Source organism: Gossypium hirsutum, chromosome A02, assembly GCF_007990345.1.
Source record: "Gossypium hirsutum isolate 1008001.06 chromosome A02, Gossypium_hirsutum_v2.1, whole genome shotgun sequence".
NCBI lineage: Eukaryota > Viridiplantae > Streptophyta > Magnoliopsida > Malvales > Malvaceae > Gossypium > Gossypium hirsutum.
Window position 1 is genome coordinate 10406609 of NC_053425.1, and position 144179 is coordinate 10550787.

General features: G+C 33.3%; 6 protein-coding genes, 3 long non-coding RNA genes, 3 other non-coding genes and 1 pseudogene across 27 annotated transcripts in view; 6 read left to right on the forward strand and 7 right to left on the reverse strand.

Moving 5' to 3' along the window:
• LOC107910478 (MA3 DOMAIN-CONTAINING TRANSLATION REGULATORY FACTOR 2) overlaps positions 1 to 1514 on the forward strand; it is a 4480-nt gene extending 2966 nt beyond the window's left edge. For 8 of the 12 annotated variants that reach the window (XM_041090706.1, XM_041090712.1, XM_041090727.1 and 5 more), the window contains 2 exons: positions 1 to 777; positions 1002 to 1514. The exon at positions 1 to 777 is cut by the window's left edge and continues 1062 nt beyond it. In XM_041090706.1, the coding sequence (XP_040946640.1) occupies positions 1 to 771 (771 nt within the window). In that variant the 3' untranslated portion in view covers positions 772 to 777; positions 1002 to 1514. The remainder of the gene's footprint in view (positions 778 to 1001) is intronic. The other 4 variants (XR_005911862.1, XR_005911864.1, XM_041090731.1 and 1 more) reach the window with 4 other exon arrangements.
• A 4206-nt stretch (positions 1515 to 5720) lies between these two features.
• On the forward strand, positions 5721 to 12235 carry LOC107944672 (ras-related protein Rab7). Of its 2 annotated transcripts, none has more exons than XM_041090742.1 (7): positions 5721 to 5857; positions 5977 to 6003; positions 6372 to 6471; positions 6557 to 6703; positions 11256 to 11336; positions 11423 to 11568; positions 11832 to 12235. In XM_041090742.1, exons 1-7 carry the CDS (start codon positions 5805 to 5807, stop codon positions 11893 to 11895), a joined length of 618 nt encoding a protein of 205 aa, XP_040946676.1. In that variant the 5' UTR covers positions 5721 to 5804; the 3' UTR covers positions 11896 to 12235. The 2 variants fall into 2 exon arrangements, with proteins under 2 accessions (XP_040946676.1, XP_040946681.1); XM_041090747.1 differs by having other exon boundaries at positions 5757 to 5857; positions 5977 to 6017.
• Positions 12174 to 15141, reverse strand: LOC107910476 (laccase-21). The gene is made up of 7 exons (XM_016838327.2): positions 14855 to 15141; positions 14613 to 14764; positions 14284 to 14528; positions 14066 to 14191; positions 13319 to 13910; positions 12765 to 13120; positions 12174 to 12638 (listed from the first exon to the last, which is right to left on the reverse strand). The coding sequence occupies exons 1-7, from the start codon at positions 14948 to 14950 to the stop codon at positions 12463 to 12465; spliced, it is 1743 nt and encodes a 580-aa protein (XP_016693816.2). The 5' UTR covers positions 14951 to 15141; the 3' UTR covers positions 12174 to 12462.
• Positions 15142 to 31939: 16798 nt separating this feature from the next.
• LOC121215898 (uncharacterized) lies at positions 31940 to 32679 on the reverse strand. Its single transcript, XR_005911876.1, has 2 exons — positions 32544 to 32679; positions 31940 to 32279 (listed from the first exon to the last, which is right to left on the reverse strand). It is a non-coding gene; the product is annotated as an uncharacterized lncRNA (long non-coding RNA).
• Positions 32234 to 32745, forward strand: LOC121215901 (uncharacterized). The gene is made up of 2 exons (XR_005911878.1): positions 32234 to 32325; positions 32614 to 32745. It is a non-coding gene; the product is annotated as an uncharacterized lncRNA (long non-coding RNA).
• Positions 32746 to 34875: 2130 nt separating this feature from the next.
• LOC107910475 (MRN complex-interacting protein) lies at positions 34876 to 36753 on the reverse strand. 2 transcript variants are annotated; one of them, XM_016838325.2, is made up of 4 exons: positions 36259 to 36753; positions 35861 to 36173; positions 35575 to 35766; positions 34876 to 35261 (listed from the first exon to the last, which is right to left on the reverse strand). In XM_016838325.2, the coding sequence occupies exons 1-4, from the start codon at positions 36310 to 36312 to the stop codon at positions 34951 to 34953; spliced, it is 870 nt and encodes a 289-aa protein (XP_016693814.2). In that variant the 5' UTR covers positions 36313 to 36753; the 3' UTR covers positions 34876 to 34950. The 2 variants fall into 2 exon arrangements, with proteins under 2 accessions (XP_016693814.2, XP_016693815.2); XM_016838326.2 differs by having other exon boundaries at positions 35599 to 35766; positions 36259 to 36723.
• A 380-nt stretch (positions 36754 to 37133) lies between these two features.
• LOC107910474 (protein PIGMENT DEFECTIVE 338, chloroplastic) lies at positions 37134 to 42328 on the reverse strand. Of its 3 annotated transcripts, XM_041090754.1 has the most exons (9): positions 41273 to 42241; positions 40913 to 40987; positions 40763 to 40834; positions 39809 to 39889; positions 39591 to 39688; positions 38629 to 38754; positions 38293 to 38341; positions 37940 to 38210; positions 37134 to 37585 (listed from the first exon to the last, which is right to left on the reverse strand). In XM_041090754.1, exons 1-8 carry the CDS (start codon positions 42137 to 42139, stop codon positions 38034 to 38036), a joined length of 1545 nt encoding a protein of 514 aa, XP_040946688.1. In that variant the 5' UTR covers positions 42140 to 42241; the 3' UTR covers positions 37134 to 37585; positions 37940 to 38033. The 3 variants fall into 3 exon arrangements, with proteins under 3 accessions (XP_040946688.1, XP_016693813.2, XP_040946692.1); XM_016838324.2 differs by lacking the exon at positions 37134 to 37585 and having other exon boundaries at positions 37717 to 38210; positions 41273 to 42328; XM_041090758.1 differs by lacking the exons at positions 37134 to 37585; positions 37940 to 38210; positions 38293 to 38341 and having other exon boundaries at positions 38625 to 38754; positions 41273 to 42245.
• Positions 42329 to 56953: 14625 nt separating this feature from the next.
• On the forward strand, positions 56954 to 65768 carry LOC107952306 (type IV inositol polyphosphate 5-phosphatase 3-like; annotated as a pseudogene).
• A 4248-nt stretch (positions 65769 to 70016) lies between these two features.
• LOC121203370 (uncharacterized) lies at positions 70017 to 70648 on the reverse strand. Its single transcript, XR_005911899.1, has 2 exons — positions 70584 to 70648; positions 70017 to 70099 (listed from the first exon to the last, which is right to left on the reverse strand). It is a non-coding gene; the product is annotated as an uncharacterized lncRNA (long non-coding RNA).
• Positions 70649 to 70676: 28 nt separating this feature from the next.
• LOC107951609 (AUGMIN subunit 1) lies at positions 70677 to 71694 on the reverse strand (the record flags this gene model as incomplete). Its single annotated transcript, XM_041090770.1, has 4 exons — positions 70677 to 70851; positions 70943 to 71077; positions 71182 to 71314; positions 71409 to 71694. Coding segments are annotated over 4 exons (714 nt in total), but the record flags the coding sequence as incomplete, so codon positions are not given.
• A 28660-nt stretch (positions 71695 to 100354) lies between these two features.
• Positions 100355 to 100460, reverse strand: LOC121216393 (small nucleolar RNA R71). The gene has a single exon (XR_005912583.1). It is a non-coding gene; the product is annotated as a small nucleolar RNA R71 (small nucleolar RNA).
• A 10013-nt stretch (positions 100461 to 110473) lies between these two features.
• LOC121217605 (small nucleolar RNA R71) lies at positions 110474 to 110580 on the forward strand. Its single transcript, XR_005913754.1, has one exon. It is a non-coding gene; the product is annotated as a small nucleolar RNA R71 (small nucleolar RNA).
• Positions 110581 to 122583: 12003 nt separating this feature from the next.
• On the forward strand, positions 122584 to 122690 carry LOC121217408 (small nucleolar RNA R71). The gene has a single exon (XR_005913514.1). It is a non-coding gene; the product is annotated as a small nucleolar RNA R71 (small nucleolar RNA).
• Positions 122691 to 144179: the final 21489 nt, after the last annotated feature.

Consider the following 144179-nt stretch of genomic DNA (forward strand, 5'->3'; position numbering starts at 1 on the left):
GTTAAAAGGTTGATAACTTTAGCAATGGATCGGAAGAACAGGGAGAAAGAAATGGCTTCTGTTTTGCTATCATCATTATGTTTTCCTGCAGATGATGTAGTAAATGGGTTTGTGATGTTGATAGAATCTGCCGATGACACTGCTCTAGATAATCCAGTTGTTGTTGAGGATCTTGCTATGTTTTTGGCTAGAGCAGTGGTAGATGAAGTTTTAGCCCCACAGCACCTAGAAGAGGTTGGTAGCCAATTTCTGGGGACGGACTCTATTGGGGGCAAAGTGCTTCAAATGGCAAAGTCATTGCTAAAGGCTCGACTTTCAGGAGAGCGCATCTTGAGGTGTTGGGGTGGTGGTGGTAGCAGTAGGCCGGGATGGGCCGTTGAAGATGTGAAACACAAAATAGGAAAGCTGTTAGAGGAATATGAATCCGGAGGAGACATTAGGGAAGCTTATCGATGCATAAAGGAGTTAGGCATGCCATTCTTCCACCACGAGGTTGTAAAGAAAGCAATGGTGATGGTTATGGAGAAAAAGAACGAAAGACTTTGGGGTTTGCTTGCACATTGTTTTGGCTCAGGGCTGATAACCATGAACCAGATGACAAAGGGTTTCTCAAGAGTAGAAGAATCACTTGATGACTTGGCTCTTGATGTGCCTGATGCCCGAAAACAGTTTCTAGCATATGTCGAAAAAGCAAAGACTACCGGATGGTTGGATTCATCGTTTCATTATGGCAATTCCATAAACGGTAAAGATAATGGGGCCTGCCAATAATAACGAGTAAGTTTTCTCATCCTTTGCTGTACCCCATTTTATTTAACATTAGATATACTAAAATGGTTATGATGTTGGGATTTGAATCCCATATGCCACGTCTTGAAGGTTTTTGCATGTGCCATAGGTTGAATTCAAATTTTGATTCTAATTTATTAATCCCGATCATTCCACTCTTATCAGAGCTGACATGGTCAATTGTTTTTACTCTTAAAATTAATCACTCGTAGGTTTACAGGGAAGTTGAGTTCCTTCTAGCTGTGCCCTGGTATTGCAGAGAATAAGTTAAGAATTGACTTAAATTTAAACATTTGCCTGACACACACTGCATTATTGTTGAAGTCAGCATGTTTTGCTTTTTTTCTTTTTTTCTTTTTTTGCCATTACAGCTTCTGTAGTTATGTTCCTGGTACTTCAGTTTCTGCTCAACTCCAAGACCCAACATGCCAAATTCCACCAAATGAATGTTGGAGATTGTTATCACATTCGCAATCCCATTTTTGTTGCATTGCATTGAAAGAGCTGACCTTCGGGAATCTGCTCATTTTCAGTGCAAAAATAACTCTAGAACTTGGACTTACTACTCTGGAACAGTTTCTTTATTTTTGTTTTTTGGTTGTCCTATAATTTGTTAATCTTATTTATTTAGGTAGCTCAATTTTTATGTTATTTCATTTTGTTTAGCAAGATCTGACTTGATTTGTACGGCAAACTATAATTTTATTATTTGATTTGTTTTGCAATATCTGACTTCATTTTTACTATTTGACTTGTTTGGCATTCTTTCCCAAAACTTCATAAAACTTAAAACATTTGGAGAGATGCAATTAATTAAACAAAATAATTTACTCTGAGTTTGAGTCAAACTTATGTATATTATTAACCCATTTTCTATTTGCTTAAGTCTAGTTTGACTCATAATACGTGCTTCAAATTTTATCTATGTTTACTTATATTTGTGAAGAATTTATTCAAATTTGTGTTAAGCTCACTCATATTATTATTATTTTTAGTTTTTTTACAAAAAAAAAATATGCTAGTTATAATTTAGTATTTAATAATTTAATATATTTTTATTAATTTTTTTTAAAATTTTAAATATAGATAGTTTAACATATTTTTTAATGATTATATTATAATATTACATGACTAGAAAACAAGTTGGATTTGAGCTCAGGATTTGAACGTCAAGCAAAAATTTAACCTAAATTTTTAATAATTATTTTATCTAATATTTTTTCCCAAACTCTCTTAAATATTGGATAGGATTTCAAATTTAAAATTTAAATAATTGTGAATAGTTTTTATTTTTTCTTTTTCCTTTGTTTCAAATAAAATAAAATTCATAATATGGTTTAAGCTTCCATTCACATTATCTTTATGTTGGAATTGGTTTTATATTTTTGTTTATCTTAAAAGGGGAAAAAGTATGAACAAAATTTATTTGGTTACAAATTAATTAATTAATTAGGATAAGGATCTTAGCTTAGTCCTAACTAATTACCCTAATCCCTATAGCTAATTAAATTGGAAATACTTGTATAAAGGGGAAGAGATGGAAGTAATGAATGGTTGAGATATCCCCCACAGTCCATTCTAAAGCATTAATTGAGTAATTAATTATTAACATATTGAAGAAAAGTCATTTTAAACAATTATTCATTACTTCCAACATCATTTAGGGATTTACATAACCAAGCATCCGGTCTAATGTTTACCATAATTACCTATAATAATATTCATTACTTATAAAACTATACCAATTACTATTGTTATTACAATAATAATAAAAATGAATTTAAATGCATTTAATCCCCATCATTTTTATTAATTGCAGTTGCAATTCCGGAATTACAGATATCTTGGTCTTCTCTAAAATAGAAAATTTTTTATTTAAGCCTTTTTATAGATTATAAAATCTTAAGTTAGTAATGGTAAAATTGCACTTTAACCTCCTTAAAAATGATAAAAATTTGATTTAATCATTTAAAATTATAAAGATATAGCCTATTAAAATGATCAAATTATATTACAATTTAATTCTGGTGCTCCAAAATTTTTTCCTGCACTCAGCCCTGAGTAATCTACCATAGGTACTCTGGATAGTATTGAAATGAAAGCATTTTGAGAAGAGGTGTTATTTTCTTCATCATAAAATATATTGTATTCTTCAAAATCTAGTTGGATTTTGGTGGGGTTTCTTTCTTTTTAATTGTTTTCTGCTGCTTCTAAGAATGGGGAGATGTAGTTAGTGGGAAATTTTTAGATTAAATTTACAATTTTAAGGGATAAATTATTTTACTTCTTCGTTTAGGATATACAAATAGATTTCTTGATTATTTATAAATATATTTGATTTTTCATACATCGTATATAATTTATTTAGAACATAATATAGTTGTAATATTCTGAATATATTGCATACTTTATGATTGTGAGAAAAAAATTATTAAAATTAAATGCTTAAAATATGCAAATATAAAATTAATGTTAGAGATTTTTTATATTTAGACATGAGGTATATATAGGTAAGTATAATTTTATTTTATTTTTTTGAAAGAATGGACAGTATGTTAAATTGTGGGCACATAAAATCCATTTTTATAGTATCAACAAAAAAAAGTAACTTATAATAAACCTAAATAAAATAAAAGATGACATTTGATTCCAACTACTAAAATTTCGAGCATTCAATCCTCCAGTGACATTTTCATTAATTTTTTTTTTCTGAAAGATGAAATAAAATCATTATATAATAGATTGTTTTCATATAATTTTTTAAATATATTTTAGTCATTATTTTAATTAATCCATTAAATAATTTATTGTTTTACAAATTAACCTAACATATACAATTTCTTTTTGAAAATTAAAAAAAAACTTAAGATAATTTATTGGAAATAATTCATACATTCTAAACTTTTGCTCAAATTATTAATTAATTAAATGTTTTTAATTGTTGAAAGTTTGCAATTTCTAAAGATTTTTTGGTTTATCATTTTGCTATTACAGGCGATTATATCTGTTTATTTTATACAATATTTAGAATTATTTAGAACCTCTTCTCAACCATTAAATAAGAGAATAACGCGCGTTAACGTACTTGAATTCATATCCTCTTACACTAATAATAATATCGATGTCAATCGAATTAAGACTTTATCAACAAATAACCTTTGTGTCACACATTTAATTTCCTTTCACATTTTAATGATTCCATGGTAAAGTTCAACCACCATTAATTTAAATTTCTTTTGACACAAATAAATTTTCATAAATTAAGGAAAAAAAAACACAATTAGGGTCTCAAACAATTAGATTTTTACTTTAATAATTTTCTTAAGGAAACAAAAAATAAATGTGATTTTTATTAAGTCATAAGGTAGTAAATATCATATCGGTGAATGTATTGTTTTTCTATTGGTATTGGTATGTATAAGTATCTATCTATTTCGATGTATTGTTTTAGATTTATTTGTATTTTTGTAAAACATTTAATATATGTATATAAAAAGTATATACAAATATCAAATAATAAAATTAAATAAATCTCAAATATAAAATACTCATAAAAAATAAAATTTAGGTTGAAGTTGTAATATATATATAAAATGTTTTATTTTATTATTTTATTTTGATCATATCTTTCTTATATTTGAATTTGAATTTGATATTGACAGGTTACTTGCGCAAAATAATTTAAATATATATTTTCATTACTCTAAATATTGAGGGTTTTTTTAATCAAAATAATATAAAAATTTTAATTACGAAAATGGTTTGGGTTGTAAGTTATTTACGAAAATGAATTGTTTTCTATAGTATTTTTGAGTATTGTCAATGTGTCAAATGACATGATTCTAAAATTTTCCAAATTATTTACTCATTCTGTTAAAAAAATATTTTTTTAATTAATGCGCCCAATGTTTCGGACATTATGATCACGATGTAATTAGATTTTAAATAATTTATATAAATATAAATCATAAATTTATGAGTACTTATTGTAAATAAATTAATTAATTAAATTAAATAGATAAACTTGAAAATTTGTAGTATTCCAAACCTAAACTTATATCCATAATCAATTTACTCATTATATTACACAATATTTAAAATAATTTTTTATTAAAACAAAAATAAATTAGTATATTAATATGATTGAAGCAAAATAAATTTATTAATAAATCTAAAGCTTAATATTCTAATTCACTTAAATAACTCATTTCTAATTTTATTATGCAGATTTCAATGTAATTGTGTGGATAATAAAAATAACATATAATAATTAGATATAAAATACGAATGATATGATAATAAAAATTTGTCACCAATAATAATATAGCAATTGTTACTCATATTTGTGTCAATATCTAAATTTATATTTACTAGATTTTATGTTGCCCACAATTTTAAGCTAACGAAAATATTTTATATTAAAATAATATATTTATTAAAATGTATCAACAAATGATTCCCAGTGGAGCAGCAAAATTTTTTTTATATGAATTTGTTAGTTTTATGTTTGATTTTTAAATAATGTTTTTGATTTTTTTATTCGAAAATTATATAAATATATGGAAAGATAAAAAAATAATATTATAATAATATTAATTGCTAAGGGTATTTTAATAATTTTATAATTAAGTTAGTATCAAGTTGACTCGTGAAACCAATTCAGTCAACTATTTTATATATAATGTATATATATATAATTTAATTTTAGGTTTGATCTTTTAGGTAATTACCTTTAATTAATGTTATTTTTTTAATTACTTAAATCCGCCATGAGGACAATGTCTATGTCAATAGAGCTAATCCTCAATTAATTTCGTATCATTATATTAATTAAATTAAGTAATTAAATAGAAATTTAGAAAAAAAGAAATAGGTTTCCATAAATAGTTATGGAGATATTTTTAGTGAAGCCATATCTACAGCAATATAAAAGCATCAAAATTAATTACTGGGGTGTGAAAGATAAAAGGGTTTTTTCCCCTTTAAGAAACGTAAATCAAAGCTGAATAACCGCCATGTCAATGCGCAAACGAACCTTGCTGAAGGTCATTGTTCTCGGTGATAGCGGGTACGATCCTTGTTTATTTTAATTTCAATTCCGATGGCTTCATTCAAATGAAAAATTTACGAATTTTTGTAAATTCGTTAAATGTTAGTAAATTTGATTGCTTTTTGTGTCAATGTCAGAGTGGGAAAGACGTCGTTGATGAATCAGTATCCTTTCATCTGTATCTGAATTTGATTTTTTTAAATTTTTGTGTAAATTTTTATAAGGTTGTTAATTTTTATCTAAATGCCAATGCGGCTTTGATTTAATGGCTAGCTTGAGAGTTTAGAAACTTTGATATTTCATATTCGAATTCCAGCTGCGTAATGCATGGGTGAGTTAGTTTGTCCAAGTCCCACCTGTGCAAACCATGCAATGGTGAATTAGTTTGTTGATATGGTTATTAAGTTCAATTTCTAAAATGATGATTATTCTGATAGTAATTGTTGATATAATCGTAAATTGAAAATCATTTGAATATATTTATTTATTCACTTAGTTTAAAATGTTTTCAAGATTAACTCGTTGAATTTAGATATGTTCATATGAAGTTTACTCAACAATATAAAGCAACTATTGGTGCTGATTTTGTCACTACAGAACTCCAGATTGACGACCGGGATGTCACTCTTCAAGTAGAGTTTTTTCTTCTTATCTTGGGTGTTTTTATGTTGTTTATAGCTCAAATCTGAAGATGTTTTTTTCTTTTGCATTGGTTAGATATGGGACACTGCAGGGCAGGAAAGGTTTCAAAGTCTTGGAGTTGCCTTCTATAGAGGTGCAGATTGTTGTGTGCTAGTTCATGATGTTAATGTGATGAAATCATTTGACAGCCTTGATAATTGGCATGAGGAGTTCCTTAAACAGGTTTCATTTTTTCCCTTCCTCTGTTCTTTCATTTCCCTTTAAGCTGTTTGTTTTTATGCCTCTATAGCATCCACGTAGTTATAAACATGTCAAGAACAATGTGCAAGTGCAATGTATTAGGTCCTTTTTGGCTTGTACTGCTTTTAGTACTCCTGCCATGATAAATCTTTAAGCTTGTGCTAAGGCATGGCTTGTGAATATACTAAAAGATTGAAGCCACTCTAGTGAAATTTTCCAATGAACATTTTGTAGGACATAAATTCTTTCTGAGAAACAGTGGTTAATTACCTGAAGCACACCTTACATGAGGAAAACTTTCTTGCAAGATGGTCTTTTGTTGATTGACCTTGATCAGAGGCTTTTTCGTTCTCTTTAACTACTAATGGTTCCATCAGCACACCCTAAACTGCATATTAATTTCTATGTGAAAGTGATTAGCATGCTGATATGGTTTCTGTTAAGAACAGGCTTTTTCTATTCCATTTTATTCACAAGACATTACATAAATATTTATACACATAGTAAGCCTAACTTAGGAAACTCTATACTAGGAAACAGACTAACTCTAGGGATGCTGTCTAAAAAAACAGCCTTAAAGTTAGGGATAGTAATCAGTAAAATATTTACAGAATCCTATCTGATACACTTAAATATTCCTTAATTAGTAAACTGTAATCTGACACTCCCCCTCAAGCTGGGAAGTGGATATCATCCATTCTCAGCTTGCTTACTAGTTTCTGAAACAACTTTCCAGACAACCCTTTGGTAAGTATGTCTGCTAGTTGACCGTCAGTGGACACAAATGGAGTGCAAATTAAGCCACTGTCCAGTTTTTCCTTTATAAAATGTCTGTCAACCTCAACGTGCTTCGTACGATCATGTTGAACTGGATTATGTGCAATATTGATAGCAGACTTATTATCACAATACAACTTCATCGGACCTTCCCACTTGATCTTCAAATCTTCCAAAATAATTTTTAGCCATAATAGCTCACAAATTCCAAGAGCCATCGCCCTAAATTCAGCTTCTGCACTAGATCTAGCCACAACATTCTGTTTTTTACTCCTCCAAGTCACAAGATTGCCTCCTAGGAAAGTGCAATAGTCAACCATAGACCCTGCATAATCTGCATCAGTATAGGCTTCAAGGGTTAAATTCTCCCCCTTTTTAAATAGGATTACTTTACCTAGCGTGCCCTTTAAGTACTGTAGAATTTGATACACAGCTCTAAGATGTGATTCTTTGGGGTTGTGCATAAACTGACTTACAACACCGACTGCATAAGCAATATCCGGTCTGGTATGAGACAAGTAAATGAGCTTCCGCATGAACTTTTATCAACTGCTGCATCTTCTAGTGCATCTCCAAGTCTGTGATTCATCTCTATGGGTGTGTCTGCTAGTTTACATCCCAACTTGCTTGTCTCTGTCAACAAATCAACTATGTATTTTTGCTGAGATATAAAGATTCCTTCCCGAGAGTGTGCCACTTCAATACCAAGGAAATATTTTAACTTTCCGAGCTCTTTGACTTCAAATTCTTTTACTAGGCATTTCTTTAAACTCTCCATTCCTTCCAGGTCATCACCAGTCACTATAATGTCATCTACATAGACTAATAAAGCAGTCACTCCCTCTGAAGATGAGTGTTTTACAAACAGAGTGTGATCTCCTTGACTCTGTTTATACCCCAACTTGAGCATTACTTTGGTAAATCTTCCAAACCAAGCCCTCGGGGACTGTTTTAGTCCGTACAAAGCCTTTTTTAGTTTGCAAACTACCTGTCCTGTATTTGGACCGAATCCTGGTGGAACATCCATATAGACTTCCTCCTCAAGATCACCATGTAAAAAGGCGTTTTTTATGTCAAATTGCTGTAATTTCCAGCCTCGGTTGGCAGCTAGTGACAACAACACTCTCACAGTGTTCATCTTTGCAACAGGGGCAAATGTCTCAAGGTAGTCTACTCCATACATTTGAGTGTACCCTTTAGCAACCAATCTTGCTTTGTACCTCTCCAAAGAACCATCTGATTTATACTTCACTGTGTACACCCAGCGACATCCCACTGGTTTCTTCCCTCTCGGTAATTTCACCAAGTCCCATGTTTTATTTTTTTCAAGAGCTTCCATTTCAACCTTCATGGCATTTTTCCAATTCTCATCTTCTAATGCCTCGGATACAATTTTGGGAATGGAGATAGAATTTAGGCTAGTAAGAAAGGCTTTGTGGTTATGGGACAAATTTTTGTAAGACAAAAATAAGTACAAGGGATGTTTTGTACGGGCTCTAATCCCTTTTCTAATAGCAATGGGAAATTCATCTAAATTTTCAATAGTTTCAGTAGTAGGTTCAGCAATTACCTCAGGTTGTATAGGAGGAGAAGATGATTGAACTTGCACCGGTGCCTTCTTCCTTGAGTAAACCAGTAAAGGACGAGTAGTGTCCTGAATCCCTCTTTGTGATTTGGGTGTATTAGGCTCTGTTTCAGGTTGCTGGACAGGAGCTGGAATGTGAGTGTTTGGTTGCTGGACGGGAGCTGGAATGTGAGTGTTTGGTTGCTGGACAGGAGCTGGAATGTGAGTGTTTGGTTGCTGGACAGTAGCTAGAATGTCAAGAAGAAAGAATTCTCTGTCCTTATCTTCTGTGAATAAGATCTCCCCCTGAAGATAAGGACGATTAAAGAAATTCTCTTGTTCTGCAAAAGTAACATCCGCTGATACATAAAATTTTTTTGTGGCTGGATGATAGCATTTGTACCCCTTTTGAGTGGAAGAATAACCGAAAAAGACACACTTGACAGCTCGTGGATCAAATTTTCCTCTATTTTGAGAATGTACATGTACAAAGGCAACACAACCAAATATTTTGGGAGGAAGGTTACTTGAAGTACTAAAATCAGGAAAGAATTTTGCTAGAACTTGCATAGGACTTTGAGATTAAAGGACTTTTGTAGGCAATCTATTTATCATATGAGTAGCAGTTAAAACAGCCTCCCCCAGTTTTGTTTAGGGACATTTTTTTTGGAACAAGAGGGCTCTTGTAATAGCTAAAATGTGACCATTTTTTCTTTCGGCAACACCATAATTGTTGGGGTGTGCTAACACAAGATGACTCATGTATAATGCCTCTTTCTTGGAAATATGGTGAGAGAAACTGATTGAAATAGTCCTTGGCATTGTCTGACCTAAACCTTTTTATTTCAGCTCCAAATTGTGTTTTGATCATGTTGTAAAAGGTTGGAAAGACAGACCTTACATCAGATTTCTGTTTTAAAAGAAATATCCAAGACACACGGGTACAATCATCAATAAAGGATACAAACCACCGAGCCCCAGAAATTTTTGAAATAGTGGATGGTCCCCAAACATCACTATGAATAAGAGTAAAAGGAGTGGATGTTCTTTTATTGCTTATCGGAAAAGAGGTACGTTTATGTTTTGCAAGTTCACAGACATCACAATGGAATTTTTCAACAGTTAATCCTTTGAACAATGAAGGAAACATAATTTTAAGGACTCTAAACGATGGATGACCAAGGCGGAGGTGATGGAGCCAAATTTGGTTTTTATTGGTTTTAATAGATTCGGATATGAAAGATAATGGTGAGGAATTCAGAGCACTAACTTCTCCACTGGATTCCTCAAGATAGTATAGGCCATTTACTTCCTTAGCATGTCCAATCATCCTCCTCGTATTCTGTTCTTGAAAAAGACATTGATTGTGATAGAAAACCACACTACAGTTAGAGTCTTTGGTAATTATTTGGATGGATAGAAGATTGGTAAATAGTTTTGGAACATGAAGGACATTTTTAAGAGTAAGGGTTTTGTTTATAACAATATCACCCTGACCAGCCACTGTGATCACAGAACCATCGGCTACTGTTATCTTTCTACTACTAGGGCAAGGTGTATATGAAACAAATTTTTGTGAGGAGTGGGTCATGTGGTCTGTAGCTCCTGAGTCAATGACCCAAGAACTTTTTGTGGGTATATCCGAGATTTTAGAATTTTGAGAAGAGGATATACATGAAAAAACCAAACCACTAGTACCTATTGAAGGAGATTTTTCCAATGATCCCAGCAGATTCTTCAACTTCTCAATTTCTTCTTTACTGAACTCAACAGATGATTCTTGAGAATTCCCTTCTCCAGTGTTGCTGGTTTTGACAGTTTCAGCCATGTTTCTTTTGAACAAATTCTACAGGCTTGAGGGTTGATCGGGAATGAGAAGAAGTTGCCAGACAAAGAAAAAAAAATCCCAGAATTTGAGCTAAAAACCTGGCTCGGATGCCATGTTAAGAACAGGCTTTTTCTATTCCATTTTATTCATAAGACATTACGTAAATATTTATACACATAGTAAGCCTAACTTAGGAAACTCTATACTAGGAAACAGACTAACTCTAGGGATGCTGTCTAAAAAAACAGCCTTAAAGTTATGGATAGTAATCAGTAAAATATTTACAGAATCCTATCTGATACACTTAAATATTCCTTAATTAGTAAACTGTAATCTGACAGTTTCTATTTCTGGTTTCATGCCAGGCAAATCCTACTGACCCCAGGACGTTTCCTTTTATATTGCTTGGAAACAAGATAGATGTAGATGGCGGTAATACTCGAGTGGTAAGGATGTCTAGTTTCTATACTTGCTAATTTTCTTTTATCCTCACAGGACCTCAGCTTAATAAGTGGTGTCTTGAGCCATGTAGGTCTCTGAGAAGAAAGCAAAAGACTGGTGTGCTTCGAAAGAAAACATACCTTACTTTGAAACATCAGCAAAAGAAGATATCAACGTTGATGTTGCATTCCATTGTATTGCGAAAACTGCTCTTGTGAATGAGCGCGAGCAGGACATGTAAGTTCATCTATCTTGAGGTCTATTCCCTTCGTTTTTTTAAGTGAATTTTGGCATGTCCAACCTGGTGTTTTAGCCCCAGGAAGGAGTACGGTTTTATCAAACACTGGAGATTCGGATATGATCATTATCTTGTCTTGCATTTTTCACTGTACAGCCGTGATCTTTAGCATATGCTTTCGGGACATTATATAGCTAATAGTTGGTGTAAAAGGACGATATTTCTGAGTATATTGATATCACATTTGTGTATGAATTTGCAGATATTTTCAGGGCATCCCAGATGCTGTCAACGAGACTGAGCAAAGAGGTGGCTGTGCATGCTGATTACGAGCCAAACTCGTCGTTTTATTTTTGGTTGCTCAATGCATCCATATTTTCTGGTTCCTATGATTCTTATCCATTATATATACATAGATTTGTATTCTAAAATCCCTTTATCGAAGCATTTTGTGATACTACTTTTGTTTTTGGTAGAGATGAAATATAAGAACTAAAATTTTGTAGAACCCCAGGTGATTTTGCTTTTAGTTTTTGATTAGGGTCATATGTTCAAATTTTAGTATAAGGTTAAGCTTTCATGCAAGAAATGATGATTGTTCATGTTTTCATTGGACTTTAATATATTTATCTGCAATCCTGGATTGCTGAGTAATCTTGTCCCTAATATATTCTTGAAAGCATAAATTCCTAAGTTTTGCTGATATTTTGGTACATGAAAATTGTTCTTCGACATTTTTGCTAGCCCCCTGGTTTAAAGTTCAAACCTTAGCATGTGCAGTTGAGCAAACAACTGTATAAACCAAGGAACTCTTTAAAGATTCACAAACCATCGGTGTTTACCACATTCAGATTATCGATCTTTTTCATGCACAAAGCTGACTTTGTTCTGGTTTATTCAGCCGAAACTTCCAAAGCTCTGTGAATGGAAGGATAATTTGCACAAGAAGGCATGTTAGGAGGGGGAGTACGAATGCTTGTTTCCGGATTGCTGCCATTCTTCACTATCAGAACAGTGTTCATTCCCCAAATCAAATGTCTACCTTCCTGGCAGTGCATTGCCCACACTCCTGTTCACAAGTTTCGAACAAAATTCGGGTTTTATAGCTCCGACATATGGCTATATATAACACGCTCATAGTCTGCAATACAAATGGAAAAGGTACACACACAGAGGCAAAATTATAGAAAGTTACCAGGATTGTTAGCTTTAAATCTGATAGTAAGCCATCCTTTCACAGGGAGTGAAGCAGTGCCGAGGTAAGGTGGATCAACTAGATTATAAGTTTCCGGATCTCTTGTACTGTTGAAATTCCCATAACCCTCTCCGAGTGCGTAAAATTTATGCCCGTGTATATACATAGAATGCTCATTCGATGCGTTCAACAGATTTGTCGATTGAAACACTATCTCAACCTCTTCACCGTATTCCAAAACTTTCACTTTCGTCCCCTTCAAAGGATGCGTACTATCATCTGTCAAATCAGCGACAAAGTCGAAGTAATAGGGAGGCTCATCCGGAAAATCCGAGGTATAGAATCCACTCAAGTTCCTACAATGAAAAATCTGTGATATTGTAACCATTTCCAGTGACATTATATCAAATATATTTCTACAAGGGAAAGCCATAAGTGCTCTGCCGAATCCTTGAACCCCGACATCTGCAAGGCCTTCCCTCATTCACCAATTACGGTCTCTTTCGTACCAAAAGAAAACGCGAGAAACTATAAAGGAGGAGGAGAATTTTTACCTGTAATAAGCTTGAAGCAAATCTGTTGAGGGGTTCACCCAGCTTATATTGTTTAAGCTTGAAAGAAGAGTATAGTCCATATACGCAGAAAAGTTGTGAACAATTTTATCCATGGAAGCTGTTATGTACATTTGGGTAGTTACGTTTCTCGGAACATCTATAGGATGTTCTTTGCTGGCCAAGCTTTTCAGACGCTTCCTGAATCGTGTTGCAGAATCATAGTCGGTATACGAAGGAAGTGTTTTGGGAAAGAAAGGTGATGACAGTCGGTCATATTTCCCTCTATACTCAAGAATCGCAGAAGCATTTGTTTTATCATATCCAGTAAAAAACAGATTATCGGTGTAATATTGTCGACCGGCCATGTAATAACGACCAGGAGATTGATTTGTTTTGACTAAAACATCCATTGTTTGACCATTTGATAACATGACATAACTTGTAGTAAAAGGTTTCAGGTAGCTTCCATCGATTCCAACAACTATGAGATCATGTCCTGCTATTGCAAAGAAGAACTCTTCATTCATCAATGCATTGACTAAGCGAATCAAGTACGTCTTCCCGTAATCGACTTGCCATCGGTATGCCATCTCTGCAACACCATCAATATATAATCATGTATGTCACAATTATCCATTGAATTTTCTGCAATTGAAAGCTTAAACCGAAATTTGAGCTCGAAAGCTCTAAAATCGTGAAAACTCTTAAGCCTATAGGAAATCATCCAACAATTATAGTTTAGGATACCTTTAGAACAAGCACAGAAATCTCCTGGCTGGCCATTTATGATATAAGCATCAGATATAGGGACATCTTTCCCAGTTCTCAGGATCTCTTTGATTACCTTGTTTACATCATAGGTAAACCAAGTCCCTGCATGCATTCATATATAAGTTTATTCATTCTCATATACACACACATATACACACCTAAATATGCAATTAAGCAAAGAAATTAAGGGTTACCGAGTATGAGGATTTGTTCTCCAGCAGGAGTGGGAAAAGGGTAGGAAAATCCATGAGGAGGGTAAATGACAATGGCACCGTGAACAGTGTTTCTAGTCCAATCACTGTTAGCATGCCACCAGAGGGTTCCTTCTTCCTCAGAAAACACAACTTCATATGTGAAATTGTGGCCAGGTTCAATAGGGCATTGCGTGATGTATGCTGACCCATCTGACCATGGATTCCTTGGTTGCTTTACCCCATGCCTGCAAATGAAACCTCCAAAATATTATTGATATAACATCTTGGTCTGTAACAGATACGTAAATGAACTAGAGAGAAAATTTTACCAGTGAATGGTGAGACCATAATCCCCATGATTATGGACATTAACAAACACTGTATCACCTTTATGAACATAAATGGTGGGTCCTGGGAATTGGCCATTAACAACCAGCATACTCTTGGTCTTGCACAGCCTCGTGAAGTTCTTCTCAGCCAGCTACAGTTCAGATCCAGAAGATCATCACAGTATATATTCATACACATATGCATTTATTGGAAACGAAAGATGGATCTAAAAGTTACTTACAACAAAATCATAATAGTGAACTTCAGCTTCAACTACCCAAATGGAAATCCCAGTGAGAAACAAAAGTAATAGAGGATATGCTGGAGCAACACCCATGGTTTCTTTCTTTGAAAGAGAAAACAGAGATTCTTGTTCATATACAAGTGTATTACATGTGTGTGTATATAAATATAGTATTTTGTTACTGTAAAACTATAAAAATATCGTGTGGTTATCAATGGGAGAAGTCAGACATCTTTTGAGAAACATCCACTGTATCAGTAGCTGAGGTAGAAAAATTTCTTCCCCTCATAATTAAATTATATATTTTTATGATAATAAAAATATAATTTCATTATTTTAATAAATTATATTTTTATAATTTTAAAAAATTAAATTAAATTATTATTATTTTTAGAGGTTAAATTATAATTTTATTATTATTAATTTAAAATTTTATAAATTATATAAAGTTTAATTAGAAAATTTTTCATTTTAAGATACCCACCACTTGCTCCGCGACTGCACTGTACCATCTTTGCCAAAATTGCTTTTGTCAGAAAAAACTACTTTTCAAACAATGCTAAATGGAAAATTTTTTAAAGTTAAAATGCTTTTCTTTTCTCCATTATTTATATATAAAAAAAACTACATTTTCATGGTACTAAATACTAATTTTTTTATTATAAATTTGTATGTGATGGATTTCAATAATGCAATTCACATTAATAAAATTTTAATTTTATTATTTAATTAAAAATTTATTTAAATATAATTATATTATGCATATTTTATTACATCTGTGTTTTAAATATTTACTCTATGTTTGATTCACTGTAATGGAATAAAACTATAATGTAATATAATTGTAATGAAATAGAACTGTAATCAGTAATTTAATTGTTTGGTTGAATGAAATAGAATAAAACTATAATAATATTCCTATGTTTGGTTGAATAGAATGATGTTATAATAGCATAAAGAAAAAAACTCAAATCACCAGAGTACCTTTAGCAGGATTTTTCTAGGTAGATCATTATTATTATTATTAAATTTTAATAGGATTATTATTAAAAATAATTTAATCATATTTTAATATAATTATTATAAAATATAATTTAATAAAAATAATTTAATAATATTTTTAATATAATTATCTTTATATTAATTTATATTAAAATATTTTTGTTGTTTTATATTAAATTATATTAAATTATATTAAAATATTTAAAATATTTTATTTTTAAATTATATTTTGAATTAAATATTTTATATTAAATTATATTCAAATATTCAAATACTTTATTTTTATATTTTCTAAGTCCAAGTTTTAAAGGATTAATCTGATTTTTTTTTGTTATTCAATGTTGCATGGAATAAACATTATTTGGTGATTCCAAATAATGTTTATTACGAGAAGGCAAGTAATAAGGAAGTAATAATCATTTTATTGAATGAGTATTGCGTTCAACCAAATAAAGGAAGGGTTTACCATTCAATGAATAAAGAGGTAATGTTATTCCATTCTCCCCAACCAAATATGGTGTTAGTTTTCACACACATAGGTGTACTAGAATTTTTTATTTATAATGTGATTGATTGAGTTGGTGTCCCAAGTTAACTCGACATCAACTACGATTGATGCCATACCAAGATAAACAATTGTAGTACATTTAATATTCTTAATTTGATGTATTTATGTAGTTAAATTTTGTTTTACTCGCACTTTAATCTATTTTTTTCATTTTAATATAGTACATATTTCGAATATTATTATTAATTAGTTTCAAACCATACGCTTAATTATTTATTATATATTGCTTTTAAACACAACTCCGTCTTCTAAGTATGTAGTTTACATACGCATGTATGTGTAATAGAATTTCTAATATAACCTTTTATATTTGAATTTATAATGACCATTTTTTAATATTTAAAATATAATTTATACATTGAAATTAAATTTTACAAATAATTCGCTTAAACATATTCAAAACTTATATGTTATATATATCCAAATATTAATAATAAGTTACAATAATTTTTTTTATATTTTTACTGAAATTTTATAACATTAGTGAATTTAAACATCATTTAAATCTATATTTTTTTACTTTATAATATCATGTCAAAAATAGATATTTTATTTTTTAACAACAATTCTGAACGCTTAAATGTTAAATTAAACTATAACAGTTCGATTTCAGTGGTGTCAAAAACAATAGTTTTGAAATCTTGTTCTCTGATGATTGAGTCAATAAATATTATTAATTAATATTTAAGAGTTAATTGTATTATTATATTGAATTTAGGTCTGACGAATTTGTTAATTTGATAGTTAGTTAAGGTACAAGTATTTTGACTTTAAAGTCAGTGGTGTTGGAAAATGAGATATTAAGACCTCGTTTATTAAATATTTATGAAGTTATTTTATAAGTTAATTGAATTCTGAATGGGAAATTTTATCAAATTAGTGACTAATTAAGGTACAATGACTAAATCGTAAAAGAAAAAATGTTAAAGTTTGGTCCTTCAATTTGGTAAGATTTGAAGTTCGTTTATCATAATTTTTATATTTTTTAGATCATGAAAACTCAATTTAGATAACTCGGATATTATTTCTTAACACTATTAAAGTTTCAAAACGTTTTCATTGATGATTTCGTGAAGTTCTTGATGTTATTTAGTTAGATTTAAAGCTTAGATATGAAAAAAGATTAATTTGCAAAGTGAAAATTGTTAATTTTGAATATAGGGACTAAAGTGTAAATATTTTGAAATTAGTATAAAATTATTATAAATACGGACAATAGAGGGTCTTAGAAGGATATAATTGAGATCGGTTTCGAAATCAAAGCTCAAATGTGAAAATTATCATAGTTTCGGTTTTCGAGACTAAATTGAATAAAATATAAAATTTTAGGGAAATTATACAAAATGGAATTAAATTGTCATATGCCTTGAATAGGATGTTATAATGTAACCGAAACTAATTAATTGAAACTAATAATTGACAATGAATTATTATAACTCAAGATTTAAATCAATTAGAAGTTAATTGAGAAATAGAAGAAATAACGGATTAGTCCTTGACACTTTGTAGTTGTCGTTTTTCAGGTAAGTTCATATGGTGTATTTATATTTTGATTCATCATCTATATTGAATTGTGAATGTTATATATATATATGTTTTAGTAAACTTTGGATTGTTTACCATTTAGTACAAAAATATGAGAAATGATTAAATTGAAATGGAATAACATGAACTTACATGATGGAATTACCTTATTAAAACTTCGTGAATGTAACGCACACATGGTTACAGGTTGATCTCCAATGATTCTGAGATCCAACATTTATTGCAGACTTGAAGATACATATGACATAGGTTTAGCTCGGACGAGTAATCTGATGTCATTTCAAAAGTTTATCCCAGACGAGTAACCTTAAATGTATATTTAGCCCTGACCAAGCTATTTGATGTGTCAATATAAAGGTTTAGCCCAGACAGCAGCCTGACACAAATATATGTTAAGCTTAGACGAGCAACATTTGTGGTTAATTACTGATGATTACCAAGATCCATCATTTGTTTCGAACTCGAAGATACATGTGACACAAGTTTAGCTCAAGTGAGTAACCTGATGTCATTTTATAGGTTTAGCCCGAACAAGTAATTTGACATGTATATTTACAACTTTGGCTAAGCTATTTAATGTGTCGATAAAAGGTTTAGCTCAGATGGGTAACCTGACACAAGTGGATATGTTTAGCTCGGACGAGCACTAGATGTGATTAGAACCAGTGTATTTGAGTTCTTTTACGATGTTTCATTGGGTAACATTAATGATACAAAAATGTGGAAGTTGAACAATTTGAATTATATCTATTGATCCTAAATAGTGAAATAGAGAAATTAAGGGCAAGGATTGAGTATATTTCCATATGATTGAATGATGGTTAAATTGAATATAGATGATATAAAACTTATGTTTTTAAATGAAATGATATGTGATCAAGTATGAACCAAACTCACCTTGATGAAGTTGTTGTTGGATCTGGTGCCTTTAGTGTAGTATTTTTGTCTAAGTACACTTGTAATTTTTTTTTGAATAGATTGTTTAATAAAATTATTCATGAATTAAATTAATACACTTCATATTATTGTCCTCAAATGGTTTTTGCACGCAAATCAAAATAGAAGCAAATGTTGCTCATTGGTTGCCTAATGTTTAACTAATACTAAGTGATGTTACGTGGTCGAATCTTGATACAAAAATACAACTTGTATTAGTAGACGAACCTAAACATGTCCTTAGTTTAATAAAAAATAAGCAAACCGATTGAAAAACTAATATGTCGTCTATCATATAACACCCCTAACCCATTCCCGTCGCTAGATTGGGTTATGAAGCGTTACAGTACAAATTAGGACATTTATCATCAAACAGAAACAAAAATATAAAAAAATATTCATAGCTTATAAAAATCAGGGTAAAATACTCTTATAGGCCTTAAATCGAGCTTACGGGGTCTTAAAAATAGTTTGGGAACAATCCGGGACTAATTTGAATCAAAACAGAAAAATATGCAAAATTTTGAAAAATTTGGAAACAGAGGTCACATGGCTATATGTCCAGGCCGTGTGGAATAGCCCAGGTCGTATGGCTTCACACATGGTCATGTGGCTTCCACACACGCTCGTGTGGCCAGACCGTGTAATTAACTGTGACCGTGTGAAAAATCCTGCATTTACAAACTTATAAGACACATGGTCGTGCGTCTAGTCCATGCGTGTCACACTACCATGTGGCTAGGCCATGTGGAATAACCCAAGCCGTTTGCACCTTAAAAAGCTTTTAAAACAAGGCAAACTTTCATCCAACACTTAAGTTCCAAGCCAAATCAAAACCAACCATTTTCATACGTAAAAAACACATTTAGACTAGCCTAAAACATGTCAAAACAATTAACCTAAGTTCCTAATCAATGTGTTATCATTGACACCACAATTCAATTATCAATCTCAATTCACATGACACATCAACCAATTTGCATTCAAATTCATAAGTTCATATATAAAACTCATGCCAAACTTATAATTTCTTCTTAATCATTCACATTCATTCGTACCATGATTCAAGCACTTAAATAATATTTATATCAAATTACCAAACAATTTTATATGAACATATTCACACCAAGTTTAAAGGTATATACACAATTAAGCTTATACCAAGTTTAAAATGTAACATTTGTAATAAGTATCCAAACATATACAAACACGCCTATTACATATACATTCAATGGTTCAAAACACTCATTGAACACACACAAACATGCCAAATCAATCAACTTATAGGTTCTAACCAATATGCCATTCAAAGGCACTTCAACTTAAAACAATTTACTGTCACTCCATAGCCTAAGCTTACTTCACTACAACAATAAACATTTCAACCATTTCAACCATACATATAAACATGTCTAAAACATACATTTACATGTCACTCAAAGTGACCAAAAGATACTTATTTACAAAGCTTTACAAGTCCACCCCAAAACATAATCGCCAAAATGTATGACCAAACCAAGTGGGCCAAGTAACATATTCATGATACCTATTACATATGAGCCTTATACATGCCATTTATAACCATAGCCAAAATGTTCAAAAACTACCAAAATGATCGACGGATAGTGTGACAGGGCTCCAACAAGATTCCAATCGAATGAGCTTTCTAATAATCTACAAAACAGAGGAACAACAACTACGTAAGCATATAATGCTTAGTAAGTTCGTATAAAGAAACTTAAACTTATCGTCCCTTAATATTAAACCTTTCAATCATACTCATTAAATCACATAACACTTGCCTTTCGTAACGGCACAATTCCAATCATTACTATATTTTTCCATGCATTATTAAAGCTCACCTTACCGTTCCATACGGTCATCATTATCCATAATTCCATATATAAGCTTTTTCCTTCCTTTACTTACCCGTTGAGCCGTATGGAATAACATTGGATACTCAGGAACACTATTCCATAGAATCATAACATTTTCAATAATGCTCACATGAGTTGCGAAATAGGCTTACTCACACGAGATATAGGTCGAAACATTAGCTACACAATGTTGCTCACATGATCTGTGGAGAATCTACAACAAATGCAGGACCTTAACCATCGGTAGGACATCTAAGACCAACAACCAAAACATATAATCTCTAATGACATGTCATTTGTATCCTAAGCATTATTTATGTTCAAACGGGATTATAAACCGTCGAGTATACAAGTCATCATATTATAACCGAATCAATTATTTTTAACATAACATTAACTATAAATTAATCTTATCAATAATAATAAGCATATATCTCATACGAACTTACCTCAATTACAACGATTGTATTACCAAAGTCGAGAACTACTCTGAAACTTTCATTTTTCTCAATTCACGTTCGATTGATTCTTTTCTTCATCTAAATAGTAATTTAACTCAATTAAATATTTCAAACAATCTAAAATCATTAAATTTAATTTATTATGCACTTTAATATGAAATTACAAAATTATCCCTAACATTTTAACTTTATACTATTTAGTCCTTAAACCCATGACATGAAAATTCACCATTTTTCTAACCAAAATATGCCAGCCTAATTTTCTCTATATTTATCTCAACCTATATTTTACTCATTTCACCCAAAGTACATGAACATTACCATTTATACAATTTAATCCTTAAACCTCAAAATTGACTAAAATTCACTAAACAAATAATGTTCATTCAACCACCAAAATTAATTATCTAGCACTTAACATCACAACACATCAAATTCATTCATGGCAAGTCCCTCAACCTTTAATAGTTTTGCAATTTAACCCCCAGACTAGGTAGATTAAGCTAAAACGAGCTCAAAAACATAAAAATCATTAAGAAGGGAATTAAAAACACTTACATGCAAAGCTCCAATGTTATTCAAACTTAAGCTAACAAAAATGTTTTATTTCCCACAAAAATCAGTAGAGGAGTGTATCAAAGAAGATGACACTATTTTGGTTATCTTTTATTATTATTATTAATTATTTATTTACCATTTTAGCCTTTAAAAACATCCAATTTTATTCAAATACCAAACCACCAAATTCCACCAACTTCTACATATGGTATTATTACCATTTAAATCCCTTCATTAAAGATTCCACATCCATTTAATCCTTTAGCAAAAGAGATCAACTTTTGCTCCTTTTTTAATTTAGTCCTTTTTAATTAATTAACCATTTAAGCCTTAAAATTTATTAACAAAAATTTAATACGGCCCTAATATAACTTTATAAATATTAAATAAACATTAAAATATTTATTCATCATCGGAATTGTGGTCCTGAAACCACAGTTTTTGACGCCACTAAAACCGGGATGTTACATATCAAGTACAATTGGGGAGATGTCTTGTCTTGGGTATCAGAGTGGATGACTCCCAAAAGATAGAGACATAGATGTGACTAACTAGACTGACAGTACATCAGACAGGACTCAAACAGAATAGATCTTGAATCCATTTATAGATTTATTCACTTGTGGAATTCATAGCATGACATACCGAAATACTGAGTGGATGGCAGACTATGTATGCATAACTCGTACACTTTGATGTAAGTAAAAGCCTGAGTTCAATTAGATAAGGAATTGAAAGTCAGTGTATTGGGTGTACGACTTCTACAATATGTAGCGTCATTCACAACAGTGGAATTCATAGCCCAAAACATGGGTAAATAATATCCTCTCATTGGTGTTACATGGTTGATGAAAAGTAAACATGGTCACGGGTCAATCGTCTTTGTGATGGATGACTTGATCACTATTTGATAGTGATTAATTTTTTATGAAGGAAGACGTAATGGTTACCATGAGATAAAATAGGATTATATTGGGAAAGCGGATTTTATCCCAAAGATCAAGGATATCCTATGAGGGTAACACACTTATGACAAGGTCATTGGACGAGCACTGAGTAGTTGCTTTCATAATGGTATGTCATTAGGGAGATCCTATAGTGGAATGACTTCGTGACTAAATGAGTTTATAATTAATAGGCAAAAAACTGAAATTTAATTATAAATCATTTGAACTTCAACTACATATATCCAATCAGTCCCTCCGCTAGCTCGTTAAAACTAGAAATGAATTGTGTGTTTGAATAGAAAAAGAGAAATTGGAAACATTCAAGAATGATTATGGTTTTCTCTAAAATGGATAAATGGAATCATTTGGAAATGAATGTAGGTTTCCAAAAATGAAAATGGAAATGAAAATGAAAATTTGCAATCCTATATAGGATTACTTAAAAAATGATGGAAAAATGAGCTTATATTTTGAGACTGCTTTGAAACCTGAAAATGAAAATAAACCATTCGGTTATGGTAAACATGTTGAGTTGTTACATATTTAATGAATTTTCTCGAAATTTTATCGCGAGTAAAATCGTCAAAATTTTACCAAGAGTAAAATCATCAAAATTTTATGAGGAGTAAAATTGGGGTGAGAAAAATATTTAATATGTAAATATTAAAGTTTATTTTGGGAAATAGAAAACTGAATCGGGTTGGATCAGATTATAGAGTATTGGATCAAAAAGGGCCTAGAAAGCACTCGTAATTGGAATCAATGTGAGAAAGGCCCAAAACCCCTCATATAACATGAAGGGTGTTACAACCCTAGTAGAAATATAAGGGTGAGACGCTCACCCCTCTCTTACTCTAAGTAGGATGTTGTTTTTCTATTTAAAATAAACATCTACAACTTTACAAGAGCTCTACCTTCTCTTCCTATAAATAGATGGTACCAGTAAGTAGATTATTGACACAACTTTTGAGATATTATTATTCTGCCGAAAAATAGAGAGAATTTATTCTCAAATTTTATATATATTTTTCTAGAATAATAATTTTGTCAGTTTCTATTAAGAAGAAAGAATTATTGTTTTCACTTAAAAAGAAAACTTTTTCTAGTTCTCTATTTTGGTTCAACTGGTTTGAGCCCACACTTGAAGCAGTTTGTGGTACGAGAATAATAAAGAAAATCATTTGGTTGAAAGCCGAAAAACATCAAGGATCCGCTTATTCAAAAGTACAAATATGCAATCAATTAAGGTTTATTGGTATAAATATCACAAACTGGGTTAGTTTTCAAAATTTCAGTTTTTCAGTGTGCAAGAAAACCATTTTCAAACTGGATTTTTGTTCCATTAGTTGTGTTATGCCATGTTAGGTGGACTTGATTTTACATAATGTTTAGTATATCTATTGAATGGTTAAGGTAAGTTAATTGTTTATATTGTATGAGCTTACTAAGTATTCGTAATACTTACTCCGTCATACTTGTTTTTCCCTGTATATTTTAGATGTTGGGAACGTATCGATCAAATCCTCGAGAAACTCACACTATCTATCTCCTGATTCGGTAGACTTTTGATCGTTTGAACCTGGTTATATGTGGCATGTACTTAGGAGTGTTTAGACGTTTATAATGTTACTTACATTTTGAGGCATTTTGAGCATGAATTCTTATGGAAATGCTAATTTGTTTTACTTGTAAGTTGGTGTCATGTTACATAAAGTTAGAATAATTAAAGTGAATTAAGTATTTTTAAACTAGTTGATTGCATGAAATGGATGAATGATTTGGAATTGTATAAGTAGTTTGAATGACTTGAAGTAGAACATTTAATCTTGTTGTGTTTTGGTGCCAAATGTGGAATGTTGGTTAGGTGTTTAAAAGAAATTATATATGATATGTTTTGGCATGAATTTTAAGTGTTTTTGAACAGGTTTACATGTTGGATAAGTGCACCTATTTGATGACTTGAGTGGTTACTTTGAACAAATACCAAATGGTCTATTCTTACACCACACAGGCTAGCCACATGATCATGTGAGTACTGTAGATTTAGTCAAAGCCCAGTCACTTAGCCGTGTGACTACTGGATGAAAATTTTGGTGCTTTAACCCACACAGCTTTAGAGAGTGACACGGCATGGACACACGGCTGTGTCTCCTATTTTTCATGAATGCCTTTATATTTTGAAAATGTTTCAATTTGATCATTATTTGTACTCAGGTCAACTTAAGAGTTTTCGTAAGCTCGATTAAGACTTGTGTAACGCCCCAAAATTTTAGAAATAATATTATGAGAATCTGCAGTAATTAATTTTTTTATCCCTGGTTCTGTGCTCTGCTTCTGGGTTTAATATCTGGAGTTTGAGTTGCCTTGTTAAAAAGTTTTGTGATTGTTTTAAACCAACCTTCATCCATGTGTTCCATAGTTAAGTTTAATTTTAGGTAACTCAATGAGAAGAATGAGCCTACTGGTTCACTAGTTAAGCATCTGTCTATATTTTGTCTGGTTCCGAGTTCGAATCTCATTGTATGCGTTAGGAAATTATTTTTGTTTTGCAATTGCCGAAAGGAGATGGTTAATCTTAAAAGCATTCTAAAGAAAAGTATCGTTCTTTCTCTTTTTTTTTTCTTTTTCATTTTCTAAAATTGGTTCCTGGATTTCCTGTTCTTTATTCTTTTATTTTCTTTTTACTACAATCGATTCTACGTAAATTGAGAATTCTCTATTGCCTGTAAAGTTGACTGTGTGATTATTAAGTAAGTTTTGTTGTTATTTCCTCTCGTTTTACGGGTTTCACTATGTTAACGATATTATGTCAAAACGGGTTTTGCTCGGTTGTTTGAATGCTTTGAATAATCGTTTGATTGGTTATCTTTTTAGGCGAAGATCTTGCGAGAGACAGTAACCCGTCGTGTTAGTCTAGTTTTCCAGTTTCGTACGAGGTGTGTATGCGAATTAAGTTGAGGTTACATCGAATCTTTCGACATGTTTTGGCGGTGGGTTGATTTTTCTAAATTATTGTAATTGGTGGTATAATTGATCAGTGAACGATTATTTAGGTTCCGGGTAGTCTCCGTAACGTTCCTCCGTCAAAGAAAAATCAGGTGCGTACTGGAAACCTTAATTTGCAAGTTTCGGGTCGCCAACAATAGTGGCTGTTGATGCCACACGGGTGTGTGGCAGACCATGTGAACGGCCGTGTAACTTACTATTTACTGAATTGAGGCCACACGGGCATGTGTCAAGGCCGTATGTAGCCATGCTAGTGCAAGGTTCACACGGCCAGGAACATGGGCGTGTGCCCAGGCCGTGTAACTCACTGTTTGTAGTATAAAAACCATATGGCCAGAGACACAGGCATGTGCCTAGGCCGTGTAACTCACTGTTTGAGGTATAGAAACCACATGGCCAAGGACACGAGCTTGTACCTAAGCCATGTAACTCACAGTTTGTGCTTAAAAAACCACATTGCCAAGGCACATGGGCGTGTGCCCAGGCCGTGTGGCAGAATGTTGGGGCCGAGAACTATTTCTGAAGCTGAGAATGTTGCTAAACTTTGATATTGGTTTCCTCAATGTCTCAATGTACGAATGACTGAATTTGTTTATATGAAAACTGTCTAATACACTGAAACTGATCTATGAATCACATACTTGAATGTGCACTGTAATACCACTCTGATGTTGAACTGTTTTATTAATTATGTTACGTATTGGAATGTTTGAACATGGGTTACGGATAATTGCATTTTGTATTAACATGTAGTGGGAGATTGTGAAGAGAAAGGAAGTCTATACTGAAATCGTGGCTATGCCACAATGAGTATCACTCTAATTCTGGTGCTTATCGCATATTGATCTAGCAGCTAAGCTGTGTTTTTGTGAAAGTGTCATTGAAAACTCTAAAGGTTGCAGGGATGGATGGGCATTAAATGTCCATAGTGGTGTGTTGGGATGGCCGAAGTTGGTGTGTAGCGGATAAAAATAGGAACATTGCATCTGAATCGAATCTGAACTATATCTGAGCTGGAATAGTATATGTACATATATGTAACATCTTTGCTCTGAATCTGGAATGAATATGCTTCTATATTGAGCTAAATATTTGAACTGGAAATTTCTTTAAAAGTAACTGTCGTTAAATTACATTCCTTTTTACGGGCTGAGTTCACAACTCACCCTTTTATTGATTGGATTTCAAGTGGTAATCAATCTTGATCGGGTCGGTGTCGCGGAAGCTCGGTCAAACCCTTATTGTTCCTTTTAGCATTACTATTAGGGATTTATGTTTTATGAAGTTATAGATTTATGAAGGTTATTTATTTAAACTAATTTTGAGATGAATATTATGTAACTATTGGATCAATTTGATTATGTTATGATAGTATGACTTTTAGAACAGATAATGTAACTCTCCAACTTGGTCTGGACATCTAGGCTGGGTTTAGAGTGTTACAACTTGAATCTAACTGTATATCATAATATTTGAGTGTTTATGACATGATTAATTATTTGAAGGATTTATTTATGATATACTTGATCTGAAATTTTAGAAATGTTGCACTTAGTCCTAGTTAAATTTTGGGTAATATTGGAGCATACGTAAGTTCGTATAAGGCCTGAGAAATGTTGTATTTGGTGATTACGAATTGAATTGACTATGATGGTATGAATTATGTTTAATTTGAGTATAATTGTGTATTTATGAGGTATTTTATGTTTATTTGAAATAATCGATGTGAATTGCAAGTGTACTATTCCGGTTATGACTGTAGCATTCCATAGCTCGGGTCTGGCGACCGGACCAGGTAAGAGGTGTTACACAAACATTTCAAAAACACTTTTGAAAAACACTTTTTCACAGCAAAATGCAAAAACAAAGTTAAGCTAAAGGGTTAATGCACTTTTTAATGCTTAAACTTGACAATTGTTCCCTAGTTGAGTTTTGAACTTTTGTTGTTCAAGTTAGCCCTCAACGTGGCAATTATTCTCAAAATAGGGTTTAAATTTTCTTTTTGTTTAAGTTAGTTCTTGAACTTAGCAATTGATCTCACATTGGGACCTGAACTATTTTTTTTAATCAAATTTAGTCATCGATAATTCCTTTAAAAAAATTGGACAAAAAAAATTCAGATCTCAATGTGAAAACAATTATTCAAGGGCTAAGCAAGTTCAAGCCTTAATGTATGAGCAATTATCTATTCCAAACCTTGATATAAAAACAATTACCGAATTTAAGAACTATCTTGAAAAAATATTAAAACATGTTAGAAGCAAAAAAAATGCATTAACCTTAAATTAAATGTTAAGGTGTGAGTCAAGAGGGGGTGCGGTAGACCTGGTCATGGATTGGGTTACCTGTTCAAGCTCAAAGGCTCATTCGAAAAATGAAAAGGTCTAAACAAAATATGAGACTCGAAAAATGGGCTTGGGTAAAATTTAAAGCCCATTTTCTATATGGGCTGAGCCTTGGCCAAGACTTTTTGGCTTAAGCTCGACCCAAATATACTATGTTATAAAAATTTTATATGAATTATATATGTTAAATAATAATTATATATATATATTTATATTTATATTTATATTTATATTAAATCACTAACCAACTAACAATTAAATCCACCATCCAAAACTTAAAAAACAACTTACCCAACTATAAATAACTCAACCCAAAATATAAAATTTTAAAAATTATATTTAATGCAATAAAATATATATTATATTTATTTGAGTTTTTTTAATATAATAAAACATTTATTATATTTATGGTAGTGTTTGTTAATATAAATACTTTTTATTGTGTTAGAAAATTTTTATTTTAACGTTTTTTTTAGTGTATCTAGTGTATTATATTTTTTAAAAAAATTAAATAAAAATTAATCTAAAAAATCAAATATAGATGGATCGGTTTGGCTTCTGATTTACTTTTAAATAAAAACTAATTTAAAAAAATAAGGCCATTTTTTATGCTGGGCCGAATCCAAACTTAAAAGATTGATCTAAATATTTTAGCTTTTTTATAAAACTAACCTAAAAATTTAATTAATTACATAAATGACTCATTTTTTAATTAAACACATAAATGACCTAAAATCTACAGTGAATGTGGAGCCAAAGAGTTTGGCACCACCAACATATCATGTCAGCAATCAAGATAAAAAAAATTAATTTTTTGGTAGACCAATGTAGAATGACATCACCTATATAAATACCAAGGAATTATTGTAATTTTTGAAAAATGAGGAGACTTTAAAAAAAAATCTATTTTCTGGTGGAGTCAAATAAATTAACGCTGCTAGTTTCCAAAACTGTCCATCCCTTTTTGCAATGAGATTTTTTTTTCTTTAAAGTTTTTTTAAAATTTTAAATATATTATAAAAATATTTTTTTGTCTTTACCTATTAAAAATATATTAAATATATTAAAATTGGTTATGCTTAAAATTTTTTAATATTTCTAAAATTTTAATATATTAAGTATATTAAAAATTTAAATTTGGTTATACTTAATATTTTCTTTTCACATATTTAAAATTTTAATATATTTAAAATTTTTAAAATTTTAAATATATTAAAAAATCTTTTTTATGTTTACCTATTAAAAAATATATTAAATATATTAAAATTTTAATATATTTGAAATATATATTGAATATATTAAAATTATATTGAATATATTAAAAATTTTAATATATTAAAATTTTAAAATTGGTTATACTTAACATTTTCTAATATATTTAAAAAAATTTAATTTTTTTTAAATTTTAAAAATTTTAAAAATATATATTAAATATATTAAAATTTTAAAATTAGTTATACTTAAATTTTTTTAATATATTTAAAATTTTAAAAAACTTAAAAAAATCACATTGCAAAAAGAGATAACGGAAACTAGTGGCACTAATTTATTTGGCTCAACCGGAAAATAGAAATTTTTTTGAAGTCTCTAATTTTTTAAAAATTGTAAATTTCTTTAGTATTTATACAGGTAACGTCATTTTACATAGCTCTACCATAAAATTAATTTTTTTATCTGAGATGCTGATATGGAATGTTGGTGACACGAAACTCTTTGGCTTCAGCAACCTTAAATAATTTACATGTTTCATTAAAAAAAAGTCATTTATGTAATTAATTAAATTTTATGAGTTAATTTTTTTAAAAAGCCAAATATTTTACACTGGTCTGCTCTTAACCCGACCCGTCCAGCACCACTAGGGTACGGTGCCTATGCTTTTACGTTGAAATTTGCGCCGAGTTGATATATACAGTTGCGTAACCAAGATCGTTTTTCTTTGGGAAAACGTATGGAAGACTGTTAGCATTAACGTTGATGTGCAATTTCGTATTTTCTCTTATAACAAATCACCAAATTGTTGTTTCTGGAAAAAAAATTTATACGACTTATGTTCACAAACAAAATATTTTATATGGTTTTCATAAATATTTAAAATTAAAATTAAATCTTATCTATTATTTCTAACATTTATTAAATTTTATTTAATATTTTATTTTTATTATCATCTGCTAAATTTAATCTCTAATATTTATTCATTTTCTACTTTCACACTAATTAATTTTTTTATCATTTTGACCCTAAACTTTTATAATTTATTCAAATTATTTTGTTTTAAAAGAAAAATTTTATTAAACTTTAAAATTTTAATGGTAGTAACGTGACACCCCATATTACAATCTACATGTACTTTATTTTTATATGGATAATATTCAATGTTTTTTAAAACTTTTTTGAAATTTGTTGAAAATTATTCAATAATTTTTATTATTATTTTTATTTTTTTATGAAATAATTGTGAGTTGCCATATAAGTTATCGACCATTAAAATTTGATAGTCTAGTCAATTTTTATATTTAAAAAAAATATAAAATGATTAAAATTTGAAGGTTGAAAGCAAAAGTAATAAAAAAATTAAAGTTAAAATGGCAAAAAAAATAAAGGGTTAATAAATATATTTGCCCCTAAACCATTTGTACCTAATTGGGACCTAATTTTTTTGACCTAATTGATACCTGAATTTGTATTTAATCATACATGTTGGTACCTTTACACTAATACCGCTAATTTATGCTGATGTGACATAGATAGTCAATCTAATAGTAACACATGATAGCCTCTTAAAATGTCATGTGTCATATATAAACAAAAAAATCTCTTAAAATATATAAATTAATAAAAAAATATAATTTTGTTCAGATTAAGGACGAACTTGGACAAATGTTTGTTCAGATATAAACAACTATTTATCTAGATTCATTCTATATTTGTTTTTAATAATTTTATATATTTTTAATTTTTTTTATAAAAATCAATTTTTAGGTTATTTTTATTTTGAAAATACATAAAATAAATTTATATAAAATTAAAAATATACAAAAAAGCGTATAATATGTAAATATATAAATATTATAGGATTTTTATATATTTAATTGATATCAACTAAATAGGAATAAATAAGTTGAGGGGCAACATATATTTGGAATGTAAAGAAATCATGGAGCTATACAAAGGAACACAAATATAACGTGAAACTATACGCATAGAGCAGTAGCCTCATGCATCCAGGTAAAACTTCCATTGGAGCTTCTGTGAAAATTTGATTGAGTCCATCTTTGTGATATTTTAAGCCATCTGTGTAAAATCTATCAAAAATAATATTTTTCAGATTAAATAGTAAATAAATAGTAGTATAGGGTAAAGTTGATCTTATTGAGATTGGGATATCTAAAATTTTTGTTTTGATTTAATCAAGTTATGTACAAGGCAACTGTCGTGTACACGATGTATAACGATTTGTGAAAAAATAAAAATGGAGAATTTAAGTTTGATGAAAGTAAAAATAATAGAGATAATTGAAATCGAAATAACAGTAAAAATAAGCAGTAACAAAATTAAATTGAATAAATCAAAATGATGAAATTCTATCTTCAAACTTAATTTTTGCACCGGTTTCTAACCAATCTTTAATAATAAGTCTTCTTCTTTAACCGATAAGTCTGTTATAACAGTCGAGGTCACCTTAGACCTCCAACCCTTTTATGTGTAAATTAATTGTGGAAATGCCCAACAATTAACCCTTACCAAACAAACAACCACGAAACACGTGCCCATAATTTACCTCCTCAGTAACCTTGCGAACTGAGACCCAACTCGAATCAACGACCTTAACTACGTGGATCATTTAAATCCGATTGTTATTTCCCTTAACGGATCCAACCAACTACTTAATTGGACATGCTAGTGTGTTCCTCAATAGACCATGTAGAGCCCAATTTTAGCCGGGCCCACTAAGCAGATAAAAATAGTCTAACAGACCCAAGACCCCAAACCCAAAATTTAACCACAAGCCAAAACCCGACCCGAATGGCCCAAAACCTAGTTAGAAACCCTAGCCTAGTGCAGCCCAAACACAAAACAAAAAACAATAGTAACCAAACCCTAGGTGCAACACACCAAGGGTGTGTTGACCTCCGCCACACGCCTCCACGTCGCCAAGTCAGTCTCCACGTCGCCATACCTGCGAGAAAAACGCAGCAAAAGCAAAAGCTTTGTTGTATTTTCAGGTATAAAAACCCAACCAATCATTGTATTTGGAGACTTTTTTTTCCCTTTATAATCAATATATAAAAAAAGGAGAAAATTCAAAAGAAATATAGCAGAGGCAGAAAAGCAAACAGATTGTTCCATTTTATATATATTTTTTAAATTTGTTATTTTATTTTATTTTTTTACGGTTTTATATATATAGTAATAAAAAAATAAAAAAGGAAAGGGATTTTACCTGTTTTGATAGTCGAAAAAAAGAAAATTTTTAATTTTTCCAGCCGCCGTGAATGGCGGCGCCGTTGTAGGTGACCTGTGGCCGGCACGGTGGCACTTGACCGGAGCTATGGTCAGAGAGGAGAGGGGCTTCAGAGAATTTGAGAGAGGTTTTTAGCTTTTTTGGTGAATTGGGAAAGAATGTAAATTTAAAAAAAAATCTTGACTTATATAGGCCCCAAAACGACGTCGTTTTGCCCCTGACCCGTCCAACCCGACCGCTCCAGCATAGGATCTGGTGTTTTTAATCGGAAGGGCTAATTTCACATTTAGTCCTTCTGCTTTTTTATATCTTTGCGATTAAGTTTTATTTATTTCTAATTTGGGCCTATAATTTTCCTTCTATTTTAATTTAGCCCCGCGCAAGGTGATGCGTTTTTTAGGGAGGGGATATTTACTTTCTTGGTCCCTCCATTTCGTTTGCGTGTTGCAATCCAATCCTTTCCCATTTATTTATTTCTGATTTCACCCCAAACTTTCGTCTTAAATTCAATTCGATCCTTTTTTTAGTTATTTTGCTACTTTATTATTTAATTGATTAATTGGACATTTTATTATTACTTTAATAATATTATTATTGTATTCATTATTATTATATGTTACTATTACATTCATTATTTCTACTTTTATTATTCTTTTTATTAAAATTATTTTTACTATTTTTTATAATTATTCTTATTAATATATTATTGTTTCCCCTATTATTATTATTATTATTAATGAATTATTATTGTTATTTTCTACTTTATTAGTATTATTATATTATCACTATTATTATTACCATATCATTTATCTAATTAATTTTATATTATTACATTATATATATTCCTTTGCATATACTGATGTTATTGTTACCGTTATTATCATATCTTCATTCCTATTTACTTACTTTAGTTTTAAATATATTTCATGTTATCATATATTAGCATTATTTATTTACCATTTTCTTTTACAATTTCTAACTTTAGATTATTTGTTAGTAATATTACTATTATTTATTTATTTATACCCTTTTCACATCACAGTCCCAAACTTTATTATTTTTGTTGTTAGGATTACTATTTTAGCCATCTTATATGTCATTCATTTGTATATTCATTATTATTATCTTCATGTTAGCCTTAGCATTGACATTGTATTATTTGCGTTGTTAACTATGTTATTTTATTATCCTTTTTTTTTATTGTCTATGTCAGCTTTAAAATTAGTCCATCTTGTAATTTTCGGAAATTGTTTTTTAGTATTTGTGTTTTGTAATTTATTAGCGCGACATTTTATTCACAAATCATTGTTTTAAATAAAAATACATTTTGTTTAATTGTTACATTTTATTTGAAAGTTTTTTCAAAATAAGGCAATACTCGTATTTGGGAATTTAGAGAAAATTGTCCCCTAACTTACTAGGTTCCGATTTTCCCCGTCGAATCTAAGTAATCGAGTACCATTTCTCAAATCAAAACAAATAAGTTTCAAATAAACGCTTATTCTCAGGAATTCGAGATGTTGTGTCCTAACTTTTTGGATATGGCACTTTGTTTTCTCGAGGTAAGGATTTCTAAAAAAATAAATGCAATATTCTGTATTTGAAACTTTGAGAGATTGTGCCCTAACTTACTGGGTTCCGATTTTTCATTTGACCCAAATAATCAAATGAAAATTAAAAGACAAGCTTATTTTCGAGGGTTTGAAATGTTGTATCCTAACTCACTGGGTGTGACTTTTTTTCTTCGAGATAAGAGGGTCTTAGCATTCAATTTATTTTATTCAAGTGTTCTTTTTTAAAAATAAAAGAATCGTATTCTAAAATCTTTTCAAACATTCGACGTTAAGACATTAATTAATCAATTAGGTACTAATTTTGGGCGTTACGAGGGTACTGACCCTTCCTCATGCGTAACTAACTCCCGAACCTTTGTTTTTGAATTTCGTAGATCAGAATCATTATTTTAATAAATCAAAATGTTTTATTAAAATGACCAATCTCAAAGTGATCCGATCACACCTCATAAAATATCGGTAGCGACTCCATTTTTGTTTTTAAGTCAACCCTCATTTTTCAAATTTAAAAATGGTTTTGACAGACCATATACAAATAACCAATCATATTAGTTCTTCCAATAATTTTGACTTGGTGTCAATACAGCTTTGTGAAACGCTATCCCTTAAATTAGAAAAATAACAAATACCAAAATGAAAGTTTTTAATCGTAATTTCAGATCTCACAACTCCGAAAACCAAATAAAAAATCAACCTATCACACTAATTCATTAAATTAAAAAACAATGAAAGAAAAATAATCAAAGAGGAATTTTTATTAGTTCCCATATATTATGGAATGAGAAGGATGATGAACAACATGAGATATATATTCACATGAAATCAGGATGGATATCATCTTCGACTATTTGATATTTGATTGAATCAGTTTTCAAAACTGCATCGTCGGCATTCCCCCATTTGTCCATATAATTTGCAGAGTTTCTTGGACAACACTGTTTCAAGCTGTCGCCCTCATCTTCTTCAGTTATGTAATCTTTCCACTTTGAATTCCCTTTAGATGTCGCTGGCTTAGAGTTCCTCATTGACTCCAAAATTTTCCCTACTTTCCTTATTGTCAAGTCGCTTCGTTTTTTTGAACCTATGTCTCCATCTGCTTGTTGCTGCCTATCTGCCTTCACATCTGCAACTCCAATCCCGAAAATTTGATCCAATCAACTCCAATTCAAACAAAATCTAACTTGATTTGATTATAAAAAGAAAACACTAAAATCCAAGTCACCAAAATGATCTAAACCATGAACTAACTCAAACTAAGATCATATGAAAGGGTTACTATAACTTTTGATCCCTGAAATTGACAATTAGATTCACCTTCAACCTTAACTTTTTTTTTATCTACTTCGATATCTAAACTTGACAACTAAGTTTATATTAATCCAAAATTTTAGAACCCAATGCTGAATTAACACACCTAATTGTAACCATAATCATACCTATGTTGTTGTTGTTATTATTACCTTGTGAAAAGAGCATAGTAGCCTTTCTGCAATTTCTCTTGTATAGAAGTGGTTTATAAAGCTGATGACCAACGCCTTCTTCCCCAGTATCAGAGTTCCTCAATTTGGGTCTTTTGAACTTCTCCTTTGCAGGCAACTCTGTCACAATCTCTGGTTCCAAATCGACCCCTACACCATCAATAAAACAAACACGAATTTCTTATATTCTTAACTAGAATAATAATAATGGCAGTACAGTTTATTTTCTAAGTAAACAAACGACCTTGTTCCTCTTCTTGTAAAACTAATTTGTGTTCATGATGATCCTCTGAGTCGAGATACTCGGTCCAATCGGTGCGTCTTTTCTTCGGATTTTCCAGATCTCCACCATCGTCATCTTCCAAATCGATGTCATATTCCGATGTGGGATCGAAGAGTTGGTTTTGATCGGTGAATTTTCGGGTCATGTTGAAAGACTGGACGAGTTTGCGGACGTCTTTAGCCATGGGACCTTGAGCAAAGACCTTGACCACCGATTGCTTTTGATTGCAGACCACGCACGTCCATTTGTTGCTGCTCTTCTTCCTTTGTTTCACCTGCAAACCTCCTGTTTAAACAAATAGAGGAGAAAGGAACAATTATGCAAAGAGAAAAATGTAGTAAGAGGATGAACGACTGTGCCTGCATTGTGGAGCATTGGCAGCATTGCAGAGCTACAAAATTGGCGGTTGGCATAATTCGGGATTTCACGGTGTTCTTCCTTCTCTTTTGTTACACTGGTTCTGTACTTGGGTTGGTTTCTTTCGATTAAGGGGGTGGGCGGGACATTTCAGAATTTCAGCTTTCGCCATTGGGCGCGAAAATTGTTGAGTGCAAAGTTTTGATTTAGACTTAAACAACAACAGCCAATTTTTATTTAACATTCGAATATAGGGTTTAAGGTCCAACATGAGCAGGCCTATTCTTATCATAGGCCTCCTTTGTTCATCTCCCAAAGAATTAGGGTTTATTAGTTCGTTGAATCCTTAATCCTTGCACTTTCTTCTTCCTCAGTCCTGACCTCCCTGTGTTTGAAAATCTTAAAATCTCCGCATGCAAACTCTTTTGGGTCACATCCAAAACCCCCATATTCCGTTCTCACCCAAACCTTAAACCCTAAAAATCTTAAAAAAATTAATAAATTTAACCCTCAAATTTTACCCACTTTGTCAGTTTAATCTTATTCCAGAAATAATAAATTAAAAGAATTAATTTTTCAATAAAATTTCTAAAATTTTATAAAATATATAAAAAACTAAAAAAACTTCAAATAAAAATATTTTTAAATATTTAAAAATTTTAATTTAATCATTTTAATAATATATAAACCTTTTTTAAACTCTTTCTGATGGTCAAAGATGTTCCGGGTTGAATCTCCAAGGGAGCAGTAAGAAGACCCAATTGAAGGGCATTTCCTTATTGGACATGGCTGCGGATATGTTCTTACCATGTGAGTATTAATCCTCTAATTGTATCATTTGCCATGAGAGCCACCATCATTCACTACCCTTACCTTGTTTCTCAAAATCGCTCTATTTAATCATAAGTATATACTTGATTATGTTGGCATCCTCTTAAGCAATAGAAGGAGAAGAGATTGCAAGTTCATGTATGGAGACAAGAAAGTTCCACTCTTCTTCGTTATCGTTTTTATTAGAACTGATTTTACCTCTTTTTATTCTATACTCCCAAGCTAAGCAAATGTAGCATTCCTAGGGAGTCTTCTTCTCCTCTTCATTATCTTGCTTTGATTGGGCTTCTCTTGCTGTCCACCTCCGTCTCTTCGTCTGAAAGCTCCACATGCTATAATTAATTGCTCATGTTATGCTTCTGAATTGTGCTAAAGTCTGCCGATACGAACTTGATTGTGTTTGATCTCAAATCAAAAAATTCGTAGCAGTTTCGACCTGCAATAGCAGCAGACCTCCCTCTGCGGGCGGTTCCTGATCGCAGATTTGAACAAACCCTCCTATAATTATGCCACATGATATTTTAGGACAATCTTACACCAAAACATGCTCTCAAACTTTTCATTTGATCATGCAACTAAGCCTAGGTATTCCCTTCCATTGAAGATTAGATCAATTAATCACTTCTAAGTCAAACAAACACATTTTCTTTCATTATCTAAGTTATGATTAAGCATAAAATCCAAAGAAAAATGAATCTTGATACAATCATTTGTACAACAGAGATCATGTTGATGCAACGATACTTCTACTTCGATTTCCTTTGAAGCGGATTTTTTTGCAGTGGCGATCCGAAGTAGAATGCAGGAAAGAAAATATTTCTCTAGTTCCAACAGAATGGTCAAAGATGTTACCTTTTTTCTTCTAGAGATCATCATGCAGTCGAGTTGTAACACTCGAGCCCTCCACTTTTCCAAGTTAATATTCTGGCATTCCGACCTTAAAAACTCAACTTGATTCATTCTCTCTTTCAAATTTGAACCACTTCCAATTTGCATACAGACTTTCTTCGTTCTCAAAAGATAAAGCATCAGCTGGAAGAGGTTCGATATTCCGGGGTGCATAAACTGCAGGTAGACTTTGCCTGTACTTCTTTGCCATCTCTTCAGCCTCAGAAAATACCCTCTGTGGTAACATATATTATTAATAGTTATGACCAATCATAAACCATGCTAGACGTTCCTCATGAAACAGATCAAATCTTTACCTCTTTGTTTAATATAAAGAGGCCAGGTTCACTTTCAAGTTCAGCAGTACTGCAAGATGCATGAGAAAATTACATTAAAGAGACAAAACATACTGAAATAATGGCAGCAGCACTTTATTTCATTTTCATGCATTTCAAATATAGTGTAACAAGCCACTGTAAGTAAAAGTACATCTTTTTCTACATGCACAAATGTGCCACTTTAATAGTAATTTTCTGACTTTTCACCAAGTGCAAGAAATTTCATAAATTCAAACGATTGCATCAGATAAGTCTCAATGAAAGTTATGTCCAAAGCATTCGGAATGCAAGGATGTCAACATGGTCCTCAATTACCTGAGAGATATTTTGTCAGGAAAGAGTGACTTCACAACAAGAACCTTGACCTTCTCATCCTCTTTAAGCAATTCAGCAACAGAAGTAATTCGAGTTTTGCTCATATTTGAGATATGAAGCAACCCACTGCAACACAGTTGAAATTTACAACAATTTTTTTGGTCATGACTCATGGCACAAGAAAAATGTTAAACTTAACATATAAACTAAATAAATATGAACATACAACTAGAATTAATAGAGTGGCATAAATATTATTAAGATGCACAAGAAAGTAACCAATCAAAGTCAAATGAGGAGGGCATTTATAATAGAAATGAGAAAAGAGAGGCTTCCAAATATACCGTATAACTATGACTAACAAGGGGATGTAATATCAGCGTTGTAAAAAGCAGTTTCTAAGCGCGCATCAGGCTATGTCCTGAAGGCTACAACAATAAAATCAAGACAACACGCACTGTAGGAGCCATTTGAACTAAATGTTAACAATTTTTTTTTCAAATTTTCCTTTTAATGCTAAATATTATTTCAAAATATTTACTATTTTGACAAAAGATTTTAAATAAAAAAAAATGCTTTGGGGCCAATGCATTGCTTCATCAAAGACAAATGCCTAAAGGAGATAAGTGAGTGCCATAAGAGTGTTCCAAACATGATTCATGCTGCATTTCCTCAATCTTGTCTGCTCTAGTCATTCATTTATTTTTACTCATTCACTGTTTCAAACCCCTCTTTCCCAGCTCAGTGCCTCCCAATTTCCGTTACAAATCTTGCACTCCCGCCCCTTTCTTTTTCACTTCTTTAAACATAAATCTTTAACTTAATATTATCAGAAACTCTTCATATTATCCTTCCGCTAATTTTTATTATATTTACATGATACGATAATAACAGCAATAACCAATTGGTTTGTATTAAACTCGATGTTAGCGGAAAAGAATAAAAAGTAGCTTTCTACTCACCTTCTATTGGAATCCGCTATTCTTACTTGGGCTCCATACGGTAAAATTTTTACAACAGTTCCTTCTACAAGTGTTCCATCTCGAAGATGCATCATTTCCTACAACATTTTACCGTAACATCATCATCATTAGGCCCCTTCTTTTTAAAATAAAGTGATAAACTAAGTTGCTTCATCAATGGAAGGACAATGAGAAATAGAGAGATTGTAGTAACTAACCCAAGCTTCTCTCTCGCTCAATATTAAATCATTGTTAGCCTCATTTATTCGACTAACTTTCACATGCATTCTGCGGCCCACCTACACAATAGATGAAACAAAATGTCTTAAGAAGCATAGAACCAGTGAAGGAAAGAAAGAAACATAGACAGAACAGACATATATATCCTATTGACTATCTATTTCCCTATTATCACCACGATGCTTCTCTTCTTCTTACAACATAAATGAAACTCCAGTTTCAAATTTGTTTTGCGTTTCTGATTCTTCGATTTCTATGCATTCCTTCAAAGGTCATAAACCTTAGCCACTCAAACCGGTCACTTTGAAGAATGGTTTGTTAATGCCACTTGCATGACTAGGTTACTTTTTCGCGTGTCATGGGGAAGATAAGAGGGAAGAAAGCAAAAGAGAACATGATCATTTGAGGTAAGAAAAGACATGCCATTTGGAAAATATATAGAGGAAAACAATTGATCATCCAATCCAAGGGATTTTATAATGCATACGAAACTTCTTTTATTTTCAGCCAATTAAAAGATTGTTCACTGATGAGTTAAAACACCAACAACGCAGCAGCAGAACTTGATTGGTTAGGTTGCCTAGGTCCCTCTCAACAATAAACATATTAAAAATGCTTAGGACCTTCAAATATCATCATTTTTTCAAAGAAAAATATTCCTTCCATGACATTATTCCCCAAAATGCCTGCATACTATCATATGAAGAGAATTTCAATGACAAACATGTATTCCATTATGAGAAGCACTACCTAAATGCATATGGTTTAACTATAACTGGCTAACGTAATAAGTCTAGAGTGTATTGTCACAAAATCTATCAATAGATGGTTTTAGACTTCAGAAATGCTCAGGCCAAATGTCATGAAGGTAAGCCATTACACAAAACAGAAACAGAGCTCAGTTACTGAAATTTCCATGACAAGAAACTTACATATCCTTTCAACTCAGAGAAGTTATTTACTCTCTTCATCAACTCAGCTTTTGGAAGGAAAGCTCGCAAGCCCTGCAAGACAATGTCTGAAAAGATTTTCACATTGAATTATGCGTACAAATATGTATAACAGAAATGGGACACACGAACCTCAATTCTTGTCAGCAGGCCACCTGTATTCCACTCTGTAAATTTAACCTCTATAGGTTCATTCAGGTGTTTTATCTGGCCAAAATTCAGATTAAATCATTAGTTAAGTTCAACAATCAGATACCCTTTAAGGTTATCAGGAAGCTAATCTGTTGCAATTAATGAGTTGTCAACTGACCCCTGTAATTGTTCATATTCAAGAGCTAATGTTGTCTTAGAACTTCAAAAATTCAGAAATTCATGATAAAAGGATAAATATGTTACATTAAGCAACTACAGAAGTCACCAAGCATATAAAGTATAACCGTTAAAATAAACAAATTCACTATGAAAAAAGAAAGAAAAAAGTGAGAAAAGAACCTGCCTCACTCGATGCCAAGCAATCCTCCTGAAGAGCTGTCTAGTTGAGAGCAAAGGCCGACCACTAAGTGTTCTTCCAAGAACCTCAGCAAAAAGCACAGTTCCAGTCTCAACCACTGGTCTTCCAGGACCCGGCCCCCCACTCATCGCATCATCATCCTTAACAATTCCCATCTTCCCATAAAACATAAATTCCTCAGCTTTATTTTCCAGATCACACATCAAATAATCCATCTCTTTATCATACAAAGGCAACACATCTTTAGTCAACATTGTACCCAACAAGTCAGCCCCAACATTCACATCAAGCTTATTCTCATTACCAGAAACAACAACACCAACCACTAAGTCACCAGGTTTTGGCTCATAGTACTCGACACCAACCTTCTTCACTTCATCAATTTTCTCCTCAGAATCTTCTAATTCACCTCCCCCTTCTACTTGCAATGGTTCGCTAGGCCTAAAAAATTTCAAAAAAGGCTCCAAAACCTCTTCTTTATCAGGTTTTTCAGACTCTTTATCAACATCAGATACAAACCCATTATTCACAGGTGCTGGACTAGGCTTATTAAGCAATTCAAGCTCCTCATTTTCTTCAATTCCACTATCGTTTTCAAACCTTTCAGGCAACTGGGTGCTTGAAAACTCATCAAAAGTATCATTTTGAGAGCAAAGCACAATCTGGGTACTTCTCAAAAACGTATATTTCCTCGGAAAAGACAAAGCTTTTGGTGTCCCAGCAGCGGTAATGGAGTTACAAGTTCTTTTAACAGAGTACTGCCATTTGGGGGCACCATTAAAAGCAAAGTATTGACTCGAAAAATTGAGAAAGGATAAAGACTTACAGGGTTGAAGCAGGGTTTGCATCCTCCTTATCCTGCTTGCACCTCGTGAGCTCTTTTTCTCTCTCTGCTTCCTTCGATTTTCTGTTGTAACTTCTCTATCTGTCAGCAAAGTTTTGGAAACTCTCCACGGCTGTTTTAGCTTCCACGCTTCATTAACTCAAGCCTTTCGTAGGCCCATTTTCAAGAACTGGGTATTTCAAATTTCATACTTGGATCTGCTTTTTGAGGAGCTTCGACCCAATTATAAATAACGAGTGTTTATTTTTATTTCAGAACTTGTACGTAATTGTTTCGGATTTTGTATTTTTGAACTATTTTTTTATATATGTTTCTTAATAAACATAAAAAAAAAATCTCAATTACCTATCTAAAAATATGTTTATTAATTCGGTTAAATAATTTAATTTTATAAAATTATTTAGTGCAAGTCAATGACTAAAACAATAGGTATTCACACAATAGATTAAAATATTAAAAATGTCTTCAACTATTTTATTTATCTTAAATATGAATTTAATTGAATAATAAAATATTATGTCATTATTTGATAAATTATTAATAAGAGTTATCAAATAATTAAGTATAAATATGAACGGAGACTTTCTGAATGTGAATGTTTGACTATATTAAATTCATGCTGCCGTAAAATGTTGTGCAGTAATGACAGGAAGCACCGAGTTATACAAAACAGTGCATTGTTTTATGTCCAAAAATCCAACAACAAGCCATTTTTTAAAATGGTTGTTTGACCAGCAAGATGGACGTGTGAATTTGTACCTTTCAAAATAGGGTTAATTTAAACACCATCATTACACTATATTTTATTTACATGTGTCATTATATATTAAAAAAATAGACATGTGTTTAAAAATAATATATAATAAATGGGGTAAACTATAAAAATAGTTACTTTTATTTACTTTAGATTACATTTTAGTCACTTATATTATTATTTTGTTACAAAGTAGTCACTCTACTGTTAAACTCTGTTACCTCCCTAACGGCAATCCTATGTGGCAGTCCAAATAGGTTTTAAATGTCAACTTAGATGTCTAGTTGCTGGGATGAGAATATGTTTTTAATTAAATAAATTTAAATTGAATTGCCATGTAAGACATATAAGTTGGCATTTAAAACTCATTTGGACTGCCACGTAGAACCGCCATTAGGGAGGTAGAGGAGCTTAACGTTAAAGTGACCACTTCGTAACAAAACGATAACGCAAGTGATTAAAACGTAACATTTCAAACATAAGTGACTAAAATGAAATCTAAGACAAACAAAAGTGATTATTTTTTCAGTTTACCCTAAGAAATAACAAATTTATGGTTTTAAATCAATAATAATATCACATGCAATATGTGTGTGTGAAAAAATTTGTATAATAATATTAAAATGTACAAATAAGTTATAATTGAGGTCTTATGTTTTGTTGATGGCATGAGTTCAAATCTCTTTATTTATAATTCTTTATTGATTTAATCTAAAATGTAAAAAGACAAAAAGTACCCTTGTAATAATATAACTTATTTCAAATATGAAAGGATAGCTTAATAATTTCCTCAACTGAATTAGTGTCCAATTGACTTATGACTCCAACTTAGACTTAGTTTAACATTGCTTCTCAAAAGTATTTTTGGAGTCCTAAACAATACTAAACATGCAAATTTTGAAGTTAGAAGTGTTTTTAAACTCAAAAGCAAACGCAAAAGCAAAAGCAAATTTTTCTAACTTCTGCTTTTGGCAAAATCGCTTTTAAGAACAAAGGACAATGTTAACCCTTATTAAATATTTATATTATATTTATATTGAGTATGTAATTAGTTTACTATTGAAATTTATTTTATATACTTATTTTGTATTGATTATATCTTAATATTTAAAATATAGTTTATATATTTGAATTAAATTTTATAAATAATTAATATTAATTGATTAAAAATATTTAAAATTTATATTTTATATATTAAAATATTAACAACAAATTAAAATATTTTTTATATTCTTATTAAAATATCATAATATTAACTAATTTGAACATTATTTAAATGTATACTTGTTATTTTATAACACAAAGTCTAAAATGAGCATTTTATTTCTCAAAAACACTTTTTTGCAGCAATATTAAACACTGTCTTAAACCAAACTTTTTAAAAGTATTTCTCAAAATCACTTTTCCACAATATTTTTTAAAAGAATTTATCAAAAGTAATGCTAAACTAACCCTTAGTCAGGGTTTTAAATAATAACTAGATTTTTTTATTATCTGCAAGTGAATAAACACGTTTATTTTTTCATAAATTTTAAAAATAATAAATAATATATATAAAAATTAAAGTAATATTTAAAATACTATATAGGATATTTAATGTAAGTAATATTTAAAATAAATCATATTTTATAAATAAAAAGGAGTTGAAAATAATATAGAAATTTAGAACTCTATTAACAAATAAATTATAATATTAAATTAAAATAAACAAAATGTAAAACGCATGCTTCAATTATAATAATAATTAATGATATGTACGAAAGATATTTATATTATATTAATAAATATATTTATTAATAACGATTAAAAATAATTATTAAAATCTTATATAGTAATTTTTTTACTTTTTTGAAAATATCTTTTATCCGTTTACAACATCATGTATAATAATAAGGTAAATAATAAAGTATAAGAGAAAACTTATAATTAAAAATAACAATATGATAGAAAATAAAGTGTATATATATATTATAGAAATAGACTTCTATGTAATTTAATATTGTCATCAATTATGAGTTTTCAATTAAATTTTACCGGTTAATATGATTTAAAAATAAAAATTAACAAGGAAAATAGTTCTCAAATAATTTATTTAATAAAATAATTTATATAATATTAAAAATTAACTTAATTTTTTATTTAACTAAAGAAAGGCTTGAAAATTAAAAAATATTCATCGTATAAGAAGAAGTTTAAGTTTATTTTTCTAATTTATTATTATTAAAATTTAATATTATATTAATTTATTATCGTTAACTATTAAAACAAAACATTTAAAATATATTTTATTAATTTTTTTAACTTCAAATTATTTTAAGTCAAAATTGAATAACAAATTCAATCAAATATCAAACTTAAGTGGTGAAATTCAACCAAGTAAAAGTAAAATAGTAAAATTCAATATAGTAATAAAGTATATCAGTAAAGTTATTTTAGTATAAAAGTGTATTGACAAATATCAATCAAGATAAATATATATATAATAAATAATTTAAAATATAATACCAAAATTACATGTTAATCCTTCAAATTATATACTAATTTTGTTTGTTAAAAACTAAAAATAGAAACAACTTAACGTCTATTTGTAGTATACATCATGTGATTCTGGCAGTGTTTTCTTTCTTTCTAGTGTTTTTTCTATAATATCAAGATTCTCAAATTTAACAAAATTAATTACAAGTTGGAACTTTGAAAAAGAAGAAGGTTTTTTTTTTTTTAATTTCTAGTCAGAAGAGAACAAAGCTGGCAATTGCCCACCACCATAATTTTTTTAGAGTTAATATATATTTTTCTCTTAAACTATATCTGATTAGTAACTAAAATTTAATTCTAAGAAATATTTTGGTCATTCAGTAGTAATGCGAATAAAATATATTGATGTGACATTAATAATTAATAATATGATGTTTCGTGTTAGTATAATAATTTAATTCGTGATGATAATTTAAAAAATATATAAAATTTATAAAAGAAATTACACATAAGGAATGAATATTTTTATCGAAGTTTATTCTAGGCTTTTTTTTTTGTAAATGTATATATTTTTAGTTTTGCATAATTTATCATATTTTTTATAATATTATTAAATTAAAAATACATAAAATTTGATTTTTATACATTTTATACATGTTTTTAGATTTTATGTATTTGGACAATATATTTTATAAATATCAAATTTTATATATTTTTTATTTTATAATAATATGAAAATTTATTTTATTAAAAATTAAATAGGGTATTCGATAAATAGAGTTTTGGGTCTCTTTTAGTTGATTTGGGTATAAATAGAGGATTGTATAGATAAATCATCTAATTGTAGTGTTTGGTGAATAAATGTTTACAAGAACTTGTTGAGTTAAAATTTCCAAAACAAAAAAGTTGGGATGGGCAACTTTTGTCAATAGCTGACCATGCTTGCTCAAAAAATACTCCATTTGCCATATGCTCTAAAACCTAGTAGAGGTGCCAAGATATTAGTAGCATTTGTTCTTCCATTTTCACTTTCAATCTAAAGTTCAAAGTAAATCTCAAAAAAAAAACAAATTCACTGTGAATCTACAAAAATCAACATTGCCATGAGAAAGTTTCAATTGAACCCATTCATCTTTAAATATTTATGAACTCTTAATTTATTTTTAATTTACTTGTGTAAAATGATTTCTTATGCAACTTTATATTAATTGAAATATACTACTTGACAACTTTATAAAAAGTGTAAAATAAATATCACTAATTTACATATTATGAGCATGACATAATTATCACTAATATTATACTTTACAGTTATATTGACACACTATTAATATTTATTAATTTCCACAAGATTAATATTTTCAAATAAGAAACTTAAGAAATTTGTTTATTTAAATTTTCAAAAATATTCACTAATTAATTTTCATAATGGATATTTTAATTCCTTGATAATAGTGTTTTATTTCAATAATTTCACCCAATAAAGACTAAAATATTATAAACAAATAAATACTTAACAATAAAATATGTCATGTCTTTATTTGTCATTTTACATATCAACTTTCAGCTATCAGCTAAGTTTTACGAAACACTTTTAAATAAATAGTTAATAGAATCAGTTAGTCAAATCTGTTAATAGAACTAGTTGATCAAACCAGATCAGCAATCAAGTACCAGCCAATTGGCAAACAAAGCCAATATATAAAAACAATTTCAAAATTTCCAAAATGAATCTAAACAAAAGGTTGTCCAGGTTCAAATGCATTTGTCTAGGTTCATTCATTGTGCAAAAAATAATATTTTTTTTTAAATTTTTTACCATGTGTCAAAATGTGGGTGCCATGTGTTAGCATGCTATTAGCCATCAGCGTATTTTAACAGTGATATCAAAGTGTGTGACAGAATTGAAATTTAAGTATTAGTTAGGTAAAAAAAAAAGATACTGTTTAAATACAAGTGACCAAATTCAATGGGCAAAAGATATCTTTTTTTTTAAAGAAGGATCTATCTTTTATTTTAACATTATTTTTAATAAAAGAGTATAGATTATTTCAAATTTGAATTAATATCAACGGAAGATATGAATTTAAGGTTTTTTTTATCACTACTCCTTAGGAGTGTTCAATTGATTAACCGACCCGAATTATCATTAATTGACCATTTTAAACCCTTAACTGTCAATTGAACCAAATTTTTTCGGTCAATTCGATCGGTTAACTGAATTAACTTAATTTTATATATATATTTTTGTTAAAACAAGTATAAAACATATAAAAAAATTAACCGAATTAACTGACCAATTAATTTATACTTCCAAAAAATTAACTGAACCAACCAACCCCCGACCGAATACTTATATATTATAATATTATTTATTAAGTTCAGTTAATCGACCGATTTCAAACTAAATTAACCGTTAACCAAACTTTTAAAAAATTATTAACCGACTCCAACGAAATTAATTCAGTTAACCAACTAATTAACCGAATTTAATCGATTAACCAAATTAATTCGATTTTACTACACACGCTACTTTTTCTATGAATTAGCGGGTTTTGCATAATAACTTTGAATCCTCTATAAAATTTGTATCCATCATTTTATAAAAAAAAAAAAATTGATGAACCTTGACAATCAATATGCTTATATGATAAAGTTAATGTAGTGAAATGCGTGAATTTTGTTCAAAATTTATTCTAAAGATAAGGGATTCAGTGTCACTTAAAACAATTCAAACGTGTATTTGAGGCCACTAGAATTTCCAATACAATAACTTTTCCATCATATACAAACATTTTGGTTGACTTTTTTTAAAATTGATTATCTAACATGATTGTGATGTGCAAATGGCTATAATTAACTTAAATCATTTTAATATTTGATGCGAACACATAAATATGCCAATGATTTAACTATAGATATTTTTATCAGCCAATATAAATACAAAACAAGTGAAGGCTAAAAATGGTTGGTGCAACTTGTCAAATATGAATCTAGGATTCTTATGTCTGCTACTATACTCCATAATATCAGACAAACAATTTATTTTTTAAAATTATTATTATTATTATTATTATAGTTATAATAAGATATGGTGGAATAGATTAGGTTTTTAAAATTTATTATTATTAAAATTTTTATATTATTTTAGTATATAAAAATAAATTTAAAGAATATAATACATTAAATATACTAAGAACATTAATATAGTTTGACGTAGGGCCCTACTAAAAGGGGGTGAAAACGCGATAAAATGCGTTTTATTTAGACTAAATGTAGGACCCTATTTGGCTTAGAAGACTCCCACATAGGAACGTTACCCCTCCATACCTCTTTCGGGGAGGCTTATAGGAACTTAATAGTAACTCAGATGTACTGTGCAAACACGAGGGTAACAACAACATTTTAACTACGCTTAAGAGCGTTACCCTCCATGCCCCCATCGGGGGGCTTATTATAACATTTCTTTAATTTCATGGTAACTCTTGTTTAAGATTAATCTATAATTAATATCTAACATTCACTCTAGACCCTCTAACGAGGGCAAGAAGTGACTATTTATATATTATTGATTTCTAATGCACCCTTGATTTAATCAACTACTAAGGATTGACATGATACTAGCTACTTGAATATCATAAGTGACCAATGAAACACCTAGATGTTGGAGCTATTTTGTCATGAGCAGCACTTGTTACCATAGCTTTCAGATTTCTCTAGCTTACAAGATGGTAATGTAACACCCCTAACTCATCTACATCGTCGGATTAGGGTTACAGAGTATTATGAAAAATAAAAAATCTCATAACATCACAAAACCAATCAAATATTAATTTAAATATACACTGTGCATAACCAATCATCCTTCATGGCATTAATACAAAAATGAGCCTTAAATCAAGTTTATGAGACCTTAAAATCAGGTTGTAAATAATTAGGGACTAATTTGAAACAAACAGAAAAATGTAAAAAAAAATTGAAAATAGGGGTCACACGGTCTAGGGGTGAGTAAAATCCGATTTGATTCAAAAAACTTGATAAAAAAATCAAATTTTGAATTAAATAGTTCGAGTTATTTGAGTTAATCAAGTTATTCGGATCAATTCGAATAAAAAATTAAGTTTTTTTGTTTAACTTGAATATGAATTACACAATTCAAGTTATCCGAAAATTTGAATAAGAAAAGACAAAACTACTTCGTTTTGATAAATGTTTACTTTTTTAAAAGTTAAAATTCAAAATAATTAAGTTAAAAGGCAAAATTACGTCATTTTGATAAATGTTTACCCATTAAGTTAAAAAGGCAAAATTATTATATTGTTCATGTAGTTGAATAATCTTGTACTTCGTCTACTAGTTAAATAATCGGTCCATCTAAACGTAACATTAAGTATAAATAATATGATTCGTTAACTCGACTCGATTTGACTCGAAATGTTTTGACTTTATTTGATTCGATTCGAAAAAAATTTAAATTGAGTTCAGTTGTTAAAATAGGATTTCTCAACTCGACTAACTCGTAAAATTTTTACTCAATTCAACTAGACTCAATCAAATACTCACGGCTAACACAATCGTGTGTCCAAGCCGTGTGGCCAAATCGTGCACAGTTCAAAAACAGGTTTATCAACAAATGCAAATATATATATATACATTTATATGAGGTTAGCAGGGTTGTTGGTGATGCTGCTTGGTTGCTTAGGGGTGAATTTAATGTCACTCTTTTGCTTGAAGAATGTTTTAGGTTTTATGGTTCACACAGCTGCACTTCTAATATGGAAGAATTCAAGGACTGTGTTAACTTGCTTGAAGTTGCTGATCTTGGAGCAGCAGGTCCTACTTTCATATGGTTTAATCTTCAGCAAAGCAATTTCGTTGCCAAAAAGTTGGATATGGTTCTTGTTAACTTTTCCTGGTTTTTGGATTTTTCTCATTTTTATGCTAAGTTTTTGGCTTCAGGGGGTGCCAGACCATTGTCCTTTTGTGGTGCGGTTTGATAAACCAGAGTATTCTCCTACCAAGCCTTTTAAGTTTTTTAATTTTTAGATGAAGCATAAAGATTTCTTGACAGTAGTTGATGAGTCGTGAAAGCAATCAGTGTTAGGTGATCTGATAAGCAAGCTTTTCTAAAGCTTAAGAGTCTAAAGGATAGATTACGAGTCTTCAATTACGAGCATTATGGGAACCTCTCAAAACAAGTGTACCAGAAACGAGGAGAGTTGGAGGATCTATAACTTTTTAGTCTTTCTTCTAGGGATAATGAACTAGTTTTGTAGTAGATTGGGCTTATTAATGCTGATTTGCAGGCCCTTGAGGATGCTGAAGCTAGTTTTTATAGGTAGAAAACAAGGGTTCAATTGCTAATTGAAGGTGACCAGAGCACCAAATTTTTTCATAATGTAGTTAATGTAAGGCAAAACAAATTTACCATTCGTTCGTTGTTGGATAATGATGGTAACCAACTACGCTCTTTTGATCAATTATCTTCTAAAGTTGTCGTCTTTTTAAGAATTTGATTGGTCCTGAGGATTCTAATGTGGCTGTTACCTCTGAGCTATTTTTTTCAAAATTAATTTCAAAAACTCTTCCTTCTCAAGTGCAACATGAATTAATTCAACCTGTTTCAAATGATGAAATCAAAAAAACTATGTTTAGTCAAGGAAATGAAAAGGCACCAGGGATGGTTTTTCAACTTTGTTCTTCAAAATAGCTTGGAGTATTGTGGGTACAGATGTTTTGGCAGTAGTGTATCACTTTTTTCTCATTTCAAAGTTGTTGTTTACTTTCAATGCCACTAATATTGTCTTGGTGCCCAAGTGTGCACATGCCACTCACATTAAGCAAATCAGACCATTTCTTATTGCAACATAATTTACAAGTGTATTTCAGAGATTCTGACTAATCGACTCTTTCCTTTTTTGTCAGATCTGATCTCTTCTAGTCAATCTATGTTTATTAAAGGTAGAAATATTGTGGATAATTCTTTCCTGGCCCATGAACTCTTGAGGGGATATGGTAGGAAGCATATTTCCCCTAGATGTGCCGTCAAATTCTAAAAAGAACCTCCATAGCTATAACAAACAAAACAAGGAGATCCCCTTTCTTCTATTCTGTTTGTTATAGCTATGGAGGTTTTTTCTTGAATTTTTGATATTGCTGTCAAACATGGACTTATCAAATTCCATCCAAAGTGTAAACGAGTGAATCTTACTCACTTGTCTTTTGTAGATAACCTGTTAATTTTTGTGAAGGAGTCTACAGACTCAGTCTTGGGTATTTGGTGTATTCTTGATGAATTCTATGCTTTGTCAGGCCTTCAGCTCAATACTTCCAAGAGTGAAGTCTTCATAGCAGGGGTTCTAACTTTTGAAGTTGCTTACATGTTGCAAGTTACTGGGTTCAAGGCTAGACAACTTCCTGTCCACAAATTGGGAGTCCATTTGGTTCTTAAGCAGCTCTCCATTGCTGACTACAAGCCCATTATTGAGAAAATTTCTGATAAATTCGTCAATGGTCTGCTCGACATTTAAGTTTTGTAGGTAGCCTTTAGTTGATCAAGGCTGTTTTATTTGGAATTTAGGTATTCTGGAATAGGCAATTTCTATTGCCCCAGGCTGTGTTGAAGTAGGTTAATCAATTATATGTTAGGTTCTTCTGGAAAGGTAGCAACATCAAAGCTACTGGTGCAAGGGTTAGTTGGAGGGATATCTGCTTACTCAAGTCTGAAGGTGGTCTGGGATTAAAAAATGTCTCGAGGAATGGAATCAAGCTTGCATATTGCAACTATTTTATTCCTTACTTACTTCAGAAGGGTCTCTTTGGGTTGCTTGGGTTCAAAATTATGTTTTAAGATGGAGTTCTTTTTGGTTAATTGAGCCAAATTCAGCTAGCAGCTGGAATTGAAAAAGGATTTTAAATCTTAAGGAGCTTACAATAGCCTTTGTTAGGAGTCTCCCCATAGGGACTGTTGTGTCTTCTAGGATGCTTTGGGAGGATATAATGAAGAAGGCAGTTAAGGTTCTTCGGCACAGATTGTTCTAGTTCCCTCTTCATGTGCCAAAACATTCAATAATTTCCTAGATGGCTATTCTGAATAGATTGTCAACACGGGATAAACTATTCTCTCATAAGGTTACTTCTGCAAAGAATTGTTTGCTGTGTTCCTTTGAGCTTGAATCTCGGAATCAAATCTTCTTTGAATGTGAATATTCTTGCAGACTTTGGCAGTTACTTTTGGAATTGTGTGGCATCAGGAGAATGGTTGGCTCGTGCGATCAAGAACTATGTTGGGCAATATCTCATCTTAAGGGTAAGTCCCTTATCTCATATCTTTTTAAGTTGGCTTGGAATGCTTATGTGCATTCTATTTGGTGTGAAGAAATGGTAGATTATTTGGTAGACCTGCAACTTATGTGGATCATCTGTTAGCAAGAATTCGAGAATTGGTCTAATGCCGTCTTACTGGAAGGCTTATTAATTCTTTGGATTCTTATAATAGGCAACTTTGTTTGAATTGATTTTTGTTTTTCTTTGATTATTTGGTTTGTTGTACAGAACATTGTTGTTCTTTATTCTTTGTAGTGGGTTTTTTGCTTATTGGATAAAATGCAAATATTTATCCAAAAAAAAAGAAAGAAAAGAATTATATAATATTCAAACAATAACAACAAAACAATAGCAATATAATAGTGAAATGATAGCAAAACAATGAAAAACAATAGTATTTTTTTGCATATTCAGGAAAGGCTAGGGCCTAGTAAAAAAGCTTACCCGAGGGCCAACCTATTTAGAAAACAAGCTTTATTTTTTATCCAAACATTTTTTTCAAGTCTATATTTTTACCTAAATTCTCCCACTATTCGGTTCGACCCATGAACAAATTTACTTCCAGAGAATTCTTATGCTATTTTTTCTCGTGAATTTTGTAAATTTATTTAATGCGGTGATATTATATATATACATTGACACTGTCTGCGCAACTACACGACAATATTATACATTTTCTCATTATTTTTCAATAAGCAAAAACTAGTACTCAATTATACAAAAAAGTGTCAAGATATACATGGCATGTTATCACTTTTTTTTTTAAATCATATAAAATTATTTGATAAAATTAACAAGAAAAATAAGTTTATCTCAAAACTAGAAATACATATTTTGGAAATTAGGGAATTTTGAAGTAATTAAATTAAATAGATGGATTTAATTTGTAAAAAGAAAATGTATAAAGATAAATTTAGCTTTTAATATTTATCTCTTTTGTCACTTTAAGATTTATTTATTTTAATCACTTTAGCTCTTAATTACCTTTAAGCTTTAGTTGAATCAGGGTTTTTTAGATTAAAAGATTTAATGGACCTTTAAAATTCAAAGAAATTATTAAAAGTTATTATAACATTAAATAAAATTTAAAAATATATAAATATATAAATATTTAAAAATTATCTATATTAACAATAAAATATATGTAAATTGTTATAAAAACTATCATATTAATACCGTTAAAATTTTAATAGTTCATTGCAGTTCAAATGGATTGATTCTCCCCTATATACCGGATTTACAAAAACTAGATTTATATTGACACTTATATATATATAATACAAGGACTTCATATAAAATTTGAGCTTAAAAATAAGCTAAGACAAGATAAGGTTTTCGGTGAATATTTATATAACATGATTGGACACCTCATGAACGAACTGCTTAATTTAATAAATTTTACTAAACCTTAGAAAATAATAAATGACTATATCATAATATTTGTTGACAAATGACAATCATGACGAGGACATTGTCATTAATGAGTGCACAGGTGGCATGAACATACAGGTGGATTGAGAAAAGTTTGTCTTTTGATTGATATGCATAATGCTTATGCCATAATTATGTGTAAATAAATCATTGATAGTATCACAAACTATATTTTAAGATTGATTTTATTATAATAACATTTTTTATTGAAATGATAACAATGATAATTACTTTCAAAGATTACACCAAAGTCCAATAGCAATAAGATAACCCAAAATAAATATTTTGAGTATTAATTTAATAGATATGTCTATTATTATTAATATAGGAGGATGTAAATTTAAGTACAATAAAATATATTATCTTCTTATTTATGGGTTGGAGTGGACTATGAATAATTCTAAGCATTATATTAAAAAGAATAAATATAATCAAAACTTATAATTAAATTGTTTAAAAAAAACTTAATAAAAACTTATATGATATTTGTAAAAGAAAAAAGATAATATATCATTCAAACATAAGGCTCCTATTAAATTCAATTTTTAGTTTAAATTATGAACCACTCCATTTTTTTTCAATATTTATTAAATTATGACACATCATGGTATAGATAAATTATTAGGGTAAATTACATTTAAGGTTACTAAATTATTAGTATATATTTTGATCATTTAACGGGTCACTAAACTATTCGAAAGTCTTCGTTTAAGTTTTTGAATTATTAAAAAGTTTTTATTTAATTCATTAAGCTGTTAAGTTTCTTTTTAAAAAAAGTTCGACTAGTAAGCTCCAACCAATGATTCAATGATTGGTACGATGGATCAGTACCCATCAATGAGTAGAAAAATATATCTTAGATCCATGTCGGTTTGACGGTCAATGTCAGAGATAGGATAAAGAAATTGTTTAAATTTTGGTTCGTAAATTTGTTATGTTCAAAGTTATTTCATAAAAAAAAACTTAATTGTAGAATGGAAGGGTAATAAGAGCTTTTGATTGATACAAGTGATTAGAAAGACCATAAAACAATAATTTTAACAACCCAATGACTTAATTGAAGACATTTGAATAGTTCAATGATTATTCAATAACTTTTTAAAATTGAGTGATAAAAAATAAACTTATTAATAATTTAGTGACTTTAGGTGTAATTTATCCAAATATTTTATAAAAATATACTTATAAAAAAAAACGAGTGCTTGAAATTGCAAAATTGAGGCTCGGTTGGGTACATTTCTAGATCTTTTATGAATTCTTAAATTAATTTTATTTAAAAAATATAAAAAATAAAAACAAATTTATAATAATATTTTTTATTTTGTAAAAAAATAATTTTGTTGCCTTTGTTAACACTAATTTAATATTATACTTAAATATAGTACTTATATTTTTTTGGTGAAATATAGTACTGATTTTATTATTAAAAGAAAGGTCGTCAAAGAAAGGGTCTGGAAGTTTTCATTTTCCATTTATAGCATGCATGTAATTAATGTGTTCTCTTTGAAAATTGAAATGTGGGTTCCAAAATATTTTCAACCTCTCAAAATATCATTGCAAAATTATTATTATTTTTAAAAAAAGTATATTTAACACGATATCTACAGTGACGTACGATTCAGACGTAATTGAGTTGAATATAGCTAAAATTAAAGAGGTTCAAGCTTGGGGCGATTTATCACTGATTTTTTTTTTTTTAATTTGAAAATTCATGATGTTATTTTGAAATTTACTCATATATTGTTTTTTAAAAGAGAAATAGAGCGTGTTTTTATTAATATGATAGTAAAAATAGATTTTATGAGACCTATTTTTCATTTCTTTCTTTTAAAAATTTATCTTACAGAACGTATTTTCATTATCACAATAATATTATAAGCTATAGAAAAGTAGACATAGAACCAACAATATAAATTATAAATTAATGTTGTTTTATGTTTTTCATTTTTTGTGTTTAATTTTCATACAACCAAAGGCAAATTTTAATTATAACATTTATTAATTTTTTATATATTTAATTAGATAAAACAAAAAAATAAAAAACTCCACTATTAATATATCAAGTAAATATCTTTAAATTTTTTTTAATCAGAAACTATTCAAACCTTTGATAAAAAATTACTATAATTTTTTAATTTATAAATACGTGAAATATAAATTAAAAATTTACATATAATATATATATATATATATATATATATATAGAACAAGAATCAAATTTAATATTTTAAAAGTTTTCAAGACTTTAATCTTGCCATTATTATAATGCACCATTAATTGTTATTTTATTTTTATAAAATTATTGTTAATAATAATTATATTTTGTTTTTATCTTTTTATTTTATTTTAGGTTTTTAATATTTTTATGTAAATATATGCTAAATATTTTAATTTTAACTTAATTATAAGATCAAATTTGTAATGAGTTCTTTTTTCTTTTATTTGTATATTTTTATGTATATATTGACAATGTTATTGATTGAGTTGATGTCACAAGTTAATTCGATATAAAATCAAGATTGATGATAATATCGTGATAAATAATTATAGTGTATTTCATATTTTTAATTTGATATATTTATGTATTTAAATTTTATTTTACTCATTATTTAATATAATTTTTTATTTTAATATTCTACATATTGTATATATTATTACTAATTAATTTTAAATTATATTAATTATTTATTATATCTTATTTTTATAAGAAGAAATTTTTATTTTTTATTTATAAAAAAATAAATACGGATATAAAAAAAAATTTGAATGGAGTTCAGCTTACTTACGGCCGCTACTAAGTGTTGCAACATGCATAAATGACAGATCTGCCAAAGGAGAACCAAACAAATTTCCTCTTTGAATAAACCAAATACGAAGAGAAAGTAAAACGCTCTGCTTCTGGCTGCAGAGAAAAAGGCAAAAAAAAAAAAAAATCCAATATTTTCCCCTTTTCCCTGAAACTTAAGGAAACTTCAAACTTGCCTCTTTTAAGGAGCAAGTGCTAAGCAGATCAAGTTTCATTTTCTCGGAAATTTCAGTTTTTCCTTTTCTGTTTCTTCTACAGAAGCAAAGTTGATTCAGTCATCAAGCAAAACAGGTATGAATCTCTTCGATTCTTTATTTTCATTTTTCTTAACATTTGATTCACTCATTACTTAGCAGTCACACACTGCTTGTTCTTCTGCAAATGAAATCTAACATTGTATTTCAAATGTATATATACATATATAAATGGAGGAAAAGATACTCATGTAGGAGACGGCTATACTGTTGATTAATTTTCAAGAGAGATTAATTAAGTCGATTTTCAATTTAAAAAAAAAAATTAAATCGATCAAACTGACCGATTCCACAACCACAATATTAGTTTACACCGTCACGAATCAAAGACTACAAAATTCTAATTCATAATTTTTTTTATTACTACAAAATTCAAATTCATAATATTTTTTTATTATGTGTTGGAAAAAAAAGAGATTATTTTGAAAAAAAATTAAGTGTTAAAAGAAAAAAAAAGGAAATAGATCGATAGTTGAGCATTATTGACATCTCCACTATGACATGTTTACTTAAAACTGATTTTTTTATTCTTAATTTTGAAAATCAAATGGAATTGAATCAGTAAAAATTGATATTATATATTTAATTTTCTTTGACACTTAAAATTATTTTTATTAAACAAAAAATATACCTGTTTTATAACAGGAAAGGATAAGAAGTACATATTATCGAAGTATTTTGTCATTCGATACAAAAAAAAAAGGAGAGTAGTTTGTCGGTACACTATAACCGCAGATGATTCCAGAAACATTCATTTGCTAATTAAATTTTTTTTTGGTATAAGCTTAAAACCAATCCAATTGGATTGAGAGAATTTGAAATTTTGACAGATTTGACACCTAAAGTTTTAGTAGTAATAATCGGTTGAAAGCCGGCCAGCTCACTACTTTTATTTTCCCACCGAAGGTAGTTACTGCTGACCTTTCCCTACTGCTTTTCATTTATTTTCCCTCTTTCTATTTCCAATTGACTTTGGCTTCCATTGTTGTTGGGTTTTTTTTTGGTTCATCTTCTTCTTTCTTCATTTCTCTACTTTTTTTTTTGGATACACAGCCATGAGACAAGGTTCAAAACACCATTCAGAGGTATTTTTTTTCTTTATCTTAGGCTTTGTTTTTTTAAATATGGGATATCTAAGAGAGGATTTACAGAGAAGTTGGGCTGAAATCTGCTGTTTTGGTTGCTTCTGCATACAGCACTTTTGGCCTAGTGCTTTCATGCGGAAATTGCTCAACATCACTCCCAGAGGCTCCGATTACAGCGCTGATACTGAAGAAGAAGATGACGTTGGTTCTGATTCTGAAACCGAAGGTAACTTTCATCGTTTTCTTCAAAATTTGGATTTTCCACAGTTTTTTTTAAATAAGGAAACAGTGTGCGAGGCAGAATTTTTTTTAGCTGAAATTAAATTGTATATTTTAAAGATAGCACCATTTTAATACTCTACATTTTATAATTTTAAAAAATATTAAATTAAAATTTTATATTTTTGGTTAAAGTGTAATTTTAATATTATTAATTTAAAATTTTATAAATTATAAAGTTATTAAATGGAAAATTGTCCATTTTAGGCCCTGCCAACTTCTCTGGCTCCGCCACTGTAAGGAAATATGGGATTTTTTTGCGGTTTTTATGTGTTGTGGAGTTGTTTTTGAGGACTCGTTTTTGGTTGTGGGAATACCTTTTGGTTGAGGCTAAATGTGAATTGGGTTTTGCAGAATTCTTTGAATGTAGCCATGGAAGAGTATCAAGGTTTAAAGAGAGCAGAGAGGAGGAGCCTCCGTCTGATCTAAATGGTAATGATTTTGATCCATTACTAACGTCGAAGTTCTCATTTTGCTATATCATTGGGTCCAAGTTATCTTCTATTTTATTGACGCTCGAGACTTGTGGACCGTCTAGTCCGAAAATTTGGGTCGTAGAAATTCAAAATTCAGTTTTATTACCAGCTGGTCTGTGAAGGAGCCGAACTGAAATGGTTCTGATATTGGGTTTGACGTTTCTTTTCAACATAAGATGGTTGATGATTTAGTACAAAGCTTATTCAGTTTAATTAGAATTGAGAGAAGATAATGCAACCATGCCCAGGCCCACGAGTCCAGCCTCTTTCATTGTTTTTATGTGCAGCCAGTGGGCTCTTTTAAATGGACGGTGTGATTATTGCGGTTAGTATAAAAATAATAATAATAATAGTATAAAAATAACAATAACTGTAAAATTAAATACTATAATGTAGTCGAAGTAAATGCGCATCAAAGGATGGAATCATGTATGAAGGAAGTTTTTATTTATTTATTTTTATTTGGCTGGGAGAGAATTGATCAACATGATAAGAGTTTTTTAATGACGGTTTGTTATTGATGGTGGAGAATTTATTTTATTTATTTATTAATCTTCTTGCTTTTCCTTCCAATTTGTTGCTATCTATAGGGATGTGCACTTCTAACAATACTTAAAAGGACACATGAGGGCCACATAAAAATGGAATTATCGATAGCATCTGACTAAGCCAGTGTTTTAAGACTAGAAGTATTTAAGTTTTACCTCATGACTTTATTATTTACAACCAAATTGCCTTTCAAATGCTGTGAAACTAATTAGTCAGGTACTATTATTTATCCGTACAATTTTTAGGAGGGAACTTTTTAACCTCTTGTTCAGTTTTAATCAAATTTCCCTGCAACCAAAGACTTAATGTTGGAATGTTATAATGTAATCTTTTGAGGCTTTACGAATCTCCAATCCAGGGAGTGGGATGAACTGCTCTCTTGATTTCTTTACTCCTTGCATACTCAAGTTCTCTTTTCCCTCTGTTTGAGTTCAGATAATATTACAAGGATAAGGAGAAGGAGACGAAAGTCAGAGACTTTTAGGGCACAATACATAGACTCAAAGGAAATAAGGTGCATTGCCTCTCCCTTGTTGATTTCACGCATAAATCTTAAACGTGTTGTGTTATTTTTGTAACTCAAAGGAGTTTGGTTGTTGTAAGGGTTGCTTCTGAAACCTTGTATTTTGTCCTATCCAATTAACAGAATATGCGTTGGTACCTGGAATGTTGGTGGTAAGTTCCACCTGACGACCTAGATATTGATGACTGGATAGATATCCATGAGCCTGCTGACATCTATGTGTTAGGGTAAGTATTTTCCTGAGATGCATTTTAAACTTTCTCCATTTTCTGGTTGTACACTTGAAGCTGGTTTTCTTTCCTTATTGTGTTGTAACCACAGGCAGGCAATGTTTTCATGGAAATGTTTTTAGGTAACTTTCATGATGTTTGTATCAGCTTGACCTGAAAATCCCTGTAATTTGTTCATGTCAACTCAGAATTTGGTGTATCTTACTTTGAGCAGTTATTCCTATCTTTGATTTTTTGTTATGTTCATCTTAAAATATGATAATTGCTTTATTTTTACAGTTTTCAGGAGATAGTACCATTAAATGCTGGGAATATATTTGGTGCTGAAGATAGCCGCCCAGTTCCAAAGTGGGAAAACATCATTCGTGAAGCACTCAATAGAATTCGACCTGCAGCTACCAAAGTAAAATGCTATAGTGATCCCCCATCTCCATCAAAGTTTGAGCCCTCTGATGATGTCCGGAATTTAGATGAGGAGATAAGTCTTGAAAGTGATAGTGATATTGGTGAAGAAATTTATCCATTGGATGAAGAACCCCTTGGTTTTGATGAATTCAATAATGCAGCTGAAAGTAAAACATTGTTCACTAATTCTGGGGTTTCAGAGTGTAATGATGGTTCTAAACTTGATGTGCCGGCGGAGCAGGATTTACAAAGGCAATTTTCTTCTCCAAAGAAGTTAGATAGACTGAATTGCTTGCGGATGGAGGGTTATGCTGAAAATGTAGAAGCCCCAGTCAGTCAACAAAATGCAAAATTTACTAGAATGCTTAGTGGGATTCAACAAAATGGAAAATTAACCAGAATTCTTAGTGGGACTGAAAGGATTGGTTTGAGCTGGCCAGAACCTCCACTAAATTTGCTATCTCAGCATGTTTTGGACAGACCAGCTTCTTTCAAATCAGTCAAATCTTTTAAAGCAACCAAGTCTTTTCGAACATATAGTTCCTTCAAGTCCATAAATGACATGGCATCAGGAATAGCTTTGCTTGCAGACCTTGACCTTGAATCCCTCATGAAGCGGAAAAGAAGATCTTCATATGTAAGAATAGTTAGCAAGCAAATGGTGGGAATTTTCCTCACTATTTGGGTCCGTAGGAGTTTGCGCAAGCATATTCAGAATTTGAAGGTGTCTACTGTTGGTGTTGGTGTAATGGGCTACATTGGTAACAAGGTATGGTCCTACCAGTAATGCTTGTTTTTGGAATTTTCTTTTTTGTCTTAAATTGAATGTTTGCTTTTTTCTGGGTCATGTTAGCACCTCATGGAACAGTTTAGTTTGTATATTGTGATGCTGTAGTCCACGTAATTTTTTAGATTATACACTTCAATATTTAGGCTCTCTGTAGCTAAGTTGGGGTGTGCCATAAACTGAATCATAACACTTAGAATCCGAGGATTATAACTTGGCCAGATGCACTTCTTTTTAAATAATTGATTACTTTTTTACCTCAAGTATTGTTCCCCCTTAGCATCAAAAGTCAAATGTCACTAAACTCAACTATAACTTTGAGCCTGACTTGTGAAGACTAATTCTTATTTCTTGATGCTGGTAATTGGTGTAGGTATTTTTCAGTGCATGGCATCTAGAAAATGTGATTTGTAGTGTTTAACAGCATAATTTTATTTCTTTGCAAGTTAATGTAGATTTTGTTATTGGGGTAAGAATGCTGTGCTTTTTTTTTCAGATTTTTTTAAATGATCTAACTAGCAGAGATAAGTACGAGGGATTTAGTAATTTAATATATATTTTAAGGAAGATCAGACCACACTTATTCATAATTTTAGGGAGTTCTTATAGGGTCGATTCAGTAAGTGGCCTTGGTGCCTTGAGAATGAATCCCTACTGCCCAAGGGCCACTCACTGATTGGGGCTATTGTCAGGGATGAGGTAACGCTACAACTGGATATACAGGACAGCCTTTGCACTGGAGTGAGGAACGTAGCATAGAAGAAGATTAAGGCACATTAGAAGCATGGACACTTGAAAGTAGGTGATTGAGACATGAACCTTGAGGGAGTATGGAAGATCATGTAGCCAGTGAGTTGGTGATGAATCATTTTTAGTGATAAGGAATGAAGTATAAGATAGGGTTGCTACATCTGCCCTTTTTCGCTAGTGATTTAGGTAATCCCATGTGTCAGCAAATGACTCGTCATGGTAGGTACTTTGATACTCCACAGGGGTCAATGCAAGAACCCACGGTTAAACAATCTCAGATTGAAGCCTACAAAACCTAAATGATCTATGACATTGGAAAGAGCTGATAGCAATGCAAGATTTCTGCTACTGAACCCAGGGTTACTCCAATCGAATGTCTAGTCTTTACCGACCTAGTTACATGTTCAGTGATAGTGTGATACATGCAAGAATGGTGAAAGAAACTAGCAAGTCTCTGTATTATGGGGACCTGTTCAAATTAGTCCCTTTACTATTAAATGAATCAATTTAGTCCTTGCTTTATTAAAAAGAACAAAATAAGATTAGATTTTAATGAAGTTAACATTTACTGTTTAAAAAATATCATTTATTGTTCAACAAAGTTGATATTTTTAAAGCTTTTATGGTTTGCAAATGAAAATTTTAATTTGGAGTTGAACTACCAATGAAAAATCCATTTCTTGTCATTTTTTAAATAGTAATGTTAACTCGGTTAAAATTTAGGCTTATTTTATTCTTTTTACTAGTATAAGATTAAATTGATCTATTTAATAGAGTAACCAATTTGAGAGAACTGGTAGGTACTTTCACCCTACAAGAACTGAAAGAAAGTTCCAAAGAATAAGATGTTATGGTTACAGTAAGTCCAAACCATGCATCTACAACATCTCACTGATTTTTTGCTTCCATGTTTTGTAAATTCTGCTTATCGGTGGTAATTATTGAAGCAATTTATTAGAACCATACTACTACATTCTTCGTCAAAATTTGAAGCTGTTGATCATGTTGTCATTCAATTCTGCCGTCTTCATCTAATATCATGGCCTTTTTTTCCCCCAGGGATCTATATCAGTCAGCATGTCCATATATCAAACACTTTTTTGTTTTATATGCACCCACCTGACATCAGGTGAAAAAGATGGAGACGAACTGAAAAGAAATTCTGATGTGCATGAAATACTTAGACGAACTCATTTTCATTCTCGTTCTGCAATTGGACTTCCCAAAAGCATTCATGATCATGAGTGAGTATGCTTTAATATCTACTTGCTGTGTGAATTTGTGGTTGTTTACTCATCCATCATTTTAGATGTTGTGTGCTTGGAACATGTAGTCTTTGTGGCATATTAACCCCTGAAAAAATTATTCATGTTTGATAATTGGGCCCCTTGCCCAAGGATTAATTTGGATCTTAGTGCCTATAAGCAGAATCTTAGGAGAAATTCTTAATTTAAATGTACCTCCCAAGAAAAGATATATTTTATGCTTATTTTTTTCTTTATTTAATGAGATGTTATGCTTGGTCAGGAATCAGAAAACCATTCTTTGGATGTGTACACTTATATTACTCATCTATCATTTGCCTAATTATATAACAGAGACGCCTTTTCATTTCAAGCAGAAAAATAATTTGGTTTGGTGATTTAAATTACCGACTCAACCTGTCATATGATAAAGCACGAGATTTCATCTCCAAGAGGGAGTGGTCCAAATTGATTGAGAGAGACCAGGTAGTTTACTTGTCCTACGCAAAGTCTAGGTCATTGCAGTTTTCTTATTTAGTATGAACTTTTGAAGGAGGTTGATAGGATGCTAGTGTAGCTATTAAATATATTATCATGACAGCTTGTACGAGAACTGCGAAAAGGTCGTGCATTTGATGGATGGTCTGAGGGTGCTTTAAATTTTGCTCCAACATACAAATATGAGTTAAATTCAAAGAAGTACTATGGAGAAGATCCCAAGATTGGGAGACGAATTCCTGCATGGTATGCTTAAAGACAATTATAAGATCTATGATCCATCCTTTGTTGTTTCTTTTTGTCTGATGAATTTCTTTTGTTCTTTTTTTCTTAATGCACCTCATCTTTCAGGTGTGACCGCATCCTTTCACGTGGTAAAGGAATGAGGCAACTAAGTTATAGGAGAACTGAGCAAAAACTTTCTGATCACCGCCCTGTTACTGCCATATATATGGCTGAGGTTGAGGTATTTTGTCCGAAGAAACTACAGCGCGCACTCACCTATACCAATGCTGAAATTGAAAATGAGGAAGTTGAAGCAGAGGATTTTGACTACTGATGTTGGAATGAGTCCATTAGTTGGATCAGGTGAGTGGTTTGCTATGTTTTCTCGTCCAGGAATACAAGTATATCCTTTCTACCACAAGTTGTAAATGTCATGGTGCATAATAGGGAAACAAAGTAATGCTGGCTGCACATAGTTACTAGATGTAGGGTGAGAGGAGGAATGGTTGAAGTTGACTAGAACCTAGGAATAAGGTAAGGAAACAAGATTAAACGCCTTTAAGAGAAGAAGTCTATGTTGCAGTAATGAGAATCTGTTTGTAGAAGCATGGATTAGTATATATAGGTTGAATGGTGGTTAATATTTCCATTGAGAATTTGAACCCCATTAAGTTTTAAGGTGATTTTTCTGAAATTAACGTGAGACACTTGGTGGTTGCAAACTATCTTGTGTTGTGGCACGCATCGAGGATTACATGAAGGTAAGTGGATTTTTTTTTGAAGTAGATGAAATTGATGCTAAATCAAATACCCTAGTAGGAGATCTATGTTTATCTAACGACTATCACCATTTGTCATGACATGGAATTCTATTCTGATTGGATGAAATAGATAGAAAATTGGAACATGGAATTAGGTGATCACATGCTAGAAAGGTTATTAAGACCAAATCATTTTTCCTGATTTTTATCACATCCCCTAATACCACAAACTAAGAACTTGAAAGTTGAAACCAAACTTATGAAAGGGATTCTGATGACATGTCCATTTTACATGTTATGTCGTATTGAATGTACCGAAACATGAGAAGTCTTGGGTCCAGGGTCTTTTCAGCAGTGGGTCCAATACTTGCGTAAACATATGCTTTGTTTATTTCCCTAAACAAAGGGCTTGCTTTCTGATGCAGGATAGGTTAGCCGAGAGATATGAAGGGATGCTAATCTATGCCTGAGCCTTTGAGGCTAGGGGTGAGAGCTCCTATAACTCTTGATATTTCCTACACTTTAGATTCATTCATTTTTTTTTCTATGTTATCGTATTGTATATTGCAATCATTGTATAAATGCATCAATTCTAGGGGTTCCACAAATAGATTCAAGAACAATGCCAAATAAAAATCAGAGCTTAGTTTGCATGTAGGCATTCAGCATCGGAATAAAGTTTTATAAATTTTCCCTTCTGCCAACAGATTTTTCTAGCTCATAAAATCTCGGTGTTTTAAAAAGAGATATAGTCAATGCATGTGTTTTGCTGCTATCTTTTTGTCAAAAAAAAAAAAAAATCCTCTATCTCTCTGCTTTTGGTGTGTGAAAAGTGACCAGTGGTCACATGAATCTTGACTTCTTGCATGGTAAAAAGAAAGAGCCACTTACGTATTCACTTTAACATAAATGTACTTTTACCATTATTTATAACTTCGTATTTTTGACAGTCTTTCTATAGCTTTAATATAGCAAATATCTGCGAGTGACGTTAAAGAAAATATGTTTTTCAGAAATGTATGCAACCAATGGCCTGAATGCATCTCTCAACCAGATACATGGTGACCTTAGGCAGGTCATTACATTAGCCATTAGATGTTTCTTTATTCAGCTATCTTCTGTATAACATGCCATGACTAACATTTTCCTAAGCTTTTAAAGATAAACCATTTTTATCTTTTTCCTGTACTTCTTTTGGTTGTGAAATGGAAGTATGAAAGGATTCATTTATATTAAATTTGAAAGATCATCAAATGTCGTGCTGATCTATCTGGATTTTCTGTAGAATTATTTTTACTTCGCTGTTTGTTCTTTGAGATTGGGATTTACTCATCATGGTTTAATTGTTTGCCTGTCTTGAGGAAAATTCCAAATGAATGCCAATCCTTGAATCTTACACCTAACCAGGCCTAAATTACCGATTTCACTTCAAGTTTATATGTAAACCGAGGTTGTTTTTAATGTATCAGTGTCTTATTTTAATGTATCATTTTGAGTTTATTGATATTTTTATTTTCACATATATATATATTTATTGTTTAATTTTTAGTTTCTTAATAAATTATTTTATATATATGTGCAAAAATAATTTAATTACATTTGTATAACTTATATTATACATATTTATATACAAATATAAGTTTTTAAAATTATTAATTAAGTTAGATAACGTAGTTTAGTAATTAACTTAATAATTTCAAGTTTTAATGTAGTTTTTAAAATGATTTAAGATAAAAAAAATAAAAAATAGGTTCAAAATATAAAAATTTTGTACTAATCTTGTCACGCACCAGTTTAAGTTAGTATTGATTGAAATAAGTATAAATATATAGAAGGCCAAAATACATCGAAAATCTTGATCAGAATGAAATTAAAATTAATTGGTACACTAAAATAATATACACCGTTTGATACAACCATTATCGATATAACCATTATCGATATGATAAGAGCCACCCTGATATAGAGCTATGTAATGGTATAAATTTAAACAAATTAAAAGATGAGGAGGGTTTGGCAAATATAACCCGAATCTTAGGGTGAAAACCTCTTTGCTTTTTTAGGTTAATGTCACATTTATCCTCTAAACTTTAGGCTAATGCTAACTCTGGTCTGGTACGTATACTAAAGAACAGAATTACAGTTTGGCATCTTTATTATGGTTCAGTTATACATTCCACCCGTTACAAATATCTGCTAATGTATCGTCAGCCACATAATTAATTACATTTGCACCGCTATACTTATACTATTATCACAAAAGCCGGTTGAGTAAGAAATAGGGTAATCTACAAAAATAGTCACTTTTGTTTGTCTCAGGTTATATTTTAGTTATTTATGTTTAAAATGTTACGCTTTAATCACTTATGTTATTATTTTGTTACGAAATGATCACTCTACCATTAAGTTCTGTTATCTTTCTAACGGTAATCGTAAGTGGCAGTCTAACTAGATTTTAAGTGCCAACTTGAATTTCTAAATGGGATAAAAATAAATTTTTAATCAAAAAATTTAATTAATTAAAATTTTTAAACCTAAACCATAACTAAAAAAATTGTTTATATCCTCTTTTTAATTTTTCTTCCATCTGTTCCTTTTTTCAATGATTTGTTTTTCTCATTTGACTGGAAAAACTATTATTAAGATCAAAATAGTTGAAATCAAATTGACTGCTTCATAAAGATGGATTCAATGGAAGGTTCAGGTATGTCTTTTTTGCATTCCTCTATCTTTTTTATTCAATACTAAAAAACAAAAGATTAGATTTTTTATTGTTTAATGAAAACTTTAAATTAAAATTTGTGATATTTTCTTCTACTTTTTGAAATTGTTTGTAAACATGTATTTTATTTTGCATCAATAGACATCCCATAAAATGCAACCAGAAACATGTTTCATTCAAGCTAATTTTAAAATTTTCACAAAAAGGCGGTTACTTTTACTGTTCTTGTTCCTAATTATTATATTTTCTAGTTCTTTCATAGTTCTTGAATAATTGGTTTTTCAATCAAATATTTTCTGATTTGAATCAACTTGTATGTTCACAATTTCTTTGTGGGTATTCTAGATTATTCTTTCTTATTGTTGATTTCAATTATTTTGATATTAATAATAGTTTTTCTAGTCAAATGAAAAAAAAAACTCATTGAAAAAAATAAGAGATAGAAGATTTAGGTTTGAAAATTTTAATTAATTAAATTTTTTAATTAAAAATTTATTTTCATCCCATTTAGAAATCTAAGTTAGCACCTAAAATCTAGTTGTACTGCCACCTACGATTACCGTTAGAGAAATAACGGAACTTAACGGTAGAGTGATCACTTCGTAACAAAATAATAACATAAGTGACTAAAACGTAATATTTTAAACATAAATAACTAAAATATAACTTGAGACAAACAAAAATAACTATTTTTATAGATTACCCTAAGAAATATAAAGAGAAAAGTAATTTTAATATATTATGTCATATAGAATCATGGATAGATTTTCTTTCTTATTTGAATAATTAAAAGGAATCCTTACCGTGTTGTAATCGAAGGAGATGCTGTGTGATTAAGAAGCTGCAGAAAAATGAGGAAAATTATAAACTTGGTTAAAATGAAATTTTTATAAATATAATAGCTTTTATATGTATTAAACATTATTTTATATTTTTGGAGGGGCAAAGCGCCGCCCTGCCTATCTTGTACTTCAGATACTTTGCAACAGTTGGAAATGTGCTCAGTAACAGCCCACAATCTTGTCGAGATGGGTTTGACTATTTACTTCAATCATTATTGTTTTGAATACGATCACATCAAATTACAAATGTTTTAGTTGAGAATGCTTTAATTTTATCTAGAGTAAGACCACGTTTGGTTCGCTGTATTGGATTAGAGGTGTATTGGATTGGATTAGAGGTGTAATGGAATAGAGGTGTAATAGCAAATCAACTGTTTGGTTGAATGTAATGGAATAGAGGCGTAATAGTAAAACTGTGTTTGGTTGAATGTAATAGAGGTGTAATAGCATAATGGAGAAAACTAAAATGACCAGAATACCCTTAGCATAAATTTGTTTTGGTAAATGATTATTGTTATTGTTATTTAAATTTTAATAAGATTATTTATTATCAAAAATAAATAATTTAATCATATTTAAACATAATTATTATTTAATATATTTTAATTAAAATATATAATTTAATAAAATTCTTAATAATTAGCAGAAATTTGTTTTGGTAAATTATTTTATTTAAATTTTAATAAGATTAATATCAATAATAAATAATTTAATCATATTTAAACATAATTATTATTAAATATATTTTAATTAAAATATATAATTTAATAAAATTCTTAATAATTAATATTCTTATATGAATTTACTCAAACCATAATATATGATACTGTAAAATATAAAATAACATAATTATTATTAAATATAATATAATTAAAATATATAATTTAATAAAATTCTTAATAATTAATATTCTTATATGAATTTACTCAAATCATAATATATGATTATAACTAATATGATTTAATTAAATATATGATTTAATAAAATTTAAAATTATTATAACTAATATGATTATAGTTTATGAATTTGTATAATTTAAAATAATAATTATTACATATAATTTAATAATAATATATAATTTCATAAAATTCTTGATAATAAAAATTTGCAAAAGTTGATGACAAAGGGGAAAGAGCAGGAGCTTAAGACGATAACATTACAACGTGCATGCATAAGCACTACAAAGATCCATAGAAACCTCATATATTTACAATTACTATTTTACTCTTGTAGCTTTACATGAAGACATGATGGGCGATGAACAGACAAGAGGATCCATTACCAAAGAGTCTGATATAGGAAATAAAGACCAAGTATAATGGAGAAGAAATTTTGATATGTATATAGAAAACATTAACACCAAAGCACAATAGTGCTCCAATGCCAACCATGATAACATATTACCGGAGGTAGGTCCTGGTAGCTCCTCAAAGTATCTAAGATGGGTTTGGTCTTCTTATCTAAGTCCTTCCTGTGTTCGGCCATTTCAACCAACACCCCATGATTAATTTCAGGTGTGTAGCCCACACGATTCAGTAATGCCTGTCAAACAAGATTAAGCATAAATGAAACGCAGAAAGAATTCATGCAAGCAACATATAGGTGATAATTAGATAGCCAAAATCTTGATAAATTAACAATGAGTGAGAAAACAAGAATAGCTACATCCTTGTAGCTTTATATGCAGTACTTTATTATTTAAATTCCAATATATGCAAAAGTGCAATATTCACCAAGGAAAATGATTCTTCTACTAAAATGATCTAATGATAAATTGTCCAAGACTATGAACTAGTACCTCAGCTAATGATTTTTCAGCTTTAAAACAGAATCCGTACAATAATTCTATTCCAACTCTGCCTATATATGAAGTTCTAAGTCTCATGTTCAATCCATTTTATTTATAATTTCGAATAGTAATAAAAAGTCATTTTATACATTGAATGTCCTGTCTATATGGTTGATAAACTTTAACCCTACCACTCAAATCAAACCATGCATATCCAGTTAAATTTCATCCACTTACGGCAAAGGCAGCTTCTCTTTCCACCCATTTTTGTCCCTTTTAACTGATAAATAGCATGTTCATCTTAGAAGAACCAACAACTTAAATTTCTGTAACTAGTTTTGCATCTTAATGCATCCCTGAAAATAAAAATACAAAGGATACCCTATAGTTGTTATACTGTTGCATGTACTGTCGCTCCTTTGACGCCATAACACCCAAGTTCGTCTTCCAATTTTCCATTTGAGCATCACATGGAGCCACATCATCTTCTAGTTGTGCTAATGTCCTATATGAAAATATCAATTTCTTCTCAATAACCATCAAATAGACTCAAACGAAGGGCTAAATTTAGGGTGGTAAACGTACAAATTCTTTACCTTTTCAAATAGGTTAACCTAGCTATTGCTTTTCGAGTATACTCAAGAAGAGTTTTAGACTCTTTGTGCACTTTAGCCCTCTTCTCATCTACCCCAGTCTTTCTCAAAGAAATATCACCCATTGCTACAAGAAAACTAGATCCATTTTGTTTTTCTTCCTCGTTAGGTTCCAAATATAATACATGGAAATCAACATGAATTACGGAAGTTTTCAAAATTGTAAATTGAAAGCAACCCACCTACTAAGTTCGGTGTCTCGAATATTCAACAAATTAGCAACGTTTGCCAGAACTTGCGCCGATGCAACCACATTTGACGGCAAACTCTCCTGCGCTAATCCTACATTCTCCAATATCTCTCTAATTCGTGCAGCTATAAGAGATTTCAATTTTAGGAAGAACAAGATGAAATTGTTTGAATTTGAGAATTTCAATTCAATTTAGAAAGAAAAAAAACAAATTAGGACCTTGAGAACGGTATTCGGCGGCTTTCTGGCGAAAATCGTTGGCAACAATGTTGGCAGCTTGAGTCTTTGCCTGCGAGACGGTAGCCAGATTGTACAAATGAGCAATGCTTCGCGGAGTGTATTCGAAATCAGGGACTTCTTTCCCGGCGGCATCGAACTGAGCCAGAATAATAAACAAAAACGGTGGGAGATGGAAGGAGAAATTTTGAGGACAGAATAGGAGAGGGTCGGGTAGGGAGGGAGGGTAAAACAGAGAGCAGGGGACGGAAGGCGGACGTAATAGGTATTACAGGGATTTGGGAAGGGATTACAAAAGCAGCAAAAAAGGGGATTAGGTCGGGATTGGTTTACGCCCGTAATGCCTATTACAGCGAACCAAACGCCGGATTAGAGGCGTCATGTAATACGCGCGTATTCGGCCTGTATTGTATTAGGTAATACACTGAACCAAACATATCCTAAGGGTTTTGATTGATTTTGGAATTAAAATAAAATTAGTTAAAAATAAATAATTGGAAGAAGGAAAATTTCATATATGTATCGTTCCACAGGGCTTATGCTATCAATATAAATATAAAGAGCTTAAAAATTCAATGTAACAGTTCACATGAAATTACATGATAGGCTAATGACAAATAAGTGAAGATCTCTAATGGTGATAAGCGGTTGGGTAGTATGTATAACGAAATTATAGTATTTATATCTGATTATATTTCTTTTAGAGTTTTACTATCACAAATATAATATATTTACAATTACAAATATAATATTAGTTTAGATATATATTTGATTAATTACTATGATTTTGCTTTTTGAAAATTAGATTTAAGGATTTTTTTATTAAAATTTTCAATGAGAAAAATGTCATGTTTAGGTATGTTAAACATACTCAATTAAATATATTGTTGCTACCATGCTTTGCCAGTGATTTATCTTGCATCATGCATGCTTCGTCTGGGACCAAGGATATGCCACTTAACCACCCTAATAACACAACCACACAAATGAGACAGTGGCGACCTAACAAGGAATGATTGAATGACAAGCATGTCTATTAGAGGAGGACATGTAGCATAGAAGAGTAAACTTTATATATACATCTCTTGGCTCCATAGTAGGGAGTCTTCTTCTTCTTCTTCCTTATTCTTTAACAGCTTTCTCTCCAATTCAACAATATCTCAACCACCTTCTCTTCTCTTCATGGCTCTTCACCCCCTTAGGGTTAATATCTTTTCAAATCTGTCCACTATCCTTTTTTCACTCACATTTTCATAATGAACAATCCTTGCAAATATAGATGAACAAGAACAAGCCCCCCAAGCTCAACCGCAACCCCAAACAACTTAAGATTAACAGTTCTCTAGTGCATGACAACAATTCTCCCAATAGAAGACACAATCAAGTCGTCATTACGATCCGTATAACCTGTATGATTATATTATCCACATTATGTAAGCTATACACAATACCCCACCTAGATATTATGTTAATTACTAAATTAACAAAGCCAACCTTATACCTCTCATGGTGAATAGACTTTGCAAAACCTTAACTTTAGCTCATAACAGTTTATGAAAGTGCAAGAGAAAATGATAATTCTTGAAAAGCATATATCTATGTAGCAACTTCGTACCAACAACAACCAACAACAGCAGGAAGTAAACTTGCGAAACGAGAAGATCATTAAAGAGCTCAGGGAAAACAAAAATCTTTAAAAGTAAAATCCTACCAGAGGTAAAAAGAAGAAATCTCCCAATCTTTTCTTAACAAGTGGAGGAAACTAAGGTCTGATAGAAATCCAATGTTGAACCCACCATATCAGTTGCAAATGCAAGATAATTAATAACTAGCTCACTTTTCTTAAGATCAAATACAAGCCCTCAAAAAAGAAAATGAATTGCTTTTTGCAATACCAAGTCCGTTGAATTTGAATGAGACTATTCCAATAAGACTTTGGCTCTAAATGTGGCAAGAGAGTTCATGTCTCCAACTTTGATGTTGCCTAAGATGACCCTTAAGAGCATTTGGCACACTACAACAACCACATGAATATGCTAGGCACCTTCAATGCATTGAAGTGTCTTGCCTTTTTGATGACCTTAAGAGACCATGCAAGAGATTGGTATTTTTCCTCTCCAAGAGGGGCTCCATTCATTTTTAAATGAGCTTGCAAACCTATTTATGAACAGGTTCTTTTATTAGGATTTTGTGCCCTTAGTGTAAGGATTACGTCATTCTACTTATAATTTTCAAACTGATTATATAAATAAAATTCTATAATTAATTTATTATATCTTTGTATGGTTTTCCTCAAATGATTTTTGTATGAAAAGAAAAATGAATGAACGCATATTAGCTAATTGATTACCTAAAGGTTTAACAAATATTAAGTTGCATCATATTGTAGGATTATGACGTGAGAAGACAACTTATATGAGTAGGTAATCTAAAGTGTTCGTAGTTTATGGAATAAAACTGAGCAATTGACTCATAGGGTTAGTCAAAATTGAGAGATATCTTACCTTGAGTATCAGAGCAGTTGACTCTCAGAAAATAGAAACATATACGTGATTGTCTAGATTGACAATACATTAGACTAGAACCAAGTATAATTTATCTTGGATCCATTTATGAATTTCTTCACTTTTAACGTTCATGGTACAAAAGATGGATTGGATGTCAAATTAATTTCTTTGAATTATTATTTAATTGGATAATTGAAGTCCAAAGTAGAAATTAAATTAATAAGTCATCGTAGTTTTATTGAATGGGAAAATTAAATATATTTTCTTATCGGTTCTAGTACAGTAAAATTGTCACGACTTTAACAAACTTAGAAATGATTTGAGAAAAGAATTTAATTGACTAATTTAATTTAATTAATTAATTAATATTTTTTAAAATAGAAAAATATTTATTGGGTTGGTTAAAGTATATATGTTGGTTAAAAATTTAGATACCAAATATATTTGAACCTAGTATAGGAGACGAGCTTGAGAGCCCATCCCAATACAAGAGAGGCGACAAACTCTAGTCCCACTAAGAGTTGCCACCGCCCCTTAAGTTTTCCTAACAAGGAAACTATATTTTTCTCTTAAAATATTATTATTTAAATACTCATTATTGAAGTAAAACTCTTGTAACTTTTTCCTATACATAGGAACTATGAGATGATCTAATAAAAACACCAATTAAGCGCCATTACTCTGTCAACAAATAGTGGTAACTTATTTCTAGAATAAATTATATTTTCTACAAAACTCCAAAGTTTTATGTTTTCTATAGAGAGAAGAAAAAAACCTTTTCCACTGAAAATTAATCAAGGTTTCCATTCTGTGCGTTCGGTTTGTGTAATTTGTGCTTACACTTAAAGCAAGTCAAACTTCGAGTATAACGGAGAAGATCCTTTGGTTGAAATCCAAGAAATGACCTAGACCACGTTGCTCAAAGCATAAGTACTGATTTAATCTAGGGTTTATTATTATAAATATCACAAAGCTTTGTTTTTAGAAAAAACTTTAAACTTTCGTTGTGTTAGAAACATTGTTTTCTTAATCGATTTTTCCAACAGAAAGGCTTACGCCAAGGTGTTCCATTATTGCCTTATGTTTTTCTTTTGGTTATGGAAAGGCTTTCGTATATGATCTTACAATGAGAATACTGTGACCTCTGGAATCCCTTTAAGATCTCTTGTGAAGACCCACGACCCAACACTCATACAGTTATTTTTCATTTAGTTTTATTTGCAAAGGCTTAGTTTACCAAGTTGATAAGTGACCTGCCACAAATCGTAGTGGTAGTTTAGGTACTTTTCGACACTTAACGAGCTTGTTTTCTAGCTATTTTAGTATCTTTATTGCATTTTCAATTTTATTAGCTTAGAGTTAAATTATTACAAAATAAGTATTTTTTTGCAATATTTTCTAGTTAGTTGACCTATTGGTCTAATACTGGCCTTAAAGTGGTTTTAATGAGCTTCATTGAGTGTGCATGACACCTATTTTTAGGCCCAAAAGCATCAAAAACATCAAACGAGCTACAACACAAGCTTCTGGGGTCACAACAGAACCGATCAAATTCAAGAATTAAGATTCAAAGTTGTGTGTTGTGACACAATTTTGGGGGAAGGCAAAAATTAATTAAGGGTGTTTTCGTGCACACAACCCATAGTGAGTGTGATTAAGGCTTGTATTTTACCTAAATTGGGTTGCTAACTTTGTTTATATATAGTTAAACATAGGTTAAGCTTGGGAGCTTTTGGCAAAGCCATTTTAGGGTTTAATTATTAGATTTAGGATTTTAATTTAGTTTTATTTTCTTTAAAAAAATTATTTTTTTATTCTTCGACTTGGATTTGATTAAAGTCCAGGTATTCATTATTTAGTATTTTCATAATTTTCCTTTACGTTTCTCTTGTAAATGACAATATCTCGATAATAGTTAAAGGATTTCACGGATCCGAGTACATCAAGAGTCTCAAACAGACCAATTTCTATCTTTTGTACTTCTAATTTAATTTGTGTTCTTGCATGGTTAATTTAATTATGGTGAAGATGGTTATTGAATCGATGGGTGGCTAAGTTCTTTAAGGAGATTAACGAGCGGACGTGAGAGTGATTAATGGAAGAATGAAGGTTTCCCATATGATTAGTTGGTATAAATATATGTGTGCTTAAACTTAAGGATTGACGACCCTAGGAATCTAGGTTAAACGAGGTTGAGAGATAGGTTTGTTGAATAAATCCCAAGCCGTGTCGAACCATAATTTTTTAATATTCCAAGTTTGTATCATGACACGCATAGTCCCGTGACGCAACACAACACTTCGAACAAAAAAATGGGATATTAGGGCTACATTTCACGACACACACACCCTTATGTCCGACACGACATCAATTTTTTGCAATTTTTGGCCCGTATCTATGCACGACTTGTTGGGTTTCCTTTATATATTAGAGGGTTTCAACCTTAAACAATCACTTTCAAAAGACCTAACATCCCTAGAGCCTTTACACTTCTTCTACCATCTTCTCTTTTTGTAGGTACAACACATTAGAAAGCAACCTAACACGAACAACTTCATAACTCAAGGTTAGACATTCCAATCTCATTCATTGTTATGTGTTTGGGCATTATTCGTTTATTTTTTCTTGATTAAATTCGGTTACATGGAACCTTTCAAAGTGAGACATACTCAAGAGGGGTCGGTGAATTTTGACGCCAACCATTTCGACGACCCGAAAAATTGAACGATATTACTTGCAAATGAATGGTCGAATATTCATTCAAGAACATGGGTTTGATCCCTCATTAACTGATTGTGATAGCATTTGGGAGTTGGTGGATTTCCATTGTTGGTATAAATTTTGCTCAACCTCGAAAACACTAGCGGCCAGCGTAATAGTTTACAAATTTTACGCTTCACTAAAAGATTGGGAAATTACTTCTAAAAGAAGGAAAATTTCACAAATCACTTGGGTACCAAGACAATCCTAAAACCAACCCTTAAATACTATTAAAACACCTTCAAACAAGTTTAAAACATGTCAAAATCATACAACCTAAGTGCCTAACCAATGTGCCCTCATCGACGCCACAATTGAATTATCAAGTAAATTTGCATTCAATTTCAACAAATTCATACATTTCATCCATTCAGACATAAAAAACTAACAACATTATCATCACAACTTGATACCATATATTAACCTAAGTACCAATTCACTTGACGTTTATCACACATTTCCAAGGCAACCATGTAATAACTTTACATAAATAAGCATTTGCAACCTAAGTGCAAAACATGTCCAAACATTCACAAAATAAACAACCTATATACATTGTAACATCCCAAACCGTATCCGTCGCCGGAACAGGGTTACGAGGCATTACTGGAGTTTGCAAAACATTTACCGCTAAATCGAATCAAATACTAGTCAAATCACATTCATGTTACATAAACATACAAATCAAGCATTAAAGAATTCAATTCAAAGTTACACGAACTTACCTCGATATTCGTTTGTTAATAAAGTCTACTAATTCGAGACTTTTTCCTTGCCTCGATCTAACCTCGTATTTGAGTCATCCGGATCTATATAAATGAATTTAATCATCAATTTCATTCAATTTATATTCTATTGAGTTCAATCTACACTTTAGGCAAAATTACCATTTTGCCCTTAAACTTTTCATTAATTTCAATTTCGTTCTTAGGCTTGAAAACAAATAATGAAATTCATGCAATCTAATCATTTACCCAATTCTAACTTGAAATTCTATTAATTCAAGCCCTAATTCATCAATTAATTCAATATAAACCATGTCCAAAAATCTACTAACTTTCAAATTTTCAACATATACTAAGTAGAATTTTGTTCTAGGATCATAAAAACTCAAAAATTACAAGAAAATGACTTAAATTGTCTTACCAATTAAGCTTGGAACCTTTAAAAAAACCCTAAATTCTCTTTTCTTTTTCTTTTCCCTGTTTCATTTTGCTCCTCTGTTCTTATTCTCTCTTTTTGTTTTACTTTAATGTTATATATATTATAATAAAATAAAATAAATAATTAATATATTATTTACTTATTTGTTATGTAAATATAATAAAATATATAATTTATACTTAAAAATATCAGATTTTTTTAAAGGTTAAACCGACTCAATTCATATTAATGGCATATTTGCCTATTTAGCCCATTTGACTTTCCTTTAATCTATAATTAAGCTTTTACCTCTATTGCAATTTAATCCTTTTACTTAATTATTTTTAATTCAAGAAAATTCACTTAACTAAAACCTAATTAACTACATAAATAAATTCATAAATATTTATTAAAAATATTTATGAATTTGATTTACCGGAACGAAGTCTTGGGAATGCATTTTTTTATTCATTTCTCTAATTGACCACAAAATCAATAGAATTTACTTATTGAAATTTTCATGCAACCTTCTTATCATAATATATATCATGCCATAATATTAAAATAAAAATTTCTTTTTAGCTCAGATTTGTGGTTACGAAACCGCTGTTCTAATTTTACTAAAATTAGGCCGCTACAACTCTCCCCCCTTCAAGATGAAAATTTTACCAGTAAAATGATTCAGGTATTGTTTCCTCTTGCCTTCTCTGGTTCCCATGTGATTTCCTCAATACCATGTCGTTGCTAAAGGACTTTCATTAGATTTATCTTTTTATTTCTGAGTTCCTTCGTCTCTTGTGCTAAAATCTTAATTGGTTCTTCACTGTAAGTCATGTTGGGTTGAATCTCAATTTCTGCTAGTGAAATAACATGTGAAGGATTTGACCTGTATCGCCGTAGCATAGACACATAAAAAACATTATGAATTCTATCAAGCTATGGCGGTAATGCTAACTGATACGCAACTGGTCCAATTCGTTCTGTCACTTCATATGGCCCAATGAAACGTGGGCTTAATTTACCTTTATGACCAAATTGGAGAACTTTCTTCCAAGGTGACACTTCCAACCTGAAATTCAATCTCTTTTCGTTTAAGATCGGCATAAGACTTCTGACGATCTGAGGCTGCTTTCAGGCTATCCCGAATCACTCTCACTTTTTCTTTAGTTTCACGAAACAAGTCAACTCTGTGTATCTTTTCCTCACTGAGTTCTGTCCAATACGATGGAGTTCTACATTTTTGGCCATATAAAGCCTCATACGGTGCCATTTTAATACTATATTGATAACTGTTATTATAGAAAAATTCAATCAAAGGTAAATACCTTTCCTAATTACCTTTAAACTCTAGCACACAACATTGAAGCATATCCTCCAATACTTGAATTACACGTTCGGATAGGCCATCTGACTGAGGATGAAATGTAGTGTCGAAATACAATTGAGTTCCTAAAGCTTCTTGTAATTTGTCCCAGAAACGAGACGTAAATCGAGGATCTCTATCGAAAATAATTGAGACTAGCACTCCATGTAACCTAACAATCTTAGATATATATAATTCAGCCAACTTATCCAAAGATAAATCCATACATATCGGTATAAAGTGTGCTCACTTTGTCAATCAGTCGACGACTACCCATATAGCATCTTTCTTTTTCAGAGACAATGGTAATCCCGACACAAAGTCCATCGTTATCCTTTCTCATTTCCATTCTGGTAGATGTTCAGCTTTGACTTGCTAGCATACCAAACATTTCGATACAAATTCTAAAATATCACGTTTTATGCCTGGCCACCAGTACATCTCTTTCAAATCATTATACATTTTATTACTCCCTGAATGTACCGACATAATACCACAGTGAGCCTCGTGCAGAATCTTCAGTAAAAGCTGTAAATTATTCAGTACACACATTCTGCCTCTGAATAATAAACAACCATCCATACCAATCTGAAACTCTAAGTCAAAAACTGATTCACACTGTACTCGTTTAGCCTGTAACTCTTCATCATTTTTCTGAGATGTCAGTTTAGTTCTCAATTCAGCTATAACTAAACCATCATTAGATAGCGACAACCGGGTATTCATAGCTCGCAAAACAAACAGAGATTATCGACTCAAAGCATCAACAACTTCATTAGCCTTACCCGGATGATAGTCAATAACCAGATTATTGTCTTTTATCAATTCAATGTCAATAACCAGATTATTGTCTTTTATCAAATAATCCACCTGCGCTGTCTCAAATTTAAATCTTTCTGCGTCATCAAATATTTTAAACTTTTATGATCAGTATAAATATGACATTTTTCACCATACAAGTAATGCCGCCATATTTTCAGTGTAAACACAATAGCAGCTAACTCAGGATCATGTACCGAGTAGTTTCTTTCGTGTGGTTTAAGTCGTCTTGAAGTATAGGCTATTACTTTACCTTCTTTCTTCAAGACACAACCTAAACCATTTAATGAAGTATCACTGTAAATAATAAATTTCTTACCCAGTTTAGGCTGTACTAACACAGGCACTTTCATTAATAAGTCTTTCAATCTATTAAAACTCTGCTGATATTTATCAGTCCACTTGAACTTAACATCTTTCTACAGTAGACGAGTCATCGGAGAAGCTATCATCGAGAACCCTTGTACAAATCTCTGATAATATCCAGCTGATCCCAGAAAACTTCTGACTTCAAATACATTCTTCGGTGGATTCCAATTTACAATAGCTGAAATTTTACTCGGGTCTATTCTGACGCCTTCAGCAGATACAATATGTCTGAGAAAACCAACTTCTCGAAGCCAGAATTCACATTTATTGAATTTAGCATACAATTGCTTTTCTCGCAAAATTTGCAACACAATTATCAAATGATCTACATACTCCTTTTCATCTTATGAATAGACCAGAATATCATCAATAAATTGTAACACCCCTTACCCGAGACCGTCTCCGGAATCGAGTACGAGATGTCATCCAATTTAACTTACCGATTCGGAGCATAAAAATTTGCTTTTAAAATTAAATTAACTGTTCATAACAACACTGTCCACCTGCACAACTGTCACTAATTTAATTATAACTTGAGTTACGAAACTCAAAATTTAAATCCGTAAATTTTCCGTGAAACTAGACTCATATTCCTACTTACCATAAAATTTTAAGAATTTTTTACTTAGCACATTAGTACAGTTTATTCATTAAAGTATCCCCTGTTTCACAGCTCGACAGATCTGACCTCTTGGCGCTAAAAATCAAATATCTAATTGTAAAGAATTCATATAAGGTTACCATTAATTTATTTTGAAAATAGACTCACTAAGGAATCTAAACATATAAATTATGACCTATAATTATTTCTGTACAATTTATAATGATTTTCTAAAGTTAGAACAGGGGACTTCAAAAACCATTCTGACCCTATCTCACTAAAATTTAAATATCTCAAAATATAAAATTCCTTTGCCTACACCGTTTCTTTCATGTAAAAATAGACTTGATAAGATTTAATTCTATATATCATTCACCCTCTAATTCCATTTCTACTATTTATGGTGATTTTTCACATTCACGTCACTGCTGCTGTCAAAGAAACTGCTTCTTTGAATTAGTTACCTTTTAAACATACATAACTCCAAAACATATTCTTTAATAACTACTTCAATAGCTAACATTAGCCATATCATTTGGACATGCTCAAAATGATTAAGACTCTATACATGCCATAGTTTAAACATTTTGAAAAGCACATAATACAGAGATGGTTATGATAGTGTGATACGAGCTCCGACGGTCCACTATTCGTTCAAGTTCAAATCACTATAAAATAAAGGAAAGAAAGAGATGTGTAAGCTATAAATAGCTTAGTAAGTTACATGTAAACAATAATTACTCAATTAATAATTAACACTTTTAACATATAACTAATCAAAACATTTCTTAGCAATTTCAATCACTTACACATACACAATCTTACCAATTCACTTGCATATACATTTTCACACTTAACATTTCATATTCACTTTAATTCATTATTAATCCCGTTGAACACTTGGAATATACACGGATACGTAGAGATTTAGTACATAAGTGCCACACTGATATGTAGCCGAAGCTACCACTGATATGTAGCCGAAGCTACCACTGGATGTAGCCGAAGCTACCACTGAAATGTAGCCGAAGCTACCACTGATCAATAACACTGGAAATGTCCACGGGTCTGCTCACACAAGCTGTCAGGTGTCTGCAACACATGCTAGATCACCCAGCACCAAGGACTCACTGTAACACTGTAACACTGGTCTCTAGTGACATGTCACTTGTATCCAATTCTATTCCTAAGTTCAACCGGGAATTTACACTTAACACTTTATTTTCAACACTTTATCACTTGAATAATTCATGAACAACTTTCCTTCCACATTCAATATTAATTCACATATCAAATATAATTCACAATTTATACAAATATAACTATTATTTACATATAACTTACCTCGGATGCAAAACGACTATTTTTGTAATTTAGTCGATAACTTTCTCTTTTCCCCGATCACTTGCACTATTTCTTCTTTCTTGATCTATATTAACACAATTTAATACATTTTATCAATATTCCATTCAAATACATTTCATACACAACATTTTGACACATTTACATTTTTCCCCATAACTTTTCAAAAATTCCACTTTTGTCCCTAAGCTCGTAAAAATAAAATTCTCTAAATTCTTAAATTTCAAACTTCACTAAATCATATTTCATGCTCATAACGGGCCTCAATTTCACAAAATCACAACTTTATGCACACTTTACCATCTTTCACAATTTAGCCCTTTTTCAACATTTTTCATTGAAATTCATCTAGTAAAACTTGTAATTAACACTTCAAACATTCATTATCTAACATCACTAATCAATTTACAATTATATCATGAATGGGTCAATTTTTAAACTTTAATTTCATTTAAATTAAATGGTAGAAACATGAAATTCAAGCTTCAATAAGCATAAAAATACGAAAATAATTAAAAACGGGGCAAGAAATCACTTACAATTGAGCTTAGGAAAATCAAAACCCTTAACTATGGTAACCTGAAACTTTCGGCAGCAAGCGTCTGATTTTTTTGAAGAAGATGGACACTTATTTTCTCTTTATTTTGTCTTTTACCCAATTTGGACAAAAATGCCCTTGACCCATTACTTAGATATTTTTCTAGAAATACCCTTTTGTGTCCATAACACTAATTTATGGTCTAATTGCCACATAAACACTTCCAATTTCATGCAATAATTCAATTAAGTCATTTAATCACTAATTAGACACACTTTGCATTTTTCTCAATTTAGTCCTAAAAATTCAATTAAGCACTAAAGCATTAAAATTTCCTATCCATATTTTCACACAATATTTCAATCAATCAGTAACTAATAAAAATTTATAAAATTAAACTATTTCACTTCGGATTTGTGGTTACGAAACCACTATTCCGATTAGGCCCTATTTCGGGCTATCACATAAATACTACCACAAACTTGTCTAAATTCGGTCTAAATATTCTGTTTATCAGGTCCATAAACACTGCAGGTGCATTAGTCAGCTCAAATGGCATTAGAAGAAACTCATAATGCCTATACCTGGTTCTGAAAGCTGTCTTCGGTACATTTGACTCTTTTACTCGTAACTGATAATAACCCGATTAAATATCAATCCTTGAAAATACAGCGGCACCTTTCAGCTATTCAAACAAATCATCAATCCAAGGCAACAAGTACTTATTCTGTACTGTGACTTGATTAAGCTGCTGGTAGTCAATACATAATCTCAATGATCCATCTTTCTTTTTTACAAACAAAACTGGAGCACCCTAAGGTGAATGACTAGGCCAAACAAAACCCCTGTCAACAGATTCTTGCAACTGTTTTTTCAACTTCTTTAATTCTGTAGGAGCCATCTTGTATAGAGCTATAGACATCGAAGTAGTCACCGGAATCAGATCTATAGAAAATTCCACTTCCTTTTCTGGTGACAACCCTGGTAATTCCTCTGGTAACACATCAGGAAACTCACCTACAACTAGTACTGACTGAATCTTTGATTCAGATACCTTGGGGTCCAATACATATGCAAAAAAAACATTACATCCCTTTCTAACATAGCTCTGTGCTGACGTGGCTGAAATCACATTAGACTATCCTTCTATTTTATCAGATTCAACACAGAGCAATTCACCATTCTGACATTTTAGTATGATATATATATGTTTGCATTTTACCATTGATCATGCTGGGTTAACCAATTCATACCCAAAATTACATCAAACTCATCAAAAGGCAATAACTTCAAGTCGACCGGGAAACAGTAACCTTTTACCTTCAGTGGATAATTTTTACAAATTTTATCCACTACAACATACTGGCCTATGGGATTTGAAACTTTAACCACAAATTCAGTGGATTTAACATAATTTTTTTTAACAAATACCAACTTTATACATACATATGAATGTGTAGAACCAGGATCAATCAAAGCAGTAATATCAATGTCAAGTAAAGAAAATGTACCAGTAATGACGTCCGGTGCTGAAGCATCCTCTTTAGCGCGAATGGCATATGTCCTTGTCGGTGCTCTGACTTCTGATCTAACTATAGAGTCTTTTGTAGCTCCTCGGTTACCACTGATATTTCCAGACGGTCGACATAGTCTACTCCTCGAAATTGGATTATTCAGCTTTGTAGTCTGGTCAATGTCTTTTTCTACCCTCTCTGGACAATCTCTGAGAAAATGATCAAGTGAACCATATTTGTAGTAGGACCTACTTTTCAGTCGACACTTTCCAAAATGAGATTTATTACAATATCTGCACCTCGGTTTAGGATTACCAACACTACCCACACTGGTCACAGATGGAGTGGGAGATCTCAGATTAGAGCGTTGAGAGCCTCATTCTTTTCCAAAATACCCCGTAGCTGAAGAAGAACGGTCTTAATACTTCTTTGATTTCTTTAAAACAAAGAACAGTGATTTTCCCATAGGTCTTTTACTAAGAACCCGAGCTTCTCTTTTAGCCTATTTCTTCTCTTTACTCAATTCTTCAGCTTTTTAGGCTCTTTCAGCTAGAACTGCAAATTCCCGTAATTCAAGGATTCCTATCAACAATTTGATATCTTCATTCAGCCTCTCTTCAAATCATTTACACATTTCAGCTTCAGTTTGGACCCATCTCTGGCATATTTGCTCAACCGGATAAATTTTCTTTCATACTCAGACACTATCATATTTCCCTGTGTGAGCTCAAAAAATTCTTTCCTTTTCTGATCAAGGAATCTCTAACTGATGTACTTCTTTCTGAACTTTGTTTGGAAGAATTCCCAAGTAACCTCTTGTTTCGGTACTACAGAAATTTTAGTGTTCCACTAGTGGTAAGCTGTATCTTTTAACAATGACACGACACATTTCAAACATTCATCCAGTGTACAAGACAATTTATCTAAAACCCGAATAGTATTCTCTAGCCAGAACTCAGCTAGTTCGGGTTCATCTTCAACTGATGCTCTGAATTCCTCTGCCCCATATTTACGGATTTTATCTACTGTAGCTTTACCTATTCTGGCAAATTCAATACCAGTACCTTGTGGTATCTTGGGAACCAACGAAGGAGTAGGAGGGGGAGCTTGTTCATCGCAGGGTTAGTTCTCAGGTATTGATTAAACCATTCATTCATTATTTGAAAGAAGGTTGTTTTTTCCTCCTCCCCTCGGCCCTCTGTCTTGGGCCTTCTACTACTAGTTTCTTCTTTTTGTACTGAAGCTGGAGCATGACTCCCAGCTTCCTCGGATTGAGCTCGGTCGGATGACATTATTATAAGAAAAATACATTCAAAATGGTCAGAAGATATCACACTATCAAAAATAATTTAATGGCATGAATAGCTAATCTTGTATTTGCTACGCCAGTCTAAGAACCGGCTAAACCGTAGCTCTGATACCAACAACTGTAACGCCCCCAATTTGTATCCGTTGCCAGAACAGGGTTACGAGGCATTACCGAATTTTATGAAACATTTACCGCTAAATCGAGTCAAATACTATTCAAATCACATTAATGTCACATAAACATACAATTCAAGCATTAAAGAATTCAGTTCAAGTTACACGAACTTACCTTGATATTCGTTTCTTAATAAAGTCTACTAATCCGAGACTTTTTCCTTACCTCGATCTAACCTCGTATTTGAGTCGTTCGAATCTATATAAATGAATTTAATCATCAATTTCATTCAATTTATATTCTATTGAGTTCAATCTACACTTTAGGCAAAAATACCATTTTGGCTTTAAGCTTTTTATTAATTTCAATTTCATCCCTAGGCTCGAAAAAAAAATGAAATTCATGCAATCTAACCCTTTACCCAATTCTAACTTGAATTTCTATTAATTCAACCTCTAATTTATCAATTAATTCAACTTAAACCGTGTTCAAAAATCTACTAACTTTCAAAATTTCAACATATACTAAGCAGTATTTTGTTCTAGGATCATCAAAACTCAAAAATTACAAGAATATGACTTAAATTGACTTACCAATTGAGCTTGGAACCTTTAAAAAACCCTAAATTCTCTTTTCTTTTTCTTCTCCCTATTTCATTTTGCTCCTCTGTTCTTATTCTCTCTTTTTGTTTTACTTTAATGTTATATATATTTATTATAATAAAATAATAAAATAAAATTAATATGTTATTTATTTATTTATTAAGTAAATATAATAAAATATATAATTTATACTTAAAAATCTCAGATTTTTTTAAAGGTTAAACCGACTTAATTCATATTAATGGCATATTTGCCTGTTTAGCCTTTTTGACTTTCCTTTAATCTATAATTAAGCTTTTACCTTTATTTTAATTTAATCCTTTTACCTAATTATTTTAATTCAAGCAAATTCACTTAACTAAAACTTAATTAACTACACAACTAAATTCGTAAATATTTATTAAAAAAATTTATGAATCCGATTTACCGGGGCGGAGTCCCGGGAATGCACTTTTTTTAGTCCTTTCTCTAATTGACCACATAATCAATAGAATTTTCTTATCGAAATTTTCATGCAACCTTCCTATCATAATATATATTATGCCATAATATTAAAATAAAATTTTCTTTTTAGCTCGGATTTGTGGTTATGAAACCACTGTTCCGATTTTACTGAAATTAGGCCGCTACATTCATGCCACATATAACCACCAGACTTCAAAATTTACCGATGATAGTCAATGATATGTGTGAGCTCTGATGATCCGATCAACACAATCTTAAAGTTCAAAATCTATAGAAAAATAATAACAAAAGTAAGTATGTGAATTACTTAGTGAGCTTCCACAATTTAACACATTAACTTACCAAATTCATTTAATAGCTATTTGCACATAGCAGTTCAAACCTAAACCTTATTAATTACAACATATCCCAATGATTTCAAGTCAATAACGTGTAAACGTATGGATATTCAGAATTCATAGTTCATTTATTTCATTGAAATAATTCCGTATCAAGTAGCCTTTTTCCTTCTGATGGATCTTTTTAGAAGTATTTAATACATAAGTCCAAAAAAATATAATGCTCATAAGAGCTAATCAGATATAGAATAATATGTCTGGTTACCCATCCGGGCTAAACCAATGACATTGCAGAAAAACTAGCCTGGCCAGGGCTATGTATACATGTTAGGTTACTAGTACAGGCTAAACTTTTAAAATGACAACAGATTACCAGCCTAGGCTAAATTCAAGTGACATGTATATCCAAGTTCACAACACATGTAGGAGCTTGGTCCAGAACAGAAATTTAGTTAGAAATCTCATGTATGAAACTTTTACTCGATCCATCGAAATCATTTCAAGAATTCAGTATATTTCACATAGACCAAATTCATTTCAACAATTTCAAAAAATATATAAATATTATTAGCAACATTTAATAATGAATTATAACAAAAAATAACCGTACAAACTTACCTGTTAATTGATTCAGCTAACATGGACTAATTGGCGATTTTCCCTTTTCCTCATAAGTCATTCACTCTTTGAGTTTCTTGATCTAAAGCATGGTTTGATGTAATTAAATCAATTGAAATCAAATAGGAAATCAATTTATACATTTAAGTCATTGTAGTCACATTTACAAATTTACCCCCAAACTTTACCCTTTAAACATTTTAGTCCCTAAACCCAAAAATATCAAATTGAGCACAGTTAAGCTTAAATTAAGCTAGTCGAATATCCTATAACTCTATAGTAGCCTACAAATTTCTCAATTTCATAAAAATTCCATGAACTTTTACAAATTTAACATTTAAATCCCTAATCATCAAAATCACCAAAACTACTTAACAAATTAATATTTTTTAAATATCAAGATAACAAAACCATCATAAAACTTCAAAAATCACATAAATTCAATAATGGCACAAATCAAAACGTTCAACAGTTTTGCAAAATAACACCCAGTTTAGCTAAACCTAGTTGCAACGATCTTAAAAATAGAAAAATTACTAAAAAAGGGCTACAAAATGCATACCATGCAATGAAGATAACCTAGCCAAAAGTTAAGCTCCTTCAATGGTGTTTCTTTTCTCCTTAAAATTTTGGCATTCGCAAGAGGAAGATGAAAATATCTTTTTTTTAAAATTTAATTACCTTTTCACCCTTAAAAATTAACTAAAATTTCATAATTTAATAACCATAAATTGTCCACTATATCTATTTATGGTCTAATTACGATATAATGTCATCAAATTAAGTTGTTAAAGCTATCTAATACTAATAACTATAACAACTAACTTTTGTAACTTTTATGATTTAATCTTTTTTACCAAATTAACTATCTAAACGATAAAATTTCTTAACCAAATTTTAATAAGACATAGTCGAAACTCTTTCAATAATAAATAAATAAGAAAACACTGACTTACTAGTCAGAATTTTGGTCTTAAAACCACTATTCCTGATACCATTAAAAAATAGGGTGTTACAATTTTTAGTCAAACACGTAATTAATTTTTGGTTTCAAAGAGCTAGCAGATGAACAGATTGGACATATGTAGTTGATGCTCAAATGATTTATAATTAATTTTTTACTTTTTACCTATTAATTATAAACTCTTGTAGTTACGAATTCATTCCACTATAGTATTGTGACTAAGCTCTCCCCCATGACATACCATTAAGAAAGCAACTACTTAATGCTTGTCCAATGGCCTTGTCATAAGTGTGTTATCCTCATAGGATATCCTTAATATCTTTGGGATAATATTCGTTCTTCCAATATGATCCTATTTTATCTCATGGTAACCATTAGACCTTTCTTCATGAAAAGTCAATGATCGCGTGATTTCGTGATAGATTTTAAATATTTATAATTACTCGTTCTCGAACTAACTTTTACCGCCGATGTAGGCAAGTGTACTTATCGAACAGTAGTATAGTTTTAGCAAGACCGGATTATCGAACCCAAAGGAACTAAAAGTACTGGTAATGACTGTCTTTTTATTATCTAGCCTAAGAATAAAGAGGTTTTGTTTTAATTAACTAATTATCTAAACTAAGAACGCACAGAGAAAAGAATTGGAGAATTGCTTTTGGGGAAAATTAATTGACTTAAGAAAATACCTAAGGAAAAATCTACCTAGACTTTACTTGTTATTCTGGCTTCGAATCGGACGATTTATTCATTCAACTTGTTCCGTAGAGACCTCTAAGTTATGTTATTATCCTTATTCAAGACTAATAACGTCTAATCCCTAGATTGAATAACCGAGAATTTTCTCTAATTAACACTCTAGGGTTGCATTAACTCGATCTATGGATCCCCTTATTAGTTTTTGCCCTAATCCGGAAAAATCTTGTCACCCTATTTCTAGGTGCGCAATCAACTCCGCTTAATTATGACAAATGTACTCTTAGAATGGGTCTATTCCTCCTCTGAATAAGAGCTTGTCTTGAATCAGTATCCTGGGATATCAAAAAAAGAATTAAGAACACATAATTAAGAACAAGTTAAATATTTATCATACGATTTAGAAAATAATAACAAGATTCATCTTAGGTTTCATTCCCCTTAGGTATTTAGGGGTTTTAGTTCATAACTAAATAAGAAAACATCTCAGAAGAATAAAGAATACAAAACATAAAGAAAACCCAAAACTCCTGAAGGGAAATTGAGGAGAGATCTTCAGTCTTGATGATGAATCCGGCTTCTGAGATGGATCAATCGGCTTTTTTGGAGTGATTCCTTACTCCCCCTTCTCCGTCTCCCTTTTCTTCCTCCTCTAGGGTGTATTTATAGGCTTTGGAATATCTATGAGCCCTTTAAAGTAGTCTTTTCTGAATTGGACTCAACTTGGGCTCGACAGGGACATGCCCGTGTGACGCGCCAGTGTTCGGTTACTTCAGGCCGTGTTCGAGCCTGCCAAATTGACACGGCCGTGTGTCTGCCCGTGTGAGGAGGTCCAGGTCGTGTTGATTTCGTACTTTGGCCCATTTTCTCTATTTTTGGCCCGTTTCTCATTCCTTTCGCTCTCTGATGCTCTCCTAAGTATAAAACATGCAATTAAAGCATTAGGAGCATCGAATTCACCAATTCTAATGGGAGATCATCTATAAAATGTATTAAACATGGGGTAAAAATATGTATAATTTACGGTTTATCAAATACCCCCACACTTAAGCATTTGCTTGTCCTCAAGCAAAATTCTCAACTCATAATCAAAATAAATTCTTCTTAACTTATAATTTCTATCGATAATATCTCACATTAATCCATAAGTAATCATACATTGAGAATTCAATTAAAAGAACATAAAAGTCTCAAACATTCTCAGTTGAGTATTTAATCATGTAAACATAGGTGTCTCTCCTCATTTAAGTAATTACCGTTGATTCGGAATATTATAGAGTTTCACATCCTCACTAAACATTCACTCAAATCACTCGAGGTGTTTAAGGACAATAAATGAAGCACTCAATAGTCAATAATGAAAAGTCATTACCATAGGCTTGCATGAAAATCAAATCTCCCCCATTATAATTTAAGATGATACATCAATCAAAAGGTCTTTAGAGGGTTGTAGTGAGGGTTGGTTAGGGGGTGTGGTCACAAGCTGAAAGAAAGGGTTAGAATCAAGATTGAATTGAAAAATTGCCTAACTAAAAAAAGAGTTAATCTTCACTTGCGTACAACAGAGCTTCTCTCAGAAAATAAAATTACAGATATGTATAAATAGTTTTTTTTAAAGAACAAGTTAAATATTCAAAAACTAACTTATTACAAACAAGACATAGCTAAGCAATTTCTTCAACTCAAATCTCGGTAAAAATAGGGATCAAATTAATTTAGGGGATTTCAACAATAATGGGTTAAGGGTTAATATTTAGGTTAATACAAGGAATGACTTGTTAGGCTCAAATGTGTTTACTAAGGGTTAATCATGGAGGTAGGCTTTTCATGGCATGAATGGGTTAATCCTAAGTGCCTTAATCATTTTGATATATGAAATCAAATCGTGTAGTCTCGACATGCATAAGCAAGCAAGTTCTAGAATAACAGTTCAATACTTACGCGCTCAAAGCAATAATAAAAGTGAGCATGAAAGAATTAAAAGATGCTCAAAAGGCTCAAAAATCTCACAAAATTTATGGCTTTTTGATGTTAAAAACTTGTGAATTCCAATTCAAAGTAATACCTAAACTTTGGAGAAACAGCCTAAGATTTTAAATTCTTAAAAATCAACTTGTCATGCTTGATTCTCTAATGTCTTAAAGTTTAAACAATCAATGCATAAATCCCTGTATTTTAATTCAAGATATATTAATCAAAATCGTAAATCAATTAAAATTTATCCTAAATATGATATGAGAGCTTTTTAAGAGAACAAGGCAGTCATTCAGGGATTTTTCTGATAATGAAATGAATGCCTCCCGCCACACTTAAGATGTACATTGCCCTCAATGTACAAAGATAGGTATTAGAGTATATAAAATTAATATAGGGAGAGAAGTGAAACTTCCTGTATTAAGAATGCATGATATTCTTGGATTGACGAGATCGAGTATTGGAGATAACTCTGGATGGCAAGCTTGAGTCTGAAGGTAAGCCGTTTGTCAAAGGGAAACAAATGAATCTTAAAAACAAATGAATCTTAAAAACTTAATGAAAGAAAAATAAAATAACAGAATTATTTTAATTTCTCAAACGGCACGGCCGGTACACACGCCCTTGTGGGTCGTGGCTCGGCCATGTTCGTCGCAAATTAAGGTGTCATCACACGGTCTTCTGGCACGCCCGTGTGTATAGGTCGTGTGGTTATATGATCATGTTACACGGGCGTGCTTATGGCGAATCACATCACACACGGTCGTGTAGCTCTACACACGCCTGTGTTATTTTGATAGTGTTGTCCACGGGTGCTAGACACGGGCGTGTCGCACGCCCGTGTTCATTTGGTAGATTCGGCCACGGCCATATCTCACGGTCGTGGCATTTTATCACGGCTCGTGTTTGTGGAAATCTTTTACCCTGTTTTCGCACAGCCGTGTTTCCATCCGTGTTGGTCACACGGCCTTAAGCATGATAGTGTGATCGACCGTGTGGTGTTGGAAACCTGTGTTTCAAATACTCTGTTAGTGACTTAGATGTTAAAGACTAAGTTTTTTTAAAGAAGTTAATACAGTTAGTGCTCGGGTTGCCTCCCGAGAAGCGCTTATTTATAGTCTAAGCTCGACTTACCTCTCTGTTGAATGATTATGGTGGTTCGAGGAGTTTATACTCATCATTCCTGCTATCAATCTTAAAATAAGGTTTTAAACGAGTGTTGTTTGCCTTAAAAGTGCTGAACTTGGGATGACTCACCTCCACCGTGCCGAATGGAAAAATGCTGAGTACCGTAAGAGAGATTTCTTTATTCGGTGTGGTAGTGACAATGTGGGTATCTGCGGCATCTAATAAGACTTTATCTCCAACTTTAAGTTGATTTGGAGAGGTATCAAGCTCGTCTTGGCATAGTTTCGATTTATCGTGTGTTCTCAGTTTATGTGTTCGCCATTCATCTAGCTCCTCTATTTGCAGTCTTCATTCTTCATGAATAGATCCATTACTATTGTTTGAGAGTGGCTCATGCACTTCCTTCGGACTTATCTCCCGCAAAGTGGGTTGTATCATGTGGTCAGTTTAATAGAATGGTTTAGATGATCACCTTCAATTTCCGATGTGTTGTTAGAATTGCGAGCTTGAAGGGTGAGTGTTTCGTCTCCTACGCGAAGCGTGAGCTCACCTGTGCCAACATCAATAATGTTTTTAGCATTTGCTAGAAAGGGCCTTCCCAAAATTAATGGAGTGTTGCTATCCTCTTCTATGTCTAGAACGATAAAGTCAACGGGAATATAAATTTATCAATTTTAACTAGCACATCTTCAATAATACCCCTAGGGAATCTTATAGTTTTATCTGCTAATTGAATGCTCATCCTAGCCTGTTTGGGTTTCTCGAGACCTAGTTGCTTAAATATTTTGTAAGGCAAGACGTTGATACTAGCCCCTAGATCAGCCAATGCATAATTAACATCTAAACTACCAATTAAGCAAGGAATCGTAAAACTCCCTAGGTCTTTTAGTTTGTTTGGTAGTTTATTTTGGAGAATGGCCGAGCAAACTACATTCAGCTCCACATGTGACGCCTCGTTCAACTTTCGCTTATTTGCTAAAAGCTCATTTAAAAATTTCATTGCGTTTGGCATCTGAAATAGAGCTTCAATAAACGGTAAGTTAATATGTAATCTTTTAAGAGTTTAAGGAATTTACCAAATTGTTCATCTGAGCGGTCTTTCCTTGTCGCGCTGGGGTATGGCACATGAGGTTTATATTCGACATTTACTGATTTGTTTATATTTTGATCTACCTTACCTTGACCTTTGCTTACCACAGTTTCTTGCCTCGGTTCTGGATCTATGGATTAACTCGATTAAAACTCCTATTGTCGCATTAACTCGATCTATGGATTCCCTTATTAGATTTGACTCTAATCCGGCAGATTTATGACGTCCTATCTCTAGGATTGCATGCAACTCCGTTTAATTATGAACGATCTACTCTTAAACAGAGACTTTTGCTCCATTGAATAAGCACATCAAAAACCTGAATTAATATCTTGAAATATTAAAGTAAGGGTTAAATCTCACAGTTAAGAATAAGAACAAGAATTTATCATATAATTCAAAGAGTAATAAAATTCGTCTTAGGTTTCATCTCCCTTAGGTATTTAGGTAGTTTAGTTCATAAAAATGGAAAACATCTCAAAAATTGGAAAACAACAAAACAGAAAGAAACCCAAAGAACTTCGAGGAAATTGGATGGAAATCTTCAGTCTTGATGTAGATCCTCCTTCTGAGCTGATCTCGATGGCTGTTCTTGAGTGTTCTCTCCTTCTATTCTCTGTATCCCCCTTCAATCCTCTTCTAGGGTGTTTATATAGGCTTTAGAATGCCTCAAAACCCTTAAAATTAACCTTTTCTAAGTAGAATTAGACTTGGGCTCGACAGGGACACGGCCGTGTGCCACGCCTGTGTAAAAATGCTCAGACCATGTGTAATTCTGACTTGGTTTAGTGTCGACACTGCCATGACACACAGGCGTGTGGATCACTCTCGTGAAAGTGCCTAGGCCGTGTGAAACACTGATTTAGGCCCAATTTGTCCGTTTTTGGCCCGTTTCTCGCTCTTTTTGCTATCTTAAGCTTTCCTGAGTATAAAACATGAAATTAAAGGATTAGGCGCATCAAATTTAATGAAACCAAGGAAAAATCATCTGTAAATATGCCAAGCATAGGGTAAAAATATGTATATATTATGGTTTATCAAATATCCCCACACTTAAGCATTTGCTTGTCCTCAAGCAAAATCCTCAACTCACAAATAAAATAAATCCTTCTCAACTTATAATTCTCATCAATAATGTTTCAAAGTAATCCCTAGCAATCAGACATTGAGAGCTTAACTAAAAGAACATTAAAGTTTCCAACAATCCAAATTGAGCATTTCAATCATAAAATTGCAGGTATCCCCCTTTATCTAAGTAATTACCTTTAATTCCAAATCGACATTGGTTGAAATTCCTTACTAAAGATTCACTCAAATCACTCAAAGTGTTTAAGGTTCAATAATTAAGCACTCAATAGTCAAACATGAAAATTTATTACCATAGGCTTGCATGAAAATCAAATCTCCACGACTATAATGTGGTGATACACAAATCAAAAGGTCTTTAACAGGGTTGTAATGGGGCTTGGGTTAAAGGTGTGGATAAAGGCTGAAAAAGATGGTTAGAATCGAGATTAATTTAAATAAATTACCAAACTTAGACAAATGAAACTAATTGCTGAATTACAAAAAAAAGTGCCAGAATTCGAACTATTCGAAACTAATGATGTGAGCTTTTTCTCAATAAAACAACTTTAACTTATCCAGGCTCTTTAGAATAATATGTAACTGAATAAATATACGATTTTTTTTAGAAAAAGAACTAATATAATAATGGAAAGTACATAATAAGAAATAACTCAGCAACTGGAACGAAAATTCTTAACGAATCAAAAAGGGTTAAGTTGAGGGTTACTACTAAGGGAAAATCAAGAAATAGTAGTTAAGGCTCAGAGTGGTTCACTAGGGGTCAATTATGTGGGTAGCTTTTTTGTGGAGTAAATGGGTTAAAACCTAAGTGCCTTTATCATTTTAATATATCAAATCAAAGGTGTGGTCTTGACATTTATAATCAATACAAGTTTTAGAATAGCAAATCAATGTTGACACCCTTATAGCCAATAAAATAAGTGAGCAAGAAAGATAGATGCTCTAAAAGGCTCAAAATCTCACGAAAATTATGAGTATTTGATGTCAATCCTGCAAATTCAAGACTTCAAGATAATACCTCAGTTCAGGGAAATAACCTAGCAATTTTAATTCCCCAAAGTCAACTTATCATGCTTGATCCTCTAATGTCTAAAAGTTTAAAAAATCAATGCACAGTTACCTATGATTTAATTCAAAAATATCAATAAAAATCATAAATCAATCAAATTAATTCTAATAGTAATATGAGAGATTTATTTGAGAACAAGAAAAAAATTCAGGGATTTTCTGATAATCATAAATAACCTCCCCACACTTAAGATGTACATTGTCCTTAATGTATAAAGATTAATTATAAGCATAATATCAGAAGAGAGGGAGAGAAGCGAAATTGTCCTAAATTTTTGGATGTAATCCTTGAAAGAGAGGAAATGGGTTGAGAGACATTGAAAGTGATGTGTATGTGACATGTAGACAGAGGTGAAGGTGGTGGTAGAGGTTGGGTTCCACGATCATAGTGCCCAGCGAAGAGGTTATCGTGGTGGTCGGTGTCGTGGTGGCTATGGTCGTGGTTGGACATAACAGTCATGGAGGATTGTTTGTTTATTCCTGAGTAGCACCTATCGACTAAACCTTTTGAAACTGTGATGCCATCAGTAATGTTTAAGGGATTTATATTGATAGAGTGGTTATGGTTAGTAGTAATGAAATAACTAGATAAAAGAAAATTCAAATTATACTAATAAACATCTTTTAAGAAAATAATAAATAAAGACAAAAAGAAACATAAAAATAAGAATAAAATAAAAAGAAAAACAAATTGAAAATTAAATGGACTTAAAAGTCCTCATCGACAGTTGGATCCTGAGGTGGTGGTCCTGGAGGTGATATGTGAAAATGTTGGCAAATTTGTTGTAGAGTCACCTTGATGCTGTCGAATCACTGAGTGCAGTGTTCTTCAAAGCGATGAATGTGGTCAGAAACTTTAGACAATGAAGCAGTTCCATGAACTGGCCGGTGACTCGATGGTGGCTGAGAAGGTGGGTCCTCTTGAAAAGCAGGGATATCGTAAGGAATATCCTCGGCGTTATCCTTATCGGTAGATTGTACAAGTCGGTATTGAGGAGGGTTGAACCCACGGTGACACTCAATCAGCCGCATATGGAGCATACTTTGGATGCCCTGTGGGGTCATCTGGCCAATGAGCGTAAGTGAAGAGGACTGTGTCACTTTTTTCAGGAGCCCAAAGTATCGCGCTAGACGAGTCACATATGGGCCAAGGCTGATGACTCTCTTTCGGTGTCACTCGGTTTGATGACGCAAGGCAATGGCGATGAAGTAGGCGAGATAAAAAATGTGCCCCTGCCTTATGCTCCACAGGAAGTATGCGTTGTGAGTGTTAATGACACCACTGCTCTCTCGTCTCCCTGTTAATATGTTTTCCAAAAGAGCGTGGAGATATCGCAAAGCTGGAGCTAGAGCCGATACCTCAGAGTAGCTGGGGTCATAGATGCCTATAGCAGGTATCATGGCGTTCCAACATGATGAAGGCGCATAGTGGATGTGGCGGTGGGGAAAGTTTTCGGCCTCCATGAACTCGTCTGTATAGGGTCCCAGAGCAACCCCAAATTCTGGGACACTCAACTTCCGTACCAGACCGCTAAGGCAAAATTGGACTGTTCCTGGGTCGTCGTACTCCACCATAACTTTCTACAACTGAAACGTCAAGCATAGTTCCAAAGTGAACTCTAGATACATTGGTTCGATAATGTCAAAGAATCGATCCCACGGAGCGGTGGCAAGGAGGGCCCTAACCGGATCAGCTAAGTGGACCTGCTTTAGTGCAGCCCAATTGATGCAATGACCCACACCAAGGGGTCGGGCACGTAGGATCTAAAATAATTCCTCCTAGGTCCTTGATGGAAATTGGAGGAATGTATGTCGTATGTCAACGGTAGGACCCGAGGAGGATGTCGTTCCTTTTCATTTTTTAAAGGCAGGGACCACAATTTTCTTGCCTTTTGGGTTCGTCATGGTATCTGCGAAAGTAATCATATGACTCGAATCAACATAGCACCCAAACGAATAAGAACAATCATCTAAATGTACCTTAATTAGGCAAACAAAATAAGTAGAATTATAATACCTAAAAAAAACTAACTAATTGGTTATTCAATATAAAAGCAACTATGAATTTACTTAACAAAACACATGGTCCTAAATTCTATATAGTATATTACTAATGTCCTAAGCTTTACTTGAATCAATGCTGAATGAGGAATCACAAAAGCACTAAAGTAAGAGTGGTAATAATAATCTAGTCAAATAGAAAAATAAATAGAATATTGATAAAGAACTAAGAGTAGAAATAGTAATAATTGACATAATATGGAAGATTAAAATAGGAAAATGGAGTTAGGGATGCAAGAAAGAAAACCAAGAGTGATGGTTGGCGATGGGGTGCGGTGGTGTGCTGCGGCATGTGGTGGTCAGAGGGTGAGAGGGAAGAGAGGGAAAGAGTGATAAACCATAATTTATACATATTTTTATCCCATACTTAGCACATTTATGGATGGTTTCTCCTTAAAATTGGTGAATTCGATGCTCCTAATCCTTTAATTTCATGTTTTATACTTAGTAGAGCTTAGGAGAGTAAAAAGAGTGAGAAACGGGCCGAAAACGGAGAAAATAGACCCACATGAGAAATCAACACGGCTTGGACTTTCTCACACGGACGTGTCACAAGGTCGTGTCCTTTTGGCAGGATTGAAGCACGACTTACACGGATGGACCACACGCCCGTGCCCATTTAACAGCCTTGACCACGGCCTTAAGTATTCGCATACGGGCGTGTCACACGGGCGTGTCCTTGCCGAGCTCAAGTTTAGTCCAATTCAGAAAAGGGCAATTTTGAGGGCTCTTAGGCATTCCAAAGCCTATTTAAACCCCTGAGGAGCCACTTAGAAGAGGGATGCAGAGTAGGAAGCAAGGAATCACTCAAGGAAAGCTGATTGATCTATCTCAGAAGCTGGATTCATCATCAAGACTGAAAATCTCCCTTCAAGTTCCTTCAGGAATTTTGGGTTTTCTTATGTTTTTTTATCTTTATGCTTTTGAGATGTTTTCCTTCATAAGTATGAACTAAACCCCCTAAATACCTAAGGGGAATGTAACCTAAGACAGATCTTGTTATTATTATCTGAATTTTATGATAAATATTTAACTTGTTCTTAATTATGTGTTCTTAATTCTTGTTTTGATATTCTAGGATATTGATTCAAGTTAAGCTCTTATTCAGAGGAGGAATAGACCCTGTCTAAGAGTAAATTTGTCATAATTAAGTGGATTTGATTGCACGCCTAGTGATAGGGTGACAAGATTTTGTCGGATTAGGGTGAAACCTAATAAGGGAATCCATAGATCGAGTTAATACAATTCTACGGTATTAATTAGAAATAGATTTCAATTATTCAACCTAGGGTTAGACGTTATTAGTCTCGAGAGAGATAATAATATAACTTAGGGATTTCTACGGATCAAGTCAAATGAATAAATCGTCTGATTCAGAGTCAAATAACAAGTGAGGTCTAGGTGGATTTTTCCTTAGGTATTGTCTCAATCAATCGAATTCTCCCAAAAGTATTTTCCCAATTTTATTTCTGTGCATTCTTAGTTAGTAATTAGTTTAGATAACCAAACCTCTTAATTTTTTTCCTAGATAATACAAAGGAAGTAAATACTAGTACTCGTAGTTCCTTTGGGTTCAACAATCCGGTCTTGCTGAACTATACTACTGTTCGATAGGTACATTTGCCTTAATCGTGATAATAAGTTAGTCTCAAGAAAGTTTCATTTATAAATCTTTAAAACCTGTTACGAATATCACGCAATCAAGTTTTTGGTGCCGCTGCCGCTATTGCCGCCGTTGCCGAGGAACTAGGATATTAGGAACACTCGATTTTTATTACTTTAGCCATTTTACTTTTATTTCAATTTAAATTTTTATTTTATTTTCTAATTCTTCATTTATTTTCTTCTGACAGGTTTTTCTAGTTTATGCCCTGAAGAAACCCGTCAGGACCACTACTATTTGATAGTGAGATCGATCACACAGTTTGCAAAAACTGAAGAGAAATAAGGCGAAGCTTACGATACATAGAGGAAAAGCAAGAGGATGATACTTCAACCACAATCGAGGAGATGGCTGAAAACCAAGAAAATCCGCTACCTCCTGCGATTACTGTTAATCAGAATCCTGCTCCGCGCACTATGTATGATTATGCTAAACCTTCTTTAACAGGAATTGAATTAAGCATAGTTAGATCTGCTGTAGCTGCAAATATGTTTGAACTAAAACCTAACACAATTCAAATGATACAGTAATTTGTTCAGTTTGATGGTTTGCAGGACGAAGATCCTAGCGCTCTCTTGACAAACTTTTTGGAACTATGTGATACATTTAAAATAAATGGTGTTTCTGATGACACCATTCGCCTTCGGTTATTCCTTTTTTTTTAGAAACAAAGCTAAATAGTGGTTGAAGTCGTTGCCACAAGGGTCAATCACTACTTGGGAACAAATGACTGAAAATTTTTATTAAAATATTTTCGCCGGCTGAAATGGCTAAATTACATAAAGATATCTCTTCTTTTGTACAGATGGATTTAAAAACACTCTACGATGCTTGAGAGAGATACAAGGACCTTTTGCGAAGATGCCCTCACTATGGGTTACCACTCTAGCTACAGGTTCAAACCCTTCATAATGGCCTGAATCCTTCGACTCGAAAAATGGTTGACGCAGCTGCTGGCAGAACCATCAATAATAAGACACCTAAAGATGCCTATGAATTTATAGAGTAAATGTCACTGAATAACTATCAGTGGCAAGTCATGAGGACAAAGCCAACGAAAATAGCCGGCGTGTATAATGTCAATTCAGTCACCATGCTATCTAATCAGGTAGAACTCTTGAATAAGAAAAGTGATGGTTTTCTTAGTTCTTCACAGGTTCACCCAGTAATGCAGTAGGAAGTAAGTGGAGGTGGATCAAGTAGTTCAGAATACCCAACTTATGGCCACAACATGGAGAACGAGCAGTTAAATTACATGGGTAACAATCCTCAATCTCAAAACAATCCTTATAGCAATACTTACAAGGCAGGTTGGAGGAACCACCCAAATTTTTCATGGGGAGGCCAAGGAAATCAGAGACCACCAACCCCTCCAGGTTTTCAGCAAACACCGTACCAGCAGGAGAAAAAACCAAACCTTGAGGAGATACTAACCAAATTCATCTCGGTGTCAGAAACTCATTTTCAGAATACTGAAACAACACTAAAAAATCAACAAGCATCAATCCAGGGGATCGAAATTCAGATTGAACAGCTCGCCAAGTTAATTTCCGAACGAGCACAAGGTAGCCTACCAAGCAACACTGAATCTAACCCAAGGGAGCAACTCAACGTGATTGCCATTCAAGATGAGGAAGGGTTAGTTGCAAAACCAAGGCCAGAAATAGTGGTAAGCAAAGGTAAGAATGAGGTAAGCCAAAATGACCCAAAGCTGGTGAGTACAGAATATAAACCTCGTGTGCCATACCCCAATGTGACAAGGAAAGACCGATCAGACGAACAATTTGGTAAATTCCTTAAACTTTTAAAGAAACTACATATTTACTTATCGTTTATTGAAGTCCATTCGCAGATGCCAAACGCAGTCAAGTTTTTAAAGGAGTTTTTAACGAATAAATGAAAGTTGGATGAGGCGTCGCATGTGGAATTGAATGCAGTTTGCTCAGCTATATTACAGAATAAACTACCTAACAAATTGAAAGATCCAGGGGGTTTTACGATTCCTTGTTTAATTGGTAGTTTAGATGTTCATAATGCATTGGCTGACTTAGGGGCAAGCATTAATGTTATGCCTTATAAAATGTTTAAATAGCTAGGTCTTGAGAATGTTTAAATAGCTAGGTCTTGAGAAACCCAAGCAAACTAGGATGAGCATTCAATTGGCTGATAAAACCATTAGATTTCCTAGGGTATCATTAAAGATGTTCTTATTAAGATCGATAAATTTATATACCCTGTAGACTTTGTTGTTCTAGACATGGAAGAAGATTGTAACGCACCTTTAATTTTAGGACGACCCTTTTTAGTGACTGCTAGAACCATTATTGATGTTGGCACAGGTGAACTCACACTTTGTGTGGGAGACGAAACAATCACCCTTCAAGCTCGTAATTCAAGTAACACATCTAAATTTGAAGGTGGTTGTATAAATCATTCTACTAGTACTGATCATATGGTGAAACCTTCTGTACAGGAAACAGTTACGAAGAACGCATACAAGCCGTGTACAAACAACGAAAAAGGACCTATCTATAAGGAACGAAGGCTACAAATCGAGGAACTAGATGAATGGCAGACATAGAAACTGAGAACACTCGATAAACTGAAACCGAACCAGGACGAGCTCAATACCTCACCAAATCAACTTCAGGTTTGAGACAAAGTACTACTAGATGCAGCAGATCCTCGTATTACCACTTCTGAACCTAATGAATAAATTCCTCTTACGGTACTTAGTATTTTCCCGTATGGTACAGTCGAGGTAAATCATCCATAATTCGGCACATTTAAGGTAAACAATACTCGTCTTAAACCTTATGTTGATAAAGTTTATAACAGGGATGAGAAGTGTAAACTTCTCGCACCACCTTGACCATGCAGAAGAGAGGTAAGTCGAGCTTAGACTATAAATAATCGCTTCTCAGGAGGCAACCCGAGCACTAATAGTGTTAATTTCTTTATAATTTTAGTTTTTAACATCTAACATACTAACCGAATCATGGAACGCAGACTTTCAAAAGACCACACGACCACACACACGGGCGTGCATTAGGCCGTGTAAAAATAAGGTAAGATTTTTTTCCCAACACGGGATGCGATGAAACTGCCAAAACAACACGGGCGTGAGATACACCCATACCTCAGAACCGTGGTTGAAACTGAGAATGTAACATGGGCATTCGACACGCCTGTACCGTCCACCTGTGTTTGACACTATCAAAAAGAACACAGGCGTGGACCTATGTACATGGGCGTGGGAGAAGTGAACGAAGTACGACACGGTCGTGTGCACCCACACGCCCAAAGAACATGGGCGTGGGCCAAATGTCAGATGCGCCCAAATTCAAAATTCGTGAAACACACGGGCAAAAATTAGGCCACACGGGCATGTCCCACAGCCGTGTGCTCTAAAATCTATGTAAACCCCTCACTATTCATCATCTCCCTCCCCAAAAAACCCTAACCCTAGCCGCTGCATGATACGTGATTTTGTGTGAGAAGTTTTATAAATTTATAATTAATCGTTTTTGAAACTAACTATTATCACGATGTAGGCAAGTGTACCTATCGAACAGTAGTATAGTTTTAGCAAGATCGGATTGTTGAACCCAAAGAAAACTAAAAGTACTAGTAATAACTGTATTTTTATTATCTAACCTAGAATAATGAGGTTTGTTTTAACTAACTAATTAACTAAACTAAGAATTCAGGAAATAGAATTGGGGAATTACTTTTGGAAAAACGATTGAATTAAGACAATACCTAAGGAAAAATCCACCTAGACTTTACTTGTTATTCTGACTCCGAATCAGACGATTTATTCATTTGACTTGATCCGTAAAAATCCCTAAGTTATATTATTATCTCTCTTGAGACTAACAACTCTAACCTTAGGTTGAATAATTGAAATCTCTTTCTAATTAACTTCCGAGGGTTGCATTAACTTGATCTATGGATCCCCTTATTAGGTTTCACCCTAATCTGGTAAAATCTTGTCACCCTATCTCTAGGTGCACAATCAACTCCACTTAATTATGACAATTGTACCCTTTGACAGGGTCTATTCCTCCTCTGAATAAGAGCTTAACTTGAATCAATATCCTGGAATATCAAAACAAGAATTAAGAACACATAATTAAGAACAAGTCAAACATTTATCATACAATTCAGAAAATAATAACAAGATTCGTCTTAGGTTTCATTCCCCTTAGGTATTTAGGGGATTTAGTTCATAACTAAAAAGGAAAATATCTTAGAAGAATAATGAATACAAAACATAAAGAAAACCCAAAACTCCTGAAGGGAAATTGAGGGGAGATATTCGGTCTTGATGATGAATCCAGCTTCATAGATGGATCAGTCAGCTTTCTTCGAGTAATTCCTTCCTTCCTCCCTGTGCCTCCTCTTTTTCTCCTCCTCTAGGGTGTATTTATAGGCTTTGGAATGCCTAAGAACCCTCAAAACTGGCCTTTTTTGAATTGGACTCAACTTGGGCTCGACAGGGACACGCTCGTGTGACACGCCCGTGTGCGATTACTTCAGGCTGTGCTTGAGCCTGTTAGAATGGCACGGGCGTATGTTTTTCCCGTGTGAGTTGTGCTTCGATTATACCAAATTGACACGGCCGTGTGGTCTGCCCGTGTGAGGAAGTCTTGGCCGTGTTGATTTCGTACATTGGCCCATTTTCTCTATTTTTGGCCCGTTTCACGTTTCTTTCGCTCTCCTATGCTCACTTAAGTATAAAACATGAAATTAAGGCATTAGGAGCATCGAATTCACCAATTAGAAGGAAAAATTATCCATAAAATGTGTTAAGTATAGGGAAAAGTATGTATAAATTACGGTTTATCAAATACCCCCACACTTAAGCATTTGCTTGTCCTCAAGCAAAATCCTCAACTCATAATCAAAATAAATTCTTCTCAACTTATAATTTCTATCGATAATACCTCAAAATAATCCATAGGTAACCATACATTGAAAATTCAACTAAAAGAACATCAAAGTTTTAAACATTCCAAGTTGAGTATTTTATCATGAAAACATAGGTGTCTCCCCTCGTCTAAGTGGTTACCTCGATTTGAAATCTCACGGAGTTTAACATCCTTACTAAAGATTTACTCAAATCACTAAAAGTGTTTAAAGACAATAAATGAAGCACTTAATAGTCAATAATGAAGAGTCATTACCATAGGCTTGTATGAAAATCAATCTCTACCACTATAAATTGAGATGAAACATCAATCAAAAGGTCTTTAAAGTGTTGTAACGAGGCTTGGTTAGGGGGTGTGGTCACAAGCTGAAGGAGAATGCTAGAATTGAGATTGAATTGAAAATTACCTAACTAGAAAAATGACTAGTCATTAATTGCGTATAACAGAGCTTCTTCTCAGAATATGGAATTTAACTTTTTTAGCTCAAAAGATCACTACTACTAATATGTATACATGTTTTTTTTAAGAACAAGTCAAATAACTAGCTATTAAGAACTGGACATAGCTAAGAAATTTATTCAAATCAAATCTCGACAAAAATGGGGATCAATTTAATTGAGGTGATTTCAGCAATAATGGGTTAAGGGTTAATATTAAGGGTAATACAAGAAATGGCTTGTTGGCTCAACGAGGTTCACTAAGGGTTAATCGTGGAGGTAGGTTTTTCATGGCATGAGTGGGTTAATCCTAAGTGCCTCTATCATCTTGACATATCAAATCAAATAGTGTGGTCTTGACATGCATAATCAAGCAAGTTCTAGAATAACAGTTCAATACTGACGCACTCATAATGAAAGTGAGCATGAAAGAATTAGTAGATGCTCTTGAATACTCAAGATCTCACAAAAATTATGACTTTTTGATGTTTAAACTTGTGAATTCCAATTCAAGATAATACCTGAACTTAGGGAAACAACCTAAAAGTTTTTAATTCTTCAAAAATCAACTTATCATGCTTGATTCCCTAATGTCTTAAAGTTTAAAACCCTGAATGCTGAAATGCCTATGTTTTAATTCAAGATATATCAATAAAAGTCATAAATCAATCAAAATTTATCCTAAACATGATATAAGAGCTTTTCAAAAGAACAAGGCAATCATTCAGGGATTTTTTTCTGATAGTAAAATGAATATCCCCCCACACTTAAGATGTACATTGCCTTCAATGTACAAAGATAAATATATAGAAAAGAAAATAAGATAGGGAGAGAAGTGAAACTTTCTGAGTGATGAATTAATTTCCTTGAATTGGAGTTTTTGGAGAATAATCGGAGTGAGGGTGGAGGAGGATACTCCGGCGGTGGTAAAGGTTCATTAGTCCATAAGTCCTGCGCCAAAAGAATATTATATCTGAAGTTGGCTATGGTCGTGGTCGAGTAGGACATGGCAGTCGTGGAGAACCTTTCCTGGTAGAGTTTTTAGTTCCTATGTGGTAGTGAGCTTTGGAGCTCTTGATAACTGCGATAGAATCAGGAACTCTGTTAGGAAATGTATAAGGAAGAGTAAGTACTCAATATGAATTAGTCGAAATTAAAAATTGTAAAATAATAAGTATAAGTCCTAACAAAAATAATGTGAAAGAAAAATAAAAAGTAGTCTTAAAATAAAATAAAAGTGAAAACATAAAATAATAAATAAAAGTTTTTAAACATCGTCATCGCTAGATGGTTCACGAGGTGGGGTGGTGATGAGATGTGGAAGTGCTGACAAATCTGGTGTAGTGTAGCATCAATATGATCGAAGCGCTTAAAACATTGCTGCTCGAATCGAGTTAAGCACTCAGAGATGTCAGCGTATGAAGTTGTTGCATGAACTGGATGAGAGGGTGGTGGTGGCTGAGACGGTGGGTCCTCGTGCTGTGGGGGGACATTATCAGTAATGTCCTCAAGGGCCTCCTCCTCGATAGTTTGGGTGAGACGATATTGAGGAGGGTAGGTTCCTCGGCGCTTTTCGATCATCCTCATGCTTAGCATGCTCGAGATGCCTTGTGAAGACATCTGGCCAATGAGGGTCAAGGATGATTCTTGGGCCGCGATGTTGAGGAGCCCGAAGTGTCGAGCCAACCGAGTAACATAGGGGCCAATGGAGATGACCCCCTTCCTATGCCGCTCCATCTGGTACTGAATGGAGAGGGCAATGAAATAAGAAAGGTCGATGATGTGCCCGTGCAACATACTTCATAGAAATTAGGCGTCGTGAGTGCTGACGACGCTAGTGCTCTCTCGTCTTCCTGTTATCGTGTAAGCCAAAATTGCGTGTAGGTACCTCAGAGATGGAGGGAGAGTCGATGCCTTAGAGCAGCTAGGATTGTAGGTGGCCGCACCTGGTACTAGTGCATCCCAGCACTGTGAAGGAGAACGATGGATGTGGCGGTTGAGAGCATCTAAGTCATTCTCCTCCTTGAACTCCTCCGTATATAAACCCAGTGCAGTACCAAATTCTGGGGCGCTTAACTGGCCGACTAATCCGCCTAGGCGAAATTAGACCATGCCGGGATCATCGTAGTTTGTCATTACGATTTGAAGATGAAATGTTGAGCATAATTCCATCGTGAGCTCGAGATACGTCAGCTCGATGATCCCAAAGAAAAGCTCCCAAAGGTCGGTGGTTAGGAAGGCCCGAATCGCATCAGCCAACTAAACTTGTTCTACTGTAGCCTAGTCGATACAGCGTCTCACAATTAAAGGTCAGGCCCGAAGTATTTGGAAAAGTTCTTCTTGGGGCCCGATGGGGAATTGCAGGAAAGGGTGACGAATTTTCGCGGTTGAACCCGAGGAAGATGACGCCCCCTTCCTTTTCTTTGAAACAGGGACGAGGGCCTTTTTACTATGTGAAGATGACATTATATACCTGCAATATATAAAAAAATAGTAGGTAAACGGATTTGAAAAAGGAAAAGCCATGAATTTGAACTAACAATTTCAGCCAAAACTTACTAATACTAACCAAACTTAACCAACATACTTAATTTGATAGCATAATTTCGTGACATTAGCAAGGTAATATCATAAGAATGACCATAATAATGGCATAGATATGACAATAGAATGATGCTTTCCTATAACTCGATTCAATATGAAGTGTACGATAAATAACCTAAGAATGCAAATTAAATGATAGAATAATGAGCAAAATGAAGATTATTTTGATAATAAGCATTAGAAATTAGTAAAATAGAAGTGAAAAGAGTAAACAAACGCTAAGGGAGAGAGATTGGGCTTCAAAAATGGAGTTGGAGGCGGCGCACGGACGTGGCAGGGAGGCGTAGGGACTTGCAGCGGCTAGGGTTAGGGATTTTGAGTGAAGAAGACAATGAATAGTATAGGGTATTTATAGAGTTTGGGACATACGACCAGGGAACACACCCGTGTTCCCTAATTTTTACCTGTGTGATTCGCAAATTTTGAATTTGGGCGCGTCTGACATTTGGTCGACGCCCGTGTTCCATGGGCGTGTGGGTGCCTACGGCTTTGTTGCACGACCATGTCTGTCTTCATTCGTTTCTCCCACGCCTGTGTATGAAGTCTCACACCCGTGTTAATCTAATAGGTTCAGCCACGGTTGCTTGGCACAGGCGTGTCGCATGCCCGTGTTAATTTGACAGGTTTGGCCACGGTTACAATGCACGGGCGTGTCACATGCCCGTGTTGTTTTGGCAGGTTCGCCCACAGCCATGTCGCACGGCCATGGTGATTTATCGTAGCCCGTGTTGGGGAAAATCTTTTCCCTATTTTAACACGGCCTAAGGCACGCCCGTGTGCTTGGCTGTGTCTGTGTGGGAAACCTATATTCAAGAGCTCCGTTAGTAAGTTAGGTGTTAAACACTAAAATTTAAAGAAGTTAATACAGTTAGTGCTCGGGTTGCCTCCCGAGAAGCGCTTATTTATAGTCTAAGCTCGACTTACATCTCCATTGAATGGTCATGGTGGTTTGAGGAGTTTATACTCCTCATTCTTGCTATCATTCTCATCCAAATAAGGTTTTAGACGAGTGTTGTTTACCTTGAAAGTGCAGAACTTAGGATGACTTACCTCGACTATACCGAATGGGAAAATGCAAAGTACCGTAAAAGGGACTTCTTCATTCGGTTTGGTAGTGGCAATGTGAGGATCTGCGGCAACTATTAAGACTTTATCTCCAACCTTAAGTTGATTTGGGAAGGTATTGAGCTCGTTCTGGCGTAGTTTTGGTTTATCGTGGGTTCTTGGTTTATGCGTCTGCCATTCATCTAACTCCTCAATTTGTAGCTTTCGTTCTTCATGAATATGTCCTCTACTATTGCTTGAGAGTGGTTCATGTACTTCCTTCAGGCTCATTTCCTGTAAAGTAGGTTCTACCATATTGTCAGTTTTAGTAGAATGGGTTAGACGGTCACATTAAATTTCCGATGTGTTGCTAGAATTGTGAGCTTGAAGGGTGATTGTTTTGTCTCCCACACGAAGTGTGTGTTCACCAATGCCAACATCAATAATCGTTTTAACAGTTGCTAAAAAGGGCCTTTCTAAAATCAAAGGAGTGTTGCTATCCTCCTCTATGTCTAGAACAATAAAATAAACGGGAAATATAAATTTATCGATTTTAATTAGTACATCTTTAATAGTACCCCTAGGAAATCTTATAGTTTTATCTGCTAATTGAATGCTCATCCTAGTCTGTTTGGGTTTCCCAAGACCTAATTGTTTGAACATTTTGTAGGGCATGACGTTAATACTAGCCCCTAAATTAGCTAAGGCATTATTAACATCTAAACTACCAACTGAGCAAGGGATTATAAAACTCCCTGGATCTTTCAATTTTTTGGGTAGCTAATTCTGCAGAATAGCTGAGGATACTGCGTTTAGCCCCATATGTGATGCCTTTTCCAACGTCCGCTTATTTGCTAAAAGCTCCTTTAATAATTTTATTGCGTTTGGCATCTGTGATAGTGCTTCAATAAATGGTAAGTTAATGTGTAAATTTTTTAAGAGTTTAAAGAATTTACCAAATTGTTCATTTAAGCAGTCATTCCTTATCGCGTTGGGGTATGGCACACGAGGTTTATATTCAACACTCACTGATTTGTTTTTATTATGACCTACCTCACCTTGACCTCTGCTCACCACAGTTTCTCACTTCGGTTCTGGCTCGGGTGTGGCTAACCCTTCCTCATCTTGACTAGTAATCGCGTTGAATTGCTCCCTTGGGTTAGATTCTGTGTTGCTTGGTAGGCTACCTTGTGGTCGTTCAGAAATCATCTTGGCAAGCTGTCCAATCTGAATTTCGAGCCCTTGGATCGACACTTGTTGATTTTTAAGTGTTGTCTCGGTATTCTGGAAACGAGTTTCTGACACTGAGATAAATTTAGATAGCATGTCTTCAAGGTTCGGTTTCTTTTCCTGTTGACATGGTGGTTGTTGAAAACTCAGAGGATTCTGTGGCCTTTGATTCCCTTGACCACCCCAGGAGAAATTTGGGTGGTTCCTCCAACCTGCATTATAAGTGTTATTATATAGGTTATTTTGGGGTTTAGAGTTATTGTTACCCATATATTGGACTTGTTCCTCCTCGATGCTAGGGTTGAAGGGTTGATATTCTGTGCATGCTCCTCCTCCATTCGAATCGCAATTCATTACTGGATGTACATGAGTAGAACCACACAAACCATTAATCCTTTTATTTAAGAGTTCTACTTGGTTAGATAGCATAGTAACCACGTCGAGGTTGAAGACACTGACTGCTTTTGTCGGCTTTGTTCTCATAACTTGCCACTGATAGTTATTCAGTGACATCTCTTCAATAAACTCGTAAGCCACCTCAGGTGTCTTATTATTGATAGTTCCTCCACCGGCTGCATCAATCATCTGTCGAGTCGAAGGATTCAGGCCATTATGGAACGTTTGAACCAGTGGCCAAAGTGGTAACCCATGGTGAGGGCACCTTCTCAAAAGGTCCTTGTATCTTTCTCATGCATCGTAGAGTGGTTCTAAATCCATCTGCACAAAAGAAGAGATATCATTACGTAATTTGGCTGTTTTAGCCGGTTGAAAATATTTTAATAAAAATTTTTCGGTCATTTGTTCCCAGGTAGTGATTGACCCTTGAGGTAACGAGTTCAACCATTGTTTAGCCTTATTCCTTAATGAAAAGGGAAACAACCAAAGACGTATGACATCATCAGAAACGCCATTGATTTTAAATATATCGCAAAATTCTAGGAAATTTGCCAAGTGAGCGTTGGGATCCTCGTCCTGCAAACCATCAAACTGAACAAACTGTTGTATCATTTGAATTGTGTTAGGTTTCAGTTTAAAATTATTTGCAGCATACATAGTGCACGGAGCAGGATTTTGGTTAACAACAATCGCAGGAGGTAGCGGATTTTCTTGGTTTTCAACCATATCCTCAGTTATGGTTTGAATATCGTCATCTTACTCGTTCTCTGTGTATCTTAAGCTTCATCTTATTTCTCTTTGGTTTCTAAGAAATGTGCAATCGATTTCACTGTAAAAAAGTAGTGGTCCTGACGGGTTTCTTCTAGTCATAAACTATAAAAACCTGCCAAGAGAAAGAAAAAGTAAATTAATAAATAATAAAAATAAAGTTAACTTGCAAGAAAAATAAATGGCTAAAGTAATAAAAATTGAGTGTTAATATCTTAGTTCCCCGGCAACGGTGCCAAAAACTTGATACGTGATTTTGTGTGATAAGTTTTATAAATTTATAATTAATCGTTCTTAAAATTAACTATCATCACGATGTAGGCAAGTGTACCTATCGAACAGTAGTATAGTTTTAGCAAAACCAGATTGTCGAACCCAAAGGAACTAAAAGTACTAGTAATGACTGTCTTTTTATTATCTAGCCTAGAATAATGGGGTTTATTTTAACTAAACAATTAACTAAACTAAGAAGTCACAGGAAATAGAATTGGGGAATTACTTTTAGAAAAACGATTGAATTAAGACAATATCTAAGGAAAAATCCACCTAGACTTTACTTGTTATTCTGACTCCGAATCGGACGATTTATTCATTTGACTTGATCTGTAGAAATCCCTAAGTTATATTATTATCTCTCTCAAGACTAACAACGTCTAACCCTAGGTTGAATAATTGAAATCTATTTGTAATTAACTTCCTAGGGTTGCATTAACTCGATCTATGGATCCCCTTATTAGGTTTCACCCTAATCCGGTAAAATCTTCTCACCCTATCTCTAGGCGCGCAATCAACTCCGCTTAATTATGACAATTGTACTCTTAGACAGGGTCTATTCCTCCTCTGAATAAGAGCTTAACTTGAATTAATATCCTGGAATATAAAAACAAGAATTAAGAACACATAATTAAGAACAAGTCAAATATTTATCATACAATTTAGAAAATAATAACAAGATTCATCTTAGGTTTCATTCCCCTTAGGTATTTAGGGGATTTAGTTCATAACTAAAAAGGAAAACATCTCAGAAGAATAATGAATACAAAACATAAAGAAAACCCAAAACTCCTGAAGGGAAATTGAGGGGAGATCTTCAGTCTTGATGATGAATCCGGCTTCTGAGATGGATCAATCGGCTTTCTTCGAGTAATTCCTTCCTTCCTCCCCGTGCCTCCTATTTTCCCTCTCCTCTAGGGTGTATTTATAGGCTTTGGAATGCCTAAGAACCCTAAAAATTGGCATTTTTTAGATTGGACTCAACTTGGGCTCGACAGGGACACGCCCGTGTGACACGCCCATGTGCGATTACTTCAGGCCGTGCTTGAGCCTGTTAGAATGGCACGGGCATGTGTTCTACCTGTGTGAGTCGTGCTTTGATTCTACCAAATTGACACAGCCGTGTACTCTACCCGTGTGAGGAAGTCGAGGCCGTGTTGATTTCGTACGTTGGCCCATTTTCTCTGTTTTTGGCCCGTTTCTAGTTCCTTTCGCTCTCCTATGCTCACCTAAGTATAAAACATGAAATTAAGGCATTCGGAGCATTGAATTCACCAATTCTAGGGAAAAATCATCCTTAAAATGTGTTAAGCATGGGGTAAAAGTATGTATAAATTACGATTTATCACTGTAACTTCACACGCCCGTGCGCCGCCTACAACATCGATTCTGACGCCCCAAGTTCCTTCTTTTTGCGTTTGTTTACTCTTTTCTCTCTATTTTCTTTAAATATGTTACTTATGTCCTGATGCCTTTGCTATATTGAACTATTTTTGAATATTCATAATTAGAATAGTAAAATACTCATGCTTTTTTAATAATTTTTTTTTCAGTTTAGTTACTACATTATGATATGCTCTTCCATTTTTCCTTGTTTCCATGAAATTTATGCCTACCCACATGCATTCATTCATTATTTCTATAATCCTCTAACTTGATATATTTAGTGGTTTTAGTTTTTATCATCTCGTACGTAAATCTTGTAAATCTCATAAAATATTCCATGCAGGTACAATGTCGTCCTCATGTGGTAAGAAGATCGCTGTTCCCGCCTCGAGGAAGAGGAAAGAAGTAGCGTTATCCTCGGGTCCTACCACGGAGATTAGACACCCATTCCTCCAGGTTCCCTTAGGACTCTAAGAGGAATTATATCAGATATTTCGGGCCCGACCCCTAGGTGTGGGCCGCTGTATTGACTGGGCTGCACTCGAGCAGATTCAATTGGCTGACACGGTCTGAGCCCTCCTAACGACTGACCCGTGGGGGCTCTTCTTCGAGATCGTCGTGCTGACGTATCTCGAGTTTACATTGGAACTCTGCTCGACGTTCCATCTTCAGACCGTCATGACCAACTTCGACGATCCTGGAACGGTCCAGTTTCGCCTCGGTGGTCTAGTACGCTAGTTGAGCGTACCCGAGTTTAGGATTGCACTAGGGCTATACATGGAGGAGTTCATGGACTACAATGACCTCGACACCCTCCACGTCACAAGGATCCACCGACTCAGCCACCACCCTCCTCTCGTCTAGTTCATGCGGTGGCTTCATACGCTGACATCTCTGAGTGCCTTACACGATTTGAGCAGCAGTGTTTTCAGCGTTTTGATCACATTGATGCTACACTTTACCAGATTTGTCATCACCTTCACATCTCATCGCCACCCCTACCTCGCAAACTATCTAGCGATGAAGATGTTTAAAAACTTTTAGTTATTATTTTATGTTTTTTACTTTTATTCTATTTTAAGAATACTTTTTATTTTTCTTTAAGCTTATTTTTATTAGGTTTTATAATTTTTATTTTACAAATTTTAATTTCGGCTATTTCATTACGTGTAATTATGCTTCTTTATATTCCCTAAAAAGTTTTTCATTCTATCACAGTTATAAAGAGCTCCAAAGCTCATCATCGCATAGGAACTAAAAACTCCGCCGGGAAAGGTTTTCCACGATCGCCATGTCCTGCTCGACCACGACCATAGCTACCACCAGATATAATATTCTTTTGGCTTAGGATTTATGGATTAATGAACCTCGACCACCACCGGAGTATCCTCTTCCACTCTCATCATTGCTTTGGCCGATTACTCTCTATCGCTCCAATTTAAGGAGTTCATTCATCATTTAGGAAGTTTCACTTCTGTCCCTACCTTATGTTTATAAATCTATCTTTTTCAATATATCTACCTTTGTATATTGAGGGCAATGTACATCTTAAGTGTGAGGGCAATCTATCTTCTTCTCATGTGACTCACTCATATCACTATTAGAATGAATTTTAATTAACTTATGATTTTTATTAATATGTCTTGAATTAAAACATAGGCATTTATGCATTGGTTGTTTAAACTTTAAGACATTAGGGAATCAAGCATGATAAGTTGATTTTTAAAGAATTAAAAACTTTTAGGCTGTTTCCCTAAGCATGACAAGTTTAAACATCAAAAAGCCATAATTTTTTTGTGAGATCTCGAGCCTTTAGAGCATCTATTATTTCTTTCATGCTCACTTTCATTATGAGTGCGTCAGTATTGAATTGTTATTCTAGAACTAGCTTGATTATGCATGTCAAGACTACACCATTTGATCTGATATGTCAAAATGAAAAAGGCACTTAGGTTTAACCCACTCACTCCACAAAAGCCTACCCTCATAATTAACCCTTAGTGAACCCCTTTGAGCCTAACAAACCATTAATTAATTTACCCTCAATATTAACTCATAACCTATTATTGTTGAAATCCCCTAAATTGATCCTTATTTTTGTCGAGATTTGATTTGAATAAATTGCTTAGTTATGTTTTGTTCTTCTAAATATTTGACTTGTTCTAATATATATATAAATTACTTTAATACATATTAGTAGTAATTCGTCGTTTTTGAGCTTAAGTGTTAATCCCATATTCTGAGAAAAAGCTCACTTGTAGTCAGCTGATGACTAGTTATTTTTATAGCTAGGTAATTTTTCAATTCAATCTCGATTCTAACATCTTCTTTCAGCTTGTGACCACACCCTTAACCAAAGCCACGCTACAACCCTATAAAAGACCTTTTTGATTGATGTATCAGCTCAATTTATAGTGGTGGAGATTTGATGTTCAAACAAGCCTATGGTAATAACTTTTCATATTGACTAATGAGTGCTTTTATTAATGTCCTTAAACACCTTGAGTGATTTGAGTGAATATTTAGTGAGGATGTTAAACTCTGTGATATTTTGATTAAAGATAATCACTTAGATGAGGGGAGACACTTATGTTTTTGTGATAAAATGCTCAACTTGGAATGTTTGAAACTTTGATGTACTTTTAGTTGAATTTTCAATGTATGAGTACTTATGGATTATTTTGAGATATTATTGATAGGGATTATAAATTGAGAAGAATTTATTTCGATTGTGAGTTGAGGATTTTGCTTCAGGAAAAGCAAATGCTTAAGTGTGGGGGTATTTGATAAACCATAATTTATACATATTTTTATCCCATGCTTAGTGCATTTATGGATGGTTTCTCCTTAGAATTGGTGAATTCGATACTCCTAATCCTTTAGTTTCATGTTTTATACTTAGGAGAGCATATGAGAGTAAAAAGAGTGAGAAACGGGTCGAAAACGGAAAAAATAGACTCACGTAGGAAATTAACACAGCCTGGATTTTCTCACACGGGCGTGTCACATGGCCGTGTCACATGGCCGTGTCCCTGTGGCAGGATTGAAGCACGACTTACATGGGTGGATCACACGCCCGTGCCCATTTAACAACCTTGACCACGGCCTTAAGTAATCGCACACGGGCATGTCACACAGGCATGTCATACGGGCGTGCCCCTGCCGAGCCCAAGTTTAGTCCAATTCGAAAAGGGCAATTTTGAGGGCTCTTAGGCATTCCAAACCTATTTAAACACCAGATGAGGCACTTAGAAGGGGACACAGAGTAGGAAGTAAGAAATCACTCAAGGAAAGCCGATTGATCCATCTTAGAAGCCGGATTCATCATCAAGACTGAAGATCTCCCTTCAAGTTCCTTCAGGAGTTTTGGGTTTTCTTATGTTTTTTTATTTTGATGCTTTTGAGATGTTTTCCTTCATAAGTATGAACTAAACCCCCTAAATACCTAAGGGGAATGAAACCTAAGATAGATCTTGTTATTATTATCTGAATTGTATGATAAATATTTGACTTATTCTTAATTATGTGTTCTTAATTATTGTTTTGATATTCCAGGATATTGATTCAAGTTAAGCTCTTATTCAGAGGAGGAATAGACCTTGTCTAAGGGTAAATTTGTTATAATTAAGCGGAGTTGATTGCGCGCCTAAAGATAGGGTGACAAGATTTTTTCGGATTAGGGTGAAACCTAATAAGGGAATCCATAGATCCAGTTAATGCAATTTTAGGGTGTTAATTAGAAATAGATTTCAATTATTCAACTTAGGGTTAGACGTTATTAGTCTCGAGAGAGATAATAATATAACTTAGGGATTTCTACGGATCAAGTCAAATGAATAAATCGTCTGATTCAGAGTCAAATAACAAGTGAAGTCTAGGTGGATTTTTCCTTAGGTATTGTCTCAATCAATTGAATTTTCCCAAAAGTATTTTCCCAAGTTTTCTTTCTGTGCATTCTTAGTTAGTAATTAGTTTAGATAACTAAACCTCTTAATTTTTAGGCTAGATAATAAAAAGAAACTAAATACTAGTACTCGTAGTTCCTTTAGGTTCAACAATCCGGTCTTGCTGAACTATACTACTGTTCGATAGGTACACTTGCCTTAATCGTGATAATAAGTTAGTCTCAAGAACATTTCATTTATAAATCTTTAAAACCTGTTACGAATATCACGCAATCAAAGAATAGAAATGGTGAAAAAGAAGTAGGAAAGAATAGAAAGGGAAAAGAAATGGGGAAAAATACTGGAGAATGAGAGGGGGCTAGGTGGAGAAGATGGGTGAATAGTAGATTTTGAAAGGGATGGGGAAAATTAGGGTTAGGGTAGGGAAATAAAAAGGGGGACAAGGTCATGTAAGCCCCGTTTTGGGCCACTCGGCCGTGTCCCACGCTCGTGTGGTGTACTCTTAGCCCGCATTTTTTTGTGAAATCATATTCAGTGTCGCGTATGGTCCTTTTGACACGCTTGTGTCCGTAGGCCCTGTGGTGCTCATGGCCGCGTCGCACGGTCGTGTGCACATTCATTCGTTTCTCCTATGCCCGTGTTCGTTATGCCACGCCTGTGTTCATGCCTTGCGTTTATGGTCTGTTGATTGAAGTCAGTATTGCACACGGCCTATGGACATGCCCATGGGCATGGGCCGTGTGGTCCACACGGCCTCATCGTACGTCCATGTGGTGATTTAATAGTTTCTCCCATGCCCGTGCTCGTTTCAACACGTCCGTGTCTATTAATCAGGATTGCGCATGGCTTTTGGGGACGGCCGTGGCATCAACCCGTGTTCTATACTGACTTTGTTGAACATTTTGATCTTTGGGCAAGTTCTCACACGGCCTCAAGCACACCCGTGTTAAAGGCCGTGTCTCTCCCACGGCCGTGGCGATTTATCGCAGCCAGTGTCTTTGCTGATTAATTTGGGAAATTAAAGTGTAGTTTCACCATGGTCTGGGACACGCACGTGTCCCTTGGCCGTGTGGTACACACGGCTGTGTCGCACAACCATGGCTATTTATCGTAGCCCGTGTATCATCCTGTCTTGGGAAAAATGTTTGTCCTGTTTTAGCACGGCCATGGCCACGCCCGTGTCTCCTGTCCATGGGGATCCCACGGCCTAAAACACGCCCGTGTGCTAGGCCGTGTATGCCAAGAATACCTGCAGTTAGATTGTAAAACAAATAGAAAAACAAACTAAGTTATTTAGTGGGATTGGTGCTCGAGTTGCCTCCCGAGAAGCGCTTGTTTAGAGTCTAAGCTCGACTTTACCTTGTGGAACTGTTAGGTGGGTTCGTAGAGCCTTATCTCCTCTCCATTGTCTTTAAAATCCTCACTGTTATAAAGTTTAAGACGATGCCCATTTACCTTGAAAGTGCCTTGGGTTGGGTGACTTACCTCTACTGTGCTATATGGAAAGACAATTTGGACTACGAATGGACCTAACCATTGTGATTTAAGCTTTCCAGGAAACAATTTGAGCCTTGAGTTGTATAACAGGAGAAGATCTCCAACTTCAAATTGCTTGTGTTGTTTTAAACGAGCATCATGGCGATGCTTTGTTGCTTCCTTGTATAATCTTGAGTTCTCATAAGCATTAGCTTGCCATTCATCTAACTCGTTCAGCTACATCAACCTCTTTTCACCTGCGAACTTGGGATCAAAATTCAGAAATTTTATATCCTAGAATGCTTTATGTTCTAGTTCAAATGGTAAATGACAACTCTTCCAATAAACAAGTCTGTAAGGAGATGTTTCTATGGGGGTCTTAAAAGCGGTTACATAGGCCCATAAAGCATCATCTAGTTTCTTTGCCCAGTCCTTCCTATTTGACTCTACAGTCTTTTCTAGGATGCATTTAAGCTCTCGGTTAGCGACTTCGACTTGTCAACTAGTTTAAGGATGGTAAGGGGTAGCTATTCTGTGGTAAACTCCATATTCCTTAAAGGTTTTATTGAATTGAGCATTACAAAAATGAGTGCCCTTATCACTGATAATTGCTCTAGGTGTTCCAAATCGAGAGAAAAGTTTCTTAAGGAACTTCACCACTACTCTAGCATCATTAGGAGGTAAGGCTTGGGCTTCCACCCATTTAGACATATAATCAATGGCTACTAATATGTATTTATTTCCAAACGAGCTAGAGAATGGACCCATGAAATCAATACCCTTTACATCAAATATCTCACATGAGAGCATTTACGTTTGGGGCATTTGGTCACATTTAGAGATATTACTTGTTCGTTGGCATTTATCGCAAGTAGCAATATACCTGTTTGCGTCTTTGAATAGTGTGAGCCAGTAAAAACTTGATTCGAGTATTTTATGTGCGGTCCTAGTTCCACTGTAATGTCCTCCAGTCGGTTCTGAGTGACAATGTTTGAGAATTTTAGTTGCTTCTATCTTTGTAACGCATCTTCAAATTACTTGATTTGCACATATACGAAAAAGAAAAGATTCTTCCCAAAAATAGTTTTTCACATAAGTGAAGAATCGCTTCTTTTGCTGATGTGTCAACCCTTTTCGTATAGTGTTAGAGCTAAATAATTCGTAATGTCTGCAAACCAAGGTTCCTCAGAGTCAGATATAGCAAAGGGTTGTTCTTCAGAGAATGAGTCATTTATCTCCTATTCGTCAAGTCCCTTGAGATGTGGGTTTTCTAATCTAGATAGATGATCTGCTGCAAGATTTTCTGCTCCTTTCTTATCTTGAATTTCTAAATCAAATTCCTACAACTATAAAATCCATCTTATTAGTCGAGGTTTTGCATCTGTTTTAGTAAGGAGGTATTGAAAAGCTGAATGGTCAGTGTAAATGAAAACTTTAGATAATATTAAATATGGTCTAAATTTATCGAATGCAAAAACCACAGCCAACAATTCTTTCTCAGTCATCGTAAAAGTTTCTTGTGCGGCTGTCAAAGTTTTGCTAGCATAATAGATCGGTTGAAAGTGCTTATCTATCCGCTGTCCAAGAACCACACCTACTACAAAATCACTCGCATCACACATTAGTTCAAAGGGTAAATTCCAATCAAGTGCAACTACAATTAGGGCATTAATTAATTTATCTTTAAGAGTATTAAATGCTCCAAAACATTCCTGACTGAAATTGAAAGGCACATCTTTTTCTAGTAAATTCATTAGAGGCTTAACTATTTTAGAAAAATCCTTAATAAATCTTCTATAAAATCTAGCATGTCCTAAAAAGCTTCGAATAGCCTTAACTAAATTAGGAGGAGGTAGTTTCTCAATAGTTTCAACTTTTGCTTTATCAACCTCAATTCTCTTGCTAGAAATTTTATGGCCTAACACAATTCCCTCACGAACTATGAAGTGACATTTTTCCTAATTCAGTACAATATTTGTTTCCTCACATCTCATTAAAACTCGTTTTAAATTTTTAACACAAAAATTGAAAGAGTTACCGAATATCGAGAAGTCATCCATAAATACCTCCATACTGTCTTCCACGAGTTCATCAAAAATGGCCAACCTGCATCACCGAAAAGTAGCAAGAGCATTACATAATCCAAAAGGCATTCGTCGATAAGAAAACATACCGTATGGACATGTAAATGTCATTTTCTCTTGATCCTCAGGAGCTATTGGGATCTGGTAATAACCAGAGAATCCATCTAGGAAACAATAATACATATGCCCAGATAATTTTTCCAACATTTGATCAATGAATGGTAAGGGAAAGTGATCTTTTCTTGTGGCATCGTTCAATTTCCTATAGTCAATGCAAACTCTCCATCCCGTGACTGTTCGCGTTGGGATCAGTTCGTTCTTCTCATTAGCTACAACAGTCATGCCTTCTTTCTTAGAAACAATTTGCACAGGGCTCACTCAAGAACTGTCCGAAATAGGATAAATAATTCTAATTTCTAGAAGTTTAATTACCTCAGCTTTTACGACTTCTTTCATGTTAGGATTCAATCGTCTTTGAGCTTGCACACATGGTTTGTATTTATCTTCCATTAAAATTTTATGTGTGCAAAAAGAAGGGTTGATCCATCTTATGTCAGAAATTTTCCAAGCTATGGCTCTTTTGTGCTCCTTTAATACTTGGAGTAACTCGTCTTTTTCGGTTGGCTGTAAATCTGAAGTAATAATCACTGGTAATATGGAATTATTTCCAAGAAACGCATATTCTAAGTGACCTGGTAGTTGCTTTAATTCCAACTTAGGCGGTTCTTCAACAGAGGGATTTAATTTTAATTCATTGTTTACCTCAATACCCGCGTAATTCTTTTGTCTCAGTGAAAACTCATTGGAATTTAGTTCAGCTTTTACCTTACCTATCACAGAATCATCATCATTTACCTCCCCTCAACGTGTCCTTACGTATTATTTCCAGTAAAGAATCTTGAGTAGCATGATCAATAGAGTCAATAAAATAACATGAGTCATCCTGTTCCCTAGAAAATCTCATGGCATCATAAATTCTAAAAATAATCTCTTCGTCACCTACCTTAAGCACAACTTTACCATCACCCACATCAATAACGGCCCTGGCAGTGGCTAAAAATGGACAACCTAAAATTAAAGGCACCTCAACATCCTCGTCCATGTCAAGCACAACAAAATCAACAGAGAATATGAATTTATCTACTTTTACAAGTACATCCTCGATACTACCCCTAGGATATTTAACAGATCTGTCAGCTAGTTGAATACTCATCCTAGTAGGTTTTGGTTCCCTAAGGCCAAGTTGCTTGAACATTTTGTAGGGTATCAGATTAATGCTAGCGCCTAAATCAGCTAGCGCCTTCTCAACATTTAAACTACCAATTAAGCAGGGAATAGTAAAACTTCCTGGATCTTTCAGTTTGGTTGGCAGTTTATTTTGGAGTATGGCCGAGCACTCCTCGTTGAGTTTCACTTTAGATAATTCTTCAAACTTCCTTTTATTTGTTAAAAGCTCCTTCAAAAATTTTGCATATGTAATCATCTGCGAGATAACTTTAATAAAAGGTAAATTAATATGTAATTGTTTAAAAAGGTCAAGAAATTTACCGAATTGAACATTCATACGGTTTTTCTTCAACTTTTCTGCGTACGGGATTGGTGGTTTATATTCCCTTAACACCGATTTTTCATTGTTTTCGGGTTTTTCCTCTTCATTTTCTTTCCTGATAGCTTTTGGTGGTAGCTTCTTTTCAAATTCAGCTAACACTTTCCAACTCCTTAATTTAACTGCTTTCACATGCTCTTTTGGATTGGGTTCGGTGTTACTAGGTAGACTCCCTAGTGGTCTTTCTGAAATCATCTTTGCCAACTGTCGTATTTGATTCTCGAGCCCTTGAATTGATGCTTGCTAATTTTTAAGTGCATTTTTAGTGTTTTGAAAATAAGTCTCTACTACTGAAATAAATTTTGTCATCATCTCCTCAAGGTTCAGTTTTTTCTTTTGTTGGTACGGTTATTGTTGGAAGCCTGGAGGGGTTGGTGGTATTTAATTTCCTTGGCCTCCCCATGAGAAATTTGGGTGGTTCTTCCAACCTGCATTGTAAGTGTTACTATAAGGATTATTTTCAGGGCGAGGATTATTACCCATATAATTCATTTGCTCGTTCTCTATGTTAGGGCCGTAGGATGGATATTCTAAATTGCTCGTTCCACTTCCACTTGCATCGCACTGCATTACAGGATGAACTTGTGTAGAACCAAGTAAACCATCAATTTTTCTATTCAAAAGTTATACCCGATTGGAAAGCATAATAACCAAATTGACATTAAAAACGCCGGCTACTTTCGTCGATTTTGTGCTCATGACTTACCACTGATAATTATACAGTGACATCTCTTCTATGAACTCATAAGCCTCTTCAGGTGTCTTATTATTGATAGTTCCACCAGCAGCTGTGTCAATCATTTGTCTAGTCGAGAGATTCAAACCATTGTGAAAAGTTTGAACTTGTAGCCAAAGAGGTAACCTATGGTGATAGCACCTTCTCAATAGATCTTTGTATCTCTCCCATGCATCATAAAGTGTTTCTAAATCCATCTACACAAAAAAAGATATATCATTCCTTAATTTAGCCGTTTTAGCCGGTGAAAAATATTTAAGTAAAAATTTTTCGGTCATTTGTTCCCAAGTGGTGATTGACCCTCGTGGTAACGAGTTCAACCACTGTTTAGCCTTATTTCTCAATGAGAATTGAAACAACCGAAAGCGAATGGCATCGTCAGAAACGCCATTGATCTTAAAGGTGCTGCAGAATTCTAGGAAATTTGCTAAATGAGTCTTTGGATCCTCGTCCTGCAAACCATCAAACTGAACAAACTTTTGTATCATTTGAATTGTGTTAGGTTTCAGTTCAAAATTATTTGCAGCAATAGCAGGTCTAACTATACTCAATTCAGTTCCTATTAAATTAGGTTTAGCATAATCATACATAGTACGAGGAGTAGGATTTTGATTTACTGTATTTGCAAAAACCATAAGAGGTTACGGATTATTCTGATTATAAGCCATCTCCTTCATTGTGGTATGAAAATTGGCCTCTCGCTCTTCCTCATGTATTGTAGGCTTCACCTTAATTCTCTTCGGTTTCCACGAGCTGTGCTATCGATTTCGTGATGTTCATAAAACTAACTAAAATTTTGACTTAAGGCAAGCGCACCTATCGAACAGTAGTATAGTTATGGTGAGATCGGAAATATCGTATCCACGAGGACTAAAAGTACTAGTAATTACTATCTTTTTTATTATCTAGCCTAAAAATTAAAGTGTGTTTTTAAACTAAAACTATTTATCTAATTAACTAAGATTACGAAAAAGATGAAGTTTGGAAAATACTTTAGGAAAAATCGAGGGAGAAGACAATACCCATGGAAGAATCTACCTAGACTTCACTTATTACTTCTGAATTAGACAATTTATTCACTTAACTTAATCCGTAGAAATCCCAAATTTATGTTAATATTTCTCTCAAAACTAAGAACAAACTGACTTTAGATTGATTAATTGAAATCTTTTTCTAATTAAAACACTTATTTTTGCATTAACTTGATCTATGCATTCCCTTATTAGATTTGACTCTAATTCGGTAGATTTATGTCGTCCTATCTCTACGATTGCATTCAACTTCGCTTAATTATGGATGATCTACTCTTAAACAGGGACTTTTGCTCCACTGATTAAGCACATCAAAACCTGAATTAATACCCTAGAATATTAAAACAAGAATTTAGAACTCACAATTAAGAATAAGAATAAGTTTTTATCATATAATCCAAATAGTAATAAGATTCATTATAGGGTTCATCTCCCTTAGGTATTTAGGGAGTTTAGTTCATAATTATAATGGAAAACATTTCAAAGTTTGGAAACAACAAAACATAAAGAAACCCAAGAACTTCTAGGAAATTGGATGGAAATCTTTAGTCTTGATGTAGATCATGGCTCCGAGGTGATTCCAATGGCTATTCACGAGTATTTTCTGCCTCCAATTCTGTGTGTCTCCCTTAATCCTCTTCTAGGGTCTTTATATAGACTTTTGAATGCCCAAATTAGCACAAAATAAGCCTTTTCCGAGTAGAACTAGACTTGGGCTTGATAGGGACACGGCCGTGTGCCATGCCCGTGTGAAGATGCTCAGGCCATATACAATTCTGACTCGGATTAATGTCAACACGACCATTACACACGGGCGTGTGGTCTACCCGTGTGTCACACACGGGCGTGTGGATCACCCGTGTGGAAGTGCCTAGGCCTGATTTAGGCCCAATTTGCCCATTTTGGCCCGTTTCTTGCTCTTTTTATTATCCTAAGCTTTCCTGAGTATAACACATGAATTTAAAAGATTAGGAGTATCGAATTCAATAAAAACAAGGGAAAATCATCCATAAATATGCCAAGCATGGGGTAAAAATATGTATATATTACGGTTTATCAAATATCCCCACACTTAAGCATTTGCTTGTCCTCTAGCAAAATCCTCAACTCACAATTAAACTAAATCCTTCTCAACTTATAATTCTCATCAATAATGTTCAAAATAATCCATAAGTAATCATACATTAAGAGCTTAACTATAAAAACATCAAAGTTTCAAACAATCAAAGTTAAGCGTTTTAATCATAAAATTATAAGCGTCCTCTTTTATCCAAGTAATTATCTTTTAATTCCAAGTTTGACAAGGGTTGACATCTTCACTAAAGATTCACTCAAATCACTCAAAGTGTTTAAGGTTTAACAATTAAGCATTCAATAGTCAAACATGAAAAGTTATTACCATAAGCTTGCATGAAAACCAAATCTCCACCACTATAAATGAGATGATACACAAATCAAAAGGTCTTTAGTAGTGTTGTAATGGGGCTTGGGTTAAAGGTGTGGATAAAGGCTAAAAAAGAGGGTTAGAATCGAGATTAATTTAAATAAATTACCAAAATTAGAAAAATGAAGCTCATTGCTGAATTACAAGAAGGTGCCAGAATTCAAACTATCTAAAGCAAATGATGTGAACTTTTTCTCAACATAACAACTTTAACTTATCCAAGCTCTTTAGAACAATATGTAACTGAATGAATAAATATACGGTTTTTTTTAAGAATAAGAACAAGTAAAGGAGAATACATCATAAGGATCAATTCAGCAACTAGAACGAACGAACATAATTAGGTAACTAATCAAATTAAATCTCGACAAAAAGGGAGTTAATAAAAAGGAAGAAATTCTGAACGAATCAAAAAGGGTTAAGTTGTGGGTTAATATTAAGGGAAAATTTAAGAAATAATAGTTAAGGCTCAAAGGGGTTCACTAGTAGTCAATTGTGTGGGTAGGCTTTTATGGGGTAAATGGGTTAGAGCCTACGTGCCTTTATCATTTTCGCATATCAAATCAAAGTTTTAGTCTTGACATGCATAATTGAAACAAGTTCTAGAATAACGAATCAATATTGACACACTCATAACCAATAAAATCAGTGAGCAAGAAAGATGTATACTCTAAAAGGCTCAAATCTCACAAAAATTATGGGTATTTTGATGTCAATCTTGTAAATTAAAAACTTCAAGATAATACCTCAATTCAGGGTAACAACCTAGCAATTTTAATTCCCAAAACTCAATTTATCATGCTTGATCCTCTAGTGTCTTAAAGTTTAAACAATAAATGCACAATTACCTATGATTTAATTCAAAACATATCAATAAAAGTCATAAATCAATTAGAATTCACTCTAATAATGATATGAGAAAATTCTTTGAGAACAAGATAAAAATTCAAGGATTTTCTGATAATCACATAAATAACCTCCCCACACGTAAGATGTACGTTTTCCTCAATGTACAAAGATATATACTAGCAATATAAACATAACATCAGAAAAGAGGGAGAGAAGCAAAACTGCACTGAATTTGTGGATGAAATTCTTGAAATAGCGAGAGCGAGAATTGTAGGTAAGGCATAATGAAAGGCATGATCCTGAGTTACTAATCAGAAAATAAACATCACTGTGAAAGAGAATTAAGGGATGATTCGAAAATAACCATAAAGATAAGCAGAGTTTAAAATATAAAACATAAGTCTTCAAAAATAAATAAAGGGAAATAAAAATAAAAATAAAAATAAAAATAAAATAAATAGACTCAAAAGTCCTCATCATCAGTGTCATGAGCCGGTGGTGCTGGAGGAGCGATATGGATGTGCTCGCAAATTTGCCGTAAAGTCTCATCGATACTATTGAACCTCCATCAAGACTGTCAAACCTCCGAGCACAGTACTGACAGAAATTAGTGAACTCCTCGAATGACACTCCTCGAAAGCTGGCAATTAAAGGAGTGTGATGGTGACTCGATGGTGGAGTCTGTGGTTGATCCTCGTGAGGGGGAGGGACATCATCCGTAATGTCCTCTGGCTCATCCTGGTCATCAGACTGAACGAGTCTGTACTAAGGGGGTCGAATCCACGGTGTCGCTCTATCATCCTTATGTGGATCATGCTAGATATTCCCTGAGGAGTCATCTGGCCTACTAATGTGAGTGTCGAAGAGGCCTAAGTGTCGAGCCCTCGCCTTTCGCCACCAGACGAATCACCATAGAAGAGGCCTGCTAAAGCATCTGCCATCTGATTTCCGTCTCGTGGAAGATAATTTAAGGTGATGTCATCAAACTCCTCAAGTAACCCCAAAACTACCATTCAATAACTGATCAATTTAGGGTCCTTTGTCTCCCATTCATCTCTAAGCTGATAAATTACCAACGCAAAATCTCCATATACTTCTAGGGTTTTTATACCTCGCTCTATGGTTGCTTGAAGTCCCATGATGCATGCTTCATACTCAGCCATGTTGTTCCGCAATCAAAGTCCAACTTGCACGTAAGCGGGTAATGATCACCATTCGGGGATACCAAGACTGCCCCAATTCCATTTTCGACTGCATTAGAAGCCCCATCAAAATTTATCTTCCAAGGAGAATCTTCGGTCACTGCTATACACATTAACTCCTCATTTGGAAAATCAAAGTTCAATGGCTCATAATCCTCTAGAGCCCTACTGGCCAAGAAGTCTGCTACCGCACTTCCTTTTATAGCCTTCTAACTTATGTAGGTTATATCAAACTCTGAAAGCAAAATTTTCCATCTCGCCATTCTCCCATTTAGAGCCGTTGACTCCATCATGTATTTCAATGGATCAAGCTTTGAGATGAGCCAAGTGGTATGGTATAGTATATACTGTCTTAATCTCCGAGTTGTCCAAATCAGCGCACAGAATAACTTTTCAATTGGTGAACATCTCATCTCACAATTAGTGAATTTCTTACTGAGATAATAAATTGCCTTCTCCTTTTTCCCCGATTCGTCATGCTGACCAAGCACACATACAATAGAATTACTGAACACTGACAAGTACAGTATTAACGGTTTATCTGGGCTAGGTGGAGATAATACCGGAGCATTCAACAAGTACTGCTTGACCTTTTCAAAAGCATTCTAGCATTCCTCATCCCAAGTACCTTTATTGTGTTTTCTGAGGAGGCGAAAGATAGGATCACATTTCTCAGTTAGTTGTGAAATGAACCGAGCGATGTAATTTAACCTTCTTAGGAATCCTCAAACTTTTTTTTTTGAGTTTGTGGTGAAGGCAAATCTTGTATTGCCCTAACTTTGTTTGAATCAACTTCTATTCCCTTTTCACTGACTACGAAACCCAATAGTTTTCCCGATCTAACTCCAAAGGTACACTTTGCTGGATTAAGCTTCAATTGAAATTTTCTCAAACTCAAGAACAATCTCCTCAAGACCTCAATATGCTCTTTCTCTGTTCGCGACTTGGCAATCATATCATCAACGTATACCTCAATATCCTTATGCATCATGTCGTGGAATAAGTTTACCATGGCTCGTTGGTATGTTGCCCCTGCATTCTTTAGTCCAAATGGTATTACTTTGTAGCAGAAGGTGCCCCATAAGGTTATGAAAGTAGTTTTATCCATGTCCTCTGGATGCATCTTTATCTGATTGTATCCTGAGAAACCATCCATGAAGGAAAACAATGAATATCTTGCTGTGTTGTCCACATAAGTGTCTATGTGTGGCAGAGCGAAATTATCTTTGGGGCTAGCTTTATTTAAATCTCTGTAATCAACACACATTCGTACCTTCCCATCTTTCTTAGGAACTGGTACAATGTTAGCTACCCATTCGGAGTACTTCACTTCCTGCAAGAATCCTGCATCGAACTGCTTCTTAACTTCATCCTTTATTTTCAGGACAATATCTGGCCTCATTCTTCGTAACTTCTGTTGGACTGGCTTACAATCCTGTTTTATCGGAAGACGATGTACTACAATGTCAGTACTCAATCAGGGCATATCCTGATATGACCAGGCGAAGATATCCTTGAACTCTCGAAGTAACTCAACCAGACCATGCCTTGTGACCTCGGTAATCAGTGTTCCAATTTTCAACTCCTTCCCTTCCTCTAGGGCTATATTCTCTATTGCCTCTTTCTCATATGGCATGATTTGTTTCTCCTCCTGCTTTACCATTCTTAACAGATCAAGAGATACGTCACAATCTTAAATATCTTCAAAATCCTGAGGTTCCTCTAAACACATGTCTTGCTCGCAAGAGAAATCAGGAGCTGCAGTATCAGTGCTCATATCATTGATATCTAGGGACCTGTGGGGGTATGAAAGAATATACAAAGAATGAATGAATCTAAGAATGATTTTTTATATGCTATGAATAAAAGAATAAGAATTGCCAAAATTTAAAGTAATATTGGTTGATAAAAATGATACAATACTCGTTTAAATTGATAAAAGTTATGTTTTATTTAAATAATAATAGATGAACATAAGCCTATTTTCACAAACGTAATCTTACTACTCCTAGGCCCTAGAGTAATAGACATGTTTTGAGAATTACACTGAAAAATTCCTAAAGACTACAGAAAGGTCCTCCGCAGTCCAATTGTTCAGAGAGCTCCCCGGTTCGTAAGGGCGAATGCCCTCGAGGCTTCCTTGCTCCAATCCCTCATCGTGTATAGTATTAATTTGATGACCTTCTTCTACCAATAATCCTCCTGACTTAAAGGATTTGGATATAGGTGGGAATGTCATCGGTTCCCACTCCACTTCTCCTCCATTCAAATGCGCCTTTCTTCTCGCTTGGCGCCTCTCAATTTCTTGCCTCTTGTGCTTATGGTCGGGCTTGAAGCCCAAACCAAAGCGATCCTTCTTCTCAATCAGTTTTGGGATTTGAATCCCTCCTTGCAACCGTCTTCCTCATCCTTTTCCTAGCAATGCTCCCTTCCCCATCATCATTTGCAGGGCCATCTTTGTGGCTCTAGACATTTTGGGTACCGGCACCTCACTTCCTTCCAAAATGAAGGTTGCATTGATGATTTCTAAAGAGTGGAAAGAACACTCAATAGCCTCTTCATTCGCCTCGACATAAGGGGCCTTGCTAGTGACTGATGCTATAATGTCTTCTTCCGCACTGATGGTTATTAACCGTCCATCTGTTACTAACTTCAATTTTTGGTGCAATGACGAGGGCACCGCTCCTACCGAGTGTATCCATGGTCTCCCCAATAAACAATTATAGGAGGGCTTGATATCCATCACCAAGAAATCAAATTCATATGTATTCGGCCCAATTTCCAAAGGGATGTCAATTCGTCCCATCACTTTCCTTTCAGTTCCATCAAAAGCTCTTACCACATTGTGACATGTTTTCATATGTGAACTGTCAATGGGTAATCTGTTCAATGTGGATAATGGAAGGATGTTCAAAGCAGACCCATTATTAATGAGTACACTTGGCAGCGTGTAACCTTTGCATCGAGTAGTGATGTGCAAGGCTTTGGTTGACCCTATGCCCCCAGGTGGAATTTCATCATCATTGAAGTAGATGAAATTGTCAGAACTGATGTTATTTACCAACCGGTCTAACTTGTTAATGGATATGTCGTGGGTGACATATGTTTCGTTAAGCACCTTCAATAATGCATCCCGATGCACCTCAGAACTCAGAAGTAGGGCTAATACTGATATACACGCTGACTGCTTACGCAACTGCTCGACCACACTATACTCGCTATTCTTAAGGAACTTTAGGAACTTCTTAGCCTCCTCTTCCTTCACCGGCTCATTGATGGGTACTTCGGTCTCTTTCTCCTTCTCAACCTCGACACCTTTTGTCTTTATGGGTTCCACTCTGACGCCTCCTGTATCATAACATTTCCCACTCCGCATATGGGAACCTTCATTTTGCACGCCCCTAGACGCACTAGCTATACTCTCCCTCTCAGGTACTGTTACACTGCAATCATAATTCCATGGCACCCTCTTGTCATCCTTGTAAGGGAAAGGATTAGGTTTATGGATGACAACCCTGGGCCCAGTTTGTGCCCCCACTTCATTATTCCTCGATAAGGAAATAATAATTCTTGGCCGGCTAGTTCCTTGTCGTTCGTTTTCTTTTGTAAGAACTACCCTAAAAAATCTGTAACTCTTTGTTAAACATAAGACCTTGCACCATGGCCTTGAACTCCTCACAATTTTGGATCATATGACCCACCTCCCCATGGAATTCACAATAATTCTCTATTCCTCTTCTACCTTTTCCAGAGATCAACATACCTCTCTTCACCATCTCCTCTCATATTACTTTCATGGGTATCTTCATTTCAGCAATATCCTCCTTGATTCTTCCTTCCCTTGTTTCATCGATGGCATTCACTCCTTGGTTGCCATGATTTGGTAACGGATTTTTAGTGTTAGGGGTACTGTTAAATTTCACAACCCCCATCTTGATAAGCCTCTCCACGACCTTCTTGAATCCGGTGCAATTTTCAATCAAATGCCCCGGTATTCCTGCGTGATATTCGTATTTAACATTTGTACCATACCATTTGGGATACAGTGGCTGTAATCGTTTTAAGTGAAATGGAGCAATGGCATGTACATCGTATAAGCTTTGATAAAGCTCACGATACGTCACAGGGATAGGCATGAATTGCATCCTTTCTGAATTCTGTCTTGTGCCCAGTTCCTGTCTTCGAGTACTTTTTTGTTCGACTACAGCTGCTTTGGGTTGACCAACTGTGATTGTCCTCGAGTTGAGGTTATTCATGTTGTTCACCTCGTTATCCTTTCTCCTTGGAGCCGATCTTTTAGCCATTTCCCCCTTAATTTTACCACCCCTTCTGGCGTTCTCAATCATCTCTCCTGCCATAACTATATCCGCGAAACTTTTCGTGGTGCTTCCAATTATGTGAGTGATGAACGGCGTCTTTAAGTGTTGATAAATAACATGGTGGTCTCCCTTTCTAACAGTGGTAGTTGTACTTGCATTGTCACCTCCCTCCATCGTTGTGCGTATTGCCTAAAACTTTCATTAGGCTTTTTCTCCATGTTTTGAAGCGTGATCCTGTCTGGCGTCATATCAGTCACATGGTTGTACTGTTGTATGAAGGCTTGTGCAAGATCTCTCCATGAACCAATTCTTGCATGGCTCAACTGATTATACCACCTAGCCGCTACTCCTATTAAGCTATCTTGAAAACAATGGATCAATAGTTGATCATTGTTCACATACCCAGTCATTCTCCTACAAAACATTGTTATGTGTGCCTCTGGGCAAGTAGTCCCGTTGTACTTTTCAAACTCTGGCATCTTGAATTTGTGAGGAAGTACCAAGTCTGGGACCAAACTTAAATCTTTGGCATCGATCCTATGATGATTGCCAGCACCTTCCAAAACCTTAAACTTCTCCTCCAACCACTTGCAATGATCCTCCAACTATTTTGAGGATTCAGTTGCCATCCTTTCCTTCTCCATCAGATCCAGATCAGGAGTGATAGGGTTAACCAGGCTATCGCCTAAATTATTTCTCGACCCAGATAGGAAATTCACGGGGATTCCAGCATCAATTGGCCCATGTTGAGGTCTCATAGTGACAGATGGCCTTCTAGGAGGTGCTTCTGTTTGCAGTGGCACATGAGGTGGAGTAAAACCCGGAGGAGGACCCTTATTCTTCTCTTCAGTAATTGCCATGGGAGCTTTTCCTTTATCAGTGGCCCTTAACAGCTGAGCCATTTCAGCCATTATATTCATCTGAGCCTCTAGCATTTGCTCCCTCATGTCATTCTGTATTTTGGCCAACTGCTCTTGCAATTGATCTTGCATATCCTTTTGCAATTGTTTGAACCTTTGATCCATACTCTTAGTTTTAGTGCGAGTGTCGTAAGGATGTGTGATTTCCAGATTTTCTTTTTTACCTCTCTGGAAGTAAACTTTAACTAATTAGGGTCTTTCTATAACTTTGAATGCATATGATATGATGTAATACAAATGCATGAATGCAAAAAAGGCATTGATCTCGATTCAATCTCATTTAAAAAACTTTATTTAAAAAAAGAATATCTTTACATATAAATGGATTACACATATGCCTTTGCCCTAATGCCCAAAGTTCTAAGTTTTTCAAACAAAAGGGCTAACTCTCGACCTTTATCGGACGCTGACTCATACATCATACTCAAAGCATCAGCTCGTACTGCTAAGTCTCAAACATATTCAACAACCTCTCGAATCTGGGCTAAGGCTTCACCAATGACTCGATCCCTTTCTCTGACCTGTCCTCTAGACTATTGAAGCTCTCCCTTCAGATAATCTTCTCAGGCCTCGAGCTGCTCAATCCGAAGTTCACCATCATGCAATGCCACTTCCAAATCTTCAACTTTACTTCTTAGCTCTTTTAACTCGATCGTAGGATCATGGTTTCGATGCCAGCGAAGGGATCTTCCAAGCTCAGTTACCTTGGTCTTCAACCCTTTTACTCTCTTCCTCTAATGCCAAATTCTGCGATCGCATCTCTTAGAACTTCCTCTCCCAATACTCGGCTCTAGCTTTTTCTTCTTGGGCCTCTTTCTGCAACTGATCTGAAGACCCTCCTACTCTGGCTCTCTTCAAGAATACTTGTGCCTTTTTGTAATGCTCCTTTAGATCATCTCAATCTTCCTCAAGCTTCCTCTTTTCTTTCCTCTCTTTCTCGACCTCCATCTTTTGAACATCGACGTCTAAGCTCAAGTACATCTTTTCTTCTTCAAGATTTGCTATCCTCTTTTCGAGCTCAAAGCTCTTTCTCTCGAACTCTTGCTTCATAATTTCTAACTCCGAAGGCATCACCTGCAAATATTCCTCTATCGGTCGAGCTCCTTCCATGCTTGGCTTAGGGATGTTATCATTAATCCTTCTGCCTCTCTATTCAACATACTCCGGAGTCGTAGCAGGGCTAATAGCTACTCCTTTTAATCAACAAGTCTTATTCCAAGCACTAGAGATCTCACTGACTTTCCTCTTGTAGTCAGCTTCTCTATACACGAACTCACTTTGAGCTAGCTCATGAGTTGCTGGTACGAACTGCCTTAATCCAAGTTGCCTCAACACAAGCAAAGGGGCATAACCAATGGCACCCCAAATTCCCAATAGAGGGACCCAATCAAAACTGCCGCATCAGTAAAGAATCTCACCAGGAATCATCCACGGAGCCCTCCACTCAACATCTTTTGACTGAAGGTTCTGTAGTAGCGCTATCCAATTCTCTTCCGGCACATCCACTTTCCTAGATGAGGCTACTATATCTTTCAACGGTGAGTAATCCTCAAAGAAGACCCGACAAACCACTTTGTCTATCAATCGGAAGTGACTGTAGAACCAAGCTAAAAGTAACTGAGCACAACCAACAAACCTGCCTGCACTGGCCCTTCTACATGCATCCAAGGATCTGAATGTCTCTGCCAAGATTGCAGGGAACAGAAGTGACCTGTTTACTAAGTCGATAGAAGAGATCCGTGGTTGCCTCGTCTACATATCCCAAGGCCCTGGGGAAAACCATCAATCCGTATAAGCTTAAGGTAAAAATGTCTACCCTCTTCACCTCGTCTGGATGCGTCTGGATCAGTTCTTTCAGAGCCCCCCACGGAATGTATTTACTATCACCCTTTTCCTTGATTCTAGCCATGATACACTGCTCACTCATCCCTGTAATGGTCATCAGCTTCTTACCAAAGGCTGGGACACAAGCAGCTCGAAAATAAATCCTATCACACTAAAATCTAGGACACCGAAGTAAGGCGATGTACTCCTCCACAGTAGGCACTAAATCCACCTCCCCAAAGGTAAAACAACTGTATAGAGGGTTCCAAAACTGGGCGAGAGCTCGAAACAAGTGCCTATCAATCTGAATATCAAGTAAGTGAGGTAAATCTCCATAATTATCGTAGAATGACTGTTTAGTCTTATTGCCCCACTGATCCCAAATCTCCTTAAGCTCCTGCAGATTATTCTGTGTGACACTGATGCGAGTGTAGTCTGACAGCTCCGACATATACGCCACAGCGATACTATCACCCTTTTCTAGTTGAGTTTGCTCAGACCATCTATGGACGTTAGCGTTGCCCTCCACTCTATCAAGAAGTCCGTTCTCCATAATAAAACTTCCTAACTTAGAAACTGACCGTGAATCGATACCTTTTAAATGCAAAATGACATGCACAAAACAAAAGAAAAGAAATAGTTAGTATCACATGATATCAATAAATCTCTAATATTTTATAAGGGTAATATCTAAAGTTCAACTCTAACTAAGTTGGGCTCTTGCAGTTTTTCGATATGAGGTTGGTTCTAAAGTTTGAGGTACTCGAATTAGTAGATTCCTTGATTCTCACCCATTATAAGCTCATTTGAATCGAGTTCAGTTCAGGGGAATACATTTCCCTATGGCTACACGGAGGTGAAAATCTCACGAAACCACAGGTACGGATATATCCCGAAAGTGATCCACTATCCTACATGGAGGCGAAAACCTCATGAAGGCGTAGTTTCTCACTCCCACTTAAGGGTGTGACCACAACGGTCATGCAAATGCGTATCAGGATATAGCAACACATGCAATAATACAAACACATGTAATGCAAAGAGGATTAAATTTTAAATTTTTAATTTCCGACATTAAGACAAGAGATAATCAATTACACGGCTTGACTCTCTTATTAGTCCCCAGCGGAGTCGCCAAGCTGTCGAAATCCTTTCTAGTCGAGTTTTGGAAAATGGGAATCGACTTTAAGAAAATGAAAACGGGAGTCGCCACCAATCTTTTAGGTGTGATTGGATCACCTTTAAAACATTTTGTTTTAAAATCATTAGTTTTGGTTTACGAAAGTCGAGAAAATGGATTTGGGAGTCGGTTACGTACGAGGAAGGGTTAGCACCCTCGTAACGCCCAAAAATTGGTACCTAATTGATTATCAAGTGTCTTTAATGCCGAAAATTTAAAATTTTTAAGATGCAATCCTCTTTAGAATATTTTAATTTTAAAAATTAGGGTTTACTTGTATCAAATGAATCAAAACATTACATCCAATAAGTTAGGAAGCAATATTTTTAAGACATTCGAAACTAAACTAGCCCTTTTAGAAAATCCCCACCTTACAACGACAAGACGTCATATCCAATAAGTTAGGACACAACGCTTTGAAGTTCCAAGACAGTTGCTCATATTTTGAAAACCTTACAAAATTTAGAAGGGTGCTTGACTATTTGAACTCAACGAGAAAAGTTGCAACTCAATAAGTTAGGGCACTACCTTTCTTGAAACTTCCAAATACCAAGCATTGCCTTTTTATTTTTGGAAACTTTGGAATCTTGTTTTTTAATCGATGCATGAAAGAGTATATTTGCATTATAGAACATCATACAAGATAACATATTATCTTAATAGGCAAGTAAAAGCATGAACTTAAACAAATTTTAAACAACAAACATGGCAAATTTAAAGCATGTAAAACATACATACAAACATATACGACATACATTAAAAATGAATAAGTAAGCATATAAACATATAAGGTATACTCTATATATATTAAAAAAATAATAGACAAAAGATGATGCATGGCATACAATTTAACATAAACATGCCTAAAATAATACCAACATACATGTCAATTCTAAAATACAACTCTTAATAATAATTATAAATGATATGTAAGATTTAATCAACTAAACAATATCAAAATAAGAGAAATACAAAGACAAAAAATGTATATATAAAAAAAAATTAGAAATAAGACATTTAAAAGTATAATATAAGAATGATAAAAGAGAACCCCTTTTTTTTAAAAAATACTTATATATAGATTATATTATAAGGTATAATAGCTATACATAAAAATGTTCTAAGTATTAACATTACATTTATTTATAAGGTTTTTTTGGAAATATATCATTAATAAATAATAATGCATGCTTTATAATAAAATAAAGGTAATGTAAAGAAATATAGCATAACATTTGGTGTATAACACAATTTACAAATCAAAATTTATAATGATATAAATTATGAAAATATATAATATAATGTATATAATATAATATATAAAAAAATATCATGAAATATAGTAAAATATAATATGTGATGAATATATAAATAGAATATAACATGATGAGGGATATATAAGATAATAATAAGTATTTTACATATAAAAATATAGTAATATAAACAATATATAAAACATATAAAAAAACGGAATGGATATATATATAACAAAATAAAAATTAAAAAAATATATAATAATAATCTAATGAATAATATATACTATTTATATTACTAATAATTTTTTTAAAACAAAAAAATATAAAATAAAAAGGATTAAAATTGAATTTAATTAAGAGATTTGGGGGTTAATTTTCAAAATACTAAATATTCTGTGCCTGATTGAAATGCGCGCTAAATTCAGAGGACTCATTGGGCAATTCCGCCCTAATCCTAAAACGACGCCGTTTCTCAAATACCATTTTAAAACTACCGTGAGGACTAAATTGAAACAAAATTAAATCCTTAGGGCTAAATTTGAAATAAATAAAAATGGAATTATAAACATTAAAAAATGCAAGAGGACCAATTGAGTAATTAACCCAATCCCCAAAAACACGCGGATCCTCCCGGGGTAATCGGGTCAGCGCACAGATCCTTAATCTAAAAATGATATCATTTTAAGCTTATTGGGTTAAACCAAAATGACACCGTTTCGTTGGGGCTATATAAACCAAAACTTAAGCCCAAAATTCTTTTTACACCGGTTTTTTAAAAAAAAAAGGGTTTGAAACTCTCTGCAGATGAGGAGAGAGGGATTCTGATCTTCGACCTTCGGCCTCCGAGCAACTCAGGCTCGTGTGCCTCACGCGCCACCATACACGGTGATCGGAGGGTTAAACCCTTGCCCTTTTCGATGCAGATTTCGGTATATCATCTCTCTTTCTTTATTTTTATCTATAAACTAAGCAAACTACATGTAAAAATCATGAATAATAAAGTAGATCTGAAGAGGAAAATCACCTTTCTCAGAAAGAAAACTACTTTTTGTATATATCAGTAGTAAACTTTTACAACTGTTCGTAGAATCCTTGTGTACAAGTTTGAAGTTTCTCTCTATCCCTCGTGTATTTTTGCTCTCTGTGTTTGTGTGTAAAAAAAATCCCCTTTTTACAGATTTGAAGAAAGGCTTTATAGCCTTAGGCTGTTATGTTTTAGGAAAGAAATCAAAGATTTCCATTTTTGCCTTGGTTTTCTGTCTTTGTTTCCTCTTTTGTTCGTAGGTAATCCACGAGAATCTCGCTCGATCACTGATGTCTGCACGCTGATGGAGCCAACGCCGGATTCTGGCATGTCTTGCGCGTCGATAGTGGCGTGACATCTGATCACGACATACTTGGTGGCGATGATTGGGCCATCGAATTTGCGCGAGATGAAAGGTCACGTCTCTTAGAGTGCCCGAAGCTTCCAGAATCTCATTGGCAGTGCTGAGTTCTCAGGAAACCCTAGGGTTTCCTTGCCTGTTTTTTTGCTTTGGACCTTTTGGGCCCTGTGTAAACATGGGTCAAGGTGTTGGGGTTTTTTTTGGGGTGTAAATGGGTCCAGTAAGCTTAAGTGGTTTGGATTTGGGCTTTAGCACTGTATTTAGGTGTTATCGGGTAGTACTTCTGTATTGAATCAAAACACCTGGGCTTTGTAATTGGACTTTTAAATGGACATTTTAAATAAATAAATACTTATTTATTTAATTCTTTTATTCTATTTTTAGCCCGGTCAAATTTGGGCTGCTACAAGTACCTTCAAGGGTATCAAACCCCTTAGGGATAAGTGTTGATACATAAGCCTATCTATCGGACCTAGATCTTGTGTGGTCTGAAACTTAGGAAGCCAATTTATTTTTGGACACTCAGGGTATCGAACCCCAAATGAAGAAGAATTAGATCCCAAAGTAAGAGGTATTGAACCCAACCTTAGGGTCTAGTAACTAGGACTCTAACGATCACTTTATTCAAGCAAGTTATTGAAACTTATAATATAGGTAGCAAAACATAGGCCCTTGTAACTACATTTCATACCCGAGCAAAATGTCTGCAACGACTCAATTTTCCCTCTAACTACTCCAAAAGGTTAGAAATCAATGAGAATGTATAAATAAAGCTCAATAAAATCAAGAAGAAGACAAGAAACAAGTTTTCAAAGCTTATTATGCAAAAATCCAATCTTTCATTTGTAATTCTCATATTTCTCTTGTCCACACTTATGGTTTAATTCTCATTCATTATTCCAAGCATTGTAATTTGTTTAAGTGAGCTTGAATCATTGTATATCAGTCTTTGAGAGGTATTCCTTTTTTTAATTTCATTTCTCATATTTTTGAGAGGTCACTTATGGTTTTGGGTGGAAAACTTCAAGGGGTAGTGACTTTATCTATTCAAAAGATAGTATTGTAAGGGTTAAACATTGTCCTTAAAAGATTCTATATTAGTGGATTTGAGAAATCATTAGTTGTGAAGAGCTAAGGTAGTGGATATAGGCAATTGGGATTGAACCACTATAAATCATTGTGTCAATTTTTATTTGTCATCTTTCTTGCAAAGTTTTTAATCATCAATTCACCCACTCTTGGTGTGATTGAGCTATACAACTGTGTAGGCACACAGAGGAATTTGTAGAACATATTTTTAGAACTTGTTTGGTAGCTTGAGAGATTTGGCTGGTACTCTGGGTGGACAATAAACAACGAGACTTTTTTTTTCAATGCCTTTCAAAGCTTGGTTGATACACAATTGTAGGGAGATTGTTGTGGTGAAATTTTAGTTGCAATAGGGTATGAATGAGATAATATTTAATGGATAATTAACAATACCATAAAGACATTTGAATATGCTTCTAAATTTGCGAAGGATATTCACAAGGCCATGCGTCCATCTATTACTAAAATCATAAGAGGACCATGATGGTTTAATGGAATAAACCACCTCAAGGAGTTTGCATTTTGAAAACGGATGGAGCAGTAAAAGTTCATTCAAGGTTGACTTCTGTTGGAGGTTTAGTGCAAGATGAAAAGGGTAGTTGAATTCAAGGCTTTATGGTGTAGAGCGTATGAGCAGAGCTCTAAGGTGTTCATGAAGGGGTTGCGTCTAGCGTAAAATCTAGGTATTTGAAAACTAATAGTTGAAATGGATGTACTGCTCGTGGTACATTTCTTGACTTGACCATTTAACGACAATCACTTGTTTAACTCTTTAAATGTAAACTACTTGAAATTGATCAAAGGACAGGTTCTCAAAGTAAGATACAAAACTGGCGCAAGACTTGGCATTTGAACTTGTCCTTCTCAAAACTCCACCAACAAGCATCCTCCAATTTCTATTGGTTGATGTTTGTGGAAAAGGGTACTTAGAAGTAATGATTTTTTTTCATCTCTTTTGTAAATAAAAAAATTCTTTTATGTAAATATTATTTCTTTATTTGAGATTTTTTTTCCATACAGTATAATTATATTATATTTGATTAATTTTACAATCAATTGAATTTTTAAACAAAAGCAAATTCTTCAAATATTATTTTTCAAGGCTTTTTTTCAAAACTGACCCCAAAAATAATGATTATTTATGAAAATGACCCAGGTGCAAAATCTTGTACAAAAATGACTTGTTTTCTACAGTGCAGCTGGGTGCCGACCATCTAACCACCAGCACCAACCTCCATCATCCCCCAATCATTGCCCCATGATTGCCCGAGCCATTAAAAAATTATTTTTTTGGTACTGACAATGTGATCGTTGCCACCGATATGTATTTTCCCCTATATATGTTAAAAAAATACTTGTATTATAAGATTTAAAAAAATAATTTAATAGGTGTCAGCATTCACTTTTCCGACACCGGTTTAAAATTTTTAGAAAAAATGGTGTCGATGTTCTCGTTGTCAGCATTGGTGTCAAAAAATTGAAAAAAATTATCTTTTTTTGTGTTGGCTTTCTCCTTAACGGCACTGATATTTTTATTTTAAAATTTTATTTGTTCTCAACACCAGAGTGCGGAGATTGGTAATTTTTTTAGTGTGTTGGCTTTTTAATTTTCGGCACCACCAGGCTATATTTGATCCAGTTTTGGTTGCTTTAGCTGTTTAAAAGGGAAAGAAAAAAAGAATGAAAGACTTGTGTTTAGTTGAAAAGAAAACAAATTTTATTGAAGATGAATAACCAAATGTTGTTCGTATACGTTCTTTTCAATGGATTAATTCTACAAATACTGAAGAAGGATGTGCATTTCAAGCTGGCCAGAAAGTAAGGATGAGATTCAATAAGACTATAATGCTGGAAGAACTGAAACGAATGATCAATACGAAAATAGCTCTTTGTTGTGGGAAGATGATGTCAAGATTAATCTACAAGTTTCCAGTTTCCTCAGATCCTTCAAAATTCACAGAGATGGAACTTGTAGATGATGATAACCTAGGCACTATGATCTCAATTATTGCTCGACAGGGATAGACAACCAAGTACCAGTTGAGTTATTCACTAAGTTAGCCGATCCTGAGTCCATTCAAATTTTCACTCCAATAAGTCAAAATGCCCAATTTGAATCGGATGGGAAGATCAGTTAGGATGTTGACAGACATCACAATGGCCTGAAAGTACAAACTATGGTAGGAATTCACATAACAACCTTATCCGAGGTCTCTGTCTAGAGATATCCTGAAGTGATGGTCATCAACGCAGATGGTGAAGAAAGGTTTGATAATAATGATGATTCTCATCATGATGGTGAAGAATACAGTGACCCCGATCTGGATGAGGTCTCGAATGATATTGACGGCAAAGGCATGGGTGGGGGTTGAGATGTACACCCCATTTAGTTAGAAACCCGAGTCTTGGTATAGTTATAATGAATGACCCTAGGGCCCACATGTTAAGCGTAGAACCTGATGCGATACTTACACCAGAGTTCCCCAAATACCCAACTATAATACCTACTCACCGTTTGGCAACAAATTCAAATTCTAGAGAGTGTTCGTAGGGAAACAATTTGACAACAAGGCGTGTAACAGCCCGATTTTAGCTAAATTGGAACAGTGATTTTGGAACCACAAATTCGAGGTCATAAAATTATTTTAATACTATTTTTGGTGTTTATAGCATGTGAATATATATGTATGAAAATTACGTGAGCTAATTTTATCGTTTAATAGCTCAATTTGAGAAAAAAGACTAAATCGCGTAAAAAGAAAAAGTTGCATTCTACTTGAAAGTGCTTAATTTCCATATTAAATGAAAGGTCCTTATAATGAAACTAGACCATTGATAGTGGAATTTGACATAAATGAGCATTAGATGGATGATATTAAATGTTTTATAATAAGGTTAATTTAGAAATTTGGTTAATAAGGTTATAATAAATAAAACTAAGTTAAAATAAGCTTAAATTATCATCATCTTCACTAAAATTAGAAGAAAAAGAAACCATGGGAGAGCTTGTAGGGTTCGGCAAGTATTTGGCTTGATTAAGGTGTGATTCTAGCTCAGTTTTCTTATAATTTCTACGTTTTTGTGATCGTTGTATCAAGTACTAGCTAGCCCAAGGACTAATTTGTAAAATTTATTAATTTTTTGAAAGTTTCCATTAATGAATTCATGTGATTTTTAGTGTTTGATGATGAATTATGAAAGCTTAATGATAGGTATATATGTTTTGTAAAGTGATTTTGAGTAAAAATGTATATTAGGGTTAAATTGAGAAATTGTAAATTGAGGGGTTGAAATGTGAAATAAATGAGAAAATGGGCTACTAGGGACCTATATGAATTTCGTCTAGGCTTGGGTTTAAACAAATTTCATGAATTTTGTATATTTGTGAAATAAGGACTAAATTGTGAAAAAGTAGAACTTTAAGGGCTAAAGTGTAAAAAAGCATAACTAGTTATTTTTGGATGAAATTTAATGAATAGGTAATTAAATGAATTAATTTTGAATTTATATAGATTAAGAAAGAAAGAAATCGGATTTAAATTGGGGAAAATTGAAGGTTATTGAGTAATCGATCTGATTTGTCAATTCCAAGTACGAGGTAAGTTCGTATGTGGTAATTTCATTATAAATGTATGTTATATGCTTTGTTATTGCATAAAATGTGATTATGAGATTACGAATAATGTTTGAATGGTGAATATGTGATACGTGATATTCGTGACAAGTTTTAAAGATTTATGAATGAATCGTTCTTGAGACTAACTTATTATCACGATTAAGGCAAATGTACCTATCGAACAGTAGTATAGTTCAGCAAGACCGAATTTTTGAACCCAAAGGAACCATGAGTACTAGTATTTACTTTCTTTTTATTATCTAGCCTAAAAATTAAGAGGTTTGGTTATCTAAACTAATTACTAAACTAAGAACGCACAGAAAGAAAATTTGGGAAAATACTTTTGGGAAAATTCGATTGATTAAGACAATACCTAAGGAAAAATCCACCTAGACTTCACTTGTTATTTGACTCTGAATCAGACGATTTATTCATTTGACTTGATCCATAGAAATCCTAAGTTATATTATTATCTCTCGAGAGACTAATAACGTCTAACCCTAGGTTGAATAATTGAAATCTCTTTCTAATTAACACCCTAAAATTGAATTAACTTGGTCTATGGATTCCCTTATTAAGTTTCACCCTAATTCGGCAAAATCTTGTCACCCTATCTCTAGGCGCACAATAAACTCCGCTTAATTATGACAATTTTACTCTTAGACAGGGTCTATTCCTCCTCTGAATAAAAGCTTAACTCGAATCAATATCCTGGAATGTTAAAACAAGAATTAAGAACACATAATTAAGAACAAGTCAAATATTTATCATACAATTCAGATAATAATAACAAGATCTGTCTTAGGTTTCATTCCCCTTAGGTATTTATGGGGTTTAGTTTATACTTATTGTCAAAACCATTTTTAAATCGAGTTTTGGAAAATGGGAATCGACTTTAAGAAAAAACGAAAACGGGATCGTCACCAATCTTTTTAGGTGTGATTGGATCACCTTATAAAATTTTTTGTTTTAAAACATTAATTTTGGTCAACGAAAATCGAGAAAACGGATTCGGGAGTCGGTTACGTACGAAGAAGGGTTAGCACCCTCGTAACGCCCAAAAATTGGTACCTAATTGATTATCAAGTGTCTTTAATGTCGAAAATTTGAAAGTTTTAAGATGCAAACCTCTTTTAATTAGAATGTCTCAATTTTGAAAATTAAGGCTCACTTATTTCAAATGAGTCAAAACATCACATCCAGTAAGTTAGGATGCAACATTTTAAAACTTTCGAAACTAAGCTCGTCTTTCGAAAATTTCTATCTCGAAACAACAAAACGCCATATCCAGTAAGTTAGGACACTATGTTTTGAAATCTCGAAATAATTGTTTAAGTTTTGAAAACTCAAAATCACTTAGAAGGGTGCTTGACTATTCGAATTCAACAAGAAAAGTCGCAACCCAGTAAGTTAGGGCACTACCTTTCTCGAAGTTTCCAAACATCAAGCATTGCCTTTTATTTTAAAAAAAACCTTGGAATATTATTTTAAATGACATTTTAGGATGACATATTAATGCATCATGAAGCATAGATGTACAAAATATTCTAACATTTCCATACAAACATAAATAATATCATTAAGACAAAACTAAATAACATTAA

Coding starts and splice junctions, on each gene's coding strand:
- LOC107944672 (XM_041090742.1), top strand. CDS start 5,805: ATGTCAATGCGCAAACGAACCTTGCTGAAGGTCATTGTTCTCGGTGAT. Junction 5,858..5,976: donor ATTGTTCTCGGTGATAGCGG/GTACGATCCTTG, acceptor TGTCAATGTCAG/AGTGGGAAAGACGTCGTTGA. Junction 11,569..11,831: donor AATGAGCGCGAGCAGGACAT/GTAAGTTCATCT, acceptor ATGAATTTGCAG/ATATTTTCAGGGCATCCCAG.
- LOC107910476 (XM_016838327.2), bottom strand. CDS start 14,950: ATGGGTGTTGCTCCAGCATATCCTCTATTACTTTTGTTTCTCACTGGG. Junction 13,911..14,065: donor TTTCTGTGCTTGTTCTAAAG/GTATCCTAAACT, acceptor ATGGTGTTGCAG/AGATGGCATACCGATGGCAA. Junction 12,639..12,764: donor ATTTAAAGCTAACAATCCTG/GTAACTTTCTAT, acceptor ACTTGTGAACAG/GAGTGTGGGCAATGCACTGC.
- LOC107910475 (XM_016838325.2), bottom strand. CDS start 36,312: ATGCCAACCGCCAATTTTGTAGCTCTGCAATGCTGCCAATGCTCCACA. Junction 36,174..36,258: donor GCCAATGCTCCACAATGCAG/GCACAGTCGTTC, acceptor GGAGGTTTGCAG/GTGAAACAAAGGAAGAAGAG. Junction 35,262..35,574: donor TAATAACAACAACAACATAG/GTATGATTATGG, acceptor TTGGAGTTGCAG/ATGTGAAGGCAGATAGGCAG.
- LOC107910474 (XM_041090754.1), bottom strand. CDS start 42,139: ATGCAAACCCTGCTTCAACCCTGTAAGTCTTTATCCTTTCTCAATTTT. Junction 40,835..40,912: donor GCCTGCTGACAAGAATTGAG/GTTCGTGTGTCC, acceptor ATTGTCTTGCAG/GGCTTGCGAGCTTTCCTTCC. Junction 39,890..40,762: donor TCTCTGAGTTGAAAGGATAT/GTAAGTTTCTTG, acceptor TCTATTGTGTAG/GTGGGCCGCAGAATGCATGT.